At 41.1% G+C, this 144179-nt stretch overlaps 5 protein-coding genes across 12 annotated transcripts; 1 reads left to right on the top strand and 4 right to left on the bottom strand.

The window, feature by feature from the left end:
* Positions 1-39301: 39301 nt before the first annotated feature.
* opa1 (OPA1 mitochondrial dynamin like GTPase) lies at positions 39302-78877 on the bottom strand. 5 transcript variants are annotated; one of them, XM_085132227.1, is made up of 31 exons: positions 78667-78877; positions 77795-78107; positions 77596-77692; positions 77363-77470; positions 76314-76367; positions 74784-74866; positions 73001-73144; positions 71685-71738; positions 70496-70600; positions 70132-70218; positions 69647-69760; positions 69352-69432; positions 69169-69243; positions 69012-69083; positions 68682-68781; positions 68448-68578; positions 67965-68037; positions 67338-67410; positions 67135-67250; positions 64987-65051; positions 64724-64800; positions 63730-63895; positions 62598-62750; positions 62300-62408; positions 61934-62013; positions 61580-61720; positions 61360-61476; positions 59996-60089; positions 59260-59370; positions 41044-41117; positions 39302-40956 (listed from the first exon to the last, which is right to left on the bottom strand). In XM_085132227.1, the coding sequence occupies exons 1-30, from the start codon at positions 78693-78695 to the stop codon at positions 41053-41055; spliced, it is 3087 nt and encodes a 1028-aa protein (XP_084988353.1). In that variant the 5' UTR covers positions 78696-78877; the 3' UTR covers positions 39302-40956; positions 41044-41052. The 5 variants fall into 5 exon arrangements, with proteins under 5 accessions (XP_084988353.1, XP_084988352.1, XP_084988355.1 ...); XM_085132226.1 differs by having other exon boundaries at positions 77795-78119; positions 78667-78876; XM_085132229.1 differs by lacking the exon at positions 73001-73144 and having other exon boundaries at positions 77795-78119; positions 78667-78876.
* Positions 78878-81972: 3095 nt separating this feature from the next.
* On the bottom strand, positions 81973-119736 carry atp13a3 (ATPase 13A3). Of its 3 annotated transcripts, none has more exons than XM_085132217.1 (34): positions 119514-119736; positions 111424-111504; positions 106909-106994; positions 106636-106809; positions 105738-105980; positions 105487-105557; positions 105158-105241; positions 104906-104975; positions 104354-104488; positions 103538-103610; positions 102586-102717; positions 102286-102468; positions 100540-100697; positions 100018-100206; positions 99826-99887; positions 97806-97956; positions 96913-97032; positions 96690-96707; positions 96362-96515; positions 95895-96015; positions 95571-95695; positions 94958-95118; positions 93469-93597; positions 93301-93380; positions 92384-92426; positions 92183-92292; positions 91883-91979; positions 91725-91797; positions 91455-91632; positions 89858-90036; positions 89416-89504; positions 89099-89179; positions 88287-88379; positions 81973-87275 (listed from the first exon to the last, which is right to left on the bottom strand). In XM_085132217.1, the coding sequence occupies exons 3-34, from the start codon at positions 106957-106959 to the stop codon at positions 87078-87080; spliced, it is 3825 nt and encodes a 1274-aa protein (XP_084988343.1). In that variant the 5' UTR covers positions 106960-106994; positions 111424-111504; positions 119514-119736; the 3' UTR covers positions 81973-87077. The 3 variants fall into 3 exon arrangements, with proteins under 3 accessions (XP_084988343.1, XP_084988344.1, XP_084988345.1); XM_085132218.1 differs by having other exon boundaries at positions 89858-90040; positions 91459-91632; XM_085132219.1 differs by lacking the exon at positions 88287-88379 and having other exon boundaries at positions 119514-119735.
* A 3454-nt stretch (positions 119737-123190) lies between these two features.
* On the bottom strand, positions 123191-128473 carry tmem44 (transmembrane protein 44). Of its 2 annotated transcripts, none has more exons than XM_085132220.1 (10): positions 128137-128473; positions 127931-128057; positions 127756-127846; positions 127339-127520; positions 127125-127211; positions 126875-127045; positions 126019-126180; positions 125783-125851; positions 125528-125656; positions 123191-123420 (listed from the first exon to the last, which is right to left on the bottom strand). In XM_085132220.1, exons 1-10 carry the CDS (start codon positions 128319-128321, stop codon positions 123229-123231), a joined length of 1395 nt encoding a protein of 464 aa, XP_084988346.1. In that variant the 5' UTR covers positions 128322-128473; the 3' UTR covers positions 123191-123228. The 2 variants fall into 2 exon arrangements, with proteins under 2 accessions (XP_084988346.1, XP_084988347.1); XM_085132221.1 differs by having other exon boundaries at positions 125528-125653.
* Positions 128474-130232: 1759 nt separating this feature from the next.
* Positions 130233-137831, bottom strand: lsg1 (large 60S subunit nuclear export GTPase 1). Its single transcript, XM_085132225.1, has 14 exons — positions 137570-137831; positions 136952-137078; positions 136294-136414; positions 136111-136197; positions 135868-135954; positions 135707-135767; positions 135351-135527; positions 134847-135209; positions 134498-134599; positions 133278-133421; positions 133060-133183; positions 132732-132811; positions 132164-132337; positions 130233-130822 (listed from the first exon to the last, which is right to left on the bottom strand). The coding sequence occupies exons 1-14, from the start codon at positions 137666-137668 to the stop codon at positions 130643-130645; spliced, it is 1926 nt and encodes a 641-aa protein (XP_084988351.1). The 5' UTR covers positions 137669-137831; the 3' UTR covers positions 130233-130642.
* Positions 137832-139545: 1714 nt separating this feature from the next.
* Positions 139546-141013, top strand: fam43a (family with sequence similarity 43 member A). Its single transcript, XM_085132222.1, has 2 exons — positions 139546-139630; positions 139749-141013. Coding segments are annotated over exons 1-2 (1071 nt in total). The 5' UTR covers positions 139546-139629; the 3' UTR covers positions 140819-141013.
* Positions 141014-144179: the final 3166 nt, after the last annotated feature.

The raw sequence follows: 144179 nt of genomic DNA, 5'->3' as shown, positions 1-144179 counted from the left end.
TAAAAGTCGCTAGAAGTCGCTAAATGACGTCATCACCTAATTTGCATAATTGGTCATGCTAATGTAATTGTAATCTATGTTGTTGGAGAGAGAAATAACATCGTGGAAGAGACATAAAGTGAGTAAAAAACGTCCTAAATGCATTTAGAATTCATTTAGAACTATGAATTAAATTTATTTTAGCAATTATTGTTTTTTTAATGTCACAATTCCAACCCTGCTCCTTTACCCGGGCTTGGACCGGCAAAAGTGACCCGAAATAGGCACTTTGGTGGAGTTACTTTGTGTGTGTGTGTGTTTATAAGTAGTTTTAAACCTTGTGATCCACAAAACAGCATAAGAGTAAAAGAATAAAAGAAGAACTGACTGCGTTCTTCTTTTATTCTTCTTCTTTTATTCTTGCTGCTTGTTGAGAGTAAAAGCGATATGCGCTTTCACGTCTTTTTTTTTTTAGCGACTTTTTGTAGAAAAAAAGTCGCTAGGGGGTCTGAAAACTCGCTAAATATAGCGACAAAGTCGCTAAGTTGGCAACACTGGCTCTACCCTAAAGTTACCCAGAAAATGCCAAAATCCTGTTCCATAGCATAGGCCTCTGGTTGGTCTGGACTTCATCTCCACCTCAAGCCTCCTATTTTAACCCAGCAGCTACGGGCATTCCTAATAATGGAATACGTTGTGATCTCCAAAGAGGCGCCAAAGAACATGGCTGGGGAGATGCATGTCTGGGGTAACTTCTTTAACCCATGGAGATCACACTTGTAAGACTCCATGAATTTGTGATTTTCATATTTATTGCAAAGCACCACAGGCAACATGCAAGGCCTGCCTATCTGCATACATCTGAATGGATTTCAAAACATATTCAAATACTGCACAGCTTTATCTGTTAGATCCACTAGTTCAGGTTTATCAAATAAATTTTCCATGTCTCTGTGTGAACGTGCAGCCCTCGACGGATCGAGCTGGATCCAGTCTGCGTTGAAGCCAGTTGTCTCTCGGGCCTACACAGCACTGTGCGGTTTCTTCAATCAATGTAATGTGTAATGCAGCAACAATCCTCGTTGCATGCACGGCCAATTGTAAACTGAACCATCTTCCTGCCTCGCTATGTCCCCATTATGATCCCGGTTATTAATGCGTCCAGAATGAGCCAATTCAAAGCTGCATAAAAGAATTTAGCTATTCATATCATTTATCAAAGACATCTCAGAAGTGGGCTGGCTCTTATTTAATGTTCACATGGTAAAAACAGCAATGGAACAGAACTAGCTAATCACACACAGACAATAACACATTTTGCCCGGCTGCTGCTTTAAAGGAACCCCAAAAAAGCCCCGAATCCAACCCACCAAACACAAAGGGCACGCTGAACACTGCCAAATCAAAGGCGAATGTTTCTATTTGTTGCTATTTAGATGAAAACAAAACACAATCGTGTCTTCTTTACTTTAAACAAGTCAGACCAAAAAAACTTTAGCGCAGACCAGATTCCTGTGTGAGCAGATGAAACAGCTTTCTTTAAACCCAGGGAATGCTTTCCTGTGGGCGCATCCCAAATGAGGGGGTCAGACAAGTTAAGGCTTGTCCTAAAACGGACACATGTTCTCCATTGTCAAGCCAACTTCTTTCCCAGCCAGGAGATCAATGCGACCTGTCAGAAGTCACCCACTTGCTGTCAAACCTCAGAGTGATGTTTTAGGGGAGCTGGGGTTAGGGGCGGGGGAGGACGGCGAATTATGTAGAGGAATCTCATAGGGCAGTCTGCATTTTTGCATTTTAATTTCAGAAGAGATGGGGGGTAATGGTTAAGAATAGATGCTTCCAGTAGGCGTGTCGCTGCAGGTGAGCCAAACTGGGGGCAGATAAGAGCTGGCAGATGTGGAAGATGCTTTTATGTTGGCATCTGTTGTTTGTTACAGTCAACTTGCAGCTTGGTAAACAAAGAAAGAGATTTTTCTGTTATGGAAACAAAGCCTCACATTTTTGCTTCTTTTATTTAGCATCAGGATAAAAGTCTACGTTTGTCAGCGCACCTCTGGTCCGTTAGAGGTCACCGGTGCTGGCCCTGATTTAGACGCCATATGTGCCGTGGACTGTATTTGACTGCAGTGATGCTGACGGACAGCTGCCCCTCCTTCATCCTCAGCCACAACACCTGCTTTGTTTGTCGGCTCTGCTGACACGTGTCCATGTCTGTGGCCCCATGTGGTCTGCCTACAGTCAGAGCTGAGAAGCAACTCAACTCAAGGCATTCAGGGCTTTAACTAATGGGGGGAGGGGTTGTTGTTGATGAGGAAAGGCTGAAATAAGAAACCCTGAGACATTTGAAGAGGTCAACTGGAGGAAGCATGCTCAGGTAAGGTCCGGGGCGAAGCGTTGGAGTAGGTGGTGTGGGGCGGGGCACGTGAGATAAGCAAAACAGCTAATCATCTGTCAACTAAACAGCCCTGTAACAGACGAGCAAAGCTGCAGGAGAATGAAGGCGGCCGAGGCAGAAAGGATTGATTGGCGGCTAGAGGGGGACAGTGGGTGGGCAGCTGTCAGTCATCCAGCCCTGTGGAACCCGGGCCACACCTGTGCACCTTTGCACGGGGCTGAGTGATTGTTTTAATAGCAGGGGTTGGTGCGTGGCAGTGTGATGAGTAACCCAGGACGGGCATGTTGTTATTCTACAAATGAAAGGGGCCGATGACACGCAGCGCAGATTGCCTTAGTGATAGCAGGGCAGGTTAGCGAATCAAAGGCTAACCTTGTGACCTCATGCGTTTAATGGCAAAAAGCTGGCCTGTTCACCAGCTACTAACACACTAAGGAGGAAAACCTGTTTTACCCTGAGAGCCCTTTAATCTTTATTTAGAGTCTGCTGAATCTCAATAAAAACACAGATTGTTTTGCAGCGCTAACCGCCAGTGGCTTTTCCATTTCAGCTCATACAGTCGCAACTTCTAAGATTTATAGTCCACAAAAATAGCTATGATGACACATGTAGTTGTCTTTAAAATCATACTCAGGTGGTATTTTAAGCATTTTAACACGATCCATAGCTTTAGTCATTCGTGTAACCTATTTCAAGTAACACTCCACGCGATTACTAAACACTGTGGTTATTTTTGGATCTTGGCCATGTGGTGTTTCCACTCAGCAGGCTAACTCTCTCAAGCTAAACAAAGGAACTCATTCACTGACCGACCGCTGAGCACGGGTGAACAACTGTATGACAGGAGTAGGTGTGGGAACATGAACCATCCGTCCTGTCCACATCTGCAGCGCACTTCCACCCCCACAGATGAGGCAGCTGTTGTACGGTAAACTCTGCTGTGCAGCTCCCTCCTCGGTCTGTGCACTTTCCCCATTGTTAGGATGAAAAGTGCCGCAGCGGTGGTGGCCCCAGTCCTCAGGAGCAAAGCCTGGTTGGAGCTTATTATGGTTTGGCCTGCCCAAATAAACACATCGGGACCTCACAGCCACAGCTGTGGGCCTCTCCCTGGCTGACCTCCTCTCCTGAGAGTCTTCCACTCACAGAGAGAAAACAAGTAAGGAGGAACAAGGCAGCCAGCCTGAGCCAAAGCCTGCGGAGGTTAGGAGGGCCAAACGGTGCTTATTTTCAAAGTCAGGTCTTTCCCACGCCTGCAGTCCTCGTGTGTAGCCGGCGGTGTGCCTCCTCACCAGAAAGTGTTTAGCTAACTCATCTAGCATCATCCTCCCACCAGCGGAGGGTGGACGAGGTTCGGGTTCTCAATGCCGGACACAGATGGAGGTTTATTCAGCAGATTTCTGTGCAAAGACGGCTCGGTTTAAAAAAAGAGGGGTGAGAGGAATGCTGAATGTCTTTCTTCTTTTAACCTGCTGCTCCCAGAGTGGATGAGGGTGTGAATTTAGAGTTTGACAGCTGACTAAATTGGACTAATGGGCTGAGCACATGGGTTTTGTTCCTACAGCTGCACTTATGGGAATAATGCTGCACAAGCCGCTGCTCCGCTGCACGAAATGGGGGCATGTAACTTTTATGAAAGGGTTTGCTTGGGCAAAAATATCCCAGAGCTAGAAACTTAGCCAAATTAGATGAAACCTTTGGCACCGTTTCAACACACAAACTTTTCTCACTGGTTTTTCATTTGAAATCTGTTTAAAATCATTAATAAACTTACATTGGTGTGCAAACGTCTTCAGCCACCTGTTATTCCTTTATATTTAGACTGCAAGCAGAAGCTAAATATTTATGAAATACATTTTTAAAGTTGTCTGGAATTTGTTTTCGAGGCTTTCTGCTTCTTCAGTTCAGCGTTGTTTACATCAACATTGTCATATTTTTTCTTTTTTTGTGATGCCACCCACCGCTGACCTATGAATCATTTAAGTATGAAACAGGCAGCTAACTCGTTGGAAAAAAAAAAAACACATAGGCACTTTACTGCTGCAAAAATAATTTCTTCCCATTTAATTTGTTATATCTATGAAAAATGTCAGAAACTGTTTGAAGGGTATAAAATGTTATTTTTGCAGCGAGAAAGTGATTCTCAAATAGCCATCAGCCGAAAACTTGACAAAACACTTATTACGTGCAGGGTGTCCCTAAAAAGTATGTCGAGGGTGGACTGGAGTGGAGAACAGAAAAATAACTTGCAGGCCTGAAAACTGTCTACAGCAGGTGAACAAAAATAAATAAATAAGTCAATAAAAAAAAAAAAAACAGCAAAGAGGACCTGAGAGATGCATCTGGCTCTTCAGTTGAGGCATCTACTGTTGCCTTATCTGAAATGGTCTCAGTGGAAAGGTGGCTGACAAGAAGGAAGGAAATAAACCAGGGAGAAGATGTTGAGGTGCATCAACTTATAACTGGACTGAAAATCAGTGGCAACCAGTGTTGGTCAAGTTACTTGAAAAAAGTAATCAGTAACTAATTACCGATTACTTCCCCAAAAACGTAATCCCGTTACTTTACTGATTACTTATTTTCAAAAGTAATTAATTACTTAGTTACTTTTTAAAAACACGATTTACAACCTGAATAGGTGATAAAGTGATAGATCTTTCAGCCCAATTCTACTTTTTCTGCATAATCATCATACAAAATGTAATCAAATGGCAAAGTCTCTTTTTAAAACTTGTTTTATTAGTTTTAATCTTTTAACTTTATGCATCAAGCAACAATTTAATTATATGGACCAATACAGCAATGCCATGATGATCCATTTGGCAAAATAAATCCATCGGGTATCCTTGTTGGTCTTCAGACAACAATTCTGACGGCTAAAGAACCAAATGGGACAGGCAAAAAAACAAAACAAAAAAAAAAACAAAAAAAAACCAAAAAAAAACAATTTAATTATCTGCAACATTCTCTGACTTGAAGAAATTAGTTTAACATTTAAACCTATTTTCTGCACATTCCAGCACATAAAATTAAATATTTTTTGTGTTTACACTCAGTCTTTCAAATAGATGCAAGTAAAACACAGCAGAAAATAAATAAAGTCAAAGACTAGCGGTCCTGTTGCTCTATTTTCACCTGTAAAGCAGGACTGGGGTAGGCGGAGGTTTACCCTGGTGCAGGTGTGCCGCGGTCAGTGGAAGAATCCGCGAGTTTCTCTGTGAGTTTCCCATTACGTCGTAGCTACTCGGAGCTTGCTTAGGGTGCGGTGTTTAGGGTTTTTTTTCGCTGTAAAAATAATTTTTCTTCCCACGCGCAGCGGACACTAATGTTTTTGTCACCTTTTATGGAATCAAACTCAAAGTAAGGTCAGTACTTCCACGCTTTAAACGCTGCACGCTCATACTCTCTCTGCACTCGATATATGATCCATTGTTGATCTGCACACAGCTGTTGTCACGAACGTCACACTCGCTTACGTCACTGTCATGAGACATTCTCGCAAAAAAAAAAAAAAATCACGGTTTTAGTAACGCAGTAACGCAGCGTTCCTACGGGAAAGTAACGGTAATCTAATTACCGTTTTTGCAATAGTAATCCCTTACTTTACTCGTTACCTGAAAAAAGTAATCAGATTACAGTAACGCATTACGCGTTACTGCCCATCTCTGGTGGCAACAGGTCTGAAGGAGTAAAATCTTTGGCTCAAATCCCAGGAGGTCAGAGAGAGGTACCACAGTGAGTGTCTACAGCGTTCTGTGGTGCAGTCAGTGGTTTGGGGGATCTTGTCAAAACTGATGGAATTATAAGTGCAGAAAAGTACCGTCAAATTTTGATGCACCATGTATTAAGCACCTGATTGGCAGCAGCTTCATTTTTAAGCATGACAATAATGCCAATGCACCATACACCAAAACACACAACACACTATCAGTCATAGATTGGTCTCCCCAGAGCCCAGACCTCAATATTATTGAAGCAGTGTGGGATCATGTTGACAGACACTCGAGCAAAACGCAGCCAACATCCAAAGAAGAGCTTTGATTGTCCTTCAAGAAGCCTGGAGAACTATTCCTGAAGACTGAAAGAATAAATGTGGTCAAACCAAACATTGAATTCTAAGCTTTTTAGAATTGTACAAACTGTTTTTGCCCTATAAACTGTATCCCGTGTGTTTTTGAAGTTTCCCAAAACTACTTTAACCATCTCCCATTTCCCCCCCCAGTACTGCGTAAAATCAAAACTGTAAAAACATATTTAAATCTGTATCCTCGATCAGGAATATACGTATATTAGTTTACTACCACCCACACAGCACAACACCCTCAACTGCCCACTGAATTCCTCCTACATACAAACCCACACACACCCACTCCACCTCCTACTCTTGTATCCTGCCACTCACACAAATGCCCACGCACACACACGCATCCATCCATCACCACTAATGAATGCTCAATCACCCACTGAGTAACTCCCACACGCACGCACACACACCGACTCATTCTCACAACAAATACAACAGCAGCCCGTACCCTCCTGCAGACAGACGCTCACACACTCTTTACCCCCTGCTTTGCTCCGTTTGCTCTGTCAGCCCAATGCAGAGCTGAGTCGGCAATCAACCACTTGTTTTGTAAGTGTGTGTGCGTGTGTGCGTGCGTGCATGTGTATGTGTGTGTGTGCATGCATGCACTGTGGTGCAGGAGGCCAGAGGACGGACTCTCCTGCAGCCTCTGGAGTGGACAGATGGGCAGAGAGTGCTCCTGGGCAGGTAGTCATCCCTAGAATGTGGGGGTGTCTTCAGGGGGTTTTGCTAGAGGCTGAATGGCCATTAAATGCCCTCCGCCCACACCCACGGAGAGCAAGCAAAAAGGGGTGGGGGCTTTTGTCGCTAAAGACTCCCTCCTCCAACCACCACCAGCAGCAACCCCCCCTTCTCCAATTCTTTATGATGAGTGGGTGCATCTCAGGGAGCTCGCCGCCTACAAACACACCTGCAGGAATACGCTGGAATGAATATGCAGCGAGTCAGCAAATGGACCGACATCTGTTCTGTGAAGACACGCGGCCTTTCTCAGTGAATACAAATGACACTGCTCCAAATTTCCCACTGAATTAATAAGATCTCAGTGCGGCTTTTCTGCAGAAAAACAACGACAGCTTACGCGCCGAGTACCTGCCAGGCCCGGATCCAGCTCTACGCTGAAAACAAGAGTTGCTTTTAATTCACGCCATGTCATGACAGCACTTCTTCCAGCAACCTGGGCAGTTTAGTGTTGCAGAAAATAATTGAAGCCAGAAATGAGAGAAGAAGAAAAAAGGTTCATCAATAGAGCAGAAAGAGAGACTCAGAAGCCTGAAAGCTGAGACCAGGCATTAAATCTCCAGTCCCTTTTTCTGTCAGCGCCGCCACCGCCACAGAGCCACGTCAAAAATTACACAGCAGCTCCAGCAAGCAAGCAATTACAGAGTGGGGTCTGTGAGTGACGCCTGTGTAGGACTGGCTGGCACTGCTCACTGACATTCGGAGAGGTACTTACAATTTACAGCACAGGGTTCATTTTCAGATGAACCGGCTCCAAGAGCTGGGCCCGCTCCCAGAGCCCTCTCTCTGCTCCTCATGATCATAATTACATTAAATATAATCATTCAGACCCAAATTGCCGGTTAATAACCGTGGCTGAAGTCAACCAATGAGCGATAGACTCAGAGAGAGGAAGAGCAAGCAACGGAGAGGTTGAGAGAAATCAGAGGGAAGAGATAAAGGTTGTCCTCGCCAGGGACTCCGTCTGGGCTCTGTGGCGAGCCCGATGTCACCGTGTCAGTGTCATTACGTGGATGTGCGTTCAGGAGCGGTTTCACCCCAGACGGTCATGACATACACATTCGAACGCGTGTCAGGAGGCCACCCACGCTTGACACAGGGAGAGCGCCAGGCCCTGACACATGGAGCGTGGTGAGGCGACAAGTTCGTCAAGAGACGGATCAGTGCCTCCTTGCCACATGTCAGTCACTATCCCTCGCAGTCACGTCTCACTCTCGCCCGTTCCTCCCCCGCCGCCCTTTCCTAATCACGTTAATATGTAAAACGAATCACTCGTGTTTCAGACGCCGCGTAACCTCAGCACAAATCCACTTTCTGAGGCAATGCATTAGCGGCAACAAGCTGCAGAGTTAAATGACAAATATCCGACCTCCTCAGAGTATCGTTTTATGCGCTGCAGTCCAGATGACAGAAAGCTCTCGTAGCAAATAATGTCATTCTGTATCATTTACCGTAACATCACGAGCAGGACTCATTTTTCACATTTAATAACGTCAGACAAAGCCCAGATGTGGAGACGGGGCCAGTGGCTGATAGTGCCAAGTGTTGGTGATTTACTCTCCTCCAGACTCGTCTACTCAACAGCACCGGCAACTGCGGACTGACAGGCCTTCCTCCAAACGTTCATGCGGTTTCTCTCGAAGCGTACAAGACCTCGTGCAAATGCTTAATCACCTCACTTTACTGTTTGTCCCAACTGGCAAAACAAACAAAAGGCACACTCGGGCAGGCGTCTTAAACAAGCTGAGGAGTGTGGGAGGTTTCCAGAAATAAACCAGAGCATGCTGTAAAATCCTAGCTGAGGCAGGGTCGAGTGTGCCGGATTTCAAAGGGAACCCGTAAAACGAAACAATCTGTTTTTCGCATTTCAACGAGGGAAAGCAAAATGTGGCGGAGATCTCATGGCAACGCCGCTTCCAGGGAAGGGTGCAATCGCCGGCGCTCGCAGTAACTCGATCGCCGCCCATGCGTGGGGATTTACGGCTCCTGTAAAATCAGCAGTTCTCGCTCTCGTGCCACTAAAATCTAAAATGATGAAGCTTTTCATTCCTATTAATCACTGATTTCACACTTTACTGATTTTTATATCTTGACACACGGGAAAGGTCATTTGGCGACATGGAAACTGGCGATTTCACCTGTAATAATAACCAGTGGTCCTCTTCAGCCATGTTACCCTAACATCAGTGAATGCGTTTGCTACACCTCTCCCTGGCCATCCATGAGACCTCAGCTCCTGATGAAACACACCAATTGGGATAATCCCTTGTCAACATGTTGCTGATCCTAGGATTGGGCAGGCCCTCGGCTTTCCCTCCTTCCCCCATCACGGAGGTCCCCCAGGCTGACATGGGCCCTGACAAAGCCCTAATCCATCACCTCCTGTCACCGAGGGCCGCACTGCAGCACTCCCCCATCATGTGCCAGCATTAGCCTAATCCAGTGGCCCGGGGTTCCAGGAGAATGGAGCACCCACAGCGGTTTGAATCTGATTGTTTACTCGTCCCATCTGAGTCAACACTCTCCAGAAAAGAGAGGCACACCAGAAGACCAGAAGGTCCCCGAACCCATCACGAGCAGTCCACTGTTTCACCTTGAGTGATGGTGCAGACTGCCTGTCTGGCAGGCGCCTGGTGTGGTAATGTAATCCCTGGAGTAAACACAGGTCTCCTGACTTCAGAAGGTTGCAGTCCACCGTGGACGCCTCACTCGAGGAGAGAAACACACTTTGATGCTCCACCTCCGAGAAGTGATGGGAAAACGTGCAAAGCCTGCAGGGTGCACACTCACACTGCATGTATTGGAACGGTGTGCATACCCAATCATACTTACAGGGCACAAACAGGAGTCAAAGGAAATTTACACTTCGACACTCAAAGTGTCGGAAAACAGCTGAAAGGCTTTAGTTTCAAACAGGCTCTGCAAACAAATAAAGCAACAAGGTGAGAACAGCACTGGGAACGCTAAAGATGGAGCTGTTCCCCACACAGTTAGCCTACAACTTAACAACTCCCAAATCACCCAAGTCTTAATTTTGAGCTGGAACGAGAACAAGGAGAATTAATTATTCATCACTCTGGCTCACCAGGTGGGAACAATTTCAGTAATTGCTGTTGGCCTGACGTCTGCGCTCGGACTGAGCGATAGTCATATTTTTAATATTGGCAGCGGTGATATATTATTTGCACTCGTGCATGCATACTGTTACCTGCGCCGCTCTGCTTGAAGTTTCGAGGAAGCTGCCATTGATCATCCCTCCCCTGCCTCCATTCAAAGCCGTGATCCAGCGACCAATCAGAGCCAACATCTCCCTCTAGTGGCGGAGACGCAAATAGCACACAACTGTCGATAACACGGCATCTCCAAATTGATTAATTTTTTTTTACATGTGTGTAAAGCAACACAATTAAAAATCTGGACTTTTAACTGTCAACAGACACATAACAGCTGCATTTATCTAACCTGCAGTTTACTCAAAACAGCTGTTGTCTTCCCTCCGATCGAGCTATTTGCTTCAAGACATGAACCCAAGCCACATAAAAACAAATAAAGCAGAAAAGACAAAGCAGTTTATAATATTAGATTGATTATAAAGACAGACAGTTAAGATATGAAGAGATTTAATCAGCTGCCCTGCATTTGCTTTGGGAAAATTCATTTGTTGTCAGACGCTATAAGGAGAAAACTGATTTAATTAAAAGATGACTTTTATATTAGAGTTCTCAAAATTTCACATTAAGAGAAATCTGAAATGCTAGAAGAAGCCATGAGGAGATATAGTGGAAACATCTCCCTTTTATCTTTTACGGACCAGATTTTTAGTTAAATTTTAGTCTTTTCCTGGGATATGGCTGCAAACTGACCGCAGATCCTGGTTAAACATTCCCAAAGGAGGGAAAGCACACCTGAGCCAGGAGGTGTGGAAGCCACGTGCTGAGGGAACTAAACCCTTAACATGGAGTCTCTGCATGGCGCGTCCCCTCTATCTTTTCCGTGCTTGAATTACCTTCCCTTCTAAGAGTGGATCTTCCCTGTATCCCAGTCTCTATGCGATGAGCACATGTCCCTGAGGGTACATCTGCATGAAGTTTCAGATTCTCTGAAACACATATTGTCTGGCTTGAGATGAACAGACAAGGAATTTTGGCAGTAAAGGGGGTTATTCTGGCTGAAGGGGAGAGGGAGCTAGTAGTGGGATCTTTCAGGATCTCCTGGGGCTTTGTTGGCATCCTGCACAGCTTTGTTATCGACTCCAGTTGGGAACTCTTAGATATTTAAGGGGAATCCTGGGCTGTGAGCTGAGAGGGAAGAGATCTGTCCCGTTTGATTTATAGTACGTGTAGCGGACTTTTAGAGTCTATGGTTTACATCAGGATAGTTTTGTTTTTTGTTTTTTTTGCATGTGTGTGTCTGTGCATTACTATAAAATATGTTTTGTTCCAGAGAAGCTGTAGTCTGAGTTACAGTTATTAATATAACAACGTGCTTGTCCAACCTCAGCTTTTGAAATAACTGAAGAAATCCTGCAATAAGTAATTTTATCTTTTATCTCAAAGTTCCCGCACATTTTGGTTTTTTTTTAGCACACAGCTAATTAGAGCATAACATAACTGACTTAAGCCTGGTACATCATTCACGTCGTGTCAGGGTTCGTTTGTTGACACATACATTAGGTGAACAGGAAAATCATGTCACATCAGGATGAAGGAAAACCACGAGATTCAACTCAAATGAACTGTTCTTTTGGTCGCTCCCTAAACCACGTGATCAACACAACTTTCGTATTCATGGTTTTACACGTTTTCTTCTCTGTTTTTCACCACGTAAAGCTGGCTGTGCACTAGCTAGTAAAACACTGATACAAAATAAACAAAATATATAATGTGTGTGTGTTTCTGCCCTGTCAGGAGTTGGGAAGTAGCCTGATGCAGTAAATGTGAATTCAGTATAAAAACTAATTAATGTGCAAAACAATGAGATACATTTTAAATGAAGGGTTGGAAAATCTTTAACTGGGGTAGATTCAAACTTGATGTATTTCCATGCATCTATGCATCCTCTTTCCCTCATCCGTGGCCAGGTCTCAGAGGCAGCAGACAAGTCCGGATCCCTTTCCCGTGCCACCTCCTACCCCTAGGCGTCTCCAGGCCAGCGGAGAAATACAATCTCTGCAGCCAATCCCGGGTCTGCCCCGGGCCTCTTCTTGGTAGGACATTTTCACCCAGTCGGACGCCCGAACCACGTCGACTGGCTCTTTTCGATGTGGAGGGATAGCTGCTCTACTCCGAGGTCCTCTTGAACAACTGCAGCCTTCACCCTATCTCTAAGGAAGTGACGAGTGCAGCCATTCAAGAGGGGCTTCCTGGTCACCTTGTGTAAAAATGTTTAATGCACAGTAAAGTTATAAGCATATTATTTTCAGTACAACTTAGGTGACAATAGGTCAAGTTTTGGCTTTCTGAAATTTTTCTGCCAAGTTACAACCCTCCAAATAAAACAAGTGATTTTTTTTCTGTAGCACAGTTTTGGCAAGTCAGTTCTTCACATTGTCAGTAATGACTGTGGCTTCAGGGATTTTCATGAACAACTTCGATGAAGATTTTCTCTATTTGAGTTTTTCTTTTTCACACCACAATCTGCTTCTGCCGCTGAGTCTCAAAGGGAAACGTTTATCTGACACTTTTAGTTATTACTGTGATCCATCCTGCAACAAATAACAAGTTTAAGAGCATAAAAGTCACAGGAGACATTTTCTGAATAAAGGACTTTTAATTGTTTGGGTCCATTTTTCTGGTTATACTTACATACATGACATATTATAGATCTTTTACAAGCACAGAGGTCTTTTAGTACTTGTATTAAAGTGTGACTGCTTCCTGCACCACAGGCTTCAACAGATAAAAGCATTGCTCTCTGTGACTCATTCACTGTACCCCCTCAGGGACACGTGGGTTTGTAGCATTGACACACCTTAGCCTGTGTGTTCTGCTCCTGCTGTGTGTCTGTCATTTGAGATGCTGCAGGCCTCTCAGCCTCTCAGCCGCTCCCTGCATCCTGCGCCTCCTCGGACGGTGAATAGATAGCTGCTAGGTTAAGCCCCTTTGCCTCACAGCACTTTCACCTACAGAGCGAAGGCAGCCTGGATAATACAGGATCACCTTGCACTGCCTGCAGCTTTATTTTACACACACAGCCTGGGGATGAGCTGTTCAATGACAACTGCATGTGTGTGTCTGTGGAGGTATGTGTAGTATAAAGCAGACTATGTGTGAGTACATTTCATGTGTACACATTAACTTCTCAAACAAAGGGTCAGCTTGATCTCAGAGAAATGAATCCCGAGTCCTTTTCAGTGATGTTCGGAGGAATTTTCCCATTAAGAAACCTGCTCAGCTGCCCTAAAATTACTTCACAGACTAAGCTGCCCTTGTCCTCACTTTAATCTAGCCTTTAAAGTCTCTAATCATTATTATGGCACTCCCAGGCACAATGAAAGCAATAGAAACATAAAGCCTCTCTCAGCAAGCTAGCACAACACTCTAGGACAGCTTCCACTCTGGCCTTTGTGGGCTTTTGGATTATAGATTCATTTTTGCTGGACGTGTGGTCAAATTCGTCCCTGGGAAAAGCCCTCAGTATTCCACTCTTTCATCTCAGTCTCATTTTCAGGGTATCTAATGGTCATAATCGAGGCGGCCATGCTGGGCGTGTGTTTGAAGGAGCGGTCAAGGAGCCACTAATCCCCTCATACGCTGTTTGTAGTGGTGGCCCCCGATACAAGGGCTGATTTTGTTACCGAACACTGAGAAAGAGAGACGGAGGGGTGGGTTTGGATTTTGCCTCTTATGAATATACACACCCACTTACACAAAGACACAAATACTCCGGCGGGAATCCTGGGATTTCTGGCACAATAGAAGACGAACGTTTCAATGCCACAGTGAAATTATGGAAATAAAAACTCAGCAAGCATGGCCGGGAGATATTTTCAAAAGAGTTACCGTTTTATATCCAGGTCAGTGATTGACCTTCACCCATGGGTAGCAAAAAGAAATGTTAAATATTAGTCATTAAGTTTTCCAGTGCAAGAAAATAAGAACTCAAAAAGATCAAAAAACACATGATTAAAGTGCAAAAACGTTTCTGGCAGCATAACAGATACTTTTTCTGTATATGACCCCCAGCAACCTCTGCAAATTGGTGCAATTCTCTGATATACGATGTAAAAACTATTTAACTATTAACCTGGCCTTTAGATATTACTCTATAGTGCTAGTACTTGAGAAGGTTATTAACAGAAGAATTCTCACATAAAGCAGTGTAACAGTATATAAAACTACATAAACCCAACAGTGCTGTCAGTCCTGTGCCGTATAATTTATTTCCAACAAAACATTTCAAATCTTTCAGCAAAGCTTATTAATATTTGTCCCACTCGACAGTCATAAAATATGCTTTACACGTGTTTCCAAAGACTCTTCAAAAGCCCAGCAGCTATGCTCTCTTCTCACATCACTCGAGGCTTCAGGTCTTTTGGTGCTCAGCAGATTACCGGAGTCAAGTGCGCCATAGTTCTCGGCCCCAAAGTCCACTCATGTCTCAGCGAGGGAGACGCACAAAACGGCAGTGAAGATGCGCTCTTGAGCAGCAGCCAGTGAAAGCGAGGGGACCCTCACTGTTAAATGCTGGGGGCCATCTTTGGACAGATAGCAGCGGGGTGTCTGCCTCCAACCTCCCCCCTGCCCAAGCGATCAAGTTCACCCTCTCCAGCAGCACCTGGCCACTTGGCTCGACTGCCTGTCACTCACTGAGAAAGGAAAGGAAAGGAAAGGAAAGGAAAGGAGAGGAAAGGAAAGGAAAGGAAAGGAAAGGAAAGGAAAGGAAAGGAAAGGAGAGGAAAGGAAAGGAAAGGAAAGGAAAGGAAAGGAAAGGAAAGGAAAGAAAGGAAAGGAAAGGAAAGGAGAGGAAAGAAAAGGAGAGGAAAGGAAAGGAAAGGAGAGGAAAGGAAAGGAAAGGAGAGGAAAGGAAAGGAAAGGAAAGGAAAGGAAAGGAGAGGAAAGGAAAGGAGAGGAGAGGAAAGGAAAGGAGAGGAAAGGAGAGGAAAGGAAAGGAGAGGAAAGGAGAGGAAAGGAAAGAAAAGGAAAGGAAAGGAGAGGAAAGGAAAGGAAAGGAAAGGAAAGGAAAGGAAAGGAAAGGAAAGGAGAGGAGAGGAGAGGAAAGGAAAGGAAAGTTAAGGAGAGGAAAGGAAAGGAGAGGAGAGGAAAGGAGAGGAGAGGAGAGGAAAGGAAAGGAAAGGAGAGGAAAGGAGAGGAAAGGAAAGGAGAGGAGAGGAGAGGAAAGGAAAGGAGAGGAAAGGAAAGGAAAGGAAAGGAGAGGAGAGGAAAGGAGAGGAAAGGAGAGGAGAGGAAAGGAAAGGAAAGGAAAGGAAAGGAGAGGAGAGGAAAGGAGAGGAAAGGAGAGGAAAGGAAAGGAAAGGAGAGGAGAGGAAAGGAGAGGAAAGGAAAGGAGAGGAGAGGAAAGGAGAGGAAAGGAAAGGAGAGGAAAGGAAAGGAAAGGAAAGGAAAGGAGAGGAAAGGAAAGGAAAGGAAAGGAAAGGAAAGGAGAGGAAAGGAAAGGAAAGGAAAGGAGAAGAGAGGAAAGGAGAGGAAAGGAAAGAAAAGGAAAGGAAAGGAGAGGAAAGGAAAGGAGAGGAAAGGAGAGGAAAGAAAAGGAAAGGAAAGGAAAGGAAAGGAGAGGAAAGGAAAGGAGAGGAAAGGAAAGGAAAGGAAAGGAGAGGAAAGGAAAGGAAAGGAAAGGAAAGGAGAGGAAAGGAAAGGAGAGGAGAGGAAAGGAGAGGAGAGGAAAGGAAAGGAGAGGAGAGGAAAGGAGAGGAAAGGAAAGGAAAGGAGAGGAAAGGAGAGGAAAGGAAAGGAAAGGAAAGGAAAGAAAAGGAGAGGAAAGGAAAGGAGAGGAAAGGAAAGGAAAGGAAAGGAAAGGAAAGGAAAGGAAAGAAAGGAAAGGAAAGGAGAGGAAAGAAAAGGAAAGGAAAGGAGAGGAAAGGAAAGGAGAGGAAAGGAGAGGAGAGGAAAGGAAAGGAAAGGAAAGGAAAGGAGAGGAAAGGAAAGGAGAGGAAAGGAAAGGAAAGGAAAGGAGAGGAAAGGAAAGGAGAGGAAAGGAAAGGAAAGGAAAGGAAAGGAAAGGAAAGGAAAGGAAAGGACAGCCCTCCTCTCTACTTTTTTGAGCAACGTGAACACCAGAGTGGACCGTGTGGAACAACTCATTCCCAACATGCTCTTTAGTCTTCCATGTTTCTTCCATGTCACCATGTCTGCCCGTCCCTTGGGGCTGCAGGTTTCTGGTCCAGCAGCCTGGGACAAGGCCACCATTAACTGCAGGGCTGTGCAGAGGGCACATGGGACAAAAAGCCCAACACGCTGTCCCTGCCCTCAGACAAGTCATGAAACAAATGTTACAGGCCTGGCACAGAAAGGAATCATCCGGCCGGTGTCACTGAATACATTTACCTACCTCAGAGCCCTTTCAGTCCAGTGCTTTGTTTTAGCTCAAAAAGAAGGGAGGGCGTGAATGGAGGGGCGGGAGGAGGTGGTGACTTGGGGGGAAGTCAGTGTTTGTGTGTGTGCATGTGATGAGAGAGAGAGAAAAAACACAAGGAGGGAGGAAGGGAAGTGAACGCATGAAATGGACGAAAGACGCTCCAGGTTTCCACAGTGACAGCCCGAGCCCCGAAAACACCACAGAGTTTGTGAGGAATGGAAGGAGGTGTGTATGCGTATGTGTGTGTGTGTGTCCTCCCCCACAAGGACGCCAGGAGGTCTTGTTGATTGTTGTGTTTTTCTTTCCCTTTTTTCTCCTCTTTTGTCTTTGCTATCCTTCCTGTGTTCTTTTTAGGCTAATTGGAGACCTGGAGAGCAGAGCAAACTCCAGACAAGACATCCTCTAAACCCCTTGACTCCAGTTTGGCCAAATAATTAACAGTGAGAGACAAGCATTCGGTCAACAGGAGTGGAAGTTAGAAAGTCAGATTGCTGTTCTGAGTGGTTTCTGTTGTTTCTCTTAAAGTGTTTGACAGAAGTTTGAATTCCTCACAAGCACAAGAGGTTGCACTGGAGCACTCGAGGAGATACCGATCAGAAATTTAAACCAGCTCTGCAGACACAGCTGTGCAGAGTTTGACTTGTTTTAAAAGGTCAGACATTTTCAGTAGATGGAAAAGTTTTCACTGTCATTATGCTCTGCATATATTTAAAGTTTTGTTTGTGTTTCTAAGTTTCTAAAATGTTTTTTGCTTTAAAAATCATCATTTTCAGAGGAGAGTGCACATTCTTTAAACTAGTGTTGGCTTTATTTGAGAATCCTGAATTGAATATTTTCAGAAAGAATGTCAAAACATCTTTAATAGGGCCTAAAACTTTAATTTAATTGTCTGATTTCCTTTTTTAGATTTCAGAAAATTCAGAAAATATCAGTGACAGTCTTCAAATTCATGTAAAATGATATAAATCCTCTGAAATGTATAAATTCATATAAAAGATAAAACCCCGATCTAAGTGATGTTCATCATTTTGATGTCTATGTCTCTATGTTTCAAAAGCCACTGTGTCCAGAAATAACTCACAAAACGTCAACCGTGCGCACACCTCGCTCAAGTTCTAAACTCAGATTTGTCCCAAACCCCAACAGAAAGTAATTAGTGTGTCATTTCTCCCATAATCCCTTCAGCTAATCTCCTCCAATCCACTGGGTTTGATTCAGTCATCTTTTCTCTTATATTCTAATCCATTTTGCCTTTGAGTTTTTGTGTGGGTCGCAGCGCGCTGGTCCGCTCACAAAGACCAGTCGCTGAGCTATGACATTAAAGGTATTGTTGAGCTGAGCTCGGCCCAGCGGCCCCCTTATATGGGCTCACTGTGCAAGGAAGTGCGTGCTTTCATCCTTGTTGTCATGGGGATGAACACACACACACATAAGTGCACAACTGCCCCCCCTCTTGTACTGATTTTAGCTGACATAAATTCATTCTTTTGAGCGGGACGTGCCTTCTCGTCTCCGACCGTGAGGCCGCTGCTTTCATCACTCTAACTTTAATATATGAACGAAAAACCTCAGTGTTCCTGTAACATAAGAGGAGTGGGTGTGGGTGTTTTTGGGGGGGCAAACTATGTTTTATGATGCTGTGGTCTGGGATGAGAACAAGGTCTCGTGTATAACTCAGGCCGTGCCACAGCAACCTGACGGTGCTATCCATAAGAGCTTTCAAAGGAGGCACAAAATGGATGTGAGACAGGCTTAACGTGAAACCATGTGATCGCGATCAGAGTACAGACTGTAAATTATGAACTCAGCATGAGAACACATGAGTGGATGCTGTTCTGTGAAATAGTGAAATACTACATTTTCCCAGTTTTTGAGCTTCACAACATATTAATATTTCTGCTTTTCTTCTTCTTCAGTAAAAAAAAAACAAAATCAGTCGTCTGTCTGAAGATTACAGCTCATACAGCAATTAAGCTGTTTTATGCACTTTATTTGTTTTTACTTTCAGTGTAAAAGGAGAAGATAAAACTACGACCCAATGTAAAGTCTGCCAAGAAAACATGCAGAGACGCAGAAAACGACGCAGTCATTTCCTCTAAAGTGTGATAAAGTGGAGCTGTGCAACCACGGCTTCCTAACAACTGTAGTTATATTTGAATAAATGTTTGCAGAGTTTTTAAGTACATTAAGCAGGATTTTCCACTTTATTTTGGGACATAATTTGCAATTATTTGCATGTATGAAAGTGTGTATGTTAGAATAAATGCCACACGTTGGTTGTGTCTCTGTTTGTTTGAACGTGTATACTTTTCTTTAGTCTGAGTCTTTATTCAAACAGTGAAGCACTTTGTAATTTTGGGAAGTGCTACACAAGTAAAGTTAATATTATTATTGTTGTTGTTGTTGTTGTTGTTGTTATGATAAACCTCTAAAGTACAGTACTTGGGTAAATATACGGACCTCACAGAGTAAAATAAAAATTTCTGTTCTGTAGTAGACGGACGACAATATTAAGTGTGTGGATTATTTTGAGGAGTGAGGACTTTTTTAATTTATTTATTTATTGATTGATTACTTTATTTATTTTGGGAAGTCTGATTATTTATTAGCTTGTTCAATTAGTGCCACAAAAAATTTGCTTCATTTTGTCTGTCTGACGCGTTTATCAAATAAAACTAAACCAGCTAATGTAACATGGTGTGATAAGGACAAAGCTGTATGATGTTATTTAACCCTTTTTAAGATTACAGATTAAATGAGATACAGAGAATCGTCTCAGGACACGCCTGTGAAAGATCTTCATCCGCCGTTATTATCCCTGTCGTACTCTGCCTCGTCACTTTCTCACAGTCTCAGACAGTCTCTGATCTGTCTGCCACTGTCTCAAAACCACCAAAAAGATATGTTTGTCTTACATTCACCATGGCCATATGTCAAAATAGAGGTCCTATTGTGGCACAAGACACCTCCTTCAGACCTCTATGCTGGCTAATTGAGTTTGTCTATGAAGCGTTCATTCACTGTCAGATGTTTGACAGAGAAGAGTGCCAAGTCCTCCCTTCGTCAATCTTTTTCCAAAAGTCAACACTGAGCCAGACATGCATGCACACGCACTGAGTCACACACACTACAATGCAGCGCCGAGGGGTCTGGGACATCCCGCAGACAGCATCCTGTTCCCACTGAATGGCTCTTGTGTCACAAAGGACAATTTGGCTTCTCTCTGGCCCAGCTACCTGCGTGGGATCTGAATGCTTCTCTGACTGACTTGTGGCCTCAGGTTTTTGTGTTTTGTTTTGGGAACGACTCGCCCTTCTTCCCTCTCTCCTTCTTTCTCGCTCCCTCGCTTTTCTCTTTCTCTTCGTCTCAAGTGGTCTGCAGAGGGTGTCCTGGGAACCTGGCTGGCTTCCCCGCTGACAGCCCCCCGACTGCTACCACCGCCGCCACCACCACCACGCACACCCCCATCCCTTCAGGATGGACCGCTGAATTAGCCCTTGTTATCCCAATGTCTGACATTGAGGCTGGCAACTAACTGACATGCACACGCTTTACATATACACAATGACTATATATAAAGCAGGCACATTAACACACAGGCACGGTGACAAGCAAATACAAGCCAAAATGCACACACACACACACACACACACACACACACACACACACACACACACACACAGAGAGAGAGAGAGAGAGTCCTGACAATGGCAGAGTTTAACAAGCAGTTTGCCAGAGAAAGGCCAAGAGGCATGGGAAAAGAGCAATTTGCCAGAGTGAATTTTCTACTGCACAAACAGAAAGGAACACGCATGCATGTGACACACACACACACACACACAGCATCAATCTTCAACAGTACACTGAGTTTAATTTATTCCCTGGAGAATCAAATATTAACAAAACCGTAAATTTTCTACTTTTCTTGCCCCAAACTGACCTTAAAATGTGTTTTGATGTTACACAGACAACAATTCGTGCTCACATTCACACCTACAGCCAATTTAGGATCATCTATTAACCTAACTCCATGACACTGGACTGTGGGAGGACGTTAGAGTACCTGAAGAGAACAGAGAGTCAGTCTGTGGACGCAGGACCTTTCAGCTGAGGGAGCGGAGCTTCTTTCATAATCTGTTTATCCACTCTTTTAAATCTTTCATAATGTGGCTTCACAAAACCTTTTTTCAATTCAGTTCAGGTTAATTTATATAGTGCCAATTCACAGCAACACTCACCTCACGGCATTGTATATTGTAAGCTAATGACCCTTTAAAGAAGCCCTATGAGAAGCACTTGGCAGCAGTGGGGAGGAAAAACTCCCTTTTAACAGGAAGAAACTTCCAGCAGAACGAGACTCAGGGAGGGGCGGGGCCATCTGCTGCGACCGGGCATAACGGGAGAGAGACAGAGCAAAAGTCATACTATGGAAGAGACCAGGAATTTAATATTAACTAATGAGAAAATGCAGATGTACAAACATATAGAGAGTGAACAAGGGTGAGTGAAGAAAAAACACTGAGGGAAGCCCACAGCAGCCTAGGCCTGTTGCAGCATAACTAAGAGAGGGTTCAGTTTCACCTAATCCAGCTTTATGTATATGATTTTAAGCCAAATGTTAAAAGTAGAGAGTTTGGCTATCTCCCCAAGCCAAACTGGGAGCTGGTTCCGCAAAAGAGGGGCCAGGAAGCTGAAGGCTCTGCCGCACATTCGACTTTTAATTATCCTACGAACCACATGTTAACCAACAGTCTGAGAGCGCTCTGCTGGGGGAAACGGTACGATGAGGTCTTTAAGTTAAGATGGGACCTGATTATTGAAGATTTTGAATGCAAGGAGAAGGATTTTAAATACATTTCTGGATTTGGAGAGAAGTTAATGTGGGATAAATATGCCTGAAGGCATTTCAAGATGCTTTTAGAGCACCCTGATATTAAGGAATCACAATAGTCCACACTAGAAGTAATAAATGAACTAGAATCCATCTACTTCCTTGACTGCTTGTCAAACTGTTAGGTGGTGTCATTTAACTGCATTCGTCTGTATTGACATTTCCTTTTATCTTATAAAATCTGCCCACATATTAGATGCCTTGCAAACTAACCGATGCAAAACATCATTATTTTTATGTGAAAACACCCTGTTTCTATTCATTTTTAAAATGTTATTAAAACTCAACATGAACTTGAAGCCAGCAGACGGAGCCCAAACCTTTAATGCATTAATCACATGATCATTCACACTGTCCGCTTGCGCCTGGCCCACTGTCCTTTTGTGTGCACTCAGTGTAACTCAGCAGTGTGAAATCACTCACTGGTGATTCAGGCTGAATGTGATACAGCACCGCTTTACCCGCCTCGACTCTCCTCACACGCCTGATCTCAGTGTTTCAGCGCGTCTCGTTGTAAGTGGAGAGAAACGTGGCAGCAGGCAGCAGTTCCCCCTGAGGGTCCTCGCTCATTACCCAGAGGTCAAAGCCCACGCCTGGCCACTTCCTGCCTGACCTCCCTCAGGAGAGCAGAGCATGCTGAGCGACGGATCACACGTGCTGGTCGCAAACAATCCCACTTCCTGTCCCAGATCGGACGAGAGACAGAGAGAGAACTAGAGGGAGTGAGAGAGAGAGTCCTGGCTTCTATCTGCCACTTGCTGCGCTTACTTCCTGCACTCTCACGCTCTCTCTGTCTCTCAGTCTTATTCATTAGCCTCCTGACTATTCACCCCGGCCCAGACGGTCCAGCCCCAGCACTGGGAACAAAATGCTCACTGGCCATCTTGTTCCAAACTTCCTCCCACACTCCTCCGTTCGAAGACATGACTCACATAGGCCTGAATCGAGCATGAATGAGGAGGTTTTTTATGTGCGGGGCTTCTCAGAATGCTGGGGTAGTTTAATGAAGTGTCCTACTTTGGACTTGAAAGCAATCCTTACCAATGTGTTTCAATTTTAACCAAAAAAGAGAGAAAAAAGGGAATAAATGGTGCAGCCGTGAAAATTACGAAGTTTAGGGTTGCAAACTTGCAAAAGCTAATGAATATGATGCATGCTGTTGTAAAATGCCTAAACTCACTCTGTTGAATTTATCCTTTCATCCTTTCCACATAAATGAAAGATAATAATAATAATGACAAATAAACGGTGGGTCTCTTCAACTTTCTAAAGGCTTTCTCGTGCCTGTGCAGGACAGCCTGAAATTTTAAATCTAATAACTGATAGATTTCACACATGGTCACTTTATTTTCAAAACTTTAGATCTATAGCATCTGTCACTTCTTAAGTGTTAGCCAATACTGGGCACTGAGCACCCAGAGAGGACCTTTTGCTGAAAAGCCGCACAAAATGAAGACTGATGTGCTGAATAGCATCTCGGGACATCTTATTGATGCCAGATGGGCTTTGTGAGTGCTAGATTGGCCCCAAGAAAGAGGCCTTGCACAAACATTATTGTTTACCAGTCCAGAGTCCATTGTTGGTGTGGCTTACGTACCAGCATCCTGCTAAATTAGACTGCACTGGCAGGGGTGCAGCTATGCCCTCGCTTTCACGCTCCCGCAGCCCCCGTGGCTTGACCGCAAGCTCTTTTATCGTTGGTTAGCGACTGCTACAATGAGCCTCTGGGAGACTGACCCCCTGACTCACCACAGGGAGCCGAGCCAGGCCTGAGCAGGGTCAGGGCAGCAGAGGCTATTGGCTGGAGGGCACAGTTCTTGGTGTGGAGGTCAGTCCGGGGTTGTTGACTCTGGTACCTGACCCTGGCCCAGTCTTATCCAGAGGGGTCAGGCTTGCAACTCCGAGGACCGAGATCTCCTGCAGAGAACAGCATGAAGAGCAGCTATTCAGTGTGGCTGAACCAGGAGCCGTGTCCTGTTCAGCGCTGACCACCCGGGACAGAGCAGGTCAGCTGGGCCAGGCTCCTGCTGCTGGCCACAGATCAGAGCGTGAAAGCAGCCGTGCTCATTAGAGAAAGCATTCTGCTCGTAAGATTTGTGTGAAAAGTCCCAATTAGCTGGAATTAGGTTGCACGGGGCAGCGACGCCCCCCCAATTGATCAGATTGATCAGACCCCTGGTGTTTAGTCCAATTCCTCACATTCAACAGGGCACGATGGGAGGATAGAGCGTTTCAAATGCAACACTAACAAACCCAGATGGTGATAGTTTCTTAGATTACACGTGCATCAGTATAACAAAGCGTGGGAGAAACAAGCATTTCCATGACAGTAAAAGAGATCCACATTCACCCACTAACCCAAATGCTTGAGGCCATGGCAGTCAGACAGGACGCCTCTAAAACGGCAAAACGTCTTTCTTTTTATGCCAGAAACACCACAAAGTCCACAAAAGTTCATCTCATTTGTATGTGCATGTTTTTGCACAATTTTGCTTGTGTGTCTGCAGTTTCATCATCAGAAGATTCTGTGTGAAGCATTCAGCAAACCTCGGAGTTTTACCAAGAATGTAAAATAGCTTTTTGTCTTATAAAATCTTTGTATTTTAGATCGTCACGGTCCTGGCCAGTGGGGTTTTATCTAGCTGTTTTTCAACATTGCTCTTCAGGTTAAGGATAGGTTGGAGTTGCCTGGGGTCCACCTGCTGGTGGAGTTACTCCCTGAGCCGCACTCAACCCAGATTCTCCAAGTGAGAGCTCTAGTCCCAAATATTAGCTTCCCGCGTTAAAAAGCGTCTCGACCAATCTCCTTCTCCTTTCTTCTGGCATTTTCCGCCCAACCTGTCAGTCCAAATGTCCAGAGTCTCAGTTGTTGCATGCTCTTCTAGTTAATCCACAAACATTGCTAATAAATCACTGTTTGCTGTTGCTTTTTAGGGTCTTATTCTTTCATTTTCACCTTTAGAAGTAATGGCAGCCAATAATAATGAGATACTGGTGCCGGTTTAGCTGTTAGAGGAATTGATCAGGTGACTCAGAGGCCCAAGTTTGAATCCGTCCCTGTTACTGTGTCTTCCAGATTTCCTGTCTTCTATCCACTGTGCTATGAAAAAATAAAACAAATAAAAAACAACAGAGATGTCAGTGTCACTGTAATACAAGAGGAAATGATGATCACTGGAAAATAGTGGTAGATTAGCCAACATCGCCTTCTCTACAGGTCCAGCGTTAGTAAAAGCACCCTGCACGTACTGAGGCGCTCTGGTTTCGAGGCTGGATTGAGGGAAAGGGCAAAAAAGTGCAGGGGTCAGGAGGTGAACTGATAACACAAAAGGACAGGTTGTGTCTTGTCCCATAAGACAGTCTCATGTCTGTCTCCTCCTCACCCATCCATCCTTCCACCCACCCACCAACACATCCATCTCTCTCTGTCGACGCTATGTGACTGAGCTCAGGCTTGGAAAGGAAGCCCCTGTCAAGATAGGGCCCTTATCATAGCCGGGACCCCCCCCCCCCCCTCGGTTCCCATCATCCATCAGCCAGGCAGCAACCTGGGTGACTGCTGGAGCCTCACTCCAACTTGACTGGACATCCAGGCAGAAATGACGCAGAGAAGTAGAAAAGATAAGCTAGATAAGAAAAGTGAGCACATTTTTGTAATTCAGCTTTTTTTCCCTGACGTGGTAAAGGTTTGAAAGCCTAACATAAGTTTTTATACACTTTAAATGACAGCTTAAAAAATTAATAACAGATCAGGTCGGTGAAATTTAACACAGGAGCCCATTTCCTCTAAAGTCCAAGTCAAAGTGGTTTCATTTAAGTTTCCCACCGCTGGAATTTCAACACCGTCTCAGAGATGTCACCCTCTCCCCCTCGCTCCTCTCCTTTTATCCCCTTCACCTCTTTCTACTCTGTTTGTTTTGCTTGTATTAGCACCCCGAAGGGCCAAATTATGGATCGACGAAAGGACATCCATCTCCATCTCGCCTTAGCCCCTCGCTCGTGCTAAAGTAAGTGGCCAATTAACTCAGCGACGACCGTGTGTGCTTGTCCCCCATCTCGCTCTAGATTAATGACCAACCAACGCTTTCCCTCCCCAGGCCCATTTATCAGAACCCACAACTAGGTCAGATGATGATTAAACATCCGGACCGCTGGGGCCTCCTGGGGACCAGGTCCCAGCATTACTGTGGGCTCCAATTGGATTTAATTGCTCTCCCTTCTCTTGGCTGTGAGAGGAAAAAGAGACAGTTTCATTGGCAGGTCCTATTAGCCTGTGAGGCGACGAGCACTAAAGAGTCTGGGATGTCGCATTTCCTGAGACTGTGTGTTTGAAGAGGACTTGTAGGGCTTAGTGCACTTCATTAAAACACACTCATTTAGATCAACTGGACATCCCTGGAGTTGCTACATTGTGGCTGTCTTGTATCAAAGACTCGATGGCCTGGAGTAAGTTGGTACAGGAGTAGAGAAGCTGGGAAACAGGAAGGCCATTTATTAAAGAGGAATTCAAGTTTTATATAACCTGGGTCTTAGTTTTGGCCATCATGTGATAATATAACTGAATTGTCAAAGTAGCTGATTGCTCAGATTGGGGACTGAGTTCAATTCCAGCCCAACAGCAGTAAGTTGTTGCAAGCTCCTGCGTCATTAGCCAACCTAGCTGAACACGCTATTTTTTTCTTTTTTTTTGCCTGTCCCATTTGGTTCTTTAGCCGTCAGAATTGTTGTCTGAAGACCAACAAGGATACCCAATGGATTTATTTTGCCAAATGGATCATCATGGCATTGCCGTATTGGTCCATTTGATCGACCTTTGTTGTTATTATTTATTTTATTTTATTTTCAGTTGTTACAGACGGGACAGACATGAGTGAGGGATAGGAAAGGGAGAAAGAAAGAGGAAGGAAAAGAAAAACAGAAGGGGAGAGGGACAGTGAGAAAGGGAAAAAAACTCCTGGATCACATGTTGAGAGAGAAAGAAGAGAAAACAAAGCAACATACTAAACACAACACCATCGCATTAATCTAGCTAAGTGTAAACAGCAGTAAATACTAAATATTGAATGTTGTTGTGCAGCACGCAGGACAGACAGCGCACAATGTGCTTTGAAGTAGCAGCCAAGAAAGGTGTGATTTAAGTCTACGAACAGTGAACACCCGTGTGCACACCTGTGTGGATCAGCGCGCTTGTATTCAAATGGTTTCCCCATGTAATGGTCTGCAAGAGGATGTAGAGAGCCATAGCCCCGTCCCCCAGGGCATGAAGCAGGCATGGAGGAGATCCAGGCCCCAGACATCCAGAGGCCCCAGAGTGCGAGAGCCCGCGCTATTTTAAATGATGTAAACACCTCGCACACCTTCTTTTTGGGTCCTGAAGGACCTTTCGGTGGCCCCGCTCGCACCCACCACGCTTCCTCTCCCTGCACGTGTAACTGATCAGTACTTGTTCTGCTGAATGTGTGAGCAGTGCCTGAAGTAAGTTAGCCGGAGATCTTTGATGAAATTAGTTTGGGAGACAGTTCTAATAGAATTAACTCAGTCAGTCAGCGAGTCAGCGAGTCAGTCTCCATCAGCAGCTGTGTGAACTGAAGTGAATTAGGAGTCTGGCAACATCTTTTAATCAGCTGCTAATTCAGTCCTGAGTCAACAACTGGAGGAAGTACTGTGTGTGTTTCTCTGTAATCGAATAGCCTGCTAGACTCCTCCAAGACTCGTTTTTTAGTCCTATTTCCAATTAGAAAAACTAGCTACACAAAAGCTCTTCTGATAAACATAATTGCAGCAACAAGCAATAATTTTTTTATTATTTTTTTTAATTGTTGTTAAACAATAAATCAAAATGAAACTATTGACACTCATAATTCACTAAAGGCCGTTTCTGATTCTACTGATGATTGGTAAGGAGACGATGCAATTCAAGACCAAATTATCCATTTTAAATGTTATATCCTCGAAAACATCCTCGTCGCCATCGTGGCAGAGCTCGTCTGTGGCTGACTGCTTGTCACGCGGTGCTGGCCAGAATGAAGGAGGGTATCGATGGCATTTGAAAAGCAGCAGAGCGCCGTGGCCAGTCTGACCCTGCCATGCCCCGTCCTTTCAGCACGAGGCCTTTCAAACGCAGCTGGACAATAACAAATGTCGTCCGGCCTCTGAGCCGATTAGGAACCGGACCAGCCACAGAGGGACAGCGACACGATCTGACCCCAACGAAATCCAACAACACCCCTCTTACTGACCCGTTTGGGGGGGGCATAGGGGCCAAGGTCAGCGGCCAAGGTGACCTCTGATCTCCCGCCATGTTTGGACACGTCCACACACAATGCGTGGCCTAAAGCTGGTGATTAGAATATGTGGCGATAAAGGCGGGCGAGAGGACTCTAAACTGTTGCAGGCAAGTTGTTTGCATCTGTGTGTATGCTGTTGGCATGGTGACCTGGTCAGTGGACCTCAGACCACCGGACCTTCGCTGAAACCCCCTCCTTACCTCCCCCTGATGTGCAGCTCTTGTCTCAGGTCTCTTTGTTGCAGGGCCAGGAGGGAGGAATTACACCAGGGATGATCCCGTATTACTGGGCCTGCCTGCCTTTCAGGTTGGGCTTAGTTTTGTTGGCTGGCTTTGGTCTTATTCTCCTCATAGTCTTGCCACCAGTGAGTTGATCCCTTTGATGTCCCCATACACTGACCACCAGATTGCAACAATTCCCAGTTTATCCTTGCACAAATCTGCCCGGACTGTGTGTCAGGGACACGCAACACAGAGGATGAAACTGAATCATTATTTTGTACATGAGGTGAAACTTTGGCTTTTACTACAATGCAATTATACACAGCACATGTTTACAGGAAGTAATTCTTCAGTAATAAAAAATATATGATCATAAATTGTGTTTATTGGGCTTCTATTTAAACTCCAGTCTATATTGTAACATATACATACATACTAGGGGTGGGGGAAAAAATCGATACTGTGTAGTATGGTGATATTTTGTTTGCTAATAATGTATCGATACAGGGACAGCAGAAATCGATATTTTGTTACAAAAAAAGTTTTTGTGGACTGGAACATTCAGACTTCAGAGCAAGAATCCTGACATTCCTTCACTGTCCAAATGTGTTTAACTTTTTTTTTGGCAGCAATAAACATGACAGTTTACTTATTTTAATTTAAGACATTTTTATTTTAATTAAGTTTAAAACTTTTTTATTTAATGTAAAATTATATTTTGTTTTAATTTACTTTCAAATTCTTCAGTTGCTGAAGGGGCTGCATAGTTTTCATAAACTGCATAGTTCAGAATAGCTATAATTGTACCAGATGGTTGATTCAGTTAAGTTGGACTAGACTGTAATACAAACCGTTCAGTTTGTCAACAATAAAACTGAAATGAGAGAAAGACTGAGTGTGAGACTTTGATATTAGATAAAATGAATATTGATAAAGTTTACCTTCATGTACAGAATCTGAATATCGCAAAATATTTTATAAAATTGCAATAATATCGTATCGTGCGTTAAGTATTGTGATAATATCGTATCGTGGGATGTATGGTGATTCCCACCTCTAATACATACATACGTATTATTGCAACAAAAACAAAAATGAGATAAAAAATAATGCCGTTGTTTATTTACAAATCATGTGAACTCGTGCCAGCATCCAGCGACGACGAATCTTTCAAATGTAAAGATGGTGAGTTGTTCACCTCTCTTTGAGAGACTGTGTGGACAAGTTGTTCAACAATGTAAGAGCATTGTTTCTGAGCATAAAATTACACAGAATTTAGGGGCTTGATTGGCTGCAGTGCTCAGTAACTTTAAAGAATTAGAGAATCGGATAAACTCGGTGCGCAAGTGCCAAGGCCAGAAACGAATAACCTGAGGAATCTTCGGTTCTCAGATGACGCTGCTTTAGAAATGAAGAGACATAACTGTCAGTGAAGACACTTTGTGCCTGCATCCACAAATGCATGTAAAACTCTATCATTAAAAGAAAAGAAGAAGAACATAAAGCAGCTCCAAAAATGGTGCAACCTACTCGAAACCTCGAGCTCATTCGAGATTGATTGGTGCAAAGTGGAAAATGGTAAAAGTAGTGATTCTCATGTAGAGCTTTTCTTCTCTACTTGAGCACTCAAAGCGCTTTATACAACATGCTTCATTTACTCATTCGCACATATTCGTGCACAGTGTTGGGGAGTAACGGAATACATGTACCGCCGTTACGTATTTAAAATACAAAATATGAGTAACTGTATTCCGTTACAGTTACCGTTTAAAAAGGTGGTATTTAGAATACAGTTACTTTGTTGAAATAAATGGATTACACGGCGGTACTTCCCTGTTTCATATTGTGGTGGGTCAGGACTGTTTGGGTTTTGTTTGACAGCTACGTTCTGTTGTTCCAGGCGGCAGCGTTACGGTTGCCATGGTTACAGGGTGACGCTCTCTCTCTGCGTGTTTCCTGGGTTAGAGAGGCCTTTTTGTTGTTGTTGTGCTAAGCTAACAGGCAGAATGCTACAGGTATAGCTCTAAAGAATGTAGCATCATGGGCAGTGTAGTCCGTGCTGCAGGGAGAATGGACTGCCATACACGTTATGTGTCTGTGAGCGAGGGAGGGAGAAAAAGGAAAAGTACGAGCTGTCATCGAGCAAAAACGGGAGCTGGAAGCATGTAAATATAATAATAACCACTGCAGAGAGAAGAGCTCTGTTCCGTTGGAGCAGCCTTTCAACGCCTCTCTCTGTCTCTCGCTAGCAGAGTTTAGCCAGACAACAAAGTAAAGCTAGTTTTCGGCTACCAGCCTGATACGGAACCCACCGTATTAGCCAGAGGTCCCTTTACTACGGTTCGGAGCCGCGGACCTTCAGTAACAGTAATAAATCACAGCAATAGTACATTCATGTAGTTGTAAACAGCATGATAATATATTAAGTAATCCAAAGTATTCAGAATACGTTACTCTCATTGAGTAACGTAACGGAATACGTTACAGAATACATTTTGGGGCATGTATTCTGTAATCTGTAATCTGTAATGGAATACATTTTAAAAGTAACCTTCCCAACACTGTTTGTGCAAGCGCTTCTTTTCTATGCCTAAGTGTTGTTTATCTAACATTCACACTCTGTTGAAAGCAACTTGGGGTTCAGTATCTTGCCCAAGGAAACTGTGACATGCAGACTGGAGCACCCCGAGACTGAACCACCAACTTTCTAATTGGTAGATGACCTGCCTACACAGTTTTCCCGCTTTCTCCTGAGCTAAAGACACCCCAAAAAAACTCTCCTGTGGTTTGATGTTTCAAAATCTGAAGCTGTTTGTAGAAATCCTCCCTGGAAAGGAGACCCTGAACACTTGAGGAGCTGAAATTCTGGACACTTTAAGGTCCAAACTACAATAACTGGCCTCTTCTTTTTCCAAAGGCTTAACACAGTGAAACATGAAACATGTCCTTCTTCTAACTGTCACTGAATTCTATTTTTGTTGACACTTTTATGAAGACGCTGGTTTTAATTTGCCATCATGAACAATATGGATAAAATCAAACAAGCATGTTTTTGATACTGAGGTTTACACTTCACCAGCTTTGCCTCACTCGTCTTATTTCGTTTTCTCACCATTTCCTTCTATTGATCTTATGTTTTAATCAAGAATTATAAAATCCAATACCACTTTATTTTTTGTGTCATATAAAAAATGTAAAATCCAGCGCCAAACTAAGCCGTTCCTGATCTCTGCGGCGCCCCCTGCATCCTGTAGCTGGCCCGTCCATTTGGCCCATTTGGACTGTATTAATCGGCGACCCACAGCTAACCCCTCACCTGGCAGCGCTGTGCGCATATGTAGGAGGCAGTGTAGTGAGACGCCTTGTGTGTGACCAGTGGTCCGTACAGGGTATGTGCGTGTTTGTATGTTATTGTGTGCATGTGTGTCGCAGTGGAGCAATAATCGCTGGGGGTCTCGCTCTAACGCCCCTGTGTGTACTCATTCAGCACAGAGGTCGTGTGTCAGGGGGTCAAAGGGTCTACTGGGGGGAGGAGGTAGTGGTTATCACTGGTGGTGACTTGAGGGTACGAGGGCTGCGAGTGGGGAGGGTGCAGAGGGGGTGGTCGGTGCACATGCCGCAAGGTAGATAGACTATCTTAATTGGCCTCTGGAGATTACAGCGTGTGTGTGAGTGCTCACTGTCTGGGAAGATAAACCTGCTGTATCTCTATGGACATGAAATAAGAGGATAAGGATGATGATGATGTGCACGTGAGTGTGAGGTGTGTTTGTGTTTGTTAGCAGAAATGTGTTTGGGCACAGAAAACCTGCAAGTGGACATCAGCTGGATTCAGCTGGAACACTCAAGCTTAGACAAAAGAAAAGCTGACTTGAAACAAACGAGCAAAACAAGAAAAAAACTCCAAAAAACGAACCAACAAAGCAAATAAATGGAAACATTTCATCTTTGTCTCATCAAACCTCAGTAAGAAAGACGGATCAGTGTTGGTGTGCGTGGCTTTCAGTACTCTGAACACATGTAGGAGATCCTCAAATCCTTACACACAGCAAAGATGAGACAAAGACTAACTTTACACATTTCTCCTTCATATTCTTTATAGCTCGTGTTTTCAGAAAGCAGCTGGCCTGTGTGTGCGTGTGTGTGTGTTTGCGCGCACACTGCTATGCCCGTGTTTGCTCAAGAACAGTCAGTCTTGTGCCCTGTGACCACATTATCCACCTATTAAAGTCCTTATTTACCTCCCTCCTCTTAAAAGGACAGGCCATGTCTGGCTGATAAAAGGCTGCTGAGTGTGTTTCTCTCAAGGCTGGAGAGACGACGACGACTACAGTCGCCGAGTGTTGGCAGAGCAAACATTCCTGAGAACTCAGGATTACACACACACACACACACACACACACACAAACCCAGGCAATGGCTGATAGAAATGAAGGTTTAATCTAAAGGAAGCAGACTTGTTAACACGCACATGCACACACACTACATACAAAGAACTACATGCATTGATATCATTGTATCTTTTTGCTTGTTTTAATCTATGAAATGCATTGTGGGATCTTTTTTTTTTGAGTATGCAGTCAAGATTTGGGACATTGATGTTATTTATGTATATTCAAATGATGACACCAACTTAAATTGATGCACCCCACGCTTAAACTCCACGAAAAAAAACATACTCACACACACACACACACACACACACACACACACACACACACACGGCCTGTAGTTGTCCAGCAGCATTACAGCTGCTCTCTAGCAACAGTCAAACTCAGTGGGCGCAGAGAAAACTTGACTGACTGGTTCAATATTTGCTGGTCCAGAGAGGAGGCGTGTGGAGGTTGCAGGAGGTCAGGAGGTCAGCAGGGCGAAGCGTTGACCTTTCAGCTCTGACTCGACTGACCAGCAGGTGAACAAACAGGAGGATGATCGGATGGCACAGAGGTGGGTTTTACTTTGACAGTTTAGTTTTGCAAGATGCATGGGGAAGAGGGGGCGGGGGCCAAAGAAAGGCACAAAAAGCTTAAAGTTTACATTTTGAAGACACCCCTGACAAACTGCGATCAGACAATGAGAGCTAAAAGTCGCACACACAGAAGAGTGAGGCAAGTTTATTTGAAAATACAGCAAATCAGCACCACACAGTTTTGGCGTCATGTTCAATTTAAACAAACGTGCCTTTCTCTGGGCTGCTCGTCACTCGGTCCAGCATCCTGCTGAATCCTGTTTAATCTCATTTTCAGGGCTCATTTGTGCAGAGGTCATGTGAAAAAAGGTGTAAAACAAACGCGCACAAATTCCTGACAACACTGAATACGTAACGTGGCAATTCTCTTGTCTTAATCCGGCGTCATGTCAGGCAGGTTGAAGTCCAAGTATTCTGGGAAAACACTGAACCATTCACGTAACTTAAGCCTGTTTTTTTACTGTTAATTCCCTGAACACATGTAAAACAGGCCGGGTTGAAAATGCAAATCTAATTAAAAGTGTAAGCTCAGTGAAAATGAGATCAGGACTCGGTGAAAAAAGACAAAAGGCGCGCAAAGTTGATTGCTTTACCAAAGGTGTCGTCGTTTCTGCTCGGCTTTAATGCACTAATGAAACTGAGCCTCGCCTCAAACATTCACATTCAGCCACGCTCTGTGTTTGCGTTTGGTTTTAGCGCCTGCTAAGATACTATTGATGGCCAGTCAAGTAATGTCACCAGACCGTTTTTGGTCTGCCCTCACTATGGCACTCAGACGATGAAAGCCGGTCCTCAGCGTCCCCCATCCTGCAACAAGTGCAGTCCCCTGCCACTGCCACTGTGCAGGAGGACTGATGTAAGTAGTGTGGACAGATACAATTTCAGCCTGGCAACACAGCCAGGATCTGTCAGCCCTCCCCTCTGTTTACCTAAAGGCTAAGGCTGCTGAGCCCAGGCCTCACCTGCTGGCCTCACTGGTTGCCATGAAGGCTCACATAATCCCACTAAGTCCATGCAAGCCCAGAGCCGCTTCATGTGCTAAAAGCTCCACATCCCTCCCTCTCACTAAGACCTCCACTCGATCAAGAAACAGTTTGTGGGGCGATCGGTTTTTCCATGGCAACTTTGCATATCTCTATTCTGCAGAGGGAAAGTTCCCACCCCTCTGTCACTCTCTCTCACAGACACACACACACACACACACACCTCTGCCCTGGGTTTCAGCATTTCATCCCTTAGCTGAGCCTAACTGCCATGAATATTTGAAGTGGGATGTTCCTGAATCCCTCCAAAAGCATCACTCATTGAACTGCAGTCACACTGTGAACTCTGTTCTTTATAGAATCAGCTACAAAATTAGGACAATAACTTTATTTTATTTAACGAAGCCACTTGTAAAAATTTTACCTTCATTCCTGTATTATTAAGCCTTTATAACATCACAAGTTCACAATAGAGCCACATAAAAGGGCACATTTGATCTCTTTAAAAACTGCAACTATTTCTATTATTATTACTACTATTATTACTACTATTATTACTATTATTATTATTATTATTTCTATTATTTAAGTATCAATTTTACTCAAAGTTCCACAATCTAAAGCTACAGTCTCATCTTTGTTCAGCAAAATGTTTCTATAACCATCTTTAGGCATCAATCTGATAAGAAATACTGTATCATAGTTTCAATAGTAAGATAGTAAATCTATTCAATTCAATAGTAAAATCTAATTTAATTATTTAACTATGATGACTTAGAATAACATGTTTGCTTCCTTAATTTCAAGAAGTGCATTTTGGGTAAACTTTAAAGGGTCATATCAAGCATTCAGCACAATCACTCATCAGTGTAGCCACCTAATCACAGAGACGGCATATAAATTTTATCTCTTCGCATTGATTACCCGCAACAGAAGGATTAGACACATTTTTAATACTACTACTAAAAAAAAGTGATTCAGATGTGAGATAACCCTTCATGTTACGGTTTGGGGTATGTTTGTTTCTCTCACACAGCTGAGCCTGTGTGTGGGTTGGTAGGAAAATACAGGTCGTCCAGTGGGGATTTATTCATGGGGACCGGTTCCCTCAACAATGACCTGATTCATTTATGACGTCCTGCGCTGTGAGACGATGAGGTCATTTCATGGATTCTTTCGGGCGGGATGTCAGACATGAATGGTGAGAACACGCGGCGTTCCTCTGCAGCGCCACTCCCATGGACACACACACGCTCACACATACAGGACCACCACGGGATTCACACGGTCGGCCTTCGTGAGCTCAATATAAGCACAGAGCGCTGCAATAATTTATAACTGGCACAGAGCAGGGACCGGCTCTCTCTATGTGTGTGAGCCTGGGTTGTGACAGGGAAGGTCAGTGACCTCTATGACTTGGCTAAAATCCCCATGGGCCTAATTCAGCTCTGGAATGGACCCCACAGAGCAATGGGAAGATGGCTCCAACATAATGAACACAAAGGCCAATTGTGACGCTATTCTCTGCAGGGCAGAAAGCAGCGGGCCCCGGGGACAGTAGAAGGCTTGTTGGTTAAATCAGAGGAGGAAGCCTGTTGCTTCAACAAGCTTCTGATAAGATTCACCAGCAGTGACTCAACAGTGGCCGTTTGTCTCCTGGGGCACAAAGTGTTAGATTTACATCCACTGTTTCCACTGAGGGGCTGATAAGTGCCTCCCATCAGCCAAATCAGTGTCTTTTATGTATTAATAGTGTCCCCTTAAATTTTACAAGTAGCCCGTCATGCAGCGAGACTAACACAGTGTTCATATTTCCTATGGTCTGTGGAATAAATTGCCATTTCTTTAAATATATTGTAATTTTAGCATTTTACTGATTTATTGATGTATTCAGGTGTTAGGTGCTATAAAAGCAGGATTTGCCCCCTTCATCATTTCTTATTTTTTTGCATATTTATCCCACCCAGACGCTCCAAATCACCACATTTTTATATTTGATAAAGATAAAGAAAAAAAATCAGACTCAGATTTATTGTCATTCAGCTATTGACATGATATCAACCAATAACAGATTCTTTAGGTCTTGGTATTTTCACCAAACAAGAGGTGAAATAATTAGAATAAATACTAGAATCATCTTTAAAAACAAAGTATTAAATAACCAAATAAAAGTAACGAATAATCCTCATCATGCCATCTGACTGGTTACAAATTCATTCTGCAACACGACGACAACAACATACCGCCAGAAACATGAAGAGCTGTCTTTACTGGGAGACTGTGACTCCACCGTTATGGATGTAATAATTGAAAGTCCTCTGACTTTGCCTTGCACAAAATCAATAGAGAACAATTCATTGAGCAAGCGCAAGAGTGGAAGTCTTTAACCCTCATCCACCAGAGGATGTTTTAAATCAGCAGACGTGTACAATAAATTCTGAATTTCTGCCTCTCCCTCTGAGTCAACCAGCAAGCTGATAAGAGAGGAGACAGAAAGGCGAGAACAAAGTGGGTGCTGCCAACAAGAAGGCAAACAAATGCTAACACTGCTGCTACTGCCAAAAAACGCCCATCCCCACAACTTATTACCCTTTTCTTGGTTTTCATCATCTGCCGAGCCGCCACACCCCCAGTGAAAAGGCCCTGAATGTGTCTGTATGATTAGATGGTGGATTTAAAAAAAATGAAGCAACAAGATTGGGCTTTTCTTTTTCTGCAGAAAGACTAGAAATGAAGCTTTGTGCAGGTCCACTGCTGTGGCACATTTGACAGGTCTGGCCTGACTGCTTTTGTGTCAGCAGCATAAAGGGGATTGAGGGAAAACACAAACCGCGTCACTGTGCTGTTGTGGCGCCTGGCTATTAGTCAACGTGACGGTCTTTGCAGATGCTAATGGGTTATAGTGTTATAGTGCCGGCCTCCCTCGCTCCCTGAACATGGCTATCTGATAGCACAAAGGCCTTCTGCTGAAGGTTGACTTTTCCCCCTTTCTTTTCATGACTGCTAGAGTCATTAGGCTTTTTTCTTTCTTTTTTTCACTTTGTTTTTAAGAAAACAGCGGGATATAATAGTAGGACAGAAAGAAGCATTTTCATGTGTAAAGCCTCAGGTGATGGTTCAGAGGCTGATGCCCTTTGAGTAATGCAAGGATGCAATAACAACCAGGCTCTTGTGAAAGAAGAGAAAATGCCCAGAAGTGGAGGACCTCTGGACTCTGACTTATTAATCAGGCAGAGCCTCTCCCTGCCGCCTCGGGCTACAGTGAGTTTCAGTCTGATCTGGGATAAGATAGCAGCCTGCAGAGTTTGTTCAAACCCGGGCCAGGGGCTTCACTCCGAACAGCAGCAGCCAGCTTTATGATAAAAGTACACAACATGATAAATCCATACATAGACGCTTCATCAAACAGGGAAGTAGCAAGCTTGGCGTCACCCCCGACTTGTTCGGTCTTCAAACTTCAGGCTGAGTATTTTTACTATTGCCACGTGTGTGCTTTTAAACCAGATGTGATTTATTTATTATTATATGAGTTATTCATTTCATTTTCATTCAATAATGAATGAAACTAGTGATTGAGACCACAAAATTATCAGTCAAGCATTTACTGAGAACGTAAATTAAAAAAACATCTAGTCTGTCTTTTATATACAGTTCATGCTACAGAGCAGACAAACACTGAAGGTTCAGACAGATGGCGTCTCGACTCTTAATATTTTATTACGTACTGGACTAGATCCCCTTTACCTGTCTTCATTCTTCGTGGTGCAACAAGATGCTGGAAACATTTCTCAGATATTTTGGCCCATGTTGACATGATAGCATCACACAGCTGCTGCTGCTTTGTTGGACATCCTTCATGAGATGCTCCTGTTGTACGTCACTCCAAACATGCTCTCCTGGTGTGTGATGGCTGCAGCTACAGTGGTGATATCTACCACACATCAGGGTGTTTTTTGTCAGCTGATCAGCCACCATTTATTTCCCCTTTGTCTCTTTAGGTAGGTCTGCTTGTTTGAGTTTGTATTATTGGGTGTTATCAGCTTTTGAGTAGAGTTCTGTTACTTTGACCTCTTCTATGGGCCCAAGATTTAGATTTCTCTGCATAATTTAACCAAGTTTGTGTTTGGGTTAAAGAAAACAATTTTTTTTGGACTTTAACCTGTGCCTGACTTTCCTTCACTGCTCGGTCCATCACATGGTGACTGTGGAGGCCATCCGAGTACAGCAATCTCAGTTTTGTAACATCCTGCTTTCATGTTGTTTTATGCTTAATTCTGCCATCTGAATGTTGCAGTAGGAAATCAGACTCAGAAGAACAGGCAGCATTTTTCTTCTTTTCCCTGGTTTTGGTGGCTCTGTGTTAATTGTAGCTTCAGTTTCCTGTTGTTAGCTGACAGGAGCGAAGCCTGCTGTGTAGCACATCTGCATCAAGGTTCGCCATACTGTGCACTGACAGATGCTTTTCTGCATACTTTGGCTGTAACAAGTGGTTATTCCAGTTAATTATGTCTAGAGTTTGTCATGTGATTGGCTAAATAGATATTTTTATGAATGTGCAGTATAGGTGCACCTAAAGACTGACAAGAATGGAAGGAAACTACGTACAGTTAGAGTACTGGAGGCCTTATAAGAGAATCATAAAGAATTCGGCCTTAAACTCAATGGGAAAATTTATTAAGAGCAAAACAGCCGAATGAGAGGACAAGAATTGACTTTATTTCTCTGTGACCAAGGAAATGAATGATTATTTAAATTAGAATAACAGTTTGCAGGACGCTGAAGTGCTGGTTAATATTACAATCCCCCCTCCACAGCTGGATGGCCAGAACAGCTGCTCTGTGGATTAAACTGCAAGCTAATAAGCTCACAGTGATAATGCTCACATGCAAACAGGTAGACTGCACAATTTTAGTTTACCCATTAGTCTATTAACATTAAAACAACCTATTAAAGTTTTTTTTCATGTAATTCAGAAAATCATAGCAGCACAAAGCCACGAGTCACACAGAAAAAGCAATCCTCTTGATGATGATACCTTAAATAAATCAGAGGGTCACGATAGTATAATTAGTCATGTTTTGGATCATGAATATAAAACTTATGTCAGTGCAGACTCACCTGAGGAGCATTGTTTGAGGCCACTAGCATGAACCAGCAGGCAAAACTGCAAAAAGCTTCCAGTGATGTCATGAAACAACCAAACAAACGAAATAATGATTTTTTTTTATTTGTCAATTTTATTTTCAATTTGTACTTTTAAACACAATTTAATAAATAAAGCACAGCGGATGGGATACACCATGCAAACATTATTTTCTACAACATAAAACACGTTTTTGAACCAACTCACCAACTCTGTTACACAGTTCTGCGTTCAGGTGCTGTACATGATAGGAGCTCCACGACTGCCCATTAAGTTTTATATTTTATCTTTTCCCCATGTACAGATAGGAAGGAAGGAAGGAAGGAAGGAAGAAAGGAACTAACACGGTCTCACCACCCCCCCTTCAGGCAAATATAACAGTTTTTCCAGCTTGGTAGAATGAGCAGAAGTCTACGTGGGTGATGGAGGACCAAGATAAGAGGGGCTGAAGATAAGAACGAGGAAAGAGCAAAACGACTGGAAACGAGTGGCTGATGGGAGAATCTGTGATTTGACCAAAGCATTTAAAATCTTCCCTTCCTCTTTTCTTCTTTATGCTGTTTTAGCTTAAGCATTTGATTGCACACAAAGAGGGGACAATTGTGCCTGTGCTGCCTACACAAACATTACTGCGAAAGAACATGAAACCTGGTGTAGGTAGAACCAAACCTACCCTGAGTGACTGGACACTGGATCGGGATGGACTAGACGAGTCCACAGAAATGTGCGATAACTGACAGATGATATCAGCTCTGATCTTTCAAAGGTTACGTAACCTGTTGTGTTTGTTTACTGAAAGCGCCTCAAGCAAACTGCAGAGGTCTTTTTAGTGAGGTGTTTACATTATGCTTTAATTTTGACTGCTTGTTTTTGTATTGCACAAACCAAGAAACGTCACAGACAGATCTGCATGGACTCAGACATTTGAGCTTGGAGCTTAATCGGGTAATTGTATGCAAATACTTAATTTTTGCTAATTATACTTCAAAAGAACCAAATAATAAGAAATAAAATCAAAGTGTTGTGTTGTATATTGTATATCATATTCTCTTAATCCTGCAAAGACGGAGTATGCAGTATTGATTGACTATGTTCTGCAGGTTGCAGAAGGAACACCTAATTTAGGGGAACATATAGCCTGCATGGAGAATCCCCTCGCAGCACAGAGAGACAACGTAAGTGCTTTAAGTTGGAAGTGCAACCAAACTAAACCAAGACTTGTTCTGTGCCTACCAGCCTACTAACTTGGCATGTTTTAGGAGCACCAGGTGAGACAAAAGGAGCCGATGGCAATAGGGTCTCTCTGTACACAGATCAGTGAATACACACCTGCATAATTACATATACACAAAGAAAACCAGGACAGAACGTAAAGTGGAAAAGGAATAAGAAAGTTGGAGATAAACATGTACACAATTTACTCATTTATTGAAAACAAGCGGGCAGACGTCTGACAGGACTCTGCAAGCTTCTTATTAGGTTTGGGCTCCTGTACAGAAGTCCCTCTGGTCACCCCGAGAAAAAGTTACAAGAAAATCGCAGAGAAAGCCTGAAAACTGTTCCTTCATCTTATCGCTCTGTGCAGGTCCGTCTCTCCATAGGTGTCCGCGGGGTGGAGGGGTTGTTAGGATGTGTGTGGTGAGTGTTTGGGGTGAAGACAGTCATTTACAGATGAGTCGTCTTTGCTCAGTGCATTTCTCTGTTGTGATCCAAATTATTTTCTAGAGCTCTGATAACAACAAGAATATAAGACGGGCTACGTTTAGTGAACGGGGCATCAGTTTGGTTAGGAGCTGACAGTTACAGAGACAAATACCTGGTTCGTCTATTTCTCCTTGTGAAGAGCTTCTATGAAGGCTTCAAGTTTCTCCTGGATCTCACGAACTTTCTCTGCAGAGAAGCAAACGGTGGGTTTGTTAAGAGAACAGAATCGTCAGCAAACGCAAAATTAGCTGGCAATAACTTCAGTAACTTTTACATTTTTGTCCTCCACCAATAAAAGAAACCCTCACAAACCAAGAACATATATAACTGCACAAACGTGTAACATAACTGATGCCTAGTTCTGAGTTTTATTTAATAAATAATGCAAAGGTTTTGGGCTGTTCACATTTATAAGTGAGCCTAGTAAAGTGACACTAAAAACAGCCTGATGCATTATAATTATTATTAGCTAAGAAACATTAATATTCAGGTACTCGAAGAAAAACTTCCCCCCCTATAAAAAAGTCTTAATCTACAATTTCCCTCTTTAAACTCTCAAAATAAACATCTGCCTTAGTCACAGAGAGAGTATAAAAGTATCCACAGTCTGATTTTAGTTCCTAATAACAACTATTCAATCTTTTATACCCAGGAAGAGGTTTTGGAGGTCGTGAAGCCTTGAGTATTAAAAAACAGAAGAAGAAAAAAAACTTCAAAGTAGAAAAAAGTAAATTTTGGAGTGTTGTTCAGGCATTAGTTTTGTTTCTTAATTATGACTTTAGTGAACTTTGTTGGAATACGAATGATCCAAATGACAACATTTTTACATGGCAGATGAGAGGGTGATGAGAGAAAAGGTAAAGTTAATGTATTACTGGGAACACGTCGTACTTTTTGACTAAAGTTTGCTCTTCAAGGGCCTGATATCCACTTATGAGGATGTTATACCGCCACTGTTCTATTGAAATTTGAAGCAAATGTCCTCCTACGTGGTTCTCATTTTTCAGGTAAAAAAAGAAAGAAAGAAAGAAAAAACAAAAAAAGAAAAAAAGAAAATCACCTAATTCTTTGTTTTTACATTCATCAGGTCCCAATCAGCCCAAATAGCAAAGAGGAATTAAAAATGCATCCCATGAAAGAGTTCAGGTCTTAGGAGGTTAATAACACAGTAAAGTAACATGTTACTGTACAAAATTGAGTAATTACATTGACCTCCTGAGACCCGAACTCTTCCACGGCATGCATTAACTTCTCTTTGATATTTGGTCACATTGGGTCCCAATGAATGTAAAAACAAAGAATTACCAGAATTTCTTTTTACCTTATTTTTAAGAAAAATAAGAGCCACATATGAGGATATTAGTTTAAAACTTTGATAGAACAGTAGCAGTATAATGTTTAAATGGTCTAAATAACACAAAATGTGATGTCCACATATGTGGACGCCCGGTCCTACGAGGTTAAAGTTACAATTATATTGTTACTTGTGTCGAGTAGTTCTTCAGTTATCAGCATGTCAGGCAGACAGAAAGCAAATGAATAGAATATAAAAAACAACATCAGCTGATTTCAGTTCATGATGATGTTATAATATTTATTTCTTGTGATTTGCCTGCCATAGAGAAAAAAACCCCACTTAAAGTTTTGTACATTATTTTTTACAAGAGCACAACAATGAAGTTCAAACTGCATCCAGGACAGAAACAACCACATGATTACTGCTAACACAAACTCTGCACAGACAGCATGCTAACACAGAGTTACCCAAGAACCCAGAGTGATGCTAAAGCTGACCGTATGCTGACCCCAGCCCAGCAGCCAGAGCCTGAACTTAACATAACAAAGGCAGTGATGACCAATCTGGTCTTTAAGCCTCTGTTTCTACCTGTTCATGTTTCTAAGGTAGAATCACTGTGAAGATTGCTTTGAAGTCTCTCTGTGAATGTGTTCATCTTTGCGTTGTGTTACTGGCTTTGTGTTCATACTTAAATACTAAGAGAAAGTACGTACGTGTCCTCGTTAGGATGGGGATTTGTGTTGGTGTGTGGAGATGTAATTATGCCACTTTGGCTTTCAGATCATCGTACATGTGAGGAAAATAACAGTAATTAATGAGTTGTGTGACGAGTACTTAAATAACGTACTGCATTACTGTTAAAAAAAAGTAGCAGCTAATGAATTCAGCTTTTGTTGAGTAACACAAGTTATCTGATTTGTCTTTGTTACATATACAAAAACTCTAACTATGTGGACAAATACTGAGCTTTTATTTGCTTGCAGAACTTTCCTGTGGTTTCCTGTGCATCAGCCAATTTTCTTTAAAAACTGAGAATTTGATTTCTGCAGCTTTTGCAGTTAAGAAAACACTAAAATGTCAGTAAACAGAACCAGGATGAGGTGGCGGTTTAATAAATCTGCTCTCATTCCTGTGATACACCTCTACAGTTAGACACTTCAACACATTCTCCACCAACACACCAGATGGTCGCCTCTGACAGTGACAGCAAAACCTCAAGGCAGGCCTCCTTCGCACATCACGACGACGGCTTGTGTACCCATTCCCGGTTAGCACAGACCACATCAAAGCTCTCGCTCCCCCTCCCCTTTTAAAAAAAATACTATGTACCTTCAGGGCAGACACGAAGAGAGACACCGTAACAACAACATTTCACATGAAGGGGGGTCTACTGAAGAAATAGTCCCTCCTTTTCGTGATTAAACTCCTATTGTCCTGAGACTGCGCAAGACGAGCAATCCTTCCACCCAACGTGTACTGTCACACGAGATGAGCGCGCCGTCTAAAGCGGACTTAATCGCTGATTAAACAGTGGTGGAAGGAAGTCTGCGGGCCAGCGCGGGAGAAAAGGAAGCCGTGGCTTGCGATGCCAGCTGTACCTCCAGGCCCGGCTGGCTGGCTGCGCAGCTTCTCTGTCACCCTTGTTAATCTGTCTGGATCCCCCCCAAGCACAAACTCAAACATGAGCTCTGAAAAACAAACTAGCAGTGCACTATATTGATCAGTCAGCGGCAAAGAGATCCAGAGACGAACCGTTGTCGATTGTTTTCCTACGAGGCGGGCCGCAGAAAACACGGCTTTTAAAAGACTTTTAAAGAAGATAAATCACTGAGGCTTGGACCCTGGAGCAACAGTGACCAAAGTGTCCATTTCACATCAGTACAAAAGTGATAACTGCGTGCGTGATTTGCAGTGAAACTAAATATCACACTCAGGCGCTTGTGTGCAGCCCCCCCTTTGAAGGGAGCATGGCTGCTTAGGTATCCTTTCGTTGATTGATGGGAAGAGAAACAGTTGTTGGGAGAGATGAAGGCACGCCCACACTTATGTCCTAAAAAACTGGCAAAGCTGAGAAGTCCTGGATTACAAAAATAACCTAAAACACACACAGACACACACAGGTAGGCAGAACTGAGAAAAACTGACTGACAGCCAGAAAAGCTTGGCTGTGAGACGCACACACCACCCAAATGTCTTGAAAACCAGCAAGCGCTGCACAGTCATGTCACCTCCACCTTTTTTCACCTTCCCACACATTTACCGCTGGCAGGTGGCGGGGAAAAAAAGCGAAGGAAAAAATCCCCGGCCTTTCATACTCCGTTAACACACTCGGGCGAAATGGCAGGGCGTTAGGGGGAGATTACAACACCTAATGGAGGCATTAAAGGGGGCCTGTCGAGGTGCACGCTGACAAGTCACTGCAGCAGGTGTGGGGCTGAATGAAACCTAAACCTCTGGTATGCCATTCGAACACGCAGCGCACCACAAGGCACGGCTCAAAGGCTGCTCGCAGAGTTTGGCTTCACGGGCTGTGTGTCCCGACCGCAGGACGACATAACTCAATCCGAGCCAATAAGAACGGGATTAGCAACATCTGTCCGACGTGAAGAAAGAGATGGGAGTTATGGGGTGAAGGGGGAGGTGAGGGGGTTTTGGCTGGTGCGAGGAAAGGAGGATACTGGCTGTCAGATAATCAAAAACTTGGGAAATCCCCTGGCTCAAGCTTCAAAGCTTTGCAGTGGGTTTAGATGTGGCTGATGATAAGGTGCTCTATAGAGCTTCAGCATTTCAAATATAGACTGCTTAGCACAGGTCAAACATTAAGGATCCTTTCCAGCTACCCGGCAGAGACGCTGAGCTCCGTTAGCTCACTGGAGGCAGCAGTGGTCTAGAGGTGAGATTAGGGGGTTTGCGATAAAGAAAAGACACTCGTCTAATTTCCCGAACCGCCTGAGAAAGCTTACAGTGGGAGGGTGAAATCCACTCTTCTATAACACCTGCTGCTGAGGCAACTGAAAACCCATCACTCATCCAGTGGACCACAGTATTATCTAACTCCTATCAAGTTAAGTAGATGTCATTACTATTCAGGTGTATTTAGAGAATAATAGTGGTAGAGAGCTGCTGAATGCAACTCTTTTTCGCTGCCTTGGGGGCGAAACGGTAATTTGCCGGTCGCCATTATATTTTGGAAATATTCGACAATGGCTTGTTACTGCATTACAAATGCTATTCAAACTTTATTTTAAGACTCTGACATCTGGGCCTGTAGGGACGCTGTCAGAGCTGGTTTGGTTGATTATGTTGTGAAAGCGTTACAGGCTTCACGCCGACAGTTTGTTTACTCTGTCACAAATTCATTGACGAGTTTGTAAACTTTTACCTGTGATTCTGCTTAATGTTTACGCAGAGACAATGTTCAGCCCGCTTACTGGTCAGGACGGGAGCAACAAAAGTAAACACAGGAAGAAGAAGGTGTTGTGTTCTGGACTATTGGACAACATGAAGAATTTACATTTACAGCTAGTTGCTAGCACATAGAGATCTTTAGCTGCCTCATCCCAGAACAAGAAGCTGTTTTTAGCTCAAACTTACAATGATCGAGGTCGGAGCACGTTCACACCATAAACCAGCGGTCCCCAACACCCGGGCCTCGGACCGGTACCGGTCCGTGAGTCGTTTGGTACCGGACCGCGAGAGTTGAGGCTCAGGTGTGAAATGTATAGTTTTCAGGGGTTTTAGCGTTATTTTGTTATCGTTTTGATCGTTAACTCGGTTTTCCTGGGTCTTTTCAGGTGTGTTATGAATAAATCTTCTTTTTTCGGTACCGGTACTAGTTTTATTTTGTTGTATTTATCCGCAACACCTTAAAGGCCGGCATAAACCGGTCCCTGGCGCAAAAAAGGTTGGAGACCGCTGCCATAAAAGAACCGCTCTGGAGACCCTCCGAAGGGTCTCAGTGTGGCTGTTTTGGTTAGCACCCGAGTGTGATTATTGTCTTCACCTCTACGCAAATGAACTGCACCGAAGGGGAAAACAAACCAGTTCGATTTAAGAAGACTAAACACCACAGACGTGAAAACACCTGACACATGGAATAGCACAAAAGCACTCTGATAAAACAGGCTGGTTGTAAAGTTAGATCCATGTAAAAAAAAAAACAAAAGCATACATGAAGTGTAATGGCTTCAGGTAGACTGTAGCGGAGTTTGCAGTAAAGGAAAATGTTGATTTATGAAGTAACTTGCTGTAACTCATCAGTTCCACTTGCAGCCATGCTCAATTAGCTGTACATTAAACAGCCATATATATTTTATTTAGACTAGATGTAGATCAAAAGAGCAAAGCCCATTTACCGTTCTCTTAAAGCAGGATGCTTAATGACTTTAAAATGAGCAGCTTTCAGGAGCCCAGGAGGACACGAGTGGATGTGAATGGCATCTTTCAGAACAGCCAATATTTTCTGTGGATAGAAACGGTGAGGAACAGATATTTATTCCCTCCTTTACCATCTGTTTGCTACCAAAGGACAGGATAAAAAAAAAAGGCCACAACAAGGCTTTCTTTTCAACGCAACAAAAAAAGTGGACAGAGTCACCATTGCCTGTTCCACACTGAGCAGTGGGAGTAGCGATCTAAAACTCAATTTAAGCGCCTGTTTACCTAAGAGATGAGCCTCAAAACACAGTCATTCAACCGCTCACCCCTTTATCTGGTCATGAATATTCCCATAATCCTCTGGCCTCTATCCCAGAGGCCCCTTCTTTAAGATGCTTGGTGGTGTGTGGGTTACCAAGTGTGGAGGGACTGGCAGACTAAAAGAAAGACAGGGGAGCCTTTTCCGTAAATCCTCTTTTTCAAGGCCTTCCCTCGGCTGATCTCCACATGAAATGATATCTCATTCACTCTCACTCTGTAGAAACCCCTAAGCCTGCCATGGCTGAACTGCTGGCAGAAGGACTGATCCCGAAAGCCTTTAATTGACCTGTAATTAGACTGTGTGGCCCTGCTGGACAAGTAGCCACCACAGAGGAGAGAGAAAAAGACCCGGGGGAACTGCAACTTACTGTGAAGAAGGAGGGGGAAAAACCTAATCCCCTTCCTCTGGGATGTGGTCACTCTTCTTCATTCAATGTGAAAGGGAGGGAGCAGTGAAGAAAAGATGGCTGTCATGAAAAAAGTGGCGACAGAAAGATTTCGCTGGACGAGTTCGGCGCCAAGGTTCAGGCTTCTTTCGCATGCCGCTCTGACAGGAGAGCAACAGTTTGCAGAACGGCCGCTGGAGAGAGCGGCGCGGGGGCTTGGTTCCTGTCCCGGCCTGTCATCATTCACGAAGAAACTTTTTATAGCTCGTGACTGCCAAGGTCATAGTGTAGGTGGGGACAGTGAATATTTAACTCCCTGGCCTTTCCTTCTCCGAAAGCTGATCTCTTAATGTAACAAACAGAAAAGCCATTTTCCTCAGCGTGCTGTTGCTTGATTTGTCACTAAATCTGGAAAGTCACGCTATAGCAGAAACTGGTCCATGGGAGACCCCGGGAGTGCCGGTATGTCAACAGCCCTAACGCCATGTCAGTGACAGAGCCATGAATCAGCCCTCGCACTTGAGTCTCTTATCTAGAAAACAGATGCCTGTGAGAACGCAGTTTAACCTGGGGAAAGACACAGAGTGGTCTGAACAGGTCAAAACGTGGGGTCAGCCAAAGGGCAGTCTAAACAAAAACGGCAAAATGCAGGGATAAAGCTTTGAAAAGAGCCAGGTGATGACTGCTGGTCAGACTTTTAGTGCAAAAGATTGTAACAAATTTGGAATAAATTTGCATTTTCGATGGCTTTAACTCTACGGTACATAACAGACATATTAAAAACATATCAGGAAACAGTCACCATAACTATTCTATAAAACAAGTCGGAGACAGTAAATCTGCTCGTCGGGAGTAGACGTTTTCCGAGACTCACCTCGTGCACTCAAATGGAGGCCAGTTGCGAGGCTAAGTGGCGATCAATCACGAGGATCCACATGAGCCCGGGGATGTGAAGCCGAGTCTGGCTAAACTGATAACTTGTCATGATTCCTCAAAGAAACTCCCCTGCGCCGAATCAGCCACAGGTGTGCGGCTAAGGTTAACTGCCAATGAACTCTGCATTAAGCACATGCAAGTAAGACGGGGCCAGCGTTCCTCATCCCTTTTCCGCCCTCAGGTAAATACATGCTTCCAGCTGCTCTGGACTCCACACACCTTATATCAATATAACACAGAAAACGCCTAAAATTCCTTTGAAAACAAAAAAACTTGGTAACTTAGTGAACTGCAGGTGTTTTACTTGCAAAGATGGAGAAAGTAGCACCGTTTCTTCTTTTCGTTTACGAGTATTCTTGTAAAACACGCTGCTCGAGAATCCCTTTTATTTATAAAAAACACTTTTATGCAAACCAGCCGGCATAATAGATTTTTTGGAAACCTAATGATTTCATATTTACGCCTGTTTAGTTGGACCATTTCCTTACAAGCTCTCCAATCAATCCTACATTACTTTTATAACAGTATAATAGAATCAAAATGCATCATATTGGCAACAAATCTCTCGCATCTGCACATTTTTATTTTGCTATACTGCTACACAGAATCCACAACAATAAAAATCCATTATAAAAAACAAAAACAGAAAACGACACCATGTGCTGTTTTAAACTGCCTACACGAGAGAGCGTATGGTTTTCCTATTACCTCATTTTAAACAGCACCTGATGTCAGAGCTTGGTGTGTGCATGTGTGTGAGTGACACGGCGATCAGTGGGAATGGCTCCCCGGTGGCCAAACTGTGCTGGGAACATGTGAACAGAAGCCTTGCTTTTCCCTCCCATCACCACACATCTCTCTCTTTCCTATTTTCCCACACTTAACTCTCTCTTTCCCTGAGGGGAATGAGAGATGGCTTCACAATCTCCTTCATTTTCCCCCCTTTTTTTGTTTGCATCACCACTTCCATCATCACCTCTTGCCTGGTTGTCATCTAAAACATGCAGCTTTTTTCCCTGCTTCTGTAGTCCATTAGATTTATTCACAGATCTTCTATCTAGGGAGGATATTTCCAAGCAGACAAACGGGTGTTACGACGCTGTCGTCTGAATAATGCAGTCCAAAGATTATCAACAAACTGAATAACACTGGAGCTGTTTTAATGAATGAAACTCAATTTTTTAATCTTGTACTGTTTGCGTTTCTTCCTCTTTTTCTAAATTAAACTGTGATGCAAAGGTAATTAAGTCCTCTGTCTAACCCTGTTTAAACAAATGCTCATGACTAATGATCAGCAATAACAACAGCTTGTCAATCATATGATGGGCATGCCTGTGTGTGTAAAACAAAGATTCCTGGTGCTTGACATGGGAGGATGGATAGATGGATGGATGGATGGATGCGCCAGAGTGCAGGAAGGAAGCGAGAAGTCAGCGAGGAATAAAGGGGAAGAGACAGATGATGGGAAAGTAGAAAGAGAAACAGGTCATGACTTTGGTAAACGGTGGCAGCTGGCTGGTGGGAGAGCTTTGATAACAAGAAAAGAAAGAGCACAATGAAAGAGAAACCAGTAATACACAGCAGTTGGAAAAAACTGTTGATGGTATATAGCTGGAGGTGACAGAAAGGAGACTTGAAGAAACAGGTAAGCCGAGCAAAGTAAGTAACTGAAGAAGAGTGAGTATAACCGAAACAATCCACTTTATTGTGGTAGGAAGTTCATGCTGGACAGTTTCAAAAATTACCTTGAAAAACAAGACAGACGCGTTGAAAATCAGCTGGCATTTATGTAAAGATAGCTAGTCTTATTAACCACTCAAAACGCAATTGTGAACCACTATTGACACACACACAGGCATCTGGAGCTATTTGGAGTTCAGGAGGAGGAGAGGGGGAGCTGGGAATCAAACCAACAATCTTTTGATTGCTGGGCATCCTGAACAACGGCTGCTCTCCGTATGACAACAGCAGCAATCAGCAAATATTACGGGGAAATAAAACTCCCTCTAATAAAGCAGATATTATGGAAAAACATCTCAGTCTCTCTTCACTTGTACTTTACTTATCAGTGAACAAAGAGAGTTGTCAAAATGTGGAAAAACCAAAAAGGATTTACAGATATCTGATTGTGCCTCACAACAGAAAAGCAGTAAGTCCCACAACATTTACCAAACAACATGAAATGAAATACACAAAGTACCGCTTCATATTGGCCAGTGTTATGACAACTTCTAGATCTACCGTTTGTGTACTTGATGCTCCCGAGGAGAAAATGAATCATCTGGTGGCGACTCTGCAGTCTGAGGTTTCCTTCTTTGTGGGGGAAAACAAAACTACTTGTAACACTAATAAGACTCCCGGTTTACAAAACCACACTTCTGACTAGTGTAGATGCATTCAGAGGCAATTAGAGTTAAGGCAGGATACCACAAACAGATACACAAGTCTGATTGGTGATCAGATATATACAAAACACAAACGTAGTACACACAGTAGGTGGGAGGTGACAAGAACCTTTATACTCTGTAGTTGCCAGTGGACCAAAAAAGTAGCTTTGTTAATAAGTGAGGACTAACATTGTCTGCAAAATCACTGGTCACTGTAGAGCATGGGTGTCAAACATAAAGCCCTGATACCAAACTTTGTCTGACAAAGATGAATTCAGCCAATGGGAAGCTTCAGAAAAAGGTGAAAGAGGGCATACAGTTTGGACTTTTAACTTTTCACAAGTTTCACAGCTTTTCCTACTGATGACCTCCCCCAAGGCCAATCATACTAGACCAAAGTATTTAAGTCAGTGGTTCTTAACCTGGGTTCGATCGAACCCTAGGGGTTTGGTGAATCGGTCTCAGGGGTTCGGCAGAGCCTCCACCGTGACATGCACGGCTCATTTTGTGCACCAATAAAAAACATATCTATGTCTTGAATTTGAAAAAAATCACATTTTATTTTTCACTAAAGAGGGGTTTAGTGAATGCGCATATGAAACTGGTGGGTTCGGTACCTCCAACAAGGTTAAGAACCACTGATTTAAGTAATAGAGCGAAGTAATTTATTTTTTATATATTAAGATATCTCAGGAATTAAATGTGTCATTTAACTTCTTCAAACTGTCAGAAGAGGGTGTCAGATCTGGGTTGTGGAGGCAGCAGTTTAACCTCAAACATTCCTCATCCCAGCCAGCTGAGGGACATAATCTCTTCAGCTTTTCCTGGGAATGCCCGAGGGGAGAGTCCCAGTTGGACATGTTCAAACCCCTCACCACACACATTCTGACAGTTCCTAGACAGACGTCTGAACCACTGCAGCAGGGTCCTTCTGATTTGCTGGAGTAACAGCTCTGAGTTCCTCTCTCTGAGCCCAGGCACCGTTTCTGCTGCTTGTATCTGTAATATTATCTTGGTCGGCCGTAGGTGAGGGTAGGAATGTACAAAAAAAACCCCAAAAAAACAATATAGTGGCAGCTCTGTCTTCACAACAACAGATCAGTACAGAGGCCACATCACTGCAAACACTACTCAGAACTGCCTGTAAATCTCATGTTCCACTGTACCCCTGCTTCTGAACAAGACCCTGAAACAGCTGAATTTGTCCACTTGGGGCAGCAACTGATATTTAAACCTGAAGTGGGCACTCACCCTTTTTCGGTTGAGAGCCATGGTACACGCTGCAAGAGTGTGAGCTTGTGGTTGCCATTCAATGAAGCCACCAGGCCCACATCCTCAGCAAAAAAGACAACCCGAGATCCTGAAATCTGGAAGGTGCTGGGTTTCATGAATATAGTGAGTGACAAAGGGCAGCCCGCTGGGAAAGAGTGTGGAAATGCTGTGTTCTGAATGCAGTTGTACAGAGATTAAAAATTATTCATGGAAATTTCATAACTGGTTAGTGTTTTGGCAAATTCCTTGCTGGCTGTGATTTGACAACTTGCAGTATCAATAGCATAAAAAATATGAAACTGTGGTAGAATCTGCTGAAATGGGAAACTGTCGTTGAGCTGTGGAGATCGTGGCTTGTAAATGTTCTCATTCTGAATAAAAAGACACCTCTGACCGTGTGCCGTTGTAGTTTGACATAAAAACATAGTTGAGGAAAAAGCTAGGTAAGCATCTTTAATGATTGTGTGCAGATCTGGAAATATGTCTAATTCTAAACAAGCTTCAATAGCAGCAGCATTAATTCCTAATGAATTATGACCTTAAAGTCATAAAGAAAAGCAACAGAAGCACCGCAAAGCTTTGTACAAGCAACAGCAGCAACAGCAGCAACAGCGTGCCACCACCTTCTGCTCCCCTCTCTTCTGAATGAGGGAACATGTGCACACAACACCTTAAGATGATACGTCATCCCTTACAGCAGGGGAGAACAGAGGAGCACTTCTCAATGAGCCTTCCCTAATCACTCTGGAGGAAGCTGCTCAAAAGAGGACGAGGGGGGAGGAGATGAAAGGAAACGAAGTGAGCGTGAGGCTGAGAGGGCATTCCGCTGAGCAAGCCCAGACAACCACAGCCTCATTGTGTTCGGCTTCCACGCGAGAAAAAGGAGAAAGTGACTGCATGTGCAAACACGCAAACACTTCACACATTAGCGCTGTTTTCAGAGCACCTTCTGTTGACACCTTTCATTCCACGACCCTCAGCTAACCCTCGCGTCACAAAAGCTCAAATCCATAATTTTCCACACGCTCTTGCATTTATCAGAGTCAATGAGCCCGCCGCTGAGGAGATGAACTTAATGTAAAAGGTTATTCGGTCCCAGGTGTTCATCTGAATCGACCCCTCCCAAAATGTTTCAGCAACCAAAGTGTGAGACTGATTGATTTTGTTGTCCAAGCAGCGTGAAATGCCTAACTTCCCGTGTGGTGACAATCATGAGCTGTCAACGTGGATTCAAACTTTAAAAAAGGAAAGAAAGAATAAATGTGTTTTATCATTTCTCCTCAAAACAGTCAAACACATTTGTGGTGAACACTGTAATCAATTATTCAGAAGTTTTACGTTTAAAAGCAGAGATGTTCAGTCTTGTACAAAAGAATAACAGACAATAAGTTCACAAAATTGCTGTGCAATACATTTTTTTGTGCTTAAAAACGCCACTGCAGCATGTTCATAGATAGAGTCTAGTCAGTTTTCTGTTAATGCCTTATTTAATGAGTCACAAATACACAACGGTGGCAGTACACACTTACTGCAGTTTCATTACTGTTTACATTCAAGTTCTGCCATGATGGCTAACACTGGATTGGTGGGTCTACTGTGACTTTTTGAGTTGGGGCGTTGCAGATGAAAATACCACCTGGGAACTTGGAAATTCAACCTTAATGACCAAATCTGAAACATATTATTACAAACAACCATGACCAGGTTTTAAACTCGCCAACTAACCTATTAAAAATAAATAAACAGGGATGTAATACTATATGTTGAAAAAACATCCATTTGTGGAGAAATACGAGTTTTTAATCTTGGGACTGAAAATATTTAGGAGGTGCAAATGTGCATTTCTATTTAGATATTCAGGCACTGTGTGCATGTTCTTCAACAATCTGACAAGGTAGATAAAAAGGCACCAATGTGGGAGTGACTGCTGGAATCTGTTCCTTCCTGTTCCAAAACAGCCAAACTGGCTCTAGGAAGAAATAAAAAACTGTTCCAACTTCCATTTACACACCGGATTTCGATTTGTGGACACTGCCAGCAAAGCAAAAGACTGAATCCTCCCTTAGTTATGCTGCAATAGACGTAGGCTGCCGGGGGATTCCCATGATGCATTGAGTTTTTCCTTTCCAGTCACCTTTCTCACTCACTATGTGTTAACAGACCTCTCTGCATTAAATCATATCTGTTATTAATCTCTGTCTCTCTTCCACAGCATGTCTTTATCCTGTCTTCCTTCTCTCACCCCAACCAATCACAGCAGATGGCCGCCCCTCCCTAAGCCTGGTTCTGCCGGAGGTTTCTTCCTGTTAAAAGGGAGTTTTTCCTTCCCACTGTCGCCAATGTGCTTGCTTATAGGGGGTCATATGATTGTTGGGTTTTTTTCTCTGTATGTATTATTGTACAATCTACTCTGCAGCATAAAGCACCTTGAGGTGACCGTTGTTGTGATTTGGCGCTATATGAATAAAATTGAATTGAACTGCAGATGTGTGGTGAAATAATGAGTCTGCATTTATACTAATAATAGTATCAGATGAATTTCTTTTAAAAGTATAATAACGCATGAATACACATGAAGACACATGAATACACTAAACTCAATGTTAACATAAACATTAAACACCAACACACCAGATCTGTGTGTTACAACTGACAAATATCTCACACAAAACAAAGTGCTGACATAGAAAAATGGTGCAGTGATTATTTCTGTTCATGAGTGTTATGAGCCCTAAAAACTCACAACATTAAATATGACATTCATGGCTTGATAAAATAAAAGCAATCCTCCAAACAATGTGGTACAGCACGCTCTCTATAATCAGCTACCACAGTAGCTCTAACAAGCACAGACACATGCAAACACACTCACACACATACACACTGCACTACGTTTCTATGAAGGTCAATGAAGCAGCCAAGCGACAGCCCAGTGGTCTCCTAAGAGGGCTCTGCCTGCACATTAGGCCTGGGCTTTGCTCCAGAGACGGCACTGTGCCATACAGCTGGTCTGGCACACGCTGACAAACACACACACCCCCCCGCTTTGCAGCGTACTATTAATTAACAGAGTTTTCATGCTCTCCCTCACACACACACCTGACCTGTATTTGTAACCTGAGTGATCTTAGGTCTGTCTGCGAGTAGGGGCAAATACGAGTTTAACAGCAGTCCAGCCCTGGAAGCGCATTTCTGGTTTTGTTAAGTGTGTTTATCTTTTCTAATGTCTCCCATCTCTCCCACTTTCTCTCCTCTCTAACCGGAGAGGCTATAGAGGTGAAGGTGAGCCCTCCTCTGAGATTTGCCCATTGTGTTTTTCTTTCCCTCTGCCAAGGGAGAAAAGTGATAGACAGGATCAGGTGGACAGATTTTAAACAGAGGCAGTGAAATAGGGTCAGAATGACCCAGGGAGTTGGAGGCAGGTTTAAAAAAAATAGCTGGATCAAGTAGCCTATAGTATCAGCTGGCTGACCTGTGGGGTCAGGCCATAGTTTGGGCCTGAGGCAATCTGACCTGTTGTTTCTAAAAGGTCTGGAGAATGAAGAAGAAACGATATTGCAAAGAAAAGATGATTTCATCATTGATGGAACTACATTGAATAAAGCTGTTTCACACAGATGCAGACAAAAAACAAACAAAAATCTTCTCCTGTCGAGAACTGCATGTTTCGGAAGGAACCATGTGTGATTCCTATCATGTGTTCTTAAATGTAGTAACAGCCTGATGTTGCTAAAGACAGATTTAGGGTCTCCTAACAGCGGAAATGTCCTTAAAAGTACAAAGTAATCACTACCTGATACTTCTAATTAAGAATGCTTAAGTTGGGTTTTATTAATTATGCTTTGCCATGTCCAGTTACTATATTTGCACGAGTGAAAAGCTTCTGCAAAGGAAACCTTTATGATGAGCCTTTCAGTTAAAAAAGGAACCAAAAAAAGAAGAAGAAATCTTTGCCCAGAGGAAATTGAGGCATGTCACCAACTCAGCCCATGAGCCACGTGGTTCAGTCTAGACTCAAGGACCCACATACCCACACACTTGGGTCTAGGCTGTGTTACACCGAATGCCCTGCGCAAAGTGTCCGACAGCTAATGACCCAGATCCTCTGCTCACCCACTAACTCAACCTGACAGACTGACAAAGCTCAAACTCTGGAACATACATTTTCTTAGCAGAAGGAAAAGAAAAATTTGACATCACTGTAAAATTAGGGCTGCAAAAGGGCGGCGTGCTGTGAGGTACATTTCCAGCAGACTGCAACGTCAGACTGGAATGTTAGTTATGAGTTACAACAAAATAAGTGGCGTTAGATTTCAGTCGGCAGTAGAGATAGGAGTGAAGGGAGTGAGATATGAGGAGTAAAATGCAATAAAGAAAACTGCATTTCATGATCAGTGGTTCATGGTGACTCACAGAGCATTTTATTCTGTTTAAATTTACGTTCATTATACCTTCAAATTACAATAAACTGATTTTTTTTTCTGACCCTCCAAATGATGGCTGCTTGTATTGATGCAGATTTAAAGAGTGAAGCAAACACTTCACTACAAATAACAGATTTCATAAAGAAACAAAAAATGTGTGTGCATGCACAGGTGTGGTCCTACACTACATGGTTTCTTAAGAAATTCCAGACACACTCCTACATCTATTAGTGAGGACAGTCTTTCCAGATGGAAAGTGGGAATGTCGTGTTTGGAAAAGTTTATGGATCCACTTGCCTTATAGAATTTGCAAGGCCAGGCAGGTCTAGACATGGCTGACGTGTGTGGAATGGAGAGGGGGCTCTGTGACAGAAAAACCCTCAGCAAAAACCTTCGTGTGTGTTTCTGTCTTCTCCGAGTGCCTCTTAATGTAGCATGACTATGTCCGGATGCAGTGAAGTGTTTGCCTACTTAAATACTGTACATGTGGTCTGCTGTTGTTTACATGGAAGCCAATTACAAGCACAAATGTGTTTTTGACAATCAGAGCTTACATGCAACATATGAAAGTCAACAAAATCTAAAAGAAGTTGACAGGAGAATGATTCCTGCAAAAACTGACTTAAGGTTATTAATTTTCAACAGTTAAAAGCCTTCTTTAGTAAATTCACTTATCATTTATCACTCTAATGTGTGTATTTGAGGCACGTATTGTTCTTTAAACTCTGAGACCATGCAGGCATTTGCAGTGTTTTAACGCTGTGCTTTGACTTGGATTAAATGTGAGAAAATTACAACTTAAAGGCAAGTGTGTCTAAATTGTTGTGTACTTCTGTGGTGACAGGAACAGTCATTATGCATGTGCATGCTCGTGTGTGTGTGTGTGTCACAGATGCTTCTGAAATGGCAGCAAGCCATGTGTGCCACTTTGCAAACACAAACTTTGCTTAGCAAGCAGAGCTTCTCTGAATAAGACCAATGCTGGAGAAGACTCATTGCACCAGCTTTTAATTAGGAGCCTTCAAAAGGCTGACAGGTAAAAATGAGCAGATATATTGGTCCACCCCCAAGAAAAGTTTCCCAAAACTTACTTACAGAGCAGATACAGCACATGTGCACTGTGTCGCTGCAGGAATAGAGTCTATGTCTTATTTTGTAACTAACATCAGTACGAATTACTTTTGAGAATCAGTCATTTTATTTGCAAAAACATATTTGTGCTTAAGCAAGAGCAGTTTCCTCAAAATCACAGAAGGAAAGGAGGAGAAGGCTCAATCATTAATAATCAGTTCTTGCTAGAGTCCAAGTGAACACCAAATTTAAAGGAACTCCCAGAAGGCGTTGAAGAGATTATGTGCACAAGATTAAAAATCTCTTCTGGGGTTGTGTCAGGAAGGGCGTCCCACGTAAAACACAGCCAAATTAAACGGGCAGAGCTAGGCGCTGTGGTTACCCCCTATCAGATTGCTGAAAACAGCTGCTTCTTTTTTTAAATAAAAAGTATAAACTTAAATACACTTCTATTATTTAGCTAATGTCTTAATTTCTTTGTTTATTCAAGCTTAATGTGAGAGCATCTATTGTGCATGTTGTCATTTATATTAACCTACTGTTACTTGATGACGACTGATATAGATGAATTAACCTCAGAGATTTCTCCAACTTTAGTTTTAAAATGAGAAGCAGTTTTATTAAACTGAACTATTGCCTGAGCTCCTCTCCATCTCTCCTCCTCAAAGACTAAGCATCTCTTTTTATATCCAATCATGTATTTGAACCTATCACTGTTCTGAAATGTTCCACGAGATGCGTTTTTAAGAAACACAAAACTTTTCTGGTCTTTTCTGTTATTCTGTTTCCCCCGTTTCAACTTTTCATTGCTGTAAAAAATAAGCTTACATATAAGTAAATATTCCTTTAAATAATGTTCTTCTGCTTGAACAATTCATTTGTACGTCTTTGTACATTTTTCAAATAGAAACAGCTTTAAATGCTTTACAAATATTTTCTGTCTGCTTTTAACTACTTCTTAGAGAGCATCCTATTTTCTAAGAAACTGAAAACAGGCCTGTACTGTTAGCTTAACTTAAATGCAATAATACTGCCATACTGGACTAATCAATATAAATTCCTGAAGCACCACTGCCACCTACTGATGACTCTAGGATTTTATAGAATGGATCCACGTGCTTAATATAACGTAGTTGACCTGAGTGGTCAAAGTAAGATATGCATACAGTACGGTGCAAAGGTTTTAGGCAGGTGTGGAAAAAAAATGCTGTTTTAAAAAAAGAAGAAGAAAGGAACGTTTTCAGAAATATATATGATTGTTTATTGGGCCCAAACGTATTCTGCAGCAGGACAACGACCCCAAACATGCAGCCAAAGTCATTAAGAACTATCTTCAGCGTAAAGAAGAACGAGAAGTAGTGGAAGTGATGGTACGGCCCCCACAGAGCCCTGATCTCAACATCATCGAGTGTCTCTGGGATTACATGAAGACAGAAGAATGTGAGTAAGTGAGCTTCATCCACAGAAGATCTGTGGTTAGTTCTCCAAGATGTTTGGAACAACCTGCCAGCCGAGTTCCTTCAAAAACTGTGTGCAAGTGTATCAAGAAGAACTGATGCTGTCTTGAAGGCAAAGGGTCGCTACAGCAAATATTGATTTAGTTTAGATTTCTCTTTTGTTCATTCACTGCATTTTGTTGATCGATGAAAATAAATGATTAACACTCATTCTTTGTTTACAGCATTTTTTTTTCCTTACCTGGCTAAAACTTTTGCACATTACTGTATATAATATCTGATAGTGTTGAGTTAAGAACTGTGAAGTTTAATAGGAACAATCAGACTCAGCAGGTGTTTCTTTATAGCCTTTGTGTGTCTGCAGTGTATTTTCTGCTCTGCAAGTGTTTGTCTGTCTTACTGAGATCCTCAGCCAGCTGGACTCGGCGGCCAGTTATGAGTTGGGTCTTCTTTTCCATGTCTTCTCCAAAGTCATCCAACACTTCCTTCACGTTTTTCTCCAATCGGCGCACTGGCGAGCGCAGACACAGAGACACAAGAAACAATAATAATCAATGCCTGGCCCAACAACAATGAACTGCACTTTTCTGTCGATCTTTTGTTTTGATGAATCAAGTTATGAAAACACTTTATAATGATTAAAAAGACTCGGAGAAGGACTGTCACTCTCACATTTGTCTTTACTTTATAGATAATCTGGATAACTACTGGAACCTTGCTAAAGGATATAAAAATCACTAAGCCCAACAATGAAAGTGCAGAGACTACTTCAGTCAAACATTTCTAACCAACAGTGAAATGTGATCTCAGTATCAGCTTTGGGGATGGCGTGCAACTAGATTCACTGCACTGCATTTTTCACATGTTTCACACAAAGCACCACTGATGGAACAGCTTACTCCACCAGGAGGGAAAAAATCAAAAGGAGGAAGTAAAATTCCTGCCAATAACCTGTTGGTTTTACAAAAACAAGAAAAACAAACCCACAGAAATGACAACTACAAGGCTGAAATCATTAAAAATAGAAGGTTTGATATTCTATGGTTTTGACTTTATTCCATAAATAGCTACAACTGCTGTTATGGAAATAACATAGACCCCGACCTCCCCCACTCCACCCAGTCTACAGTACTCACCTTCAGTGTTGGTAAGTTGCTGTCGTAGAGTGTTGGCTGTTATAACCAGCATCCTCTGTATCCTCCAAAACAGCACCACATCATTGCACTCCAACTGCAGAAACAATCAGGGATATCAAATTTTTATTGGTTTTTTTAGGTTTTTATTTGGCCTGGGACAGACACAAATCAAGGGTGTGTACCTGCTAGGTCTTCAGCCTTCAGTACCAGAGATGGGCAGTAACGCGTTACTTGCGTTACAAGTTACTTTTAACGCGTTACTGTAATCCGATTACTTTTTTCAAGTAACGAGTAAAGTAAGGGATTACTATTGCAAAAACAGTAATTAGATTACCGTTACTTTCCCGTAGGAACGCTGCGTTACTGCGTTACTAAAACCGTGATTTTTTTGCGAGAATGTCTCATGACAGTGACATATGCGAGTGCTACGTTGGTGACAACAGCTGTGTGCAGATCAACAACGGACAATACATCGAGTGCAGAGAGAGTATGAGCGTGCAGCGTTTAAAGCGTGGAAGTACTGACCTTACTTTGAGTTTGATTCCATAAAAAGTGACAAAAACATTAGTGTCCGTTGTGCGTGGGAAGAAAACTTCTTTTTACAGCGAAAAAAACCCTAAACTTCCAAGCAAGCACCGAGTAGCTACGACGTAATGGGAAACTCACAGAGAAACTCGCGGATTCTTCCACTGACCGCTGCACACCTGCACCAGGGTAACCCTCCACCTACCCCACTCCTGCTTTACAGGTGAAAATAGAGCAACAGGACCGCTAGTCTTTGACTTTATTTATTTTCTGCTGTGTTTTACTTGCATCTATTTGAAAGACTGAGTGTAAACACACAAAAATATATATTTAATGTGCTGGAATGTGCAGAAAATAGGTTTAAATATTAAACAAATTTCTTCCAGTCAGAGAATGTTGCATATAATTAAATTTTTGCTTGATGCATAAAGTTAAAAGATTAAAACTAATAAAACTTTTTAAAAAGTTAAAGTTTTAAAAAGAGACTTTTCCATTTGATTACATTTTGTATGATGGATTATGTAGAAAAAGTAGAATTGGGCTGAAAGATCTATCACTTTATCACCTATTCAGGTTGTAAATCGTGTTTTTAAAAAGTAACTAAGTAACTAAGTAATTAATTACTTTTGAAAATAAGTAATCAGTAAAGTAACTGGATTACTTTTTTTGGAAGTAATCAGTAATTAGTTACTGATTACTTTTTTCAAGTAACTTGACCAACACTGTTCAGTACACAGGGTGCCCCAGAGTAAAGTTACATTTTTTCCAAACTAACCCTGACCTCAGGTGAAACTGCATAAATAAAAATAAATAAATAAAAGACAACTCTTTCTACTTACCTCAGAGTCAACAAAGTGTCTCTGGTAGTAGTAGAAACCCCTCTTGCAGAGGTTGCAGTGTGACAGTGCCTTCTGTAAGAAGTGTCGCCGATAAAGCTGATGCCACGTATCCTTGATCTGAGCAGGTGTGGAAATATTTCACCAGTTAACAGAGGCCAAACGTAATTGCCAGGTATTGCTGTTACAAAAGAAATGTTTGGAATAATCCGTTCCATCTCACCAGCATCGGGTCAACTTCTACACTCCGTGCCTCCAGGTTCTTCCGTACTGTGGTGACTTCATCATTAGCCAGGTAAGCCGTGTGCTCATCGTGCAGCTTCAGCAGGCGGTCCAGCTCATTTTTTGTTTCATTCCGAATATGCTGCAAGGTTTAGAAAAGCAAGTCTTCACTTCAAGGAGCATTTAAATGTAAAATATTACATATTTATATGCAAGCTCTACAGTGTGGATGGAATTAGACCATTGTGTAAGGTGATAGCCTTTATAGATCTTCCACTTCACAGCTTCAAAGCTCCTTATAAAAGCTACTGCACCATCACAACTATGACTTCTGAGGAAATCTTGCAATTCTGACCTGATCTGGTGTACGATTCTTCCAACTCAGCCACCTCTCCTTCCAGTCTGGGCCCACCATGTCTTTGATTACTGATTCAGCTGCAGGACGAGGGCAAAGAGCAAAACACAACAAAATTAAATCATACGTCAGACAAACAGCATGTCTCATTGTGGCAGCAAAAGCACTGCAAAAGCATGATCACCTAAAACCTGGTCAGGACAGGTGTGGCTGATGTCTGGGACAAAAGTAAGAACCTGAAACTGTGTTGATGTGATTCCAACTAAAAACCAAAACTAAAAAGAACCATAAAAGTCTACAAATGTTTTTGTGTGGTTAAGACTGCGAGGAGAGTTTTAACATATGATCCTATCATAGCCAACGTACTGTCCTTGAGGCGTGACTGCAGGGTTTCCTCCATGAACTGGATTGCTGCATCCCACTGGGGCTTGTCTGTGATGGAGCGGTCTTCGAGGGCATTGTGCTGAATCACCCTCTGACACAACCACACACAGAGGTAAGTAGCACAAAAAACACAGTCCACTTGTTAGCATCAGTGCTTCTTTGCATCACGACTACATTCTCTCTGCTGATGGCATCTCATCATGAAATTCTGTCTGCTCTGGGAGCTTCAATAAACAAGTGTGCACTTTCTGCTTGTGAGGGTGTTTTACTGTGTGTTTACCAGGCTGTCCAGGGCCCTCTCATTCCACTTATGCCTCTTGATACTCTCATCCTTCACAGCCTCCTTCAACTTGTCAAAAATGTCATCCTGGTCTTTGCCTTTGTATTCAGCCATGAAGCGGGCAAACTCCTCCTGCAGTGTCTCCCAGGCAACCTGACAGGGGCAAAGTATGCAAAATATAAGGAGGGAAAAGGGGCTATTAGAATAAAGCCACTGCTGGATTTAATTGTTTTTACAAGTTCTACAGTCTGTGTTAATCGAGTTAGAGTCAAGATACTCATAAAAAAAACAACACAGCAAAAAGAAAAGAAATACTAAACAATAGAATATGACAGTGAACTAGGGCTGTGCGAAATGACCAAAATCTCATATCCCGATATAAGACATCTATCGTCCGATAACGATATAAATCACAAAAATGTAACATTTTTTGTAAATTCTGTGAATCTCAGGCAGCTCGACTTGCGGGAAGTGTTTCCAGCTGGACGTCATGTAGCTGGAGTTGAGTTTTTTAACCGATGCATGAAACTATACATTTTTAGACATAAGTTGTAACGGCCGCTGTTTTCTTTGTGAGTATTTATTACACGGCGTGCTGCGGGGAAAAGCCTGTTCTAACGTTTGAGTCTACGGTTTATTTTTCAGCACCCGACGGCTCTTTTTTGCTTCTCATCCGTAAACACTCTGCATACTCTTTCACGTGATTCAATTTATTTTGAAAAGTCTCAACAGGATCTTGAGCTTTATTGTGAAAGGTTTACGTGGAAAATAAACAAGCGGACACGTGACGCGATGGATTTACCGTTGTTGTTGCTAACGACAACGCATAAATACAGGCGCTTGTCCGTCTGTAGTGTGGTTATATTAAATATAAGAGAAAGAGAGAACTTTAGGAAATTAATATAGCCACTACAGTGACCATCAAAACGATGAAAAAATATTGCTGTAAACAGTTTATTTTGCGACACCACGAAACAAACGTTTTTATATCGTCATCTGATATATATCGTTATATCGAACAGCCCTACAGTGAACTCACCAAAATGTAATAAAAAAATTCTTAAAATACCAACAATCATTTTAACTGAATGAATCATGATATGAGCTGACTAATAAAGCAAGTGTGCTTCACCTCCAGTGCTTTGTGCGGGAGCTGCTTGTCAGTCCACTGTTTGAGCTTGATGTCTACAGTGGTGTTAAAGGTACCAGAGTCCATTGTTTGGGCAGCAGGCAGGTAGATGTTCTCGATTACATGGGTGGAAACACGTTCCCACAGCTTTTTCTGTAGAATAGATTCCCTACAAGAAGGAAAAAAAAAACAAGTCAGTCCTGAAAGAGATGTGCGCCAACTTGTACCAAACTTTGTAGCTCAATAACTCTAACCCATGTTAAGATCTTGAAGATCTGGATTATCACTTTTAGTTACAGATAGAAGACAGACAAAAACACAAAAAGAGTGCTTTGGACCAAGGTGTCCAGCTGAGTGCAGTTAAGTCGTCAGCCGGAGCAGGAAAACAATGAGCAAAGAGGGACGCTCGACTGTAAACTCCCACATCTATACTATGACCCTGTTAAAAGCTAACAGCATCCACACTCTCCACAGCGACGCAGAACAAAACCCAGGATTCCCCCGAGTCCCAAATCCCGCTGAGACCAGGGAAGCGTTGCACTTATCTCATTTATCATAAACACACAGCCATATTTCATTAGGTCCCCTTTTGTTCCAGCTAGCACTCCTCACTGTCAATAAGAGCCATTTCCAATAATGCTGGCTGGCTGCTGGCTGGCTAACAGGGCCACCCCTGCTCCTGTCCATGGGCCATTCATCAGATTATTGATCAGAGAAAGCTGATGCCACGCACACAGGGGATGCCCACAACAGCATGCATAGATCTCATTTAAGCAAGGTTTTACTCATTGTGGTATTCACATACAGCTACATGCAGACAAAGATCTGCTTTTTAGCTCATGGCTGGTTAAGTACTAATGTACATTTTAACACTGCTTTTTCCCCATAACATGAAATATCATTCACCTCACAAACAACTAAAACTAACAAAGTCACTGAAATGATGGTGAGAACTAAAGAATAATAAATCACTGATGTTAGCTCAAGAGGAACTTACCAGTGTTGTGGAGTCACCTGACTCAAACTAATAACTTCATCCAAGATTTCATTTTTAGCCTTTTCAAACAGTTCATTCTGCAAAAAGATTAAATACTACATTAAAAACCTTTAGTGCAATTTTAACATATTAATAAACTTATTTCTTAAGGACTTTTTTTTAAAGACAAATGTAATTTATAAAATACCCATCACTAATGAGCACGCTTTCTTTTATAAAGAACTATGTGAGAGTTCAAAGAAATGACTGTTTGTGTTTCCTACCCTGTCCAGCTCTCTTAGACGAGGGTAGTTGTTCTTCCATTCTGTCTCCAGGTTGAATCGTGAAGCTGGTTAAAGCAGGGATCATGAAAAGGAATATTTAAATAAACATTTTCAACTTCAATATGAACGAATTTCAATCTTACGTGGTTTAAAATCACTGCACACCTGAATGACCCACAGGAAATAAACAAATAATCCTGATAAGAGATAAGAGAAAACTTCCATAACGACAGTAATGTAATTACTGGTTTAGTGATAAAACCTCTAAATAAAGAGCAACTACTGTTATCATCGATTACATCCACACAGTTCTAAAGAGGGACAGTCAGCATTCAGACTGGATGGATTTGGATCAGAGTTATTATATGAAAACTGTTTTGTACCTGATGAGGGTCACTTAGTCTGAGATTAGGGCTGCACGATTAATCGTTAGAAAATCGCGATCTCAATGCATACTTATGTGCGATCTCATTTCCAAATGACAACGATTAAAAAAAAAAAAAAGACGACGATTGTACGGCATTTTGATCCGGGACGTAATCTGCATGAAAACAAGCGCTCACTCTTCCTGCTCAACGAATGACAAGGGCGGAGCCTTATACCACGTGATACAGAAGCTGGCTGCTAAAATTAGCAGGGAAAAAACAACGGAGAGCACATCAGGGATGACGAGAAAGTGACAGGAGAAAATCCGTCCCGGTCAACCACCCAAACATCAATAACGGGAACCTTATACAGCGCTTCCCTATACACGTCGAACTCCCGCAGGTACAAAGAAATTACGGAGGCTATTACTTATCACCTGACCAAAGATATGGCTCCATCGACACTGTGCAAAACGAGGGATTTAGGAAAAAGATCAACACCCTAGACAAATGCTACACAGTGCCGTCCCGCAACTATTTTTCTATTGTTGCACTACCTGCTCTACACACGCAGTGTCGAGCAACGGTGGAGACGGAATTTCAAGCAGTACAACATTTTGCGGCTACGACAAAATGTGAGACATTTGTTGTTTTTATGTTTATTTATTGTTTTTATGTTCAGTCTCAACTGTTACGAAGTTGATGTGCAGTTAATAAGTGCAATAAATATTTATACTGGAAAAGAAAATCGTGAGAGAATCGTGATCTCAATTCTAAGCAAAAAAATCGTGATTCTCATTTTATGCAAAATCGTGCAGCCCTATCTGAGATGTTGTGATTTAATAAAATATTAGTAGGTGAGACAGTGTGCAGAGGTTCTAATTAATTTTTAAACAGTCTTACACATGAAACGTGACATAATAATTTTAATATAGACAGCAACATCATAAAGCTCCAACAGACATTAATCATCAAATTAGTGCTCATTCTTCTGTTTGGCTGAAACTTAACACTTAAATCTTTCTTTTTCACCATGGAGATTATGCTCCATCCATTGGCAGATCTCGATCATCATCAAGCAATGAGCCTATACAGACAGAGCCTGGCCTTTTCTCACATAGCATGATGTGACGGCAGCCTTCAGTCACCAGATGGTGTTTATTCTCTAATAACAGGGGATGAGGGCTTTGCACACTTACTCTCCCTAACTGGTCTCTGGGGAGGAGGGAAGATGGGGCCAATCACACAATCTTTATCAAAAGTCAGAGTTTTACCTCTCGCGTATGCACACAGAGACACACACTAGCACACTGAGCTTCTTGCCCCTTTCCACAGCTCCCTATCCACAGTGGAGATTAGGCTAATTGCTGGTTTGTGGAGATGTGGTGGCGCCAAGAATGGAGGATGGAAGCTGGCTGCATGTGATTTGATGGGATATGGATCGATGCTCAACACAATGGACCTATGGGATGTGAAGTCTCATGGCCATAAATCTCTTATGCTGTTAGCAATGAGCTTGAGACTGTCTAGACTAATTGTAGTCAAGACAGAGGGGGTGGAAAAGTATGGCAGAGTGGCTGAGGAAAGCCAATATACGGAGACTGAAAAGAGTAAGCTCAGCTACTCCTTTTACTGTTAATCCTAACATGCCTATTCACATTATTAACATGCACATCACTACAAACAGATCTGACCATATAAATGTTTCATTGCAAACAACCAATCTATATGAATCAATCGGTTCTTTAAAGGATAAAATTAAATGCTGAAGGTGCCGTCATACCTTTGAAAACATCAGCTTGTTGCTCTACAGACTCCCGCACCATCTTCCAGAAGCAGTCAGCGACGGCCAGACTCAAGTTCTTTGTAGTCACCTGGTGAGCTTTCAGCATGCCGTCCCTAGTTGTGCACACAAATTATTTCTCAACTCTGGAATTACTTATTTGATGAACTTTTAGAAGCTGCATATTAGATGGTATAACTTGCCTGAGTAACCTAGAGTTCTGAAAGAAGTCCTCTTCATAGTCTTTGATGGAGTCTATGCTTTCAGCACTGCTTCCTGGACACAAGCAATTAGCAATAAAAGGTATGAGCAAATAATTGTACATAAATTAGTGACTATTCTGTAATGCAACGCTGTGTGTTACATAATGTATTTCTATCAAATAGTGACCGAGTCTTTTATTTAGCCCAAAGGCAGACGGCCTTTATTTGAGAGCAGGCTTGTACTAAATGTAACCTTCATTTAGTAGAATACGTGTCGTGCTCATGTAGGAAGGCTTGCTGCTCTGCTCCAGTTCGCACTTTAAAAATTACTGCATTTGCATTACTGCATTTCTCTGAATGCATCACAGAAAACAATGACTTCCTTATGGCAAAGATGAATGAGACGCCTTGTGATTCCCTGCACATGAATGCTTTCAGCTTCCCTCACACAGGGAGGGTCATCTACCCGGCTACCTACTTCACCTGCTGTTTAGTTAAGCTAACGTGGAGATAAAACATTTTAAAACAAATTTCTCTATGGAAATGTGACATTATTGACCTAAAAGTCATCATTAAGGGACACAAAAATAAATGTAGCATGCTGGAGTTCACAGTAGTGGACGTCACCTTTTCCTGTTACAACAGCAAAGTAGCCCAGGGCTTTCATGGGAAACAGCTTGCCTTCCACTATTTGCTGAATCTGAAAAAGAAGATAGCAAAAAAACCCAAAAAACAAATATGACTGAAATTCTCCATCCTGTAGTGTGCACACTGTTTTCTGAAACCAGGTGCTGACTAGCCAAGAAAATCTGGTTAAACTGTAAGGATTTAGCGCCCTCTTGTGGTGTAGTTGCAAATTGCTCTAATCACACTGCAATAATTGCATGACGAATCAACATGATCACTTATAAGAAGTTATTTTAACACAATGAACAACAATGTCATGATAATGTTTTCTTTTAGGTGTCAAGAATCATTAGGTAGACCTGTATTTTTGTCACTACATTAAGAAATAAAATAAAATAAAGCTTTCGAAGCTGTTAATAGTATACTTTTTACCTATAAAGTAACTATTTTACAACATTTTCTTAGATGGCAAAGACTAGTTACTCTGCTTGGGCTGGCCAGGTTCTTCTCAGCCAGGTCCACTTTGGTCAGGACAAAGATGGTCCTCTTTCCCTGAGGGTCCATCTGGCTAACCAGGTCTGTTACAATGCTCCGCTCTGCATCCACACTGCCATCTGGACAACGAGCAAATGGTTAGTCCACGTAGAGATCACCTCTTCTCTCACTTAGATATGTGCTGGTTTTATTACTGTAAATGGAAACATATGCATATCTTACCCTGAATACAGAGGATGATTGCATTGGGGTTTTGCATGTAGGCCTTGCTGATGCTGAAGATGGTTTCCTTAGTGTCTGTTGCCATGCCCGCAGTCACCGTCTACAAGACATTAAATAACTTTTTAAGACTGCAATTTTTACAAAAAGTGAAATAGTGACTCCAACAGCAACTTTTACACTTTAAGAAAACAAATAAATTTAAAAAAATCAAAAATATATCTATTACATATTGGTAAATCAATATAAAGTAAATTATAGAAAAAACCCAAATGAAATCCTAATACAGCCAAAGGAATTTGAAACATTATTATACGCAGAATATAGACTTACACTGATTACACCCGGTAAGTCAACGAGTACCATCCTCTGGATGCCAGGCCCTTTAACGCTCAAGGATATTGTCTAACATACAGAACAGAAAACATCATTTCATGAAACACTGCAGAAAAAAAACTTTGTTTAATCTGAGTATTAGTATATGTACAACCTCAGAGCTGACTGTCTGTCCTTCCTTCACACTTTTCCTCATCCTCAGCTCAATCTCATGCCTGAGAGCAGCCAGCTGTGGGACACAGAAAGAAAGAGCACAATAAATACTTTAATTAATGAAACAACCAGCTTGAAGTTGTAGTTTCTATCAAATGGATGGATTGAAGACTGTGTCACTTACATCTTCCTCTTTGGTTAGGTCAAACTCTCGGCCACTGTCCTTGAACATGGCCACGTGGTGAGGGCCTTCACTTAATGTTACCTACACAACATATAAGAGTTTATGTATTTAAAAAAACGAGTCAATGTTGGTTTAATGTCCCAGAATGCTTGTGTGACAACACTCAAAAACATCTTTGTTGTTCCTTCTGTAAACCTGTTTATGATGACATTTTCTGACAAAATATTCAATTAAATAAGGGCCATATAACTATGAAATCTTTCACACACACGCGAACCACACTGGCCACACACACCTTGACGGGAGAGCGTGTCATCATCTCTCCTGAGCCCCTGGGAAATATCCTGGCTTGTGCTATCATCTCAAGCACGCTGGTCTTTCCAGCACTCTGATCGCCCACCACAACGACCTGAAGCACAAGTTTAGGAAGAGGGTGAGACCACACAAAGAGACCGGGAAAGGTAAACAGCTCAACCAAACAGCATTGGGATGATGGAAAATGAAACAGAAGGCCTTCTGTGATCCAGTAACAACAAATGCAAGTTTGGCAACATATTTACAAAGTTTAGATGCACGCTCAAAATCATCCACGTAAGGAAATCCCAAAAAGTTGATTCGTTGATTAACAGAACCTTTCGGGTATTTAGGAAGTTGTTTGTTGATGTTTATGAGTCAAGATATCAATTCTAACACACACACACACACACACACACACACGACACAAAAAATGTTGTTTCTTAAAAAACACACAGATGTTCAACAAATAAAGCTCATATGTACCCTGGGTAGGTGGTCCTGGGTGTTGTAGTTGGCATCATAGTCCGACAAGACATCCAGGACTTCAGAATACATGTCAATAAGGGATTTCTACACAAGGAGACAGAACAGTAATTAATTATCAGTCTTTGAGTAATTAGCTGTCACAACAAAGAAGAGCTGGAGAATAACTACATCTATGAAAGGCAACACTTTTTTTTATCATTAACAGATATTAATCATAATAAAATGTAACTGCCCAACACTCTGGGACCTATCTGGAAAATATTCCAGATATCTGCAATGCTCACATGTGAAAAAGCAATCCCAATTAAAGTAAAATCTAGACCAAGAGAATCTGTATGTGTTTAATATGTTCATAACCCACCTTCACTTTCCTTTGGTGAATGCCCTTGTCGTCTTTTTGCAGCACCACCTTCCTCAACTCTTTGTTTTCCTTCTCCAGTCTCTCGAGCATGCGCTGATATCTTAGCTAATGGACAAATAGCTTATAAAATATAAAACTGCAAAAATTATGTACAAAGCCAGATACAATATGTTACCAGGAAATGTACAGAGGATGTTTTTTGACAGAGAAGGGGACTATGAATTGAGGGGAAAATTAAATCTGAAGACTCTTAAAGCACGGACAAAGGTTAAAACCTTTTGTGTTACTATTAATGGGGTAAAACTGTGGAACAGTTTTACTGTGGACCTACAGCAATGTTCAAGCATTAGTCAGTTTATAAAGATGTTACGAAAACTGATTTTGGAAGAATATGAAACTGATAAAGTTGATCACCCATTATATATATTTGGGGTGGCTGTAGCTCAGGTGGTAGAGCAGGTCATCTACTGATCGGAAGGTTGGTGGTTCGATCCCTGGCTTCCCCAGTCTGCATGCCAAATATCCTTGGGCAAGATACTAACCCCAAATTGCTCTCCGATGCATCCATCGGAGTATGAATGTGTGTGTGAATGTTACCTTAGAAAGCACTTAGAAAAATGTGCTTGTGCGAATGGGTGTGAATGGGTGAATGTAAAAGTTGTGTACAGCGCTTTGAGTGCTCAGAAAGAGTAGAAAAGCGCTATATAAGAACCAGTCCATTTACCATTTACCATATATAACTATGCTAAATTGTATCTAAATTATATCTATCACTGTAGCTATGTTTATACATGTTCTCCTTGTTTATTGTGTGGGGTAAGTGATGATGGGAATTAGGTGAATAGTGGGATTCAATAGAATGTTGAGCATGGGGTAGGGATTAATAAGTATGTTATACTTCTTCCTACTCCATTTCAGACCTAATAATTGTCATTTCATGTCATTTAGACTCTGTTTTTTTTAAATTTATTTTATTTTTTGTTTTATCTGAGCACATACGTGTGTGTATTTACATATATATTTGTATTTGTAAATGCAAGTATGTGTACTTGTGTATATATTGTTTTTTTTTCTGTATATATGTCTGAAATAAATAAAGATACAATACAATACAGTGTCAAAACTAACAACCAGAAACATTTCAACATTTACATTTAAGCAAGGAGAATGTAAGTCACAGCTACTGTACCTGAGTGCGCAGCAGCTCTTCTTGGAGCTGGTCTATCTTTTCTTTGTCAGATGACTAAAGATCACAGAAGAGACAAAGAAAAAAAAACAAAACAACAACAAACGTTAATGCTTCCTTTCTCTTCTGAATACAAGAGCTAACCCCACGACTCTCACAGAACACCTTCAAACAACTGAACTCCCACCGGCATCATAAAGGCTCAATCCGTGCATTTTGTCTACAGAGAGAGTTGAAAGTCAAGTTAATGCAAGAGAGGAACACAAATTTCAGGCACATACTATCATTCTGGCATCGCTCAGCTTCAATCAACACACTATGATTCACAAACAGGCACAAATCACAGAGTGAACTTAATCACAAATTCACTGCCATTACAGCTTAATTTGAATGATTGGACAAACTGTATTTATTTTGTAGATTATATATATGCAACATGTTTGGAACAATGAGATGTGGGACAGGAAGCACAGCAGACATGGACAAATGATAGAAGAAGAAAAGGAATTTAAAGACGCGCCAAACTATTTCATTAAAAACTATTTCTATACTGCACAACAGGAGTAAGAAATGTTCTTCAACTTACATTCTTGCACTACATAGCAAAGATTTTTGAAAAGCTAAGAGATCGCTTCATTATTTTTAAGGAGCTCTTAAAGAGCTTAAGCGTGTTGATGAAGTAAATTGATAAAGAAAAGTTAGATCCACTCATGAGAGTAGCTCACACCATGCGGCAGGCTTCACTCCACTCCATGCAGCGCTTCTGCACAATAATGCAGTACTGCTGATGATTATCCAGCCACTTGCGTGGGAGAACGACGCTGGCTATAGTCACCATTTCTAGCAAACCCAGCTGTTGTGGTCCATGCAAGCCCTTTCAACAGCACACTGGCAACACAAACTCAAACTGCACAGTCAAAGAAGACGACTGCTTTTTAATACTGTAGAGGGTGGAATAAAATCTGCTGACAGGTCAATTTATGTGGACTACGAGTTTAACAAAAACAATTATATATACACCAACTTTACACCAGCTGAAAATCTTATGAGGTCACCGCTACAGTAACTGTTTAGTATACTCGTGTGTGGTTAGTTTCACACTTTTAATTGAGCCCATCAGCACCGCCGAGGTAAAGAGGCTTGAACCTTTCAGAGAGGAAACACTGATTTTCAACTGGGTGTGAAGTTACTCTAGTTTTTTTTTTAAGGTAGCGCTGGCTGACATCACTTAGTCCAACGATTTAAATCTGCGCTGTAGCTATAAAGCTTTAGGAGTCTCTTCTATGATAGAGCAGATCTAAGCGGGACTGGACCTTCACCTTGCGTGACTGTTGAGGGGGGCTGGGGTTCGGAGCAGGCTCTGACGGTTGGGGGCGTGCACTACTGGCTGCAGCGGCCCGTCGGACCTCCTCCTCGTGCCGCTGGATCTGCTGCTGAATAAGAATGAGCTCGCCAAGCAGACCCTGCTGAGGTATGTCATAGTGAGAAAAAGGCAGGAGGCGCAACAAAAACATCTGCAGGCCACGGGGCAGGCCAGCATTACAGGCCACTGCAGTAACCCAACACAGGGCTACAGCAGAGGGCGTCTGTCTTTGTCTCTGGGATTGATTTTGTTTCTGAGTCAAAATTAAACTGTATTAATTAACGGTTGTCATTAAAATGAATCACAGTCTTTGGCTGTGTTAATCTTGCCACCATCATCAGTGTAACCGAGCAAAGTCAGCCTCTCCTAAATCCAAAACACAGAGATGCTGAACTTTGTCCGACTGAAGGCAGAAGAGGCGACTAATACGACAACCAGTGCCTCTCAGCGAGTGGCAGCAACTGTGATACTGTTGCGTTTGCTCATTTTTATGCACCACTGAGGATTTTTGGCTATCTGCTCATCATGAGTGGGACAACACTTTGCCTGAAGTTCATCATTCCTCAATAACACAACTTCTGTAAAACAAGTTTCAAGTTTTGACCAAAATGTTTAGATGTGCTGCAAAACAACGTTAAATGGACCTGAAAACAACTGGTCGGAAGTTGATGATTAACCAAGCGAAGCAGGCACTGAGATATCGGTCAGGGTGAAGCACAAAGCATACTAAAAAGCAGGAAAAATAGTTCAAGAGTCCCCACCATGACGTATGTCAAATTGTGTGCATCTTTTGGCTTTTTCACTCTGTGAAATGTGCAAATAATATAATAAAAACTGGTGTTTTGTTCATGTTGGAGACCATGATCATAGAAAAAAAAAGAGAATAGGAAGGTTTTGTTTTTTAAAAGCACCTCCTAATACTCCAAGTCTCTGTCACTTTCCTTTAAACTTTCGAGACTGTTAAACAAGCACACTTATACACAATCACACACGTACACACATATACACCACACATACGCACGCAGACACAAACAAGGTAAAAACAGATAAATAAATAATAGGACATGGATGAAACATAGAAAACAAAACAAACATACATAGAAAATACAAAACATACAAAACAGCACAAGGACAACAGAAATGAAATAACTGTAAATAAGGAAACAAAGTTAAAAGAAGCAACTACCCACCGACGTGAGACAACAGTCAATAAACTTCTCACATGTTCAGCAGTGTGTGTAAGAACTTGCAGTTACCACTTTGATTTGGTGCTGTACAGTTTGCAGGTACAGGTTTAAAACTTTGAAGATCAAACTACTCTGCACTTACACACAGCTTTTCGGCAATTTACCATCTTTAATTAACACTGTTCTTGTACAAATTTTGTTCTCACTATTACACCTTTATATATCTGTGTACTTGGCTGGTAAGATTGTGTTTAACTCACATTTCACATTCAGAAGAACTCACTGAATCAAAACGAACCCCAAGTAGTACACTGCTAAAGACTATGGGCCTCAATCGCTGCCAGGTCTTCAAAGCACATTACATTTAAAAATGTAATTTTTTTTTGAGTAATACAAACTAACATTTAAGTTTCTTGGGGGGCATTTTGATTTAAATGATCATAGTTCTTTTCCTTGAAGCGAAAAGTAGCAGACAGGAGCTGAGCGAGACCGAGCTGTGTCAGAGTAAAGAGAAGAAAAACTAGGAAGTGTGAGCAGATTCTATCTACTTGCCTTTTTGTACTGCTTATCACCAGCTTCATGTGCGACTGCAGCAGAGGAATCTGTGGCCTTTAGTGGAGGATCACCTGAAGTTTCTATCAGAGGAGACATAACAACCCAGGATAAGATTACTAATGCAAATACATAAATATTATTACATGCAGCTCAAACTAGGACAGTTGTGACTATGGCTAAAAGCCCCGATAGAAAAATAGAAGAGCAGAATGACTAAAATTCAAATGTCTGGAAAATGTAGCACTACATGAGTTTTTCAAGCTATTCAGGAACGTATAACAGTCTGATAATCATCAGAAAATTTAGCACAGCTAGGACGAGATGTTGAAGCACTGAAATACAGTAAATGGTTCCATCTGTTTGACGCTGACGTCTTTGACTCTGATTAACTTCCATACCTTGTTAGAAACAGTTTTAGATGGACAAAAAGCAATTTAAGAATTGACTTCTTTAAAATCTTTACATTTAATTTTCTAATATTCCTTTGGCACCTAATCAAAACTGGTGAAATTAAGTTTGCAAGACATGTTATGACGATGCACAAGGAAAACTCTACTAAGCAACAGAATGAACATGTACAGAGAAACATGTAGTAGCATTGGGAATAAGTATTTTGATTATATCAATGGACAAATATTTTTCCTGAAGCCATTACAGGTACATTAAGAGTTAATAGTGCGTGAGTAAGAGCCAGAGACACTCCCTGCTGTTATTATGACTCCTTGCAAAGGTGTGGTCACATCTGTGTGGGAATCCCTTCAGGTAAATATTTCACATATTTTTGTGCAATGAACTACCTTTATTAATCTTAACCCATTTAAGGGTTACATTATTGTTATTTAATTAATTTCAGCTAATTGTTTGGATTGATTATTGGAATTCATTTACATCTTATTCAGCTTTGTGTTCATTTTCCAACCATTTGAATAACAATATGTTTGAGCAAAACGAACCTGCCCCAACGATTAGTGATGAAAGAATGACAGAAGCAAAAAACCCAGGTGAGAAAAAAGGGTGGAAGTCAAAGGAGGCAAAGAATACACAACACAGTAGGACAAAGCACAGCCAAGGACAGTCCGGTTTAAAGGAAGGAAAACGGAAAAGGGGAGATACTACAGGTAAAAACAATGATCTGCATTTATGAGCTCTCCAGACCCTTTCTGTAGCTTTTTCTTAAAAAAATAAATAAATAAATTGTGCTCTAAATTAACTATGGAAAGGTAAACTTCAAGGTTTCTATGAATTTGGGGTGACTTCAAGATGCAGTAGAGAAATCTTGTACCAATTCAAGCAAAGCTTAGTCCAAGATTAGACCTTTTAACCCTCGTAGTTACACTTACTGAACTCGGTAAATAGTCTGAACAATGACAGCAGCATTTAACTGCATATCCCAGGAAGATGCTCTGCTACCGCCTTCAGAGCCAAAATCATGGCCACCATGCCAGTGCTGTGGCGAGACAATTGTCAGATAGCCACAGAAAGAAAAGAGGGGAGTGGGCAGCACTACTGAGAGCTGGGTTTACACACCTAACAACAGATGCAGACCAGAAGCTCCTTTGACTTCACTACCCAAACTCACACCTGTGAAGAACGTGGAGGACAACAGGAGGGTAGGGGGGAGGAGAAAGGAAGAACAACACAAGATAAAAATCATAAAAGACAGAAGCAAAGGGATGATGGTCAAAGCAAGGACACAGCTAGCTAGATGATGTATATTAATACAAAGATACTGCTGTGCCAGAGCTTTAAGTGACCTAGCTAATTAATAGGAAACTGTTCAAATTGATAAGAACGCCCTCAAATGGGCGTCATCTTGAAAAAAGCCATAAATGTTACATTTCTCATTAGTGGCTTTTCATTATGTTCATTATTATAACCGATCCTTCATAATTTGTAGGCAGAATATAATATTTAGTATTTATTTAAACGTTAATGCTGATGTACGATGACACAAAACATGATCAAATCCTCATCCACTCAAAATGCCTCCTACACAATACTCAGTGAGGCTCATTAGTACAAATCTAAGCGTTCATGTTCCCAGGAACAAACTTGTACTGTAGTGAAATTCCTTATCACAGGAAACGCCGCAGTTTACACAATCAGTTTGTACAGATAATGGTTTTAAATGAAAGTCATGAAATAACAGACATGTATACATTTATAGCGGTATAATACCACACATAAATGCTGCACATGGACCCATCTAAATGGTGACACCATGAAACCAAAGTCAGCAATAAAACAAAAATCGCAATTACTGGAGGGTTCAGTTAATCAGGAATCATTTAATAACCACAACCAGAGGTAGAAAGGGTGTAGCAGAAAAATCAGCAAGTAACAGGATACAGGAGTCTACTTGCTCATTCTGCTCAGGTCCCTTAGAGGTCGGAGAGACCAAAAATGCAACCCTTGGAGTATGTTACAGGTAAGAAGGTAGAAGAGGAAAGCAGGCTTGCTTCAGTGAAGCTACTGTAACCTTCATTCTAAATCCTGACACTCAGATGTCTGCACATGCTATTTCTTACAATAATATGTAATTGCATTAAGTGAATGCTGATGCTTTGTTTACTCACCAGAGGTGAGGAGGCTTTTGAGGAACGTGAAGTTCTCCCCAATTTTGTCAAAGTCGGGTAGTAGTTTGGCTATTTCTTCCATCTCTGGTAGAGCTTTGGCCAGTTTATCTGCAGGTGAAAATGGATAAGACAGTCAGGTGGAAAAGACACAGAGCTGCAGCTCATAATACAGCTGGTGGAAAACAATGTGAGGGATTTAATCATTGTTGTTTGTAAAAAAAAAAAAAAATTACCAAGATCTATTTGTTCGCTCAGTTCCCAAACAAAATCAGGAATCACCCAGTTGTATTCGCTAAAATCAGGCAGCATATCCTTCCACTCATCATAGGTCTGGCAGAAAACATAAACAAAACAAAAAAACATCACCGCTTCAGTATGTTTAAGTTTTCCTGCATCTCACATGACCAGCAAAACACAACACTCCACACTGACCTTCTTAGCTGTATACCCTCCTCCCACTGCACTCCCCAGCAGAATATATCTGAGCTTCAGCAACCGAGAAGCAAGGCGAGCCACCCAGAAGTTGCGCTGCTGCTGGTACCCGTGGCCCCCAGAGCCCGGGGGAGGCTTCGGCGGCCGCATGGGCAACCGAGACATGGAGGTGAAATAGCGGGCTGCTGTGCGATGAGGAGGGCGCTGAGGGTTGCCGTTTCCAGAGTAACGGTGATGGATAGCACGGGAGAGAGGGTGCAGCTTCTGCAAGGGTATCCGAAATCTCACCCCCATGTTGTTGGCCACCAGGTTCCTGCAGGCCACGCTGAGATGTCAGAGGTGTGGATGAAAAAAAATAAAGACACCTCATTTCCACAGAACAGTTACAAAAGCAGTCATTTTTGTTCAAGGTAGCCCCAATAGACTCCAGAAACACGCAGGAAAGCAGATGGCACACATTTTCAGGTTTGACATTGAACGTTATAAACAACCCAGTTTATTGCAATAAATCACTTAACTAAGTGTACAGATACGGTTAACAGGGGTCTGTCAATCTATCGTTTTTGTTTTTAAATAATGCAGCTGCTGTACACACTCAGCGACCGAGCTAGACTTTTAGCCGGTTTATGCTAGGGTAACGTTTATGCTGCAGTAGCACCGGCAACATAAACCAAACGCACTACACATGTAGACAGCCGTGATAACTCCTATAATATGTGTCCTTTATCTTTCTTACTATGACATGGGGCTGCTGTCAGCTACACAGAACCAGCTCGGCCGTCCTGAGCTGTCAGAGGAAGCAGCTTCATATGTGCTCTCCTCACACCGTAGCTAATCCTGGCTTCTGTTACCTTCATTATATGCAAACTCACCAGGCAGCTCTGCTCCCGACACGCAGCATGATGCTGTTAAAGCAGCTTCACGGAGATGTCGTTCAGATTCACTATTTAGGTACAGTTTAATTCATCTTCCCAAACAACACACATTTGCTTGCCCGTTGTGGCGGCTAACTAGCTAACAAGGACACAATCGGAATGACAGTCCACTTCCGGTGAGCGGTTCCACCGCTAAAAGAGCACTGACAAAATAAACGATGTAGTGAATTGGTTCCTATACGTACCTCTGCTATAATATCTCTTTTCAAATGACACCCTCGTCGTCTGTGTCGGGGTTTTTAGGGATAACCATAACAATGTGCATACATATGTTTGGAAATAAAGCTGCCATTATTTCTTCTTTTTATACTGTGTTTTCTCGATTTTTAAACGTTTCTATAGTTCAATATAATTCAATGTTATTTATGTAATGTCAATTGACAACAACAGGTGCCTCGGAGGCTACTAGAGCATGCACCTATAGTATAAGTTTGACCATCCTAGATGACTTCCTTCTTTAGTCATTACTAGTGATGGGCAGATGAAGCTTGAATATTTAGTTTTTTCCTGAAAATTATCATCAACTTGTATAAAGATAAATAGAAGCTGTTCTGTCTTATTCACCTGACAAAAACATTTTTGATTTTTGAAGCTCTGAAGCTTTTCATCCAATTAGTTCACCCCAGCGCAAAGCTTCTTGAAGCTTCATTTGCTCTAGTAGGACACCTACTGGACGTAAAAATATTAGCTGGCATGAATTTGAAGAGTTTGGCCTTTTGCACACAGCCTGTAAATGTCAACAACAAAAGGAGTGTGTAAAACATCTATAGTGTAGTGATGGCAGTATACTTTCTATATTTATACTGGCAGTATGGAAAATGATCATTTGGAAATGCTTAAAATGGAAATGATCATTTACTGTGAGGTGAGGTGTGGTTGGGGTGTGGACAGTGGTTGTGCTTTTGTAACGTTGAGGTGTGGACAGCTACACACTGAGGCTTTGAGCCTCAGTCCTGCCCACATTTTATTCTGTAAAAACTAAATTTTCACTGCTTTTATGACCTTTTTAGTGGGGAGAACATAGCTAGGATTTAATGATTTAACAAATCTTTTAAATTCTTTGTCCTCCACAATGCTAAATGGCTGGGAGTCCTCAATCACCATGCTAACCAGGTCTTCATCTATTTGAGATTGTTCTCCTGAGGAAAGACAACAAAAACAAAGCACAAATATAAATATCACACACGTAACTTATTGCATTGTATGATATTGTTATATCATTTAGTAACATTACAGCATGCTATATTATCATGGCATTTGATGGCTCACCTGGTCTTGCTCCACAATCGGTGTTAATCTTATTCTCATGCAAAGCTCTGTAGTGCCTAAGCATGGATGAGGTCTTGTTGTTATGTCCCAGCTCCCTGGCACATAGCAAACACTTCACCTTGTACAAAAGTAAAGACAGCTTAACATAAATTGTATTGCACCATCAGTATTATGAAAATACATCTTCTGTAGAAATTTACATACCTTGTTGGGAGGAATAAAATCACAATGTTCCCACACAGGGGAGGACATCCTCCTCTTCTTAGCTGGCTCCATTCTCTCCTGACTTTCTCTCCTCACTCTCATAAACCTCCAAACTCTCTCCAAACTCTCACTAACCGCAACTCTCCATCAAACACCCACATTTTGAATGAAGTCTGAGGGGTTTATCTCTGTCATAGCTCGCGGCAAAGTTCGAACCACTTCATGAACCAGTCACGTGGTATAGCCGGGCAACGAGGCTTCGGACGTCATCATTTTCAGCTCCTCCCATAAATGAAGCAAGCCGCGCATCGCGGAAACGCCCCCTCAATTACTCGACGCAAGCTTTGAAGCCTCGATACAGAACGTCACATCACTAGTCATTACATTCACAAGATGCTCAGAAAGCGTAACTTTTCAAATACCTTTCGTCTCCATTTCCCTTCCTTAACGGTGGCTTCTTGATAACCAGCCTTTGCCCATTTCAGATGAAGCTTCAATAAACAGTGGCTCACACGGATCTCAGGTTTTTGTTGGATTTTTCCCTATTTTTATTTATTTATTTATTTTAATGCATACGGTCTATGTGATGTAGATAGGACAAGTCGAGGAAAAAATAAGTAACGGGCCTGAAACTCTTTCCTCAGTTTTTTAAAGAAACACTGCACTTCACGCTGAGATATTTCTAATTTTCTGGAGAAATTGCCTGTTAATGCAAAAGTACCGTTTTATGCCTCTCAAATTATCATCTCCGGCATTTTACGTAGATTCGACTAAAAAGAGCGTAGAAAATACGATGGGCTGCTTGCACCTGGCCTAAAACGACCATTTTAATTTAGTTCTTTACCAAGTTGTCTGTTACAAGCAGACAGCATTGCTTTACCCTTTGAGTTAAGTGTCTTTTTATGCTCTAATCAGTCATAGCCCAGTATAAAGAAAGTCTGGCTCCTTGGAAACAAAATATAGGTTATGAGAAGTGACTCAAGACTTTCACACAACACTAACAAAAGTAATATATTTTAAAATGTTTTAATTTTACATGTGTAACAGGGTTATAAATCACATTGTTATAATTACACAAAATGTGTTCTAAACCCCGAAACTGTTCCTTTTATACCTGACTTTTAGGACCTCCAAGCCTGTAGTTATGTTCATTATCAGTTAGAGCCCCTCCTCATTCTTTTCTTCTTCTTTGGTGCAACCCTATAAATACAGTGTACCCCTTTTGCCTCTCCCCTTTTCTACAATTCCCCTGTGGGAGAGGCGGGTGTCATTACTTTCCAACACTTTAAAACACACATATAATGCATATTTAGCCACCTGGATGTTTCTGATTGCGATTTTAGTTCAATTATTGTCATTATTAAGCCTGTTTTTGTTAGATGTTAAGTGTGTAGTATGTGTGTATCATAAATGTGTTTTAGGCGCCATAAATGCTAGCATGAATATATACTCCCTGCTAGCTTGGAAGTTGTGGTGGGTTGAGCTAACCCTCTTCCCCACCGTTTGTATTTGGTCATAGGAGCTGGAGTGGGCAAATTATTTACTTGGAGGTCTTTCTTTCTTTTACCTTTTTTATCAGACAATGCAGAATCACACCGGTTACACATGCAAATAACCCATATCCCAGTTTGGGGGTTCAATTCTGTAAATAGGCAAGCTAATGTATTTTCTGCTCAGGTTGATTCTTGTTAAATCGTCTTCTACTTAATTTTCTGTAGCATTTCAACCCTCACATCATCCTATTCATGAAAATTACTATTATCATCAAGGTTGCTTTAAAAAACATTTATTGAAAAGAAAGAAATCAAGATAAATTTGAAATACAATCCTCAGGGAAAAAGAACTTAAAATAAATAAGAAATAAATTATAAAGTACAAAATTCTTTAAAAACAATTTACATCTCTGCTAAAAAGTAAATACATATACCCTCTTGCTGAGGTAAGGGACCTGCAAATAACAAGCACAGCAAATAAATTGCCCTGAAAGAAAAAACAAAAACAAAACCCAGATTGCCTGTGATAAAGTTATTAAATCAACTGGGTTTTCCCCCCTATTCAGTTTGGGTTTCAACTTTTATTTCTTAATTCGTAACAAATACATGATCAAATAGACCCAGTTCCCTGAGGAAACGACATCCACGAGTGTTCATTCACTCAGATTTAATTCAGATTAAATTTAGATTTAATCTAAATGCCATTCGGTGGTGTGTTTTAAATACATGGTTTAAATAAGAGGCCAATGCTAACTGAACAGTTGGTGTCCTGTACCTGTTTAAGAGCATAGAGGTTTCAGCATAAGATCCACTGCTTCTATACAGTTGTTACAGTAAAAAGGCAAAACCCGAGTACAGGGAAAAGCAATAGTAGTACTCACACTTTGCACATCTATAGGTGGAACTGTTTGTGTTGAAGTGCACAGTGACGATGCAGCTGAGACTGAAACATTTTGCTCCTAAGCAGCTATGTATGTATGACAACAGGCCTCTGATGTTGAGCAACAATGCACATTCTGCTAAATTACATTTACACTTTACATGGAAGTGTTTAAAAAAAGTAAAATACATACACATGACGATCAGGACAGAGAAGATTGTCAGATGATGCTCATATTCTGAATGAGCTAAGCAGAGATGCTTACCTAACCTACTGCAGCTGAATTCCCTTTTTGTGACAGAATTTAATTCAAAGTTTACACACAAGAGAAACTGAAGAAAAAGTGAAAAACAAAACAGATGTTTTTTCGTCTTCTTTTTTTTTTTTTTTTTTTTAAAGACAAATCTTTGAAATTAGGATGGTGAACATTTCACTTCATCCAAACTCTAAAGGTTTGGATCAAGTTTATAACACGTTTTTGCCCAAATGATATTAATCCAAGTGCCCTAATCATACTTTGCAAAACTCGATTCAAACTATGAAATAAATGCCCAGGATTTATGCCCCCAAAACAAAGATAATGCAACTCCATAACAAAAGTACAGATTAATCCATCAGACAGTACAAATCAAAAATAGACAAATGATTGTAACACAGTACCAAAAAAAAAGTAGAAAAAGACACACCAGCCCTTTGATAATTCAAAAACCATAATTTTTTTTGTAACTTTCGACTCTTCTGCACACACTAGAAATGTACATCTCATATATGATCCAACCTCTAACATTATTAACATTATCACCACTAAAAACCGTCGTTTGCTGTGTTGAAACTGACAGAGGACAGATGAAAGCTCTCTCTTTCACTCAGTCTTTTTTTGGAAAGAAAAAAGTGTGATGAAAAGTCTTTGGAAATATCAATAATTGTAATATTGCATTGGATTAAATTTTGTAGGTTTTTTTTGCATTACATTCATTCTTAACCTCACAGGTCACCTAGAAAAAAAAAAAATTAATATAAAAAAGCGAGAAAGTCGTGTGACGGATGTGACCAGTGTCAGAGCACACAAGCCAAATCGCTTTCCGTCAACATGACGACACACTTCAACCATTCTGCTAATGAGCACAAAAATGCCAATGTGAGCCATGCTTTGAATTCGAATGAATACAAATCATCACATCTGCATCCCATCTATAGAGCCTTCTTTACGCACAAAGTAATAATGAATAATGCATCCAAGGAAAGCTTTATGCAACTTTCACATGAATGCATCTGAACAGACACTGCTGAAATGGCTTTTAGCACTGGAGCAACCTTACATTATTATTACTAATATGACAATTTCCACTGTATAGAAAAAAAATGAATGGACCAGATAAATGCTTGAAGAAGTGTCAGACAATAACAGCGCTGTTAGGATGTCTGAGAATTCATTTGCTCCATTTTTCCCCTGGAGGAATCAAGTTTCTTTTTAATCGTTTTTCTTTCTGTACAGTGTCACATTATCTCTAATGAGCACTCTGAAGAAACCGAACCACTACAATTCATGAAAGGCAACCTGCTGTGCTTTAAATTACACTGATACAGTTAACCTGATTTGTGCAAGTTGGTTTAAAGTGACACTACAGTCTTCCTATACTGGTTTTTAATCTGCCTGTAAAGACGTTTGCCCATTTCTCCACGTCCATGGCTATAAATGCACAACGTAAAAAAATCTTCATACTCTTTCATATGAGAATGCTCATCTTTCTCATCCATCTGTTTGATCAGTAATGACTGAAACCCATTTTAAAAGACTGAACTTTCCCCATTAGATTTTATTCGGGAGAGCCTTCAATCATTTACAGCTCCTTCAAAATCTAGTGGGGTGAGTCTGAAAGACATTTCATGGAGTATTACTGTAAATGCCAAATAAAGAGGAGTGAGCATAAATACAGCTCTTGACTCTTTGCAATCAGGCTACGTGTAATATAGAAATTTGGCTGCGTAAACATCCATCTTGTACAGGTTTTGTCATTTCATGATTGCTTTAAAACAGCGAGTGGATCAGTTGCACAGCTGCTATAATGTAGTACAGTATTGTAATCAGTCTTCCATAGGAAGAAATCTCCTTTTAAAACTGAAAATGTAAGCATGTACTTCTGCCTTTTTGGAGCCAATCTAAAAAGGCTTTGAATATGCAGATGCTTAGATTCATATGGTATCATGCATGTGGTTAGCTGTCCACAATAATCAGACAGATTCATGCCGTTTCTGATGTAGATTGTTTCCTTTTTTGTAATACATAAATGTAATGTTAATCTTTCTTAATTCTATAGTTAAGCTTTGTAACTGAAGTGCTATTTCTAGCATTGCAACCATCAACTATCTTCAGAGCGTGGCCATAGAGAGCTGGTTTCATGCATGTTTTTTCATGTTTTCTGCAGACTGGACATGGCTCATACAGTAGATGCAAACAAAATATTTATGATTTAAAGTTCCACTAGCAGCCCATAATTCTATAAAGCTTATTACACACTAGAAAACAATTTGAAAGAGTAGAGAGAAGCACAGTAAGTAGAGGCGAGTTTGCTAGATTTTCAGCACTAGAAGGCCAAAGCAGTATAGATGGATAGGGAGGTGCCGAACGGAGGCGTTGCTGTTCCCAGTCAGCGTTAACAGCATGTGATCCTGACAATTATTATAAAGATGCAATATTCTATGTAAATTCTATTAGTATGATATATTAGCATTAATGCCAGTACTGTTAGATAGATGAGAATTCAGTCATTTGTTTTAGAGGTAGCATGTTTGGACAAAACAAACAAACAAAAAAACCCATAATGGAAGTACATCAAATATTCACTGTTTTTTGTTTGTTTTTTAAAAACATAATCATATCCTTCTGCAGCATCAAGGTTTTCCCCCTATTATTTCCCAAGCCATAATGGCCTGACTGAAAGTTGACTGAAACTTGGCATAAATGACACTTAATCCCAATCAATTTGTAAAAAACACTCTCCCTAACCTTTCTAACCATGGAAATGAGACGTTCCCGAGAACAGACCGATTTTGAAACAGGTCACATCTAATTATGGCAGGTCAACAAATCATGGAACTAATTTATCTGATGGTAGATTTAAAAAATAATTCTGTATTCTTCAGATGTTTAACATGATCTCCGATAGCCAATTAGATATATGAGTGTGTCTTTACTTCAAAGCAGGAATATAAAGGTACTTCCCCTTATGGGTGTGTAACTGCACAAAGCATTAAATGCAGCCAGTATACAATTGCAAACCTCCCCACAGCTGACTGAAATTCTATGTATCTACATTAGCTGCAAAAGAGCACTACACAGTAGCAATTAGAGCAATATTCACATCAGCTAAGATATGTGCAAATGTCTGTTGAGAAACATCCTATCCAACGCCGTACTTCTCCATTCTCTGAAACACCTACACATCCCATTCCACTCTTAATCAAAACTCTAGTATTGTGGTCAATATTGTAATCTGCAGACCTTGTTATTTATGACAATCATATAAAAGGAATAACTTAATTAGGATTAAACACCTTAACTGAGATTTCTGACAGAACACATGTGAGAGGCTAGCTCTGGAGTGTAGTGGGCCCCGGCTCTCTTTTCCACCCCCTTGCACACACACAAAGCGAGGTTATGCTGAACCTGTGTTGAACGTTCATTTGAAGGGGCCAATGCACCATTTTGATGGCTTTTCAACGTTCCTTCTAGACCGAGTTGAATGCTGCTTAGTTTCAGTAAAGACACTGTAATAAAATGTCAATTTGTGACATTTAAAGGTGAAACATACAAGACTGGCAGCTTAAAACTGCTTAAAAATTAACAAATTATCAGAAGATTGTATGACAGCTACTGAAGTAAGGATGATAACGAGGTAGCGCCAGCCCGTACTGAAGTGTAATACCGCACTGTATCTCAAGGTGAGACACTGAGTCACTGTTGCATAAAGCCTGCGTCAGTCTAACATGAAGGAAGGAAGAGCTCTTCCCAGAGTTTGTATTTTTCTTTTATAAGGTGTAAAACAGTGGAGCCCAACCTGCTATGGTCAGTTTTAGCCTTGTGCTGTTTGCTGCACTTATCCTTCTTTGCAAAGTAAAAGCAAAGTAAAAGCAGCACTACTTCCAGAGGAGCTGCTGCACGACCCTGCAAAACAACACTGACCTTTTCGAGCGTAAGGTGTTCAACATATTGCACCTTTAACGATAAATAAAAAGCGACCTGAGAGCGCGTGTGGGGGTGAACCAAAGAGAGCAAGAGTACTGAGAGAAGTTCAGTGTAAATTCATTTGGTAGATGTGCGTCATAGATTTTGTTTTTTGCGCAATAATACAGTATCTGAAACTATACAGCATTGGAGCACGAACAGTGAAGGCAAGACGTTATCCCATGACAGTTCCGTTGAAATTTACTGAACACACCTTATATGCATGTTTCCTGTATGAAAGGTAGAAGCTGGATAAGCTAGTACAGGCTGTGGGGTGCTAGGAGTTGATTATGATTTGATAGGCTGAGCCGTTTTCTGGGCGTGGCTTGGCTTCAGTGGTAGTGGTGGGCTTCGGAGGCCAGTCGGGGTCCACACTGAGCTCCTGGGCAAGGTGCATGTAGCGAGCTTTGGGTCTCATCTTGCGGGGGCAACATTGGCAGAACAGACACTTGTGTCCATACAGATCATTGGCTCCCTGTGAACACCACAACATGAAAAATAATCAAGTAAGTAAAACTGCAGAAAGGTTCCCTGACAGACAAAGTTTGCGTGTGTGTTTCTTTTTAATGAATACTTGAACAGCCAAATCAAACAAAACTGCTACATGCAAAATATAAACATGCTCATATAGTGTCAAAGTTGTAATATGCATATTTCTTGACACTGATAAACTATAACAACTGCGCGTGCATGCAGATTAAAACAAAATTCAGCATGATTCTGGTCTACAGGAGTTGGCAACAGACAGCTTAAAGACTGAGCCTTCTCCTTAAAAACAAGCTCATGGATTCAAAGAACAAACAAAGGATCTTTACATTAAAAACAGACAAAAGTGTAACTTATAAACCACACACTGACAAGGTCTGACTATTCAAATACAAACATACTACACTTGATGAGATCCAGTGACAATGTTGAGTGGTGCTAAGAAGGGCAGCAAGCAGAGGGCCTGCAGACTACCACAGGGGGTGGAGCGGTGGGGGGGAGGGGGTGTGTGTCATACTTGCTAGGCAATGGGAAATATTATTATTATTATTATTGTTATTATTAATAAGAGTAGACGAATGTTTTGCTCAGCATTCTGCATGTCTATTGCATGGAAACATCACTTATTTAAATGACCTACAGTACAGAAAAACATTCAAACTACACACATTAGATATGATGAGATTATGGGTTTACTTCACCGAAGCCCAGCGCTGCTTCAACAGCAACAATCTATGACATCTACCAATAGTTTCAACATTTGACGATCATGTGGCTCAGCCTGAATAAAACTGAGTTACCACGTTTTTAAGCCCTGACCAGAGTGCCCATCAGAGGGACAAAGAGAGGAGCGTACAGACCAGAAGAAGACTGAGGTTTTGCACATGCACGTGGTTAGCAGTTACATTAGAGGAAAAAGTGGGAACAGAGAGAGAGAGAGAGAACACCACACAAGAGTAAAAAGAAAGGGCGAGAGAAAAAGGTGTCCGATTTTTCCAACCTGTGGTGCCGGGGCGGCAGGAGTGACGCCAAAGCTGCCCTGTTTGTCTCGGCTGAACACAAGCTTCCGTAAGACGATGTCAAGGATGATGGTCTATGGGATGGTGCAGTGGGCAGGGGAAAGAATTACAGAGAGTCTGGTTTGATTTCACAAAGCTCCTGTTATAGAGGTGCGCAACTGATTTTTAGTGCCACACTGCTTTAAAGTACCAAGTATAGACGTTGTTTTTCCTTCCATGAAACTGAGTGTTAATCATTTCATGTGAGGTTAAAATTAAGCTTATTAGTAAGAAGGCCGTGCATGGTTATTGTCTGCAAGCTCTTGATGAAACAGAATCGGCTTGCTGTGTTTTTGTCCATCCAATTCACTTCAAAGATGAATGGAAACTGCACTGTTAGTTTAGGAAAAGGCTCCATCTACAAGCATACTAAGCAGTACGTGAATGCAAGGGCAGCTATCTAAAAGGAGGGCAGAAACAGCGATACTGCTCCAACGAGTCAGCAGGCAGGCATTAATAATCCAGTGTCGAGAAGGTTTACAGAAATAAATTCTGAAAAGCATCCTTAATTAGACAAACATGTGGAGTAAAATACCCACAAATGCACATATTGTAACAAAATAAAGTCACATTCTTTAAATGGTTAACTATTAAAAACCTCACACTTTGCTTCTTTCCATTTCTGCTTTACAACACATAACTGATCTTGCTGTCCAGTTAAATGAGATAAAGATGAGCACACTGCATGAGAAAACAAAATCTGAACATGGGGAAAACATCAGCTGTTACCCAAGTGTTCTCGTGTGGATCTTACCTCCACCAAAACAGACACAGCAGCATTGACTAAGATGATGAGGAAAAGTTTTAGCCTCCAATCAAACGGGATGCAAACAATCTACACAGACAGAGAAACACTCGTCAATGAAGCGACAAGAAAAAGTTATAAAGTTAGTCTTACCAAGACAGCCCTGCTTTAAAGTTTTATGCACGCACAATACTACAGTAAGTCAAAAACAAAATCAGAATCTCCATTTACATGAATAAATACCAAGGAAAGATGAAGCCTGATGTGATAAATAAAGCTGTATCCTACATTAAAGAATATAAAGTGTGAATTTAATGTCTTCCCACCTCCATAAACTCATTAATGACGTCTACTCGGTAGAACAAGATGAACAGCAGGAAAACATATAAACTCCCAGCAGACAGCACAAAAGGCCCTGTGAAGAGTACAAGCAAATAAAATGTTACAGTTTAGGAGAGTTTACTTTTTTAGGGCATCTATCTATCTCTCTAGATATCTCCATCTATCTCTCTAGATATCTCCATCTATCTATCTATCTATCTATATCTATCTCTCTCTCTATCTCTCTCTCTCCATCTATCTATCTATCTATCTCTCTCTATCCCCATCTCCCTATCTAGCTCTCTATCCCCATCTCCCTATCTAGCTATCTCCATCTCCATCTAGATATCTATCTATCTATCTATCTATCTATCTAGATATCTATACACACACGCACACACGTGTATACACACGCACATACATAGGTGTTAGGAAAAAGTCTCTTACAATTCTTATAGCTCGGCTGCCTGAAAGGTTTGCCTTTGGAGAAAACAATAGCAACAATGAGATACTGGAAGGAAGAGACGTAGAAGAGGCTGGTGTTCTCATAGTTTTGGATGTTGTGCTCGTCCTCTTCCGTCTCGTTTCCAAACTCCATTTCAACGTGTGATGTGAGGTTGCAGACACTGCGTGAAGACAGAGAAGTCATTACGAACATTTTCACTCTGTGGTCCTTTTATACTGCATCTGGAAAGTAACCACAGCACTTCACATGTTCAGAATCTTATAGCCTTTTCCAAAATGGATTAAATTCATTTTTCAACACAAAACTTATACACACAAATCCCACAGTTACAAAGTAAAAAACGTTACTTGAAATTCTTGCAAATCTGGTCACCTCCCTGACTAAGGCCCTGGTGGTTCAAAGTTCTTCAGTTTATGGATGATGGAGGCCACAGTGCTCACTGGGTCTTCAGTGCTGGAGTAATGTTCCTGTACCCTTCACCAGATCTGTGCCTTGATACAATCTCAGAGGTCTACAGACAATTCCTCGGACATCCTGGCTTTCTTTGCGCTTTGACACATGGGATCTTATATATAGACATGTGTGCCTTTCCAAATCATCCCCAATCAACTAAATTCGCCACAAGTGGCCTTCAATCAAGTTGAAGATCATCTCGCATGATCAGTGGAAACAATAAGATCAATTCTGAGTGTCACGGGAAAGGCTGTGAATACTTATGTACATGTTATATATTTGTTTTAATTTTTAATACTAGGGATACAACGATACCAATTTTTTCAAACCGATACAATACCGATACTTGGATCTGAGTACTTGCCGATACAGAGTACAAAAAACGATACTTCTACCACACACACACACACACACACAAATGCAATGAATTGGAAGACAGGTTTTATTATATTCCCTGCCGATAAAAAATAAAATCTTAATAAAAATGACCACAAAAAAATTTCAAGTGAAAAATAAGCATTTCTGTTAAATTATTGCAGAGCCTCCACATTGTAATTTTACAAAATATCACTGAACTATTGGCACTGTCTCGAGCTTTCAGAATAATAAATAAACACTTCTGTTTGGAATAAAATAAATACAAATTAGGTTTGAGAATAAATTAAACTTTTAAATTATTGCAGAGTGTCCATATTGTAAACAAACAAAGAAAATAATTATTATAAAATAAATAATAAATAAAATAATAATTGGCCCCCTAGTGGCCAATCTAAAAAACTACAACAGAAATGACCAGCCACCCTCTGATTAATGAAATAAGTTGGTATCGGTTCATGGTATCGGTTAACTTTTACGAGTATGAGTACACACACATTTTACAGTATCGGCCCCGATACCCGATACCAGTATCGGTATCGGTGCATCCCTATTTAATACATTTGCAAGAATTTCATTGTGGTGGATTAAATTCTATTGTGTGCAGAATTTCATCCATCGTGTAACATATAACATGACAAAATGTGGAACACGATAACATGACAACGTTTAAAACTTATAATGAAACCAAGTTATTATTTGATTTGGGTATTTGTCTGCTACACATTAGAAGTAATAGTCAGTGCTCACTCAGTAAGTGGCGTCCACACTTTGTACCAGGGCTGCTGTTTGACCCAAAGGAATGTCCAGATCTGGAAGCCCAAGCAGATGAGGATCTGGGTCAGCACAGAGAACAGCAGAGGCCCTGAGATCAGACCTGATGGAGGACGACGGGACACCAGCTCTTTCCACGCTGGGTTCAGACTCACTGATAAGGGGCAGAGTGAATAGTGAGGATTATTACAGTCAAAACAAATAAACACACATATCGCTTATCCTTGATACTTTAGTTGTACTTACTGGTAAAGACAATGAGGAGGATGATAGCAATGTCGATGAAGAGGAACTGGAAATCGCCAAGGTTACTTAAAATCTAAAAACCAAAAACAACACGGTACAGATGACAAAAATCTGAATTCACTGGATTTCTCATCGAACTAAGCAGGCAGTTTACGTACAGAGTAGAGGAGAGTGACGCTGATGTACTGGATGATGCTGTAGAGGGCCATAAACTTAAACACACAGAAGGAGGTGATAAGAGCAGCACGGCCCTCCCTGCAAAAACAAAGCAAACTATGTCTTAACAACATAACTGGAAAAGAAATTGCTCCCAGAACAACAAATTCAACTCCTCAAAACATCTGAATAATAGTGTGACACTGTGTATATTTACCAGACTGCAAATTCAGCCTATAAGATACTTATTCTTAATACAGTTTTATTCATTTATGGATCAGCATGTAAATAAAAATACAGACCTGATGAGGTTAGGGACACAGGAGATGTTGGGGGTCCTTGAGGTGAACGGAGATGCTACTGAGGCTTCGAGCTCCGACAGAGAGATCCCACTATGAGCCCTCTTCAAAGCCTGGGTGAGATAAGTTAGCATTATATACATACTGCTGTCAGATTGTGTCCAGTACAGAGAGCTGTTGTCCAAATGATGAAGGTGTACATACCCCACAGTCATTCGCGCCATCGCCACACATTCCAACAAAGTAGCTGCGAGCACATGAGAACAAACAGTGAATCTTTACTTAGTGTAATGCTTTTTAAAGTCATTGCAAGATCAAAGCTACGACGCCACAAACTTTCAGTTTTGACTTAAAAGCTGATTCTGCTGCTCATTAATGACAAACTGTCAGCAGCACACGATGGGAATGTTAAATAACAGAATGTTGAAATCTCATTTTTGACAAGTTCAAAGCTACTAGGGGTGGGGAAAAAATCGATACTGTGTAGTATGGTGATATTTCGTTGCTAATAATGTATCGATACAGGGACAGCAGAAATCGATATTTTGTTACAAAAAAAGTTTTTGTGCTCTGACTTCAGAGCATGTTGATCCTTTTTCTGAGCAAAAATCCTGACATTCCTTCACTGTCCAAATGTGTTTAACATTTTTTATGGCAGCAATAAACATGACAGTTTACTTATTTTAATTTAAGACATGTTTTATTTTAATTAAGTTTAAAACTTTTTTATTTAATGTAAAATTATATTTTGTTTTAATTTACTTTCAAATTCTTCAGTTGCTGAAGGGGCTGCATAGTTTTCATAAACTGCATAGTTCAGAATAGCTATAATTGTACCAGATGGTTGTTCAGTTAAGTTGGACTAGACTGTAATACAAACCGTTCAGTTTGTCAACAATAAAACTGAAATGAGAGAAAGACTGAGTGTGAGACTTTGATATTAGAGAAAATGAATATTGATAAAGTTTACCTTTATGTACAGAATCTGAATATCGCAAAATATTTAAAAAAATTGCAATAATATCGTATCGTGCGTTAAGTATTGTGATAATATCGTATTGTGGGATGTATGGTGATTCCCACCTCTAAAAGCTACATCTCATATTTGACTAAATACTCACTCGACACCCTGCAGCGTCTCAATCAGCTGGGTTTTCTGGTCAGGTGCCATTCTGGCAAACACTGTGCCGCGCAACACCAGCTATAAAGCAGAGCACGCAATCAGGAGTCAGAAACAAAGATGTAATTGATGCAACTTCTGCTCCATTTTCGTTTGAGCAGTTTCTTACCTTTTGAAGCATATCTGGGAAATGTTCATCGATTACAGCAAATGATTTTCCGTTCATAGCAAAGTGGTAGAGCTCTTGGCTTTTGGGATCATCTATGTGACAGACATCCTCCAGGCTTATGTTCACTTCCTGTTCCAAAGTATGAGAAATTTTAAGAAATGCATCGAGATTTAAAAAAGCAAAACAAAACAGGAACATTCAATAAATACTAAAAACCAAATCTTTGAACTGTTTTAACAATCAACAAAGACATCTTTATATTATTTAACCCTTTAAGACCTACCATAGAACCAAGTCCGCCAGAGTTTATATTATATTTTTACATGCTGTGGAGCCATTTTTGGGAGCATTTCAAGTTGCTATACATCAATACAACCATTATAGCCCAAATTTTAATAATATGTATGAATTAAGTGCATAGTAATTACATAAATTGCAAAAAAGTGCAATAAACTACAAAATAAATTGAAAATCATTTTTTTTTTAACATATATTTCTAGTTAGAGAAATTTAAGAGGCTTATCCCTCAAAACTGTAAATACAAAAAAGTTGCACAAAATAGTTTCCCACCACAGGAAATTTATTTTAAGTGTCTTCATAGTTTTATTTTTGAAATACACCAATTTTTATACACTGCAGGAAAAACAAAAATAAATATTATAATGCAAATTTGCAAAAGAGCAGCATATGCATCAAAATAAACTATTTCCAGCAGTGCAATATGAGTCCTAAGCATCCCAGAAACGACACAGAAAGTCATAAAGTCAAACATAACTTTTAAAAACACCAGTATAGGCTCATGAGGCCCTGATGGTAAAAAAAAAATACATTTCCGTTAAAATGACGTCACTTCCGGTTTTGGGCAGGTAATGGCGGACATGCAAAAGTTCGCGCTGACATCTATTCCAACGTAGGAAGTGTTATGAACAGCTGATCGGATCGGCAAAGCGTGTTTCTGGAATATTATGTTTTTGTTGCTGCAAGCGCTTTTTATGCAGTTTTTGCAAAGCTGTATGTGGAAGGAAACTGTGACCGAGGACAAGCTGATGGCATAAGATGTAAGTACAACTCCTCCGGTTTCATATGCAAAAAAAATTATTGCGCTAGCTCACGTGGTTACAGATCTACCGGGATTTTAAAATAGTTACGCAAAACAGAGCGTGCTGCTCTGACCGGCTTTAAAGGGTTAACAAAGGTTCTGAAGCCACACAGAAATTCACTATTGAATGTTAAAATCTGCTGCATTTTATCTAATCAATAAATAACTTCTGTAACTTGCAACTGATGTTAATCAAATAACAGGTAATGGGTTTCGGATGATCTGATCACACACCTTTGTTTTGTAGTCGATCTGCTGAAAACCTTAACATTTCCTTTAGCAGACAAGATACTGCTCAATTTATATGTGACATTACGAGTGATGTTTAGCTGAAGTATGTTCTGCTGCATGTGTGTTGTCCCAGTGTTAGAATTAGACCCATCATTTCACCTGAAGTCGGGATGCATTGCGAGGTTTGTCGGCATATCTCCAGGTGATCTTAGCGGCTTGTCCATCGTGTGGAGGGAGGGCATCGGCAATTATGACTGTGTCCTGGGGAGGGATCATTCCGCAGTCGCGGGCCACAGAGATGGCCGTCAGCATGTTGTCACCTGCAAAGTGATTACAATATTAATTTTGCTATAACATCCAACAATTCAGTCATTTGCTTGTCATGTTTTCATCTTCAGCCTTGGGTTATAAATAAGTTACCCAAGGGTTTGCTTGGCTGTGACTGATGATAGATGATGAATTATGAATGATGAAATACAAGCTCAGTGTCACCTCACCCTAAGTGACACCACAGTAGAGTTTGGGGGCTAATGGAGATGGAGGAGCTTGCAAACAACAGGTTAAAAGTGAGCCAGAGTACGTGCAAACCATGGATCCATTGTGAAACAATCAACTCTTTTTAATGTTCAAAGGTGAATTTGATTCACAGCCAAGTACAGTGAGTCTAGACAGGAACAGCTGGTTAAACTATACACGCAGAGTAAACTATTGCTGGCATACCTGTGACCTCTCATTTGTTATGCAATGATGGAAAATACCAGCATGTTCTCACCAGTAACCATGACTGTGCGAATGTTGGCTTGATGAAGGTCCTGCAGCACCCCTGGAGTTTCTGGCTTCAGCTTGTTCTGCATGATGATGAGACCCAGGAACTCCATGTTTGCTTCTATGTGATCCCTAATTCAAAGAAAGACATATATGAATGTGTTTGTGTCTAACAAAAATCCCCATATTAAACATACATGTCTTCCCAGTAAATTATCTCTCATTAAAATATTTTTGAGTAGATATGTTTTGTTCCACACAGAGCCACTTCCCTTTATTTTCTTATTCAGATCACAGAATGCATGGATTACATCAATGCAGAGTACGCTACCTGTTGATGTTCTGGACCTTGTGCCAAGTAAGTTTTGATTCGAGCCGCCGATGAGCGAGAGCAATGACTCTGAAACCCTGCTTCGTGTAGCCTTCCAAAACCGCTGCAAAGTTTTCTGGCACTGCAAAGAAATGAATACAATAACAGGAGAGGCGATCAGTGATTCATCAGTAACAAACAGCAAGAAAAGAAGACAGAAACCCAAGATTTATAGATTCACAGTGCAAGCACCAACACTAAATACTAATTTTGGAGCAACAAAATCATTATCTTGATGCTCAACCATCCAAGTCCCCAAAAGTTGATTCTGCTCATCAGAAAACAGTTTCCAGATGAACAGAATCCACTTTTGGGACAAAATCACTGATATACCAGGACAAAGATACATTTGTAGAAAAATGTATAAAAGAAAAAAATAAAACAAATTGTAAGACAACATGCGCATCTCTACATTTCGGACACCTCACCCGTCTCTCTTCTGCAGAGACTAGTCACAACCTCTGGTGCACCTTTCATGTAGGCATCCATACGTTTCTCCCCGAGGAGACGAGCTACTACACTCATTCTCTGGAGCGCTGAAGAAAAAGGGAACTGGCGCACGATACCAATCTCATAGGCTGCCTGCATATGCACACGTAAAGACAAACAAAAGTATACCAGTTATACAAAAAGGAACTATAGAAATGAATAAAACACAAATACTCACATTACTAAATTACTCTTTTTTTAAATAAATAAAAATGAAATGAACAGTTAACTTTGACAGGCATGAAAAGAAATACAACTACTACTTACCGAGAGCTCATAGAGTTCCTATAAAAACAAAACAAACACACAACAACAAATAAACCAGTCATTTAGAGTAAAAATACACTCTTCTTTTTAATGTTATAATAACATGGACACACACAAAAAATGCACGTTTAGATGCTGGACAGATATATTCATATAATTTTATACTTTTTCTAGACTCTGAAGGCCTGTGGTGTCCTGCTAACAACCGGGTTGCTGTACATACCATGTCCTGCTCTGGTGTTACAGCGGGCTCCGGGGGCAACAGCTGCTTAGGCGGTCGAACGACAGTGGGCATGATGCGATTATGAAGAGACGTTTCCTCCTCGGTAGCTTCTTCCAGGATCTGGGCAGGTAAATATAAGTAAATGTTTACATTTCAGACCAAGAAGCTTTTTAGATGTGCAACATTAAGACATTGAAATAATGCTTACATGTCTTTTAGGCAAAGGTAACATTTACTTTGAATAATCTTATCCAGACATGCCAAAGACAGACTAAAAATCAGAACAGCGCAGCTTTTGTATATAATCTAAAACTCGTACACTAGATTAGTACAAAAGAAGAGGACCTTTCTAATCTCGAGCCATCAACATGATTGGAATCATGCAGATGTTTTTGTGTCAGGTTATAATAATAATAATAATAATGGGTTGGATTTATATAGCGCTTTTCAAGGCACCCAAAGCGCTTTACAATGCCACTATTCATTCACTCTCGCATTCACACACTGGTGGAGGCAGCTACGGTTGTAGCCACAGCTGCCCTGGGGCAGACTGACAGAAGCGAGGCTGCCATATCGTGCCATCGACCCCTCTGGCCAACACCAGTAGGCGGTAGGTGAAGTGCCTTGCCCAAGGACACGACGACCAGGACAGAGAGCCCGGGGATCGGTCCGGACGAAAAGAAGAAGACCTTTCTAATCTCGAGCCATCAACATGATTGGAATCATGCAGATGTTTTTGTGTCAGGTTATAAAGCAATAATGCGATAATGCCCAGTTTAGCAAACTTGTATCCAGCGTAAATACGGACAGAGAAGGGAGAATAAAGGGGACACTGCATCACAAAATGGATTCATGAGTCTCATAACTCTATGGATAGATACAGATGAACTCACCCAGCCTGTAGCCTCAAACATTTTGAGGTCCAGCGGGTCCCCAGACAGCTGGCCTTCTATTTTGGTAAGTGAGTGGCATGTGGCCATGCAGGCCACAAACTGGGACTTGACAAGATTTTCCTTGTAGGCATTTTCTTCTGACAGGTGGAAGCTGGAGAAGCAGAAGAAGTGAGCGGTGAAGAGAGATTAAATTATAGTCCTTTAACTACACTGTGGGAGTCATAAGAAATTGGGATGATCTGATATCGTCGTGTTGGTGTTGTTCCCACATCATCATAATAAATGTTGTTCCAGGTTCAACATTGCAAGTGACCAATCACCTTGTTGGGACGTAACACTTCTGCGAGCCAAGCGATTCGTTCAATTATGAAATTCCAATGTTGCAAGAACAATATGTATAATGCTTACCGTTCATTAAAGAACAGTATCCTGAAATGCAAAGAATTCAAATCGCTGGATTGGAGGACAGAGGTGGTTTCTCGCAAGTTAAGTACTTTTCTTTTTACTAGAGGTGGGAATCACCATACATCCCACGATACGATATTATCACGATACTTAACGCACGATACGATATTATTGCAATTTTTTAAAAATATTTTGCAATATTCAGATTCTGTACATAAAGGTAAACTTTATCAATATTCATTTTATCTAATATCAAAGTCTCACACTCAGTCTTTCTCTCATTTCAGTTTTATTGTTGACAAACTGAACGGTTTGTATTACAGTCTAGTCCAACTTAACTGAATCAACCATCTGGTACAATTATAGCTATTCTGAACTATGCAGTTTATGAAAACTATGCAGCCCCTTCAGCAACTGAAGAATTTGAAAGTAAATTAAAACAAAATATAATTTTACATTAAATAAAAAAGTTTTAAACTTAATTAAAATAAAACATGTCTTAAATTAAAATAAGTAAACTGTCATGTTTATTGCTGCCATAAAACAAGTTAAACACATTTGGACAGTGAAGGAATGTCAGGATTCTTGCTCAGAAAAAGGATCAACATGCTCTGAAGTCAGAGCACAAAAACTTTTTTTGTAACAAAATATCGATTTCTGCTGTCCCTGTATCCATACATTATTAGCAAACAAAATATCACCATACTACACAGTATCGATTTTTTCCCCCACCCCTACTTTTTATGGCGTTTTTTTCCCGAAGTCGCAACAGTATGACGTCACAACAATGTGATTGGTCACTTGCACTGTTGAACCTGGAACAACATTTATTATGATGATGTGGGAACAACACCAACACGACGATATCAGATCGTGCAAGAAATTAAATGAGAAATGAGTATTTGCAAAATAAAAACTTTTAATCTATCTGGTAAATAAATGATTAGGCCTTTAAAATTCAGAGCTATTACAATTCAGTTTTCTAACGATAAACTTGACTAGAAAAAAGACATATCATCCAGTCACTGTTTATTACAACACATGATCAGTTTTAGGCATCACTCTCAGAGACAAGCAGATTTCATGGTTTCTGCTTGTATCCAAATTTCTTCTGAGCTGTTTGAAACAACCATGACAGGAACAACACATCCGAGTTGATTAAAAGACTAGTAAATGTCTATGTAATTTAATGTTAACACCCCAGATCCTCAGTGTAATCTGTGCATTTACAGCAACTGTGTCAAACATAAGGTCTGGGAGCCAGAATCAGCCCAGCAAAGACTCCACTCCGGCCCACTGGAAATCTTTGAAAACTTAAATGAAAACTTTATATTTTGTAGTTACTGAATTTTACACATTTATCAGAGTTTTACTGTTCTGACCCATTTAAGATCAAAGTGGGCAGCATGTGGGCCACAATGTAAAATGAGTCTGACATCCCTGATTTAGAGGGACATGAAATGTTACACAGATACACTCCAGTATATTCTAAGCTCTTTTAACAGTTTATCAGTGGCTGAAATAAATGACACCTTCAGATTTGTAGTTTCTTTAGGCTACAACATGCAGTAAACTACAGTAAACGTTTACTAATTTAGGGCACAGAGCATCTTACCTGCCATTCTCAACCCTCTGGACTCCCCACAGGTCTAACCCATCTTCTGTCAGAGTTCCAGTCTTTAAAGATAAAAGATAATGAATCAACTCGGGGTGATCTTTGCTACCAGTTGCTTCTACATATGACATGGCACTAAAATTCTACAAAGTGACTTTTACAACTGATAATCTGAATAAATAAGAGACTCACTTTGTCAAAGCACACCAGATTGATCTGGCCGCAGATATTAATTCTCTGTGGGCTGATGCAGAAAATACCAATACGTTTTAGGCGTCGCTGTGCATACACAATGCCGGCTGTCATAGCGGCTGGCAGCGCCGGTGGTACTGTTATGGTGACGATGTCCAGGGACTCAATGATGATGGTCTTAGCGGGCACCTAACAAACAAACAAAAAACTGCAGACGTTTGCATGTTTGATAACCCTGATTCTCGACAACTCACAAAGAGCCCATGTTCTTCAGTGCTAAGAGATACACAAATGCATGAGAAGGCTGTCAGTTTTCTGGAGAACAAAATATTTGTTTCTACTGGTTACAGAGGATGACTCACTCTTAGAACAGCTGCCTCAGGCATTTCAACTAACCCTATCAAATTGTATTGCATTAAAAAGGGAAACCATCTGAAAACTTAATCATCTTACAAGATTTTTTGGAGAAAAAGAAAAACTGAAAGAGGAGACCGATCATTCCCCTTTAACTTTCTGCATTACCTCGTTCATGATACTGAGTACAATGGAGTAAACAAAGCCGATTCCAGCCACAGCCACCAGACACATCAGGAAGAGGTAGGCATCGCGGTACAGCTTGAAGTCGGTGGGTTTCGGATAAAGGATGGAGCGCACCAGCTGGCCTTTAGCTGTGCTGAAACCTGAGTGAAGAAAAGGAATTTTTGGTCATTTTTAAGTCTTAGGCCCTTTCTCAATGCTCAAGTACCCGAGTCCGTGTTCGCGTTCTCGGCGAGTCCAGACTTGCCGAGAACGCGAGCACGGACTCGCGATTTGTACAACTGGAACACCAGCACGCTTGATGATGTCACAGGTCTGGAGATTTTACTGCCGTCCCCTCTTAATTTAACTGTGAGTAATATGTTATGAAGCTTAACTTTAATCACAGCCAAACCGGTTTACTCAGGAACAAATAAAACACTGAAATAAACCAAACAAACTTATATATCATGTTTAACCTCAGTAGTGAAATCTCTATTAATAAAAATAGTGTACATGTACATACGTGCACATACCTTAATAAAACAAGCAGGTGAGATGTTAGAACGCTTTTATTTTTATTTTAGTGGACACTCACTACAATAGACAGCTGCTGGGGTTTGTTTAACCTGAGTAGCGAAAAGACCGCGGGGGAGGGGGTTGAAAACGATGTGCCGGGAGTCCGCTGTTCTCGCCGGCTCTAGTGATCCTCGACCTCGCTGTCTGCTATGGAGCTGGCGGGTCACAGACGTCTCCGAAAACGTCGGAGCACATTTGGAATGATATCTACGTTTGGAATATGATATCTTGATAAATCGAGCAGATATTTGAAGTTTACACAGCTACATTCTCGCTTGAAAATAACATAAAAGTTTATTTTGTGACCCAGAAAGAGGAATATTTAAAAGTTTTTAGCCGCGCTTGTCCGCCATTGCCGCGTTTGAGTTTTGGACGAAATGCATTCTGGGATATTTAGCTGTACCAAGTCCACACAAATCACCACCGATGCATGCGCGATAAAACGGGCGGAGCGAGAACACATCCGGGAATTTTTCACGTTCTCGGCTTGATGCGTACTTTGAATTGGAACAGTACTTGAATCTCCGACTGATGACGTATCACGAGTACACGAGAACGCAAGTACGCATATTGAGACAGGCCCTTACTTTCTTTCCTTCTGTCATTTGAACTGAGGCAAAATGTTCTGGCCAAATGGACTTTTATAGATCAAACAGCAAGCTTGTTGTTCTAAATTGACAAACCATTTAATTCCAGCCAACTTGATAAAGGATTTTATCAACTTAAACAACCAACTTAAACATATGGTAAATGTCCTGTATTTATATAGCGCTTTACTTAGTCACTAAGGACCCCAAAGCGCTTTACACATCCAGTCATCCACCCATTCACACACACATTCACACACTGGTGATGGCAGCTACATTGTAGCCACAGCCACCCTGGGGCGCACTGACAGAGGCGAGGCTGCCGGACACTGGCGCCACCGGGCCCTTTGACCACCACCAGTAGGCAAACATGGGGTTAGTATCTTGCCCAAGGACACAACGACCGAGACCGTCGGAGCTCGAACCAGCAACCTTCCAATTACAAGACAAACTGCCAACTCTTGAGCCACAATTGCTCCATACATGTCTCACTGTTATACTGTAGCAGTATAACAGTTTTAAAAGATCTGGATTATTATAATCACATTAATCATTAAAGAACTTGAATCCAGACCCCCAAACTAACCTGTGCGCACCACTACAGCCTTGACCAGTTCGCCTGTGTAGAAACGGGTCTGGATGACATTGGTGCCACAGAAGAGTGTGTGTCTCTTATGCTCCTCTGTGTTGTAGGCACTACCAGCCTCCTCCCCCCTGTCCCCTGCCACTGGGTTTGGGAGGTTGGTCTTTGTCACTGGAACGCTCTCACCTAATGAGGATTAAAGACATTAGCACTGCCAGAAATACATAAGAGGAAAACCAGACTGTTTGGAACTTGCAAAGAAATAAAACTTGAAGAAACAAGTCTTTACATGCGCTTCTCTACCTGTAAGCATGCTTTCATTGACGATACAGGTGCCGCTGACCAACACGGCGTCACATGGCATGATGGTCCCATTGCTGGGGATGACTATCACGTCACCGGGCACCAGATCAGTAGACAAAATTTCCTCGATATCTGCCAGGAAATATGTGGTAGAAACAAAGTGAGTGAATGTGTGCAATCAGATACAGACATCATACCTAAAACAGGAGACGTGACAAATGTATTCCAAGTGTAGACAGTGGACATGAAAGGCAACAGGGATGAGGAGATTGTAATAAACCCGAGGCAGACCCGACAACTCGCTCATTCTTTTCAACATATTGTTGTCGTCCTTTACAGACACACACAACAACAGCAACGACAACAACAACAGTCAGCACAGAGTTGCAGACGCCGTGCAGGTGTGTCCGCCTCCCCTGCAGCAGCACTGGCAGCAGCACCGCCACAGAGGTATTTTGTGTTTAAGAGCCTCATAGTCTTGTTCAGCACTTCTCTCATTAATAATGCCTCTCTACGCAGCAGTGGAAAAAGCTGAGGCATCATAAGCAGTACCTTGCAGTTTATGTGCCCCCACAGCTGTCTGACAACTCTAAACCCAAGTTCAACCGCCCTCCTTTAGACAACTAATGACCTGCATTTTGAGATGCTAAGGTGATGGTATTGTCATCACTTCTGCAAACACAAACAGAACCTTTTGTGCAGAATAACAGACCAAACTGTCCATCCTTACTGTCATATAGACTCTAACGTTGCAGTGTTTCACAGCAGAGGACATCTAGAGGGCAGCCAGTGCTGGCTCGGCATAAATGCAGAAAAATCCCTGTTGTCAGATTTGGATTGGAAATCACTTTTTGAAACTAGGTGAATATAGAAACGCCTGCTGCATTTTTCCTATGAAAACAATTTTTGAATCTCAAACAAAAGACAAAATCAAAGAAAAAGTTTTACAAACCGTTATTGGCTCGGCATACGGACACACGAACAATACTGTGAGCTGCCACCATGTCATGAAGCATGACGTATTGCTGGAGAAAGAAGAAAGATAACAATGATTAAAAAACCTTTTAATTCCTATGAACATCTATGAATTGCAAGGATGTTTTCATTTGAGTTAGTCAACCATGAGCCAGTAAACCACGTGCATGCGTTGGCCTGAAAACGCTAGATTAGATACTCAGTTTAGTCACTGGTATAAATCATAATGGTAGAAGGAAATAAGAAGGGAAAAGGTCTTCAATGGGCAGTCATCTGATTCTGTGGTACTTAATGTAATGTTCCATAAATGAGTCACCCTTTGAAGACGTTTATCTGAGACTGAAAACAAAAACAATCGTGGGAACGCCATCAGGCAAAAACACCGTTGGACAAACCGGGCTGAGGCCCCATTGCTAATGAGGTGGGGAAAAGCAAAAGCTAAGTAAGCCGTGATCATTATGTTTTGACATAATGGTACAATAAGTAAATCTAAGGAAACGTTATCAGTGGCTGATATGACATAAATACTTGAATAGTTTAAGTTATTCCAAAGATGCTGAAGATTTTCAAAACAAGTGTTTATATTAGAAAAAAAGAATCAACCGGTTTCTTCTTTCACACATTTGCTGATTAATTAATAAATAAGTAGATCTCTGTGCTAAAATTTAGCTTCATTAAACAAAATCTAAGTATTACAGAAAAACAAAGTGAACTAATTTTCAATCCACTGACTTTAAATTGCTCCTGACAGAAACACGAGTTCAATTCAATCTCCTGATGTTGCAGAGCTCACCTTTTTGATGGTGTACAAAGAGGTAGCTATGGATATGACCGACATTAAAACAATGGCCGCAGCATAGTAGTAATACTCATCGGCACTCCACAGGATCACACTGAAGAGTTGGAAGATGTAGAAAGGGTTGAGGACCTGCAGAAGGATTTAGAGAGGAATCGGTATGGCAAGCAAAGAGGTCAAATAAAAAAAAAACAACACAAAGAGAGAAAACCAGAGAGAGATCCAGAAATCACAAGAAAACAGAAATATTTGAAAATGTTGAACCAGTACAATTTCTTTAGATTAAAAAAAAAAAAAACACCTTTTCATTCATCATACACTGAAATTATTACTTCAGCTAATCGCATTAACATGAAAAAGTAGCAAGACAGCAGTACATAAGCACGACTCTGTTCTGACAGAAGAAAAGGATTTCTGTTCTCAAATTATCATACGTGTGCCACACAATAAACTAATTCACTAATATTTGGTGCGAGGTGTCAATAAACCCACAAGATGAAGAGATGCCTCTCACACAAATTCATGCTGCATACAGAAACTCAAACTTACCTCTTTGATAAGCAGCTTGAAAACAGAAGGCACTTTCACTGCAATTTCATTCACTCCGAAGAACAGTCTCCTAAAAGACAGGAAGAAAAATTGTATTTAGTTTGTGTGTAAATACCAAAGCCTGTGGATATTCCTCCTCCACTGTTCAGTAACTCCAGTTGCAATATCAGGGCTTATCGTTTTTAACCCCAACAACAACTCCTTGCACCTACAGTGCCGTACAAACTTGAGTGACTTTTGATTGAATGTTACCTGTACTCCTGCTGGTTCCTAGTCAGGCCTGTGCTGTGCTCCGAGTGGAGGGTGGAGCAGCTGACCTGCAGATCCTCCAGGCCACTGTAATAGGATCATTGGAGGAGATACTTTAATTCCACATAACCGCAACAGCAAAAGCAAAACAAGTATGCAAGTTGCTATAAAATGAAAATCTTCTCCCCCTCGAGTTTTTTTTGTTAGTCAACATACAGAGCAAGAGACATATATTTAGTTGTCATTACTGCTGTGTGCAACCTTTGAAGAGTTTACTTAAGAGGATTCTGCAGTGAAAATAAAAAGTTATATAGTTATAAAAGAATGCTTACTTTAAAACCTCAAAGTTCTGCTTCTCGTCGCTCCAATAATACTTTGTGCTATGAAAGGTAAAGTAGCGAATCTGAGGGGAAAAAAGAGCAAAGAGACCAAAATAAGAGACAGATTTATTTGGCAAAAGTAATCATATTTGTATTGTTGTCCATAAAGCAACCCTTCTATGAACTTGAAAACGACGGTCACATTCATTTATGTGCTTCCAGTTTATACTTCAGATTTATGTTGAGACAAGTGTTGTGCCTACCTGCGTGGGCTGGTAGTCTGCAAATTTCCTGATGAGCTCCTGAGCAGGGCTGCCACCGGAGGGGTGAGCGGTGTGTCCGTTGGCCTGAGGTGGGGAAGCAGAGGAGGAGAAGGGGCAGGAGAGGGAGGAAGGAGAGGAAGGGGAGGAGGGGGAGGTGGTCTGGGTCTCCAGGCTGTAGAAGGGGTTTCTCCCTGGGGCAAGCATCACTCGCACCCTGGCCAGGAACCAGCGCCGGAACTCATCCTAAACCACCCAAACAAAGTTAATCTAGTGAATTTCTGAGAAGCTTCATTAAGTAACAACAAATTTCCCCATATTAAGTGCAATATTTATGAGGAGGAACAACATTATTCTATATGTCAGTCTCCATTTTTAGTCACTGGGAAGTGGGGTGAGAGCTCATAACTATATTTCCATTAATATAATGGAAAAATACAGATGTGAAATCTTTTATTATAATAATAATAATAATAATAATAATAATAAAGTAGACAGACAGAAATCAACACAAAAAAAACAACAAAGAAAAAGCCCACAACTGTGTTTGCACATTTTAAAAATAAATGTTAATTATTATCATTATATTATTTACTAGTCTTCAAAATAGTTACTTCTAATTACATCTTTACCATTTTTTCATAAATTGGCAAGACCAAATAATAAATAAAAAAATAAGATTTTTTTAATATGTTTTGATTAGTTTGTTGATAAAATGTTTAATCTCTAAAATCCACCACTTCCTTTCACAATTTCTTGATTAGATTTTTTCCAACCAAATATTAAAAACCCATTTAATACAAAGAAAGAGAGAAAAAAATAGAAAAACTTATTTTCTAAGTAAATATTTTTTCTCTTTTTTGAATAATAATGACTCACTGCTGCTTTACTTGCTACCTACCGTAGAGCGCAGCAACACCACTTCGGCATCACGGGCTGTGGTACGAGTGCAGGTGGACTTGACGCACCATTCTGGCATCCAGTAGAGCACCAGGAGAAGGAAGCCCCCTGTACACAGCACCCCGAGGCCCACCAGGGCCAGCCGCCAACGACACAGACGGTAGCCCTGCAGCTCCTTAACAAAGAAAAAAGAGAAAACAGGAGCACAGTATGGCACGTTAGGAAGGAATCGTTTTTTCAAGATGCGTATATGTGAAATGAAAAAGACACATACCATCTCCTCCTCTTCCCCCTTGTTGACAATCTTGAGGTCTTCCTTCTCCATGCTGAGAACAGTTTGCCAAGCCCCTTCCTTAGTCACTGCAAACAGATCAGGCAAAGTGTCAACGGTGAAGAGTGCGGGAAACATTTAAGCTTCACAGCAGGCTTTGAAACCAAGAGCTCAACAGCACAGCGTCAGTGTCGGAACAAGTCACAAGATAACACCAGAGTATTTGTTTAAATTAAAGATTGATTAATCAAAGACCTGTAAAGTGCTTAAGAATGTCAAATGTGACAGAAACGCTAATGTCAAAAGCAAATTACGACTTTGGAAAGCAAGTTTCTGTCTTTTTAATCAATAGTCTTAACTCAATCTTCTTGACTGAAGTGACCAGGGATTTTGTATTTAAGCTCCACGTGGCAGGTCAGATATTGCTTAGGAAGGAAGCTGAATTTCTGCATCATTCACAAGATCAAAAAAACATTTACCAGCACTCAAAGTATGCACTTTAAGCCAAAGAGGTTTGGACCAGTGGAAGTAACGGCAACTACAGGAGGGTTTTAATCTATAACACATATAGTCACACATATAATCTATTAGAGGTGGGAATCACCATACATCCCACGATACGATATTATCACAATACTTAACGCACGATACGATATTATTGCAATATTTTAAAATATTTTGCGATATTCAGATTCTGTACATAAAGGTAAACTTTATCAATATTCATTTTCTCTAATATCAAAGTCTCACACTCAGTCTTTCTCTCATTTCAGTCAGTTTTATAAACTGAACGGTTTGTATTACAGTCTAGTCCAACTTAACTGAATCAACCATCTGGTACAATTATAGCTATTCTGAACTATGCAGTTTATGAAAACTATGCAGCCCCTTCAGCAACTGAAGAATTTGAAAGTAAATTAAAACAAAATATAATTTTACATTAAATAAAAAAGTTTTAAACTTAATTAAAATAAAACATGTCTTAAATTAAAATAAGTAAACTGTCATGTTTATTGCTGCCATAAAACAGTTAAACACATTTGGACAGTGAAGGAATGTCAGGATTCTTGCTCAGAAAAAGGATCAACATGCTCTGAAGTCAGAGCACAAAAACCTTTTTTGTAACAAAATATCGATTTCTGCTGTCCCTGTATCGATACATTATTAGCAAACAAAATATCACCATACTACACAGTATCGATTTTTTCCCCCACCCCTATAATCTATAGAATATATCGTTTTAGCTAGCATATCATACACATGTTATACTCGCTAACCCTGCAAGCATGCTATATATTTTATTTTTACATTTCTTGAAAGAAATCTCACTTGTGGATTTTTCCTCCAATAAAGTTTGAAGTGACAAATCCTCACCCCCCACCTGCCTTTTCTGGCTGCTGCTTCAAACAATACTGTCTTTATTTCTGTGTCTCTCTCTTATTATGAATCACTTTGTGGCAGAATACACTTTAGACAAATGTAAATGAAAGCATCGCCGTATGCCAATTGTAAACTGCAGGCATGTGCCAGTCAGTTTAGAATAGTTCTCATTAACTAATTTCACTTGGTAAGGATAAAATTGGAATAAAATATAAATTAAAACATTATGGACATAAAGTTAAGAACATAAGTGAACCGCTTTGTTTTTCCTATCTCTGTCCACATACAGTCGTGCAGCATTTACACTTTGTTAAAGAGATTTAAGCAAATTACAAATTCACATGTAGACTGTAGCACACAAAACATGGCCCAGCAACAATGAACAGCACTTCCCAAAAAGCTGCTCAACCTTAGTACACCTGAGACTATCTCTTAAGACTGTCACCACACCCACACAGTCTGAATGACTCATCAAACTCGTGCATTACTCCATATCAAACTTGTTGCTCCATTCCTCTCTCAATTCCCAAGAGGACTGCACATCCCGTACAGAAGGAAAATTGTGTTTTGTGTTTGGACGTGCATGTGAATTTTGCTGTATTATCCACTGAACAATCTTTGTCAAATGACTTCTAAGGTGCTTGTAAACACAAGTTGAGTATAGGCAGTTTCACTTTTTACTTAAAAAACCCAGCAAACCCTCACTAAGTAATATTACAGACAGTTGATCAGGTTCACTCCAGAGGGGCTAAATGGGGAAACATGGCACACAAAGATGCAAAGTAATGTTTCAAGAAGTAAGGCCCAGACATTAAAACAGTGCCGCATTTGACCATTTCTACATTCCACAAAAGACAAGAGAAACTAAAAAAGAAATCGGAGAATCCAGCTTCTCTGATTACATCGGGCACCACTGGTGGGGTGTGGAGTAACTGAAAGTCAAGAAAAACAAGCCTCTGTCCATCTGTACCTACTTATACACAATAGTTCTGTGTAATTACACCCAAACCAAGGACTGCTCGACCTTTACCTTCCACTGTGCTAGCCTTATACAGGTCAGTATAGACAGGAGTCAAAGTTAACTGAAGTTAGACTCAGGTTATAAGCCTGAATATTAAATAGCAAAATGCATCAGTACACACAAAGATAAGCAACTCCAACGAGGTATTAAATCAGGCAAATAGTTAGGATACCCTCTCTGACAGCAATTATCACTGGAGAGTTCTGGTATGATATGTCAGGACAGAGTGCCAACAGGGCCACCCTTCTACTGCATCCAACGCCCTGTATAACCCAATTATCCTGTATCACTGCCTCGCACACTCAGATCTTATCTGCCTGCTGCACCCGGGTGGACTTTTTCTCTGGCATACTGCGGGATATTTTGCTTAGGACCAAGCCCTTCCTTGTATTTTTCAATGGCAGCCCCCCTAGCCAGCGCTCAGCGGTGGCTGCATAACAACAAGAACATTCCCTCCTAAATTTCTGCTATAACTGGAAATGCCAACCCAAGTACATCATGGACACAAGCAGCCACATAACTGTCCAGAAATGCATTGGGAAGGCACAAGCACAACCCCGATTGCATTACAGAACCATAGAAACATAAGCTCAGGTAATTAGTTCCAGTGATTACCATGGACCAAATGGATTTAAATTTATTAACAGGAATCATTTCATCTTATTTTAAAAGCTTGTACAGATTCTCCCACATACAGCTTAATAATTACAAACCATTTCAGTATTAACATCCTTATTTTCAAGGACCAAACAGTCTTGGGATCTGGTGTAGGTGAAGATGATATACAGTGGGGGAAAAAATACTCATGAGACACTCAGAAAATTTGCCAAGACAAAGTTTGAAATAAATGGAAAAAAGAAATTAATGTGACAATAGTTAGCATCAAGGAGGATTTATAGGCAGAAAGCATGCTTGGCAATCTTTCCATAAAACTACATGCATTTAGCTTGACAACAATTTAAGATTAATCAAAGATTTTTGTACATAAAACTCTGGTAACAGAGAGTGGTGTCATATGCTTTGGACTGTTAAAGGTTACACCTGAGTCATTAACTATTCTGTATTAAAGTGGTACTACAATAGAACCCTGTGGCACACCTCTGTTGACACTAATGAGGCTGGACTGTAAGCCATCAGACCCCACAGCTTGTATACCACAGCTGAGACAATTTGCCACCAAAACCAAAAAAAGATGCCTCATAAGACAGTCACGATAAAGAGAATCAAAAGCCTTAGATCAATGAGTACATATAATCAGGTACTGTTTTGTACCCCAAACAGAAGAATGACAAATAAATGACACGTTTTAAAATAGAGTACTATGTTAAAAATGACCTCAATGACATAACATCCAAATATAAATTGCAGCTAAAAAGGATTACAGAGTATCAAGTTTATGTGGTTACTGAAACCAAGACTGTTACGTAGTCTGTCCAGATAACAGAGGGTGGTGACCTCTAATTACAGGCTCCAAACAGACAACAGCAGTTGAAACCTTACCAGACTTATGACCCCATTTATGATTCAAATACTACTATGTGACAACTTAACTGAAACTAAGAAAAAGTAGAGTCAAATTTTTTTTCCCCATCTGCCAGGTTAGGAATGGTTACAAAGTAAATAAATAAGGTGTATGGAAATATTGCAACATAATAAGAAAATTGGGTATGGTTAAAAGTTTGCTAAAATGCCGTAACAATAGAACATTTTGCCTCATAACAGAGAAAAAAATATAGTATTAGTATACTATATATAGTATAGTATTAGTATAGTAGTAACAGAGAAAAATATAGTATTCGTTGTTGCCTTCCTTTTACTTAATTCATGAAGTAAAACAGCAGCTGATCGTCATATTTGCTGTGCAATTGACCCATTGGGGATTAATCAGAATCAGAATACTTTATTGATCCCTAGGCGAAATTATTAACACTTTGCTTGTCTGGTAATTAAAATGAAGATTTTTTTTGGATATGTGGATAAATTAGATATTGAAAACCGCAAAAAGTTGAACATAACTAAATTACTGCTTAACGTGAATGTTCAAATGATTCATATTAAAGCATGCCTCGGCAGATTTCAGCAACATAACTGAGTGAGTAGGTTTATGGTGCACCTACCTTGAGAGCCAGGGACAAAATGCCCCAGGCGGTCCTCTTCCCCACAGTTAGCTTGCTCTCTAACCACACTAACCTGGAACCCTGGATGGAAAAATCCATAGAAAAAAACATTAAAATTACATCAAACAATCCACATTCCAATTGATTTCCAAATATTCTGAGTCTTAGGTAGGTTGAAGGTTAACTGAGGATACACATTTACAAACCAATATTACCAAATAGCCAAAACTGTTCAGAGCTTCTCCTTAATTGTCGCTTCATCAAGATACAGAAAGATTGCTTCAGAATTTGATTGAAGTTGATCATTTGATTTGGTCCTGTTGCCACCTTTTCCAACAACACTTCAATTCATCTTCTTTTTTTAAAGTTAAGTAACTAAAGAATTAAATAAATAAATAAAATGGGTTAAATGGGAGTTTAGTCCAAAACCTAAACTGGCACCACTGTGGAATAAGAAGTCCGTTCATATAAGATGGATCTGTTGGGTTTCAAAAGTTATTCATTATGATGTTGTACCTATCTTAACAAACGTTTTTGACCTATTTTACACCTGAAATTATTAAAAGATTTACTGTGTGACAAACTGTTCATTTGGTTTTATTTATTCATTACTGAGAATATACAAGCATGTTGTGGCCTCCAAACTGAATGTTGAGGATGAAACAGGTTCCAGTTTTACATCTTCCCAGGGACTTCAGAATCTCAGTACTTCAGGTGCCAAGATGATAAGAAAGTTTAGAATTACACCAGCTAATTGCTCAGCAGATAAGGTATGCCTCCTGCTTTGAATACGAGAGTGACAGGAGAAACTAGTATTCTCACTGGAACACTGAGGACCTTGTGTGAGGCCTCCAGGAGCCAACATGACTTCACAGATATTTATAGATCGCTTGAGCCCAGCCTAAGGCCACATTGTTGTCTCTTATCTAATCAAATAAGAGACAACAATGTGGCCTTAGACTAATCAATCTGCCATTGTATTAATAAGCAATGTTTGCTTGGGGAAAAAAATAAAACATGAAGCAGCTGTTGATCTTTTTTTCCCCAAACAAGAGAAAACATTGCAATCATCCGAGTTCCTGCAAAGACTCTGTAAGCTGAAAAAAATCCACTTAATATAAATTTATAAAACCTCAGAGGCTCAATCATGAACACCTATTTGAGTCCTAAAGCATCTATGATCCTGTACAGCTTTTACACAGCCCAGTGCCTTATATAACCACAATATTGTAGGCATGTATTTGATTGCCGAGTTTATGGCTTTAATATGCAAACAATCATTAAAGTCAGCAAGTGGAACATTACATACGGCCAGCATGGAAACAAATTCTACCAAAGCGGGCTACCAATGCTTCTCCATTTTATTCTGTGAAATATTTTTTAGTTACTGTATCAACTACAAAAATTGTTAGAAAACACTAAAATATGTCATCAAAATCTTTGATGCAAGTACATCCACTTACATAAAATTTACACGGCATACAAGAAGCGTCCAGAGAACCGTTCTTGTTCTCAATTCTTTTTTTTTACCAATAACAAATGATTAGCGGTCAAAGATTCACTTAGCATGTGGGATTTAATTAAAAATACGTCTTGCACATAATGCTCGGGCACTTTGTAGATTTCTATCTTAGCAAAGAGACAAATAAATAAAGAGAGTAGACATATACTCCTTTCCCTTTCTGTCCTGTTCTACAACACACAAGACAAAAAGGAAAAAGTGAACAATGAGCCATGACCTAATGACATAAGTCTATAATTCATGGAAGCATTTGGAGGAAAAAGTGTTTTGTTGCCATCAGACTCTGAACTCAATGCGCTTTCTTTATCACTTCCCCTCCTACTCATTGGGTATTAAAGCCAAACTATGTTTCCCATCATGAGCCAGTCATGTTGTTTATCACTGTAGCTTCTGGGTTCACTTTAAAAAATAAATAAATAAAATCTTTTAACTACCTGCCCTTCCTCTCCTGTGTAGACTAAAAGGAGTTCCTGAGACAGCCTTCAAAGTTCTCCACCACATAACATAAGTTTAACAAATAACTGAATACAATTTTAACTTGCTTGTTTTACCTAAAATGTATTTTCCATTCATGCACATAGAGCATCTACTGCATCCCTTGGGTTTAGGTACATACACAGATATGATGTAAAGTGTTGACTTGTTGTTTATAGTTAATCAGTTTGTTTGTTTTTATCCCAATAACAATATATTTCACAATCTAAACCCTTTTTCTGTAAATTCAGTGAATAATCTATGTAATCATCACATGGGAAGTACTATTTATTTTTTTACATCTGACAAAGTCGGTGTCAGACTTTGTTACAGAGGTAGAGCCAAATTTAGGAACAAGCGCCTCAACTTGTTTTGGCTGGTCTCTCTGGGATGCCACGGTGACTGTTGCAAACTGTCACCTAAAGCAACGAAAAACAATTGCAGTAAACAGTGCATTTCCTGCAGCACGAAATAAACGATAGAGTATAACATAAAACGATAGATAAAGTTGTCCGATATATTTTGTCAATCCGGGGGAGCATCACAATGGCATAACGATTATAACGCACAACCACAAACCACATGAATCCTAAACTTGCACACACAGAACATAAGAAAGAACTGCAAGGCTGAGGCTGTGTTGAGCATTCCAATCTTCAAATCTTTAAACCCAACCTTTAAAAAGAAACTCAGACTCTCAAACGTGTGCCGACATGCAATTAAGAACGGGAATCCAATTTGTCTGAAGTGCTGAAGCTTATCGAAAATAAGAAGGATTTGAGTGGTTAAATGCTTCATTTATTCAATACAAATCTTGAAATGATTTCAGTGTGTTCATCGGCACGTATAAAGACATCAGTTTAACCACTACACAGTAACACCAACTCTGATCACTAGTTGCAAAATGTTAACAGTAACTCTTCTATCTCATACCTGCCCTGCTCATATTCAATTTTGAGCGATTAAAGAAAGGTCAGGAGTCTCCCCGTGTATGAACAACAGAATTAATAATGATAGCTGTGTAAGGAATCTGAAGAAATCCAAACATTAGTTATGGTTATAATCGCAGCAATCACACCAGGGAGCCATGTCAAATTCATTCATCTGCAAGACATCAACCAGAAACACACAGCTTAAGTTGTTTTTAAAAAAAATACATGAAAAAACATCCTGCAAAAGATGGTATTTGTTTATCTCAACATCATGAATTCTGTTAGGAATTACCTAAGTCACAGACCTTAAACTCACAGAGGAACTGTTACAACTTCCCCATGTTATTCGAAGAAACGTCCAGCCGAGGAGCTTGAAAAACTGGTCTCAAGACAAACTAGGAAAACTGGCTTAGTTTAAAGGTAGTTAAAGGTGAGATCACCTTACAGCAGAAACAAATATAACAAAACAAACACAAAACTGTGAAGAGAGCTGCTGAACTGATGTGCCATCGTCATCTGTGTCAGGTGAAAACGGACTTCAACGGATGACTCCAGACGGTGAAAAACAAAAAAGAAAAGAAAAAAGACAGCTTGGTTTCCTTTCCTATGGGAAGAAAATACTAGAGGGAAAAGCCTGGGAAAAACTTTAATCCTCAAGATCAAAAGTATGCTAAGGTTCAAGTCTGACCGCATGATCTTGGATTAACAGGAAAATTGTTTGAAACTGTGCTTTTCACTTTACAGAGGTGTGTACTAGTACACATGTTCAATTAGGTATTAACTTTTTCAACACGGTCGTAACACCAAGACAGCTTTTTTACACTTTCCTATCCTCATATGAGAAACGAGTGAGGAAAATAACCCAAACAGTAGTCACAGTCTGCCAAGTCACCGGGCTGGACTGCCAGCGTCTGGTATATTCGGTAGGTACTCTGATTACATGCTACAAGCTAACAGAGTAAACGGTAGAATTACAAGTCATTTTTAAAGCTGCAGTGTGTCAGCAGCAAAGGAGCCAAGTGTCATTCAGCATTTCATACATGTAATGGTAGTAAAGCTCGACTTCAGCAGTTGTTTCTTATTATGAAACATCAGTTTAGGAAACCCAAAACTTCCCCTGTGTCAATATAAGTGCGTGGCTCCGCTACTGCAAGGTGGATTAGTGGTACAACTGTGCTGTTAACATGCATTACGTATTTTAACCCGGTATATGGAAAGTTTAAAAAAAAGTTTATATATTCTTTTAATATAATCTAATTATCTTTAGAAGATGCCTCTTGAATAAATGGACTGGTTCTTTTATAGAGCTATTCTACTCTGAGTAATCAAAGTGCTTTATATAACTTCCCTCATTACCCATTCACACCGATTCATACAAGCACTTTTATCTATGGTTTACTCAACTCAGTCAACAAGTGCTTTTTATCTAACATTCACACACATTCATACTCCAATAGATGCATCAACGAGCAACTTATAACTTAGTAGAAGACCTACTCTACCTCCTCCTACAACAGGAGGACTGTATCTAGATTCCACTCATATCACTTGTGACAACTGATTATGCTGAAAGATTCCGACGGGTGCTGATAAGAGCAAACATCAGTCTGCAAATAAGCTCTGCCATATATGCCTAATAACACATGATAAACAATGCTCTAAGGCCGTACAGCGCATGTTTGTCAAGATGTTTTCGGGGTTTTTATGACCTCGCTTTGCTACCTGAAGCCGTAAAAAGTCTTAATCAACATGACATTGCTATTCTCAGGTTTGCACTGGTCTGTTAGATTTTACAGTTGTTTCTATTTTCATTGAAAGCATTCTCACTTTTGCTGAGAACTTGAGTGTTCTGGTCTTACTGAAGGCAAACTGCGATACCAGCAGTAGAAAGCTGCGTTTCTCTATCACACTGCTCCGAGGCTCCCACATCAAACAGCGCCAGGCTGCTGAGAGGACTTTTACCATGTCAGGATATTTCACATCTCTGCTCTGAATTAACACTGGCAGGCCTTCCATCACAGGTTGATGTGTTCAAGCTCACCTGTAAAAGCCCTACAGGCACAGGCTCAAAGGACAGTGGAATACTGGCACCAAACTTCTTCATTTAAACCGCTTTCAAGTGGTCAGCTCGACAAGACCTCAAGCTCCCTCACAGAGAAGAGCCAAGTCCAAGGGTAAAAGGGCAAGTTAGCTTCTTAGTTCTTCAATTCTTCTTTATCCAGTTTAAAACAAAAAATAGTTTTAAGTGCTCATAAGTACAAAATTTACCCAAAAGATAAACAGATGAACAGACATAACTACAGACCTATCTTATTTACAGACTGGACCAAAAGTGTCAAATTTTATGGAATAAATGCAATTCATCTTACATCTGAATCCCATATTGCTCAGGTCTCACGTGAAAGGAGATCTAGAGGAATGGATATTACTCCACTCAACTCAACGTTCATATTGTCACTAACTGTAGTGATACTGAAGATAACACTGGCTCTGTTAACGTGAAAAGACATCAAATATTTACAAATATATTATCTACTGAGACACAAAGAAACTGGAACTTTAACAGGACATGTTTTGCTGGCTCAGTAAAGCCAAACAACTTTCTCATCCTTCCACTACTGAAGCCTTTTTTGGACCCAAGTCATATGTAAGTCCTATCACTTATATATGTATATAAATAGCAGCCTGCAGTCTGAATTATTGAAATATACACCATCTGCAGCACTGACAATACCGATACCCTGGCCTTGGGTATCTGTCAATACCAAATATAGCTTCATTGCAGTTTCAATGCCAGTGTTAAATTAAAAAGCTGGGAATCACTCTTCTGTATGAGTTTAGCTTCAACACTAATATCTTTACTGAAGTATTTACTAGCAATTAAAAGAATTTATACATTTTAAAAAAAAAATGACAACCAGACCATAAATTAAATTTTAAAAAAAAAATGTTTAAATGCATTTGTTATTTACCTAATTTATTTGAATTCACTCATTACTGCACAGTTGATCCTGTATTTACAAAGTCCCAAGTTAGTGCTACCTAATCCAAATACAGGATTGGTACATTTGCAATACAGAAATCCAAAAAGCAATTTACACCTAACTGTGCTGGAAGAATCTTTACTCAATAAAACTAATCTTCTGAAATTGATCTAAATGAATTACAAATGAAAAAACAAAACAAACAAAAAAAACACATTTTGACAGGTTTATATTCTTTTTACTTTGACACAATTTTTTCAAGCTAAAAGGATGATATCTTTGTATAATTAAGGTGTGATTCTCAGAGAAATAGAATCTTGCATAGTCAGATTTTTCTCTACAACAGTTTAAAAACGTTTTTTGGTAAAATTTGTGAACAGAAATGCAAGGATGCCCTTGATAGATCACAAATGTAAACATATTCTTTGTCGCTCTTTAAATCCATTCAGCGAAAGAACCAAACCCTTACACGTTTTTGCATGATCCCAATCTTCATCAAAACTTGCCATTTGGAGTGTACAGGTTACTAGTTTAAGACAGTCTTATGCAAACAGTCAACATCTTATCAGTTAGACGAGGTTATTTATATACCCAACAGTTGGCAAGTCAATTATCTGGCAACACCTGCATCACGAAGATGAAACAGTGTTTCAAACGAATCTGCAAAAATGTCAGTGAAAATTACAGATTAGCAAAGGGCGCGCGTGCATGCACGCACACACACAAAATCAAAGGCAGTGAAAATCCAAAATGGAAAGCATCACAGATATAAGGCCTCAAACCTGTACTCAGGTCAACAGGGTTAAGGCACGGCTGTAGGAGCCACAAGAAGAAGCTCTGGTGCTAATGTTTGCCAGAGGGCATGTGGAAAGTCCAGAGTCCACTTCGCAATCACACTGAGAATTTGTGGCAGAACTTAAAAACCTCTCTTCATGTGGGGCACAAGAGTGTCCGAGACCAGCTTTGCAAATTAACCACAACATGCACACAAGTAAAAGAGTGGGTTTAGTGAAAGCTGACAAAAAAAGGGGGAACACATTGCATAGATTTCTGATACAACTAAAATACCACGTGCCCTAAATCCAAATAGATGACAGTCACAGGGGTGCCAGTCCTGCTACTTCATGACTGATCGAGTCAGTCACAAAAGCTTTATGTTACAGCCTGGAGATGCCAGTGAACAATTTGCACATTTCAAACAAAATAATTTAGGAAAATTCACAACCTGATCTTTGACAAATATCAAATATAGCTCACTTACATTTGGCTTACTCTGAATAGTCATATATATATATATATATATATATATATATATATATATATATATATATATATATATATATATATATCTATCTCAATGCAGCTACCACGAGAAGCCTTTTATAAGACCTGTGATTAAATGCTATCAAACGATTAGTCAAAGTTATTTTATTAGCATGTTTTCATACGCTGTAGTTATTGCAGGTGTATTAACTTTTCCAATCCTACAAATTACTCGAGGATGAAGTGTAGCAGGTGTGTTAGATTAATTAAACTGTACGCCCAACAGTTTAAAGCGTCTTCAGATTTACTTTTTATGCTAACGAAATGATAACTGGATATGAAAAAAGCCATCTGCAGATCAAAAAGCTCATCACAACTGCGCAACTGGCATGCACATGTTTACAACTTGAAGGGTGAATGCTTGATTGTCTGTCACTACGTACTGTCAGTATCATAAAGGATATCACCAGGTACTGTCCAGCAAAACTGATCAGTATTAAAAATGTAAATATTACTCCGGGGGAACAATTCTGGCTACAATCCCAGGTATCCACTTAGGTGGGTCTGGGCAGATAAGAAGACATGAGTGAATGTTTGCTAGCTGGCTAACATTAGCCAAGTTGCATTGTTAGCCTGACTAGCTTAAAAACAACGTCCAGGTATCCTCCACTGTTGAGCTGTTTTCCCAATTTAATCGCTGCCAAAAGGAAAACTGTATCTCAGAGGCAACCGTGGTGATTCTCCACCCGTGCCGCTGGAAGGATGAGGCTGACGTCTCCACACGCATCAGCTAGGACCATACCGCTTTTAGCATTTAGCCGCGCTTGATAACGAAAGACACATGGGTGATGATGATGATGGTGGTGACAGCGATGAAGGCAAAACCGCACAGATATTTCATTATAAGACACTCACCCAGAACCACCTGGACACGCTGAAGATCACCTTCGAGTCATATTGAGAAGAAAGTAGCTGTTATCTGATGAAAAACGTCGCTGACGGAGAAAACGGGCTAAGTTGAAGAGAAAAATGTTGTCGCGGCAGAGAGGAGGCTTGCCGTGTGTTGACAGCTCAATGGGATAGACCGAGTACTACAGCAACGATGAACTGGCCTGAACTGGCTGTCTGACTGCAGGAAGTGACGTCCATCTTTTCGCGTGACGTCACGTAAGTAAGCGACGAGTACTTTTCCCTTAGAGATAATATTATAACAGCTGCAAAGGGAACGCTGCCTCATGCTATAGCCTTGGACGCAATAAATAAATAAATAAATAAAATAATGCTGGGCTAGCAAGGAGTCAGTGATGCCTCTAACACAACACAGTGTAGGCACAATATATGTGTAAGGAGGAAGTACAGATTTTTTATTGGTTATTTACGAACATGTTTTAGAGTTTCTCAAGAAGAAGCGATGACGAAAGCCATCAAAGCTTTATTGCTAAATAGAGCAAGAGTTTTAGAGTTTCCCAAGATTCGGGGTATCAAATATCTGCTCTGTCAGCTGTTCATCGTCCTTTTTTGTCTATTTTTTGCTTGTTTGTTCTACATAGTTTTCAGAGCAGGTTTGCTTATTCCAGCTTTCATTGTTTAAAGTATTTTTGCTTTGGTCAGTTTTGAGTATAGAGAAGGTGAGTATGAAGGCTCTGCGGATCAGGGGCGGATCTAAAGGGGTGGCGTGGGGTGGCAAGTGCCACCTTAGTTTTGCATATGACAGTGTGGGGTTGCATGGGGTGGCATGTGCCACCCCTAGTTTGACTCTAGTTTTGCATATGACAGTGTGGCAGTGTTGTTTATTAAAATAAGATAGCATTAACACTTTAGTCTAGCACTAAACTTCACCATGATATTGTCATGAATAGTAGCGCACACTAAACCAGGTGAGAGACACAAATATAGTTATTTCACTGTCTTTATTGAGCACATGAATGCTTTCTGCTTTTTGCAACTTCATAAATCTTGGGGGCTCAAAGAAATTAAGATATCCAAACTTGACATATTTAATCCCTAATTCAGCCAAGATTCATAAAAACTAGATAATTCTTTCTTCTGCCAAAAGCAGTGTACACACAACTTAAGTTCATATACCCCATTTGTAAAACACATGCCAAATCAGTTGCTCCTTTGACAAAGAAATTCAGCAACCCACGATTATATAATCCTTTATTCAGTAACAACCATGTATTCATGAGTGAAGATTTAGTTTCTGATTTATTCCTCACTTGCGCACTTCAACTATCGTGTCACTCCTGTGCAATTCCCCCCCCCCCCCCCCCCCTTTGCTAGCCAAATTTCAAGGTGAACAAAATGTTCTGCAGGATCGAATCATCCAGTGCCTGGCATGCTCTGCAGTGGAGTGGACGCTGACAAAGGGCCAAGAAAAACAGAAAGATCCTCTCCCCACTGCGGCTTCAGATGTGCTAATCCAGGCTCTTCATCACTTTTGCAAACAAAATTCCACCTTTTTATATGGGACACACGGATTGTTTTCTTTTGGCCTCAGAAGAGACTGACATGAGGCCCAGATCAAGCCATGCTAGCTCAGCATTTGTAATAGCATCAGACCCCTAAATGACAATTTGTCTTTGGGTCTATTTTTAAGATGGTAAAAAGCTTTAATTGCCAAGTCTCCAACAGAAAGTCCAGGACATAATTTTTTTTCAATATAGAATTACAGTCAATCTGTTTACTATGGTTGTAATGACTGATCTGAAGACTTATACAGCTACATACATGGGATATCTCCATATTCATCAACATTAGATAAGCTTTTGTGCATTCACTTTTCCAATGTAGTTAAGACAAATCTATTGCAGATATATAAATGCATTAACCATCTTCTTATGCACACCTGCTTAACTCTTCGTTAATCAGCCAATCACATGGCAGCAACTCAATGCATGTAGGCATGTAGACACAGTCAAGACAACCTGCTCGAGTTCAAACTGAGCAACAGAATGGAGATAAAAGAATTTAAGTGACTTTGAACGTGGCACAGTTGTTGCTGCAAGATGAGCTGGTCTGAGCATTTGTAGAAATTCTGGAATGATTGTGGGGGCACTTTCCCCCACAACAATCTCTATGGTTCACAGAGAATAGTCTGAAAAAGAGAAAATAGCCAGCTCTGCAGATGAAAATGACGTGTTTATGCCAAAAGCAAGAGGAGAGTGGTCAGGGTGTTTCAAGCTGAAAGTAAGGCAACTTTACCTCAAGTAACCACTTGTTAAAACCAAGGTATCGCTGAACCTTTAAGTAGATGAGCTACAGCAGCAGAGGACCACACCAGGTTCTCCTCCTGTCAGCTAGCACGAGGAAACTGAGTCTAGAATTGTCATGGGCAATAGCAGAGTGGAAAACATACATCAGTGGTTCAGGCTGGTGGGCTGGGAGTAATGGTGTGGCACATTTTGGGACCATTAATACCAACTGAGCATTGTTTAAACATCACAGCCTACCTGAATACTGTTGCTTACCATACCCATCCCTTTGTGATCAACTGTACCAATCTTCTAGTGGATGCTTCCAGCTGGAAAAAGCTCAGATCCTGCCAAGCTGGTTTCTTAAAACGTGACATAAAATATGCTGTCCTCAAGTGGCCTCCGCAGTTAATCCACTTTTGGGATGTGGTGGAGTGGGAGACTCTCATCATTGATGTACAGCTGACAAATGTGCAGCAACTGTATGATGTCATCGCATGGATCAAAATGTCTGATCAATGTTTTCAGCACCTTGTTGAATCTTTGCCACAAAGAATTAAAGTAAAAGCACAAGCAAAGTGTACCTAATAAGTTAGCCAGTGAGTGTATATTTAGCATTAGCATATTTAGCACTTGTGTAATCATGAATACTAGCATCAGTATAGCCGAGCAATAGGATTGTTTACAATATTATTATTACAATATTATTACCTTCATTATTATTAAAAAACAAACAAACAACAAAGTAGATAAATCACATGGCCTAAACATCAACACTGTCAGATCAAATAAAATTCAATAAACATTTCCCAGCCATTTCCACAGACAGAGCCGTTGTTAAGGACATTAATATCCACTGCTGATATCAGCAATTGCTTTGTTACATCTCATTAGTTGTTTCCCAGTCATTAGTCTGAGACCTGTCACTTGAGGAAATGTAACAGGGAGGAGTAAAAATGTAATTGTTCCATAATCAGGTCTTAGGAAGTTCCTTTAGTTAAAACTGACTCTAGTAACTTTTATTTTATGAAGCTTCACAGCAGGCAGATGGACGGAGGTCTGCTGAATGATGGAGAGGACAGACAAGCTCTGGGCGTCTAGTCTGGTTCTTATCTGCTCTGCCGGCTCTTTTCCCAGTCCAGCCCCGATAACCCAGGTCGACAAGCAAATACAGGATATGACCCAGTAACCTTGAATGGCAGCAGGGGAGTAATAGTGTTTTATTAGGGAAGGTCTTTTCTGTAAACCTTTCTAAAAGACAGAACGTCTTCAGGAGTTTGACGTTTGTGCTTCGCTACAGTGTTAGAAACAAAAAGGTACTCGAAATAACTTTAAACTAAAAACAATCAGAGTAATTTTTGTTGTAAAACAAGACAGATGACAGATTTATTTTTGCACTTTTATTCACAAATTACTGCACTCAGCATGTGTGAACTTCACTTAGCTAAGCTTACAGAGCCACACTCTTCCGTACCAGATAGAGCTTTCTGTACGAGTCCAGACGGGGAACGGGCGCAGATGTTAAACGGTTCGGGGTTTGTCGGCCACTCTTGCAGGGGAAACTCGTCACCCTCCTGTTGTTTTGCTGTTGCTTTGCTCCAGTGTGCATTTGCTGCTTCAAAATCCCACTAGAAAATAAGAACATGTCAAAGTAATCGTACAAAGAATTATAGCAAAGTCATATAAACAGCTAATATTCTGAGACTAATTTGTCTGCTATGCTATAAAAGCATTTGGCGATAATCACATGGCACATATGATATATTAATGCACCCTAATGTTGATTTAAAATACAAACAAAGTATGTATTGATGAATTGAGAGGCAGCTCAGAAGTGTACCATACACTAAGTGTTCCTTAGTTTTCTAGGGGGGCTCATCAATGGTGGTCGTGTTGAATCATGCCCCATGAGAGCGTCAACTCGACACCTACAACACAGGTCTTGTATTGTTCACACAGTGACATTCCTGGCCAGCGAGAGTCAAACAACAGACTATAAACATCTCCCAAAATAGCAGAGGGTACTGGCCCCCTATAGACAAGGCAACCATTTTGCACCACTTCCTAGGCAGACAGACCCAGCCCACTGTTGGTCTTTAATCAAAGATCCTTTACAGCAGAACAATTGGACCACATGGCAAATCTCAAACAATTCCACCCATCACTGTAGCCCTAAGCCTCAGCGCAGCCAAGAACCAGAACTCAGCAGTAATGTGCGTGAAACGCAGCACAATGGAGGTTTCAAGCTGCCGGCTGAGGCGACTGTCCAATTATCAGGATCACATGTAAAGTAGGAAAAGCCACTCATTTAAATACTTCAAAAAATGCTCTGTAATCTTTGTTTTAGTTCCCAGTTTGCTTTAAGGCTGTTAGGAAGTTAGGTAACCAAATAAAAAGTAAAAGATTCACTGATAGACTCGAACTCCTCTGGAGCTCTTTGTAATCAGGATTAAACATTAAACACAAAGTCTTCCTAAGATCGAGTAAACAGAGTCAGTAAATTCCAAGTGCATCAGACAGAAACGGCCCGGCTAAACTTTAAATTGCCTCCTGTTGTCTTTGTGAAGATTAAGCTGAGTGTTCACAGCCAAACAAAGTTATACTTTGTCACATTCACCATATACTTGCACTTTTCCAAATCGCCTTTACTTCTCTAACAAACCAACTGTGCTAAAAGGGCATTCGTGTCTTTTGTTTTTTCCTGTTTGGTGAACAGTATCAACTTGCGATTGTTTGTGCTCGCACCATTTGCCTTTGTTTCTGATTAAATGACATCCTCCATAGCCTGGCTTTCTAGTACGGGAGTTTTTATGAGCATAAAGGCCTGACAAAGAAAAAAAACACTTGGAATTTGAATCCTTTTGCAAACTCAGACTGTGTTTTTCAAAAAAGAGAAAACTATATAAATATGAACTGTTCTCTAAAATAAGACTAGTGAAGATTTGATACTGGCTCAGCTATACACTGCAGAAAACTGAAATACAAAACACTGAGCTTGCACTCAGAAAACCACATGCACATGTCTCCGTAGACTTGTCTGTCCAATAAAAACATGCTGACTATTGTCTCCTTATAAGAACGTCTGAGGGCTGTTTTCTGACTTACTTCCCCCAAAGTCACATGTGCAAAGCACTAAGCATAGTTGCACTATTACGTCTGATTATGAATTCTTCTGACTGCTGTATTTTCATACGCAGACAGTCAATACTATTCCTTTATAAAGGATCTCAACCCTAAAGTGGCACTAAAACATAGGTCTTGAAGCAGTTTTGTCAGTGCCATTCTTATTCACCATTTCCACAAGCTGACTCCAGACCCCCCCTGGCTTATGATAATGAGTCCTGAAGTCATTACCTCTTTAGGAACTTCACCACTGCTGTTGTGCAACTGACTCAGTAGTTTAAACTCATAAAAAGACTGATACTAACAGAATCAGGTCATCACAGCAGTTCATGTAAGGTGGCGTGACACAAAGGGTTATGTTCATTCATATTTTTATAACAGCCATGCACACTATCCAGCATGCAAACATGCTGTCACCACCTAGTGGCACTTTGGAATAACTACATATTATAGCTATCCTTTACACGGTGAGAACTGGCATCTGATGTATTAAGATTACCAGCTTTTTGAAAATATATCATAGCTTTAGAGAGAGGGGGAGAAATGTTTATTTAGTGATACATTTGATTCATTTCTTAATTTAAGTGATTGTATCCAAGTAATCCAACTCACCTCCAGATCCGAGCTGACCGGCGAGGAGTCACAGGATGTGTCTGCGGAGCAGAAGCCGTCGGCTCCGATCGCCCCAACCCTCCTGCTGGGAGGCTCGCTTCCCACGTCTCCCCTGGGTGACGTCACCTTCTCGAGGGGCATTTTCAAAAATGAAAGCACATCTAGTATTTGAAGAATAACGGTGTGCAGTGAAGAGTTCCTATCAAACAAACTGCTGTTGGAAAAATGTCGTGTCACAACAGATTCTTTGCTTACTTTTCTCGCAGGTTGACTGTTGACATCCATGTATTGGCCCACCTCTCTCATCTTCTGGAGATCTTTTATCTTTGAAGAAAAAGAATACTATTATAGTCACACCAAGGCTTTAGTGAACAAACACTATTAGAAGAACAATGCTAATAGTGTTTGTTGCAGAACAATACCTGCATAGGGCTACATACCTTGCGCACACAATAACAAAAAAGTGGTATGACTAAACAAAACAAGCTTACTTTTGTTTGTGCTGATGAAGGAATTTGCTCTTTTGTCTGTCTCTTCATGGCAGTGTTATTCTTTGCAGGGTGCCGTGAACCACCTAAAAGGCGCTCTGTATCTGCAAAAAGTCTCATAGCCTTCTTGCTGGAGCCTCTCTTGCACCAATGAGTAATTACAATCTGACATGACAGGTTAAAGGTCAACAAACCACACCACAGCATGACTGGCACAGACTCAAGCAAATCACCTAAATCTAGATGTAATGGACAGTAGCCCCGGTTTTAGTGAGAATCCACACTCGCCATCAATTTTGTTAGCTACACATGTTCAGCCACTTGTTATTGGAAGTAGCTAATCAACCAATCACAGCAGCAACTTCATGCATTTAGACATGGTCAAAATGACCTGCTGAAGTTCAGACTGAGCATGGGGTGGGGTAGGATGGGAAAGGAAGGCGATTGAAATCACTTTGAATGGTTGGTGCCAGATGGCGTGGTCTGAGTATTTCAGAAACTGCTGCTCTACCAGGAGTTTCCCACACAACTTTCTGGTTTACAGAGAATGGTCAAAGGAATAAACAGTGACTCAAATAACAGTCAGTTGTCACAGTCTAGGCAAGCAGAAGAGGATCTCTGAATGCACAGTAGCTTCACAAAAGCTTCACATCATGGATGTAGGGCTGACAACTCTGCAGTAACTGTGTGATGCAATCACATCAATATGGACTCAAACGTCTGAGGAATGTTTTCAGCACCTTGTCGAATCTATGACACGAAGCTCTGAAGGCAAAATGAGGCCCGACCCCATACTAGCAAAGTGAGTTGTGAATCTCTACACAGTTGATGCGTGGTCACACTTTCTGTGTAAGGATACAAGAAGGTCTAGAGTCACACAGCCTGCTGATGACAGAAGCCATGGCATCGCTCTCATAAGAAATCTAAACTGAGTGCCACAGAGGAGTATGGCTGCAGTGTAGAGGGCACCAGCCAGTGAGCACAACAGTCCAGAGAAAATGGCAGTGTGGGTCACTTTATGTCCATTGCACTAAAAGGAAGAACACAAATAACACTAGGAACTTTATTAGAACAGTAACATGATTTTAAGTGAATGCTTTGTCACTTACTACTCTGCAGAGTTTGGGGATCCTGGAGGTACAGGCTATGACAAAAGACAGCAGCCCCAGTAGGTAACCCACGATTTCAGTGTCGTCCTACAGACAGACGATTTTACGATGCAGCAGAAGGACATTTAGAGCAGCTGCAAAACGGCAATTCAAAAACAACAAAACAACCCAGGTGACAGCACTCATACACATGTATCCGTTTGTGTAACCACACCATTGAAGAACTCCAGCTGGAGACTTGAAGGACGACATGCAGCAGCGTCCTCCCTTTGACGGGCTGCAGTGCTGAAGTATGGGAGACCCTGGACTTCAGAAAACCTCCTGCAACTACCATCAAGACACACACTGCTAGGAGATGCTGTCTCCTCCTCCTCTTCATCATCCTCAGCCTTTTTTCTGAGAGAGAACACCAGAGAGGACGGTTACAGTTAGAAAGCATTTCAATAGGTCCCCTGTTCATTTGTGTGGTTATCTGTAGCGCCTCTCTGATAATTGGACCTACTGTGGCTGGATGACAATATTTAAACACCTGCGCTACCTTGCTGCTGCACTTTGAATAATGCACAATTGCTAAATTGTTTGGGAATGATAAGGTTTGCATTATTAAGATATGGAATTTTCTTAATCATACCTGCTTTCGAATTCCAACACAGGAACACTGGAAAGCACCACAAAATACAGTTCACAAAATCCACAGCGGCAGCAAAAGCACCCATTAAAATCTGCAGAAAGGGCAGCGATAAGGAGTTAGTGTTTTAATGCATAAATAGAGTGAAAATACTTGGTTACACGTAGAACTGTGCTACCTGTATATGCAGCTGCCTGGACAGGATGGCTCCAGTTGTACTGCACAGGTTACCGATGAAGCAGTAGAAGAAAACCGCGGTTTCTCCCGGATTTTCTCCCCGGATTTTGCACCTCTGATACACGAACCTTCACAGTTACCACAGGTCAACGTTAGATATGTATTAGATGAATGGGGCCGGTGGGTGATTAATGATAATCTACTTACAGGAGACATGATAGCAGCAAAAGCAGCGCAGAAAGAAAGGTGAGACCAACAGGGACGCAAAGTGTGTCTGCGTCACGGGACAAACAGGTGTTAACCGTATCCACGCAAAAATCAACCAAACTAGTCAGGAAATAGTCTGATCGTTCCCCGACTTGACCGTCCGCGATGTGCGCACTTTTCTTCATTTTAAGTGCAAAGCTCAGCGACAGTCCGCAGAACCGATCAGAAACTGAGCCATGCTCCTAGTGGAATATGCACATTTGACTTCTTGCTCATCAGAAGCACAGCGGCAGCTCTCCAAACGGCCCGCACGCGGCAGGGAGGGGCTTACCTGTGCCACCTGTCATATATGGAAATACGTTCAAAGGCACAAGTGAACGTGTGGATTTTACGCTCTTTCTGTGTTTAGAGATGCCAACAAATAAGTCATCATCCTTTTATTTAAAGAGGCGCGTTCATTTGTAGCTACGATCAGGAGCATTGCGTGTACCTTAGTCCATTTCAGGAATCTTACACTTGATCACAGTGACCGCTTGCCAAAAAACGGCTACAAATTGTTGTCAATGAGTTGTTGGGCTATGATCTGTCAAGCATAACTCTCATGAATGATAACAAGTGATTTTGAGCCACAAAGCACGTTCCTGTCACAAATGTAGAAGCTGCAGTCAGTTTTTGGCAAATTGACTTTTATATATATATCCTTTATTTATCCAAGTCTCAGCAGAAATCTCACCAAATATCACATACAGCTGTTCTTTCGATACATTTAAAGTGGTCAAAAAGGATTGGATCGATTATAATTTAGAACACAGATTAGCTACAAAGAGTCATAAAAATACTCGAAAAACAGCTAATGTCTTTGCTTTATACATAAACCCTTCATAAATATAAGCAAAGACATTAGACATAAAAAACAGAAACATCAGAAATCATTGCCACAGGTCAGGGGTGTTTGTATTTATTTATTGTCCATCCATCCATTCGCTTCCGCTTCTCCTTTTCAGGGTCGCGGGGGGCGCTGGAGCCTATCCCAGCTGTCATAGGGCGAGAGGCGGGGTACACCCCGGACAGGTCGCCAGTCTGTCGCAGGGCCAACACACAGAGACAGACAACCATTCACTCGCACATTCACACCTAGTGACAATTTGGATGATCCAATTAACCTATGGCCACAATTATTTATTGTATATTATTCATTTTACACTCATGGGAGTTCCCACTTGTTCCCAGGTTTACAACATTTTGTAGCTTGTAGCTATTCTGTGATGGTAAGAAAATCAACTCCAAATGTATTATCTGGTTGATAAATACTCAATAACAGTAAGAATTAGAAACGCTCTCAGATGCTTAGACACCTGCAACCCTCATGCACTTCTTTAACCTCCTAGGACCTGGCGTCCACATATGTGGACATCACATTATATATATTAAAGGGGTGGCTATAGCTCAGGCAGCTGGCTCCCCCAGTTTGCATGACAAATATCATTGGCCAAGATAGTAACCCCTACTTGCTCTCCGATGCATCCATCAGAGTATGAATGTGTATGAATGATAGTTGGAAAGCACTCCCTATATAGATAACAGTGCTCGTGTGAATGGGTGTGTATGGGGCTAATGCGCCGTGTTGTATAGAGTGCTTTGAGTACTCCAGGAGACTAGAAAGGCGCTATATAAGAACCAGTCTATTTTACATTTTGGGTTGTCTAGACCAAAATACCAAATTTTGCTCTACCAGGGCCTGATATCCACTTACGAGGATGTTATTCTGCCTCTGTTCCATCGAAATTTAAAGCCAATGTCCTCATGAGTGGATCTCATTTTTCTCAGAAACAAAAATTGGGTACAAAAAAAATCAAAATCACATCATTCTTTGTTTTTACATTCATCAGGTCCCAATCAGCCCAAAGAGCAAAGAGAAATTAAAAATGCATCCCATGAAGGAGTTTGAGTCTTAGAGTTGGCAAAATTTAACTTATTCAGATTACAAAACTTGCTATTTCATAGTCTTCTATTACAAATACAAATTATTGTATTTACACTGAAGCATTAATTAATATATTGTTATGGAAATATGACAAAAAAGTGTCACACCAACATGAAAGCATGTGTTTATTCTACTAACCCGGTTAAGTTACAAAGAGCATTGCTTTAAATGTATAAAAGTCAACATACAGTATTTTAACTGATTCATAGAGACTTTATGTGTCGTCCTTGAATACAAATTTGCATGTTGAATTGATTGGTTGCTCTTTAACTGGTGATCAGCCTGACGGAGCGCACTGCACCATTTTGTTAAAACCAGAGCGGACAGATTATGCACCTCATTAGTTAATGTCACGACGGCCTGATTTTTCCACACTCACAGGATTAAAGGGGGCCTTCATCTACACAAAGCACTCAGAATTGATTCCCTTGGAATCACACATGAACTGTGCTTCAGGGTTTTTCCTAAAGTACAGTTCACAGATCTAAGTCTCTCAAATTAACTTCGATTTTCTGATCATAATCAGGCATCCAGATGCTTAGTAATCCGCCGCACTTTCTCCTTCTTGTTCCTGTTGCCGTGTTTTTTCCAGGGTTTGCCCGCTGCCATCTCTGATTCAGCTTTGCCTGGACCCACAGGTCCACTGCCTGCTTTGTAGCCCATCACAGACTGAATTCCTTTGGAGAGTGCCCGCACGTTCTCCTAAACAGAGGTTCATCATCAACAAAAAGAAAAAATCATTTAACTTCATAATAAACTGCTCCTCTGCTGCAGACACACTTTATATTACCAAAAGTGTTCACTCGTCTGCCTTCACTCTCATGTGAACTTGACTGACATCCCATTTTTAATCCATAGAGTTTGATATGATGTCCAATTAACCCTTGCAGCTATAACGGCTTCAACTCTTGTGGGAAGATTTTCCAAAAGGTTTAGGTGTGTTTATGGGAATTTTTGACCATTCTTCCAGAAGTGGATTTGTGAGATTACCACTGAGCTGCTGTCATTCCCAGTGGCTTCCACATTCTTATAATACCACTAAGGCTACGTTCACACTGCAGGTGAAAGCGCATCAAATCAGATTTTTTTGACCCTATGCGACCCATATCTGATCATGGTGTGACAGTGTGAACGGCACAAATCCGATATTTTCAAATCCGATCTGGTTCACTTTCGTATGTGGTTCTGAATCCGATACATATCCGATGTTTTAGAAAGCGACTGCTGTTTGAACGGTCATGTCGCATTAAATCCGTCTTTTACGTCACTGACACAAGACAGACGCCAATTACCAGCTCCGGAGAAGCGCCCGATAAGACATCGCGAACGCTTCCTGGCCATCCAGTGTAGATGTCAGTGAAACTGTTGGGAAGACAACGTTGGAGAAACGTGAACATTTTATTTGTACTGTATAATCTGCAGATTCTGACAGAAATCTGCAACTATCCTTTGAAGCAGCGCTCCTCTAAAACAGCAATAAGGATCATTATTAGGTTATTTACATTATTATGTAAATAACAAAATAACTTAAAGCAAAAATTGGGAAACGTAAAGTCCGAAGTCTTTATATTAAGGGCCATCAGTCAAACAATACTGTTGGTCTGGGTCTAAACAGAGCGCGTTGTGTGTGACGTCTTCTTTTGCGCATGCGGCCGCTTTGAGCGTTCACACTAGAGCGCGTTTGCTGTCACATTTTATTTGTAGTGTGAACGAGCAGACAAAAAAAATCGGATTTGATCAAAAAAGTCGGAATTGATCATCAAGACCTGCAGTGTGAACGTAGCCTAAGAGTTAAGTGTGGAATATTTATTAGTGAGGAAATTTCACAACTAGCATTCGATCCCTGGAATTCACTGAGCTCCTGAGAGCATCCCATTCTTCCACAAATGTTTGTTGATGCAGTCCGCGTGACTAGGCGCTTGATTTTACACACCTGTGGGCCTGAATTCAATGATTGGGGTGGGTGACAGAACACTTCTGGTAATATAGCTTATAATACAACATCTACTGACCAAAAATAAAAGATCAGCAGGAATAATTTACCTGATGGAAAAAGTTCTTGTCAACCACGTTTTCGATTCTCTTAATTTTGTGTTGTCTGTTCATTACAGTGGAGAGGTCACTGCTGTCTGAGTCGCTTATCTCAAACTTTTTGTGCTGCGGCTGGAAGTCTTCAGGTTTTATATGTGGAGGGGGATGGCAGTGCAGAAGCTTGCCCTGTAAGGAAAAGAGCTATGTTAGGCAAAGGACGTTGTAAACATGCATAATTGACTGGTAACTGGTCAAACCAACAAATTCAGTGGTTACAAGAGAACAGCTACACCTTACAAAAGACTGAAGAGCTCCACAGTCTGCTTAAACACACAGCCGAACCACAGATGTGCTACAGCTACACTGTTTAACGGTGCAGGTGACAGAGCTGAGCCAAGATGAAAATAACTTATTTATCTCTCCTAGAATTTCCATCTGTGTTTTCCTCCCACTTTGTAAGGCTAAACATTTCATTTATGACCCACACTCACTCGACCACAGTCCAAAATTAAAAAGTAAACACAAGCAACATAACTGTGTGTTTTTTCCAACCCACAACAGTTTGCAGTTGTGAACTTACGCTCACGTAATCCTTCAGGACGTAGCGGGCCGATCTGGACTGATCGGGCTGGCCGTGCGACGTCATGAAACCTCTCATATCTGAAACAGACCAAAAAGAAAAGGCTATGTTATAAAACAAAGAAATTACATCAAGGGGAAAGACAGCTAGCAGCATCTAAGGGTGCCACAGGGACCTCTGATCAAGGAGGAACACAATACATAAAATTAAATCTATAAAATAGATTTTTTTAAAGAATCTAAGATGGTTTACTCTCTCGAGTTGTACATATTTCACCTATTGTTAATCTATTCTATCCAGACCCATGATAAATGTCTATTAGCCTCACATCCATACGCCATCAGCAGCTCTTCCGCAGTGGGCGGTCTGTCAGGGTCTTCATCTTCCCGCGGTCTGATAATATTGAAGCCATAGGTGCCTTCTAACACGTGCCGAGGAATCGTCTGACATATGTGACCAATCTGTTAAGAACTACATGTCGTAAGCATCAGAATCAATTATAAAGCAGAACAGGCAGAGTCGAGCTTTCTGTCACGTAAAGGATATGAGTGAGATGGCAGGTACGTGGTCTCTCATCTGGTCTATGGGCAGAATCCCAGAGCAGATCATCTCAGCTTTGGTAGAAACGAAGGAGGGCATGACCAGACCTGGGCAGTCGCAGAGACACAGGCCTGGCTCCACATATAACGTCTGTCGTAAATGTCAAAAACAAAAACACACAAAAAACACCATCATAATCATCCATCCATCCTTTTTCAGGGGCGCGGGGGGGGGGGGGGGGGGGGGGGGGGGGGCTGGAGCCTATCCCAGCTGTGATAGGGCGAGAGGCAGGGTGCACCCTGGACAGGTCGCCAGTCTGTCGCAGGTCTATCATCATTATTATTATTATTATTATTATTATTATTATTAGGGATGCAACGATATCAATTTTTTCAAACCGATACGATACCGATACTTGGATCTGAGAACTTGCCGATACAGAGTACAAAAACCGATACTTCTACCACACACACACAAATGCAATGAATTAGAATTTTATTTTATTCTCTGCCGATAAAAAATTAAATCTTAATAAAAATGACCACAAAAATATTTCAAGTGAAAAATCAGCACTTCTGTTAAATTATTGCAGAGTCTCCACATTGTAATTTAACAAAATATCACTGAACTATTGGCACTGTCCCGAGCTTTCAGAATAATAAATAAACACTTCTGTTTATTTATTATATTTCATATCGCAGCTCGAGTATGCTGAGAAGACGGTGCAATCCTATGTTTTCCACGACCGGCATTGGCTGGTCATCCAGAGAAATAAAATGAGTCAGAGCCTCTGTTATTTTAACTGCCCGTGGATTTTCTCTTGACATTTTTCTTCGCTTTTCCAAAACCAAAAAGTTGGCTGTTCTGGTCCACACTGCTGACATTTTGTTTAGCCTAGCTACAGCAGCCTCCAGTTTCTCTTTTTTCATCTGGAGCTGCCAGTCTCACTCGCCTAACCCTGTGCCTGTTTAGCGCGGGATGTCCCCCCTAGTGGCCAATCTAAAAAACTACAACAGAAATGACAAGCCACCCTCTGACTAATGAAATAAGTTGGTATCGGTTCATGGTATCGGTTAACTTTTACGAGTATGAGTACACACACATTTTACAGTATCGGCACCGATACCCGATACCAGTATTGGGTATCGGTGCATCCCTAGTAAGCATTATTATTAAGCTTCTTGCTGGTGGAATCCCTAACCTGCATTTGAGCAGTAAGTACCTACCTGAAAGTGTTTAGTGTGTCCAGGAGTGGCTGAGACAGAAACCTTCTTGTTCCTCAGAATAGTGTTGATGGTTGAACTCTTTCCCACATTAGGATACCCGACCTGTTGGTTCCACCACATAATGAACATTTAATTGCTTTAAAATAACTCATACTGAGGAAAGTGTGGAGCTTCTTCCCCGACTACGAATCCAATTAAAATGTTTCCTGTTCCTACGATTCTTGTAAAGCATTAAAAAGCACTCCTGGTGAATTCTGCAAAGTGGTTCAAACGCTCTTACTAAATACAAATACATGGCTACAGCATGCAATTTACGCTAGACTGACAGATAGATGGTCCTTTTACTCACCAGTCCCACTGTCAGCTGCCCTTCTTTAACCCTGGAGCCATTGTGAACAGCCTTGAACATTTCCAGCAGCTCATCCTTGCGCAGCAGACGGCTGGAGTTGTGGAAAGATGTATCGGATGAACCAGCAGTCTCTCCCTCTGCTTCTTCCTCGCCTTCTGAACAGGTCTTCCAGTCCTCCTCATCTACGCTTACCTCTTCCTGCTCTTCCTCCATGTCACTCTGTTCTCCCCCGTTGTCCTCATCCTCCTTGTTCTTTACCTCTTCCTCTCCATCTGCACCTTTCTGACTCACATCTTCTTTAATTTGCCGTCCTCCTTCTTCTGGATCACTCTCTTCACACTCTGGATCGGCCACCTCCATGCCCTGTGAGGGGACAAGTTTCTGCACTATTTTTCACTGGGATTAAAGACGCCAAAAGGTGACTTTTTCTTCAGTACAATAAATTATCTATTCCCTAAAAAAATACAAGTGCATCACAGTTCAGAGAAGAGAGAAAAGTCTCACCTTTTCCTCTGCATCCAGCCTGTTGCCTTCAGCCAGAGCAGACCAGAAAACTGCCCTCAGCCCCTCCTTCTCAAAGCATTTGGCCCAGACTTGCCTCTGCTCCCTGGTCAGTAGATCAGCTTTGTTCACCAGAAGCATGTTCACCTTATGCTCTGAAACTTCTTTAACATAGGACTCCTGGTGCCACACAACCAGAGAATTATTACAATCACTGCAGTACAGTTTAAACGTACGTAATGATGGATACAAGCAAATGTTGACAGATGAAATATGCAAAATGATTAAACAAAGTGCAATTATTTCATATATGAAACCAGATTTCTATCATCTGTCCACTATTGAAATAAAGCACTTACAAGGTCCAGACATCTGAACAGCAAAGGATTTCTGGCATCAACAATTTGAACAACGACGTCACTAAAATAAGAAAAAAGAAATATTTGTTTTTTTCCCTCAGCATCACATAATGAGAACAGATTCCTCAGGAAATGTGATCTGCTGTTGATTTGGGTTCTACCTCCTCTCAATCACTCTCCACAGCTGTCTCCAAAATTCAAGGTTTCTCTCAAACGGGGTGAGAATTAACTTCTGCTCCTCTTCCAGCCTTTGAAGAGAACACTTGTAATTAGATTACAGGCAACGATAATCCAGCACAAATGTATCATAAGTCATTAATTAGAAAATTTTGAATGGTTATCCCTGCATTCCACTACTGATTCTTAACACCAAAAGTGACTCAGAGTACAGAGAAGCTGCATACTGTGCAAGTGCTCGTCTCCACTCCAAGAAGCTGTCTTTCTCTGTCTGCTGAAGCTCGTCTGGACTGGTGCTTTCATCCCAGTGGGGTCTTATAACAAGGAAATACACAACAGATCTTATCAATGCAACATATTATTTATACGTTAGACAAATTAAGCTGTAAAAACATTTCGACTCAAATCACCGTCTCGGAATTCTGAGGAAATGTTTGTTGTCTTCGTGCAGCTTCATCAGTTCGCTTTTCTCCTCGGCTGTTAATAAGCCCGCTCGAGCTTCTGCCGGCACAAACTTGATATTGAGCTTCTCTAAGAAAACACAGAAATGAATGAAAGTGATTAGATTAACAAGCAGAATAAAAAGGCAGATCTGCAGTGGAGATCACATAATATTTAACACAAAAAATACTTAAAAACACAGGAAGAATTACTTCTGTTAGGTTTATACACGTAAATATTGTGGACTAAAGTTCGATGTGGAAGGCTCATTCCCAGTTATCGCAAACACTCGATTGCAGTTCTCGCTACCCAAGGACAACCAGTTGCTAGGTTTATGGGGACAATTACTTTTCCACATAGAACCAGGCAGCTTTGATTTGTCTTTTTCCCTTAGTAAGTGATGTCATCATTGAACAATTATCTTTGCCTAATTTATCATTTAATTTGTTGATGTCCTGAAATGTGCAAGTGTGACAAATATTCAAAAAAAAATAAGAATTCAGAAATGGGGCAAATACTTTTTCAGAGCACTGTAGTTTCCCATGTTTGATAAGTAAAAAAAAAAAAAAGAAACATACCTACAATTCACCTGAAAACTAAACATGAGTGAATCAAAGTGTTATTTACCTGCAACAAACTCTGTTCCTGCCAGTTCAGCTGTGGCCAGAAAGTCATCCATGGAACTTTGTTCTGTCACTGACTGCAGGTTCAGCCGCCCCCAGTCGTAGCCATCATTCAGTTCACTGGTGTGGAGCTGAAAATATAAAGAAAACGATGACAACAAACTTTCAGTAGCTAAGTGCCTGTGAAAAAGCGTCCAGATTAAACAAAGCAGCTGTGACTGGGACATCATCGCCAAATAGTGGATCATTTTCACATCCTTGCATCCAAACCACCCTGTGACTTGTTCTAAAAATACTTGAGATTTTGTTAAAACAATTTCCCAGAAAAGTTTATCCCCATTACAAACGTACCCCAGTCATTTATTTATTTACGTAATAGTCCTTGCTCATTAGTTCGTTTGCTCTAAACAACAGCATCAGTAAATTTACATCCTGGTAAACCAGTGTGGGGTAATCGTAACACTAATACTAACAGCTAAGTGGAATTAAAAAAGTTGAGTGGCATTTAAAAACGGGGTCACAACTGCTTAGGGGATGATACTATATCACGAAAGGTCTCATATCTACATCTGCGATTATCTGAACACGTTTAACACGAGCTATAAAAAAAACTGTGTCATACCCAAGAGTCGCCCCTTTTGTTTCCCCGGCCTGCCTGGAGCCTCTCCTTGATCAGAGCTCTGCCCAGCACGGCTCCTCCGCCCGCCTTCTTCTTGCCCATAATAGCCTCCGATGCTGTCACTTCACAAAACACAGGAGGAATACAAAACTGAAGAATACTGCGGCCAGCCACTCGCTTCAGAGACCCATGTGCACTACCTACAGCCTTGTTGTCGTAAAAACCGGAAATGGAACAAACCAAACGATTAACATATCCGGACAATTAAATTGGTGTTGGACTTTAGAAGGCATGTTATTTTATAAAACGCTACCCTTTATATTCTTTATACTGTTAATAAAATAAACTCTAAAACAGTGACATACATTATCTTCTCATTTATGTGATAAATACAGGCGGGAGAGTAGCTGTGGTACATTCCGGTTACACGCTCAGCGGTTAAATGTGCCCTGAAGAAACACCGACAGAAACAACATGAGTTCCTCGTGTGTCACACTTGGGAGTGATCGGGATGTTAGAATTAGATTAAATTAGAAAAGAGTATATCTGTACTGTGCGATACTTCTAAAGGCAAATTGCTTTCCATACTTTCGTATCGTTCCAATACAACGTAAATGCAGTACTACACATAGTTTTACCCTATAAAGACAGCTTAAATGGGAGAAAGCAGTGTGATTTATGAGATAAGTCATCATTCTGAACACATTTTAATGACCACCTTTTAATGTCAACAATAATTAGTTAATGCAAGAAAAAAAAACATAACTTTCAGACTATCCTGTATTTTGAAATTGGGTGTTTTAGAAACACGGAATGTAAATGTGCATGTCTCTAAAGAAATTTGCGTCAGCATCTGTTGTTTAGATGTGTTATGGGCTATAAATAAAATGACAGTCAATACAAAAAGGTTCAGTCATTTTTCATAGTGCATGTTTGAGATATATTTTTTCATTAACAAAACCACCAATAACGTATTTAACACAGTTCAGTGGGCTACATGCTGAACTTAGAGGAGAGAAACAAAGTAACAATCATATCTCCCTAGTATTGATTAGATACCAATATCAGTGTTGGTATGGACAGTATCAATATCTGGACTGATCCTCCCACCCCTGGGGTATATGGCCATCTCAATCTGAGCTGTCCCTCAGATCAGGGTATAGTTAGAAGGGCAAGAGTGAGACACCTAAGGTGAGCAGATGAAAGAAGAAGAAGAGCAAAAACGTCAGTGTGTATTTGTGCTATGTTTTGGAAAATATCAAAATACATGAATAAAAGTAAAACATAAATCTCCTTCCATACAACAACAACAACAAAAAAGAATCGCACTTCCGAACAGAGCCAAAAGGGGGCAGCATGTAACAGACGTTTTAAAGAGACTTGATGTGACTCAAACTAACCTGGACCTGACAAATCCTAAACGCCGCTGTCCTCTATGAGACTGTTAATTATGAGTTAATCCATCAATTTAAACATAAATCTTTGCAAACAAATTCAAACGTTCAGGAACAATTTTTTTAAACTTAAGAAATTCCAGAAAAAAACAAAAAAACAAAAAACAAAACAAGTCACGGGACAATAAATAATATGTGGATCTGTTTCTTTCCATTCAGTTGATATTTTATAACAGAACAATGTATTTATATCTTCACTTTACATTCATATATTCCTCCAGGAATATAGTTTCCAGGAATGCTTTTCACTCTTCTTTAATGCAAAAATGAAGCTGTAGTTTATATTAACAGACGACTCTTAAACCGAGTTTTATAGAGCTCTGTTATTAAATGTTGCATAATTGTTGAGTATAACTTAGATATCTATAGATGTTTTCGCTTGTTTATAATTCGTGTTTTAGCGAAAGAAACCAAGAAGAACAGTTTACACTAACAGGAACTGTATCTTTTCACTTGGTTCAGTCCCCCCCTACAGTCATGCTGAAATGGTTTGTCCTCGCATATAAACTGTGAATCTCGTGCTGTCAGAGCAGACTGTACTCAGCACTACAATGACATAAAACGGGGATGTTGCGATGGACAGGAACACTTCAGAGGATGGACAGATGAAGTACGGTGTCTTTGCGTTTAGTTCACGTAGAGTAGCTCTCACATGACCCGACAGGCAGTAGAACGCTTCTAGAATTTAGTAGTAATTAAAAAAAAAGTTGTTCTCCTTTCTCTCTCAGTGCTGCTGTTGACTGGAAACAGCAGTAAAATGCTGCCTTGGAAGAAGAATAAGTTCGACCTGATTGAGGAAGACAAGCAGTCCAAGCAGAAGGGCTATGCGGTGAGTCTCAACTACTCGGCGCTCACCTCCTTCGCCAAGTCCTGCCCCGAGAGCGCACTCAACAGGGTGGGCAGCATGTTCAAGTCAAAGAGGAAAAAGCTGAAGATCACCAGCGAAGATCCCACGTACACGGTGCTTTACCTGGGAAACGCTACCACGATCCAGTCCAAAGGAGACGGCTGCACGGACGTAGCGGTGAGCAAGATCTGGGGCAAAAGCGAGATGGGCAAGAACGGCACTAAGATGAGGCTGACCATCAGCTCCCAGGGCATCCGCATGGTGCATATGGATGACAAGGCCAGGAGACCGGGACACTTGTACTTGCTGCACCGGATAACCTACTGCGTCGCGGACCCGCGGCTACCCAAGATTTTCGCTTGGATTTACAGGCACGAGATGAAACACAAGGCCGTAATGCTGCGCTGCCACGCAGTGCTGGTGTCCAAGCCGGAGAAGGCAAAAGCCATGGCGCTGCTGCTGTACCAGACCTCGGCAACAGCCCTGGCTGAGTTTAAAAGACTAAAACGGAGGGACGATGCCAGGCACCAGCAGCAGCAGCTCATAGGGGAACAAACCATCCCCTTGGTGCCTCTCAGGAAGCTGCTGAACGGACAGTGCTACTACAAACCCCCGGTGGAGCGCAGCCGGAGTGCACCAAAATTGGGCTCTATCACGGAGGACTTGGTGGGGGAGGAAGAGGAGGAGAAAGCAATGCACTTTGAGTGTGAGGACATTCTGGACACGGACAATGATTGTGTTGCCAATGGCAAACAAGAGTTGACTCAAATTATTAATGACTTGGGAGAGATGAGCATAGGAAACGACGTGCAGACGTTGAAAGCTGACCTCAGAGTCACCAGACTCCTCTCTGGTGAGAGCACAGGGAGCGAATCCTCCATAGAAAGCAACCAGGAGCCGCCACCACTAATCAATGGCTTTGATGAGGTAAAGGTGCAAGAAACTGCCTAAAAAACTTTGCGCATTTCTGGGCACTTGTAGCGCACCGTTCTGTTGAGCCACTGTTGAGAAACAGTTGCAAAGTGCTTGTTTGACATGTGCCACTGAGACTAACAATTGAGAGGACATAAACGTAATTTGGGGGCAAAGCAGACAGACAGTTACGCTACTGAACTAAGTTAAAAGATTGTGTAAACAAAAGAAAAACAAGGCATACCCATTTGAGAGACAACTTTAATGACAAATTCCCAGCGCGCCTTAGGGCGCACGGCACTAATTCCATCTCTTTTGTTTAAGAGGATTTGCTGTAGCAACGAGCTTGTTTACTTGACGTTTTTTTTCCTCACTTGAAAATATCATGTTTCTTCTGTAACATGCTCCAATCATCAAGATCCAGAAGCTCCCAAACATTCCTTAAAAAGCATTTAAAAAAGCAGATTTGTTTTCCATCAGGCTTCCTTTACAACCCCCATCAGGGCGCCTGCTCGTCACCTTTTTATTTCTGCACTGTTGCGACTTCATTGAAGTATTATTTTGACTACCATGTACATAAGTTTGCTGGTATGTTGTCTGAAACATAAGTGTCTTATCTTTGCTGTGCAAAAGAAAAAAAAAACCTTTTATGTATTAAGATGTAAAGTAAGATGTTTTAAGTATAAATATGTTATTTTTTAAAATATAAATATATATGTGGTTTGTTATGTGAAATTCAAAGAATTAGCAATAAAAAAAAGGAATTAAATGAATGTTTTATGTGAATTAATGCTGAAATACAAGTAGGACATCTCTTCTTTCAGCACTGTCTGATATGAGCGGGGTTTACCTTGGGAGGCTCAAAATGAGGTCAGATTTGCACTGCTGAATAAAAGTCACATGGAGGCTAAAAAGCATAACCCTAAACTTCTCATCAACATTATCTGTTACCACCAAGCTATTGGTGTGACTGTGAATGGCTATTTCATTTAATAGCCTTGAATTGATCTTTATCCCCGACCACCACCACCTTTTTTTCTTTTTCCCCAAATTGCTTTCAGGCTGTTGAAGTTATTTAGTTAAGGTACTGAAGGCCCATTCATTGTAGCTGGCCTCAGGGAAGGCAGGCCACACATACAGACGTCACCGGTAGCACAAGCTGTGAGAACATCACATGGCACAAGTAGCACCAGAGGTTCTTCAGCAGCATATTCTAGCTGGTATTTACTTTTACGTCAGTTTGCCTTTATTGAGCGACAACAGATAGAATTCAGAGCATTGCAGATCTATATGCTGCAATATGTGACGGGTATATAGACTCATGCGTTTGAGTCACCCGGTTCATTTCATTCATATTTGCTCAGCTCACTAAAATCAGATAATCTACATTGTTCCTTTGGTGTGTTGCCAAAGTGTCACCTAAATAAAAGTGTGACTGATAAAAAGATGGAGTCACATCTTTTTCTTAAAGGCACAGCACTCAGCCTAACATGTAACACTCACAGAAGCAAAGACACAAAATCGCCTGATGTGATTTGTGGTCAGCGAAGGATATGACTGGGCCAGCAGCTCTAAATGTGGAAGATGTGTTGCTAAATATCAGCGTCGCTTTCATTTTAGAGACAGCAGCAGGCCCACGCTGATGCCACACAGCTCTTCCCAGTGTTAGCCAGATCAGCATATAAACTCAGAAGCACAGATACTGATGCACGGATGCCATCGGTATTGAGGGCCTGCATGTGAGGGTGAACACTCTAGTCCCATGGAGCATGCTCTGGAGGAACAGCTCTCCATTCTCACTAATGACACTGGCACTGTTAGCGAACACAAACGGGACAGAGTGAGACACGAGGAGCAAAAACCCAAGCTCTCCGTGGTCATAGAGGTGGTCGATCGTCATATGGACAGATAGGAACATACAGATGAGGTATTCCCTTAAAAACAAATAAAGGAAGAAATCTAGAGAGAACAGCTATTTCTGTCAGTGGTTGGTGAGTCATAAAACAAGCTTTCCAGTGTCTCATTATAAATTGATGTGCTTTCAGGGGACACAAATACACACACACACTAAATTGAGACTGTGGGTGCTTTATTTGTGGTCTGTGAAACGGTGAAATAGGAACATAGTACAGAAACCCACATAGTTAGTTTCTCTTCCTCATGCAGTCTGATGGGCTGCTTGCACCAGCTGCACTCTCATGGAAATCACCTGTTACTCTGCAAAGACACAATGACATCATGTGCCCAGCGTCATGTAATTAGAGGAGACGCAGCGTTGCGACCACAGAAACACACGAGACGGAGCAAATGGCCATTTGTCTGACGCTCCTGCTTTTTGCAGCTGCTTATGGATGTCTGGATGTTTCTCTCTGACCTACATTCTCACACAACCATTCTTGTGTTCCATCTCTCTTATAGCAGTTGTGCTCCCCGAATCTCCCGGGTTACCTGGAAATCAGCCACTTGTGAAGCCAGCCCTTCCGCACAATTAAAGGCTGGAGAGTCTTTGTTCGCAGCAAGAGGTTGTAGGACACGTTTCACACTGCCAAGGGAGAAAGCGGAGCTTCTGATTGTTCAGAGGAGAGCTAACAAAAAAGTCTTCTTCATGTTCACTTGCCACTTTTTTCCTTTGAACGAGCACTCAGGTGTTTGACCTACCAACTATTATTATTATTATCGTTATTATGAGATGCTGAGAGTAAATGTGATGTCCACATATGAGGATGCAGGGTCTCAGTATTAACGGCTGCTGTTCTTTTCACACGTTACAATATGCAAACATGTACATTGTAACGTGCAGATTTTATTATAACAGTGAAGCACTTTGCAAATTTGTGTTTTGAAAACTTCTACACCAATAAAGTAATTATTGATATTATATTCACCCTGCAACAGACTGGTGACCTGCTTCTCACACCATTGCAGCTGTAATAAGCTCCACCCCCCCGCTGTGATTGTGATAAACAGAAGAAAATGGAGGCACGGACTGATGTTCTTTTTTGGACAGACGATTATAATAATCGAAATGTCATTACTATGTCTCAGGCAGTTAAAGACAGTTTAACATAACTATCTGAATTCACTGATTTATTTTTGTTTAACCAAGAATTAATAGCGGGGAGGTTAACACATTTGCCTAACAAGGAAAAGATCCCCGGTTTGAGCCCGGGAGGAGATATAAATCTCTTTGGGAATGCACCAGGGATAAAACAAATCTTGAACAAATCAAATGTGTAGCGCTACCTGCTGCGGTGACCCTGTGTGAATAACAGAGCAGCCGAAATTAGCTGCCTTCTAATCAGAAAGTAGAGATAGAGCACCTCTCTTAAATCCTGGGTGTCCTCAAGATAAGCAGCATGGACCTGTCATGCCCTTCGATAGTGGGGGAAGCAGGATTCTC

This window comes from Neolamprologus multifasciatus, chromosome 15 (genome assembly GCF_963576455.1).
Source record: "Neolamprologus multifasciatus chromosome 15, fNeoMul1.2, whole genome shotgun sequence".
NCBI classification, from domain to species: domain Eukaryota; kingdom Metazoa; phylum Chordata; class Actinopteri; order Cichliformes; family Cichlidae; genus Neolamprologus; species Neolamprologus multifasciatus.
This window is presented reverse-complemented; position numbering and strand designations above follow the sequence as displayed.

What these genes read in the sequence shown, in the direction of transcription:
- opa1 (XM_085132226.1), bottom strand. Translation starts at nt 78,695, where the DNA reads ATGCTGCGTGTCGGGAGCAGAGCTGCCTG. An exon ending in TGACACGCTCTCCCGTCAAG is followed by an intron (nt 69,433 to 69,646) that starts GTGTGTGTGGCC and finishes TATGTTGTGTAG; the next exon opens with GTAACATTAAGTGAAGGCCC. An exon ending in GACAGACAGTCAGCTCTGAG is followed by an intron (nt 69,084 to 69,168) that starts GTTGTACATATA and finishes TCTGTATGTTAG; the next exon opens with ACAATATCCTTGAGCGTTAA.
- atp13a3 (XM_085132217.1), bottom strand. Translation starts at nt 106,959, where the DNA reads ATGGAGAAGGAAGACCTCAAGATTGTCAACAAGGGGGAAGAGGAGGAG. An exon ending in CAATGAAAGCATGCTTACAG is followed by an intron (nt 102,469 to 102,585) that starts GTAGAGAAGCGC and finishes AATCCTCATTAG; the next exon opens with GTGAGAGCGTTCCAGTGACA. An exon ending in GCAATGCATCCCGACTTCAG is followed by an intron (nt 93,598 to 94,957) that starts GTGAAATGATGG and finishes ACTTTGGAACAG; the next exon opens with GAAGTGAACATAAGCCTGGA.
- tmem44 (XM_085132220.1), bottom strand. Translation starts at nt 128,321, where the DNA reads ATGAAGAAAAGTGCGCACATCGCGGACGGTCAAGTCGGGGAACGATCA. An exon ending in CCAGGCAGCTGCATATACAG is followed by an intron (nt 127,847 to 127,930) that starts GTAGCACAGTTC and finishes CCCTTTCTGCAG; the next exon opens with ATTTTAATGGGTGCTTTTGC. An exon ending in GTGTTGGAATTCGAAAGCAG is followed by an intron (nt 127,521 to 127,755) that starts GTATGATTAAGA and finishes GTTCTCTCTCAG; the next exon opens with AAAAAAGGCTGAGGATGATG.
- lsg1 (XM_085132225.1), bottom strand. Translation starts at nt 137,668, where the DNA reads ATGGGCAAGAAGAAGGCGGGCGGAGGAGCCGTGCTGGGCAGAGCTCTG. An exon ending in GACACACTAAACACTTTCAG is followed by an intron (nt 133,422 to 134,497) that starts GTAGGTACTTAC and finishes CATTTACGACAG; the next exon opens with ACGTTATATGTGGAGCCAGG. An exon ending in TCCTGAAGGATTACGTGAGC is followed by an intron (nt 132,338 to 132,731) that starts GTAAGTTCACAA and finishes TTTTCCTTACAG; the next exon opens with GGCAAGCTTCTGCACTGCCA.